Consider the following 144,179-nt stretch of genomic DNA (forward strand, 5'->3'; position numbering starts at 1 on the left):
TAGCGCGTGTATGGAATGAGCTGCCAGAAGAAGTGGTGGAGGCTCGTACAATTACAATATTTAAAAGGCATCTGGATGGGTATATTAGAAAAGATTTAGAGAGATATAGGCCAAATGTTGGCAAATGGGACAAGATACTTAGGACATTTGGTCAGCATGGACAATATGGACTAAAGGGTCTATTTCTGTGCTGTATATCTCTGTGTTAGCAAGTATGCAGAGTGCTCTGTGCCACATAAGTTAATCTGAGTGTCCCCCAACTGGAAACCATGGAGGGACTGGAAGATCCACTCCCTACTGAATCTGGATCAGTGGTGCTGGAAGAGCACAGCAATTCAGGCAGCATCGAGGAGCTTCGAGTACCTCACTCCCTACTCAAGTCTGGGTCAGAAGCGTTCAGGTCAGGCGACCTTGACCTATATAGGAATTTTAGGTATGATCTTCACAAAGCCGTCAGGGATGCCAAGAGACAATACCAGACAAGAGTCCTAGATTAATAACATGAACACCCGTCAACTGTGGCAAGTCTTATACCGCCCAAATGTAATAGTTGGGTGGGCTTCTGTAATTGTTTTGACGGTTTGGTCATGAGCAACGTATGAAGTTGAGGATTATCAAATCAACCATGATCCTGCTGAACGGCCGAGCAGACTCGATGGCCGAATGGTCTAGTCTGCTCCTCGTCTAAGGTTCAAATGAATTCTAATAAAAGGTCAACAACCTAAAACGTTAGCTCTGTTTTTTACCTCTGCTGCGGGGGTATTACCAGTATTTTGATTTTGACAACCACCTGATGAAGGAGCGGCGCTCCTAAAGCTAGTGCTTCCAACTAAACCTGTTGGACTATAACCTGGTGTTGTGTGACTTTTAACTTTGCACACCCCAGTCCAACACCTGCATCTCCAAATCCGATTTTGAAATTGGCTTTGAAAACACAAGGATGCCCTTTGGTAGCACGCAGGGACAAATAACAGGAATAATAATATCTGAATAATAAGATGTGAAGCAGCACGCTAGCTGGAGTTCCCTCCTCAGTGTCAGTTTCCCGGCTGAGGGATACTTCATGTACCTGGTTTGCAACACTGAGCCACCAGCTGATGCTGAGCCCCGGTACCGGAGGTGACGTCACAAAGGGGGTAGGCGGGACCCTCGCGGTGATTGACAGCTGGATCGGTTTCCAAGGAAGTGGCGTCAGGTGGCGGAGAAGGAGCGGACGGTCGGGAGCCGCTGCTTCAATCTCGCTAGCCGCCGGGAGAGGAACTGAGGGAAGGGCCGAACTACCGGTCAGTCGCAGGTTTGTGTTTCGATAGTGGACCGTTCAAACGCGAGAAGCAGCCAGCGAAATAAGGAAAGAGAGGGGAGAAGAGCCCTCCCCAGAGGCTGGAGCTCCTCACTGCCGGAAATTATCCGCTGTGCCCTGTCGGTCTGTCCCTCTTCCTCAACCTGACAGGCTGAAGACCGCAAGAGCAACCACGGGAGGCTCTTTCAGCCGCCCAACCCACTCCCCTAGGACTTGTTTTGTTGGATTTTGTCTGCTGACAGTTACCCCGACGAAATGCATTTTTACTAATCACATTGACAACCCTGATTTGTCACCCTGCTTCAGGATTATTGACTGTGCTTAAAACAAATCTGTTAATATTTAATGTGCCACGATTTAATGGAGGGAGGGGAGAAGACGTGACCGGTTTCAAAATCAGTTTTCTTTTTGCCTAAAAAATCAAAAGCTCAGAACGCCAGTATGTTTCATGGCTGCTTAAACCGATGAAGACTTGGCCGTAGCTGAGATGTGGGGTGGCAGTGTGCGTGTGTCACTGTCAGTCAGATCCGATAAATGAGCTGTCTCTTATCTCCTTCGACAGGGCATTAAAGAAGATGGCATTCAGCAAAGGATATCGTATTTATCACAAACTGGATCCACCACCCAGTCCTTACAGTGTGATAGTAGAAACCCGAAACCGGGAGGATTGTCTGCTGTTTGAGTCTAGGGCTGTGGCTGTTCTCTGTGAGTAATAGATGCGGCTTTCTTCAAGTTCAAGTGATGTCAAATTTCAGTGGAATGATTGTCACCCAGGAACTAGGTTTCACCAATATCTTGATTACTGGTCACGTCCTAGTAACTGCTATTGTGATTAACAACAATTAAGTCGTCGTCTAGAATTTCGTGAGCCTGACTTTGTAATTAAAGATGCCTTTGTCCTTCTCAGACATCAGTAGATGGATTAGTAATTATTCAATTCCTTCAGATCATGCAGTTTGTGTCTGTCTTATGTATACTTTCTTGCTGTTGATAAATACATTGTTGAAACTCTAAAATAAGTTATACTTCAGGCATAACTATTTTAATGCAAATCAGTCCTCATGAAGGAATCATCTTTGGAGGATTAGTGTGGATTTGATGGGCCAAATGGCCTGCATCCACACTATAGGGATTCCAGATTCTAATAGTGTAAATGACTTGTTTCACAGAACAAACGTCTGGTCTGTCTGTCTCTGTCTGTCATTTCACTCTTGATTTGGATGGAGGTGCAGAGAAATGGATGACTGGTGATGGCAATGGAATGGATCCAGGTGAAATTTAAACCATCTGATCCCACAGTCAGCATATCTTGAACAGCTCTGCAGCAGCAAAGAGCAATTAATTCATCCTCCTTCAACCTGGATGTGACAGGAATAGAAATGAGATTTGTACTTGGGTAGTCTGAGGTGTAAGAATGACTGGAGGACCATGTTGCACAAATAAAACAGCAATATATCTGTTCATATTGTAACTTGAGGTAAAGCAAGATTAGGAATATCTTAAGAACAGAGCTTCTGAGTATAGCATAGTCATTGCTAAATGAGACTTTTGTTTAAAGATTGCACTGTTGTCAGCATTATGTAGAGTATTTCTTCTTGCATGCAAAATTTAAACTTTTTAAAAAAAGTTTAAAGTGATTTGTTTTGGTACAAATAATGAGGAAATGCAATTTCCTAAATACTAAAAGGTACAGGTTTAAAAGGGTTTTAGGAGTTCTAGACCTCAGTCTATAGGTAGTCATGATTTGGAGATGTCAGTGTTGGACTGGAGTGGACAAAGTTTAAAAAATCTTAACACCAGGTTATAGTCCAAATAAACCTGTTGGACTAAACCTGGTGTTGTGTGATTTTTAACTCAGTGTATAGGTACTCATATCCATTAAATGTGCAGGATAAGTTAAGAAGTCATTTTAAAAAGGCACACAGGGTCCTCAGCTTTTTATCAGGTGCCTGGAGCACTGAAGAAAGGTAGTGATGCTAATCATTTTTATTAAATGTTGAGTTGGCAGTAGCTGAAGTATTAATGCTCACCTGAGGCACTGAAATTTAAGAAGGATATTAAAGGTTTGTAGAGGAAGTATACTAAAATGGTACTAAATGAAAATCTTCAGTTGAATAGTGATACTGGAGAAATGGCCACTTTCCTGATATTAGATGCAGCTAAGCAGGGATTTGATCGAAGTGCAAGATATCTTGATAAACTAGGTAAATAGAAGTAGTTGTTTGTGGCAGAAGGGTCAATAATCAAAAAACAGTTATTAAGAGATTGCTGAAAGAGACATGTTACATGCAGTGACAATTTATGTTGCAAATTATGATCACTTTGAAAATATATTGGAAATAATTAATAACTTTCACATGGGAATTAGATAAATGTTTGGGAAGGAAACATTTGGACAATGAGGGACATTGTTTTTAAAAAACAAAACTACTAACTCAGTAATTCTTTCAAGAGCTGCCCCACACATGGTGGGCCAAATACCTTGCATTAGTATCATTGAATATTTTTGAAGTATATGTTGGCTTGAATTGAAACTGAGGGGAACCAGATGGTGTTCTCCAGAATGATTGTCATCTTTCTCAGGTTATTGCTGATGGTCACTGTGTAGAAATTGCCATTATTTCTACCTTAAGCGAAATGCAGCTTTGTCTGGGCATAGTCAATCTGAGAGCTTGTGTGGATTTGAATTCCTGCTGTTGATATTCACGCTGATGTGCAAACGTTTTTGACTTGGAAACGTTTTTACTCTGCAACATGTTCTTGCTATCCTCCTCCATTGAGTCATGAAAGTGGTGGTTTGGCCATTTTTACCAGTTCTGCTTTTTTGAGGTCTGACTCCCCTCCAGAGTCAGGTGTTTCAATCATTTTTCTACAGAAGATTTGTTGTAATGCAGGTGGGTTACTAGAGTGAGGAGAACAAATGCCAAATTTATTTTATACTTCATACCTCATACCTCTTTACTGAACTATGAGAATTTGGAGAGATTTATCATTTCTGGAGCTAGTTAGTAACAAAAAGAGACATTTCTGATAGCATTGAATGTTTTAGGGAGGACTTTGTTTGCCTTATCAAGGATTGAATGTACATAATGCTGACACTGGTACAAAGTTAACTGTTTACTGTTGTTTTTGTACAGTCCTGCTATGCGCTGAAGCTTAATGTACAAAAAGATCAATGATTTTAAAATCTATACAATATTTGAAAAGAATGTAGACATCGAATATAGTTGGCTGAACCATTTGTGCATATAAAAGCTGTATTTTTCACCTCTAGAAAACACACTTCTGTTTTTAATTTAGTTATGTCATTTGCCAAAATAAATGCTGTGACCTTGTATTTACATTGACTTTCAAGATCACTTTAAAAAAAATGATGTAGCCATTCATAGTGGGCCAGGGCTTTTATTTAACAGCAATGTACTAACATGGACAATTTTACTTAATGGCAAAGTTAGATTTTGTGGAATACAGGGAGAACTAGCCATTTGGATGCAGAACTGGCTCAAAGGTAGAAGACAGAGGGTGGTGGTGGAGGGTTGTTTTTCAGACTGGAGGCCTGTGACCAGTGGAGTGCTACAAGGATCAGTGCTGGGCCCTCTACTTTTTGTCATTTACATAAATGATTTGGATGCAAGCATAAGAGGTACAGTTAGTAAGTTTGCAGAAAATTGGAGGTGTAGTGGACAGCGATGAGGGTTACCTCAGATTACAACAGGCTCTTGACCAGATGGGCCAATGGGCTGAGAAGTGGCAGATGGAGTTTAATTCAGATAAATGTGAGGTGCTGCATTTTGGGAAAGCAAATTTTAGCAGGACTTATACACTTAATGGTAAGGTCCTAGGGAGTGTTGCTGAACAAAGAGACCTTGGAGTGCAGGTTCATAGCTCCTTGAAAGTGGAGTCACAGGTAGATAGGATAGTGAAGAAGGCGTTTGGTATGCTTTCTTTTATTGGTCAGAGTATTGAGTACAGGAGTTGGGAGGTCACGTTGCGGCTGTGCAGGACATTGGTTAGGCCACTGTTGGAATATTGCATGCAATTCTGGTCTCCTTCCTATTGGAAAGATGTTGTGAAACTTGACAGGGTTCAGAAAAGATTGACTAGGATGTTGCCAGGGTTGGAGGATCTGAGCTACAGGGAGAGGCTGAACAGGTTGGGGCTATTTTCCCTGGAGCATCAGAGGCTGAGGGGTGACCTTATAGAGGTTTACAAAATTATGAGGGGCATGAATAGGATAAATAGGCAAAGTCTTTTCCCTGGGGTTGGAGAGTCCAGAACTAGAGGGCATAGGTTTAGGGTGAGAGGGGAAAGATATAAAAGAGACCTAAGGGGCAACATTTTCACGCAGAGGGTGGTGCGTGTATAGAATGAACTGCCAGAGGATGTGGTGGAGGATGGTACAATTGCAACATTTAAGAGGCATTTGGATGGGTATATGAATAGGAAGGGTTTGGAGGGATATGGGCCAGGTGCTGGCAGGTGGGACTAGATTGGGTTGGGATATCTGGTTGGCATGGACGGGTTGGACCGAAGGGTCTGTTTCCATACTGTACATCTCTGTGACTCTAATATATTATACAATTTTCTTCCCAGATACAAAACAGATTTGTAATCTTTACTTAAATATGACAGTATTATCATTGAAAACCCCACCTCTCTTCTCTCCCACCCCAATATATTAATATTCTGAGGGTTACCATTGATCAAGGATTAAACTACTTCAGGCACATAAATAGACTACAAAAGCAGGTCAGAGGCTTGGAGTTCTGTGGAAAGTTACTCTCAACTTCAGTCCTTAAAGCTTGCTTAACATCTACAGGGCACATCATGAGTTAGACAATATTCTTCACTTGCCTGGAAAAATATAGTGGAGAAAGTGAGGTCTGCAGATGCTGGAGATCAAAGTTGAAACTTTATTGCTGGAACAGCACAGCAGGTCAGGCAGCATCCAGGGAACAGGAGATTCGACGTTTCGGGCACAGGCCCTTCTTCAGGAATGAGCAGAGAGTGTTCAGCAGGAGAAGATAAAAGGTAGGGAGGAGGGACTTGGAGGAGGGGCGTTGGAAATGTGATAGGTGGAAAGAGGTCAAGGTGAGGGTGATAGGTCGGAGTAGGATGGAGGCGGAGAGGTCAAGAAGAAGATTGCAGGTCAGGAAGGCGGTGCCGGGCTGGAGGGATCCGGCTGAGACAAGGTGGGGGGAGGGGGGATGAAGAAACTGGTGAAGTCCAAGTTCATCCCCTGCGGTTGGAGGGTTCCCAGTCGGAAGATAAGACGCTCCTCCTCCGACCGTCGCGTTGTTGTGGTTTGGCGGTGGATGAGTCCAATGACCTGCATATCCTCGGTGGAGTGGGAGGGGGAGTTGAAATGCTGTGCTACAGGTTGGTTGGGTTGGTTCGTCCGGGTGGCCCAGAGGTGCTCTCTGAATCGCTCCGCAAGTAGGCGGCCTGTCTCCCCAATATAGAGGAGGCCACACCGGCTGCAGCGGATGCAGTAGATGTGGGTGGAGGTGCAGGTGAATCTGTGGCGGATATGGAAGTTTCCTTTGGGGCCTTGGAGAGATGTGAGGGGGGAGGTGTGGGCGCAAGTGTTGCACTTCCTGCGGTTGCAAGGGAAGGTGCCAGGAGTGGAGGTTGGGTCGGTGGGGGGTGTGGATCTGACAAGGGAGTCGCGGAGGGAGTGGTCTCTACGGAAAGCTGATAGGGGAGGGGAGGGAAATATATCCTTGGTGCTGGGGTCTGTTTGGAGGTGGCGGAAGTGACGGCGGATGATGCGCTGTACATGGAGATTGGTGGGGTGGTAGGTGAGGACCAGTGGGGTTCTGTCCTGGTGGCGGTTGGAAGGGCGGGGCTCAAGGGCGGAGGAGCGGGAAGTGGAGGAGATGCGGTGGAGGGCACCGTCGACCACGTCGGGGGGGAAATTGCGGTCCTTGAAGAAGGAGGCCATCTGTGTTGTACGTATTTTGAACTGGTCCTCCTGGGAGCAGATGCGGCGGAGACGAAGGAATTGGGAGAATGGGATGGCGTTTTTACAGGGGGCAGGATGGGAGGAGGTGTAGTCCAGGTAGCTGTGGGAGTCTGTTGGTTTGTAGTAGATGTCCGTGTTGATTCGGTCGCCTGAGATAGAAACAGAAAGGTCTAGGAAGGGGAGGGAGGAGTCCGAGACTGTCCAGGTGAATTTGAGGTCGGGGTGGAAGGTGTTAGTGTAGTGGATGAACTGTTCAACCTCCTCGTGGGAGCACGAGGTAGCGCCGGTACAGTCATCAATGTAGCGAAGGAAAAGATGGGGGGTGGGGCGAGTGTAGTTGCGGAAGATGGATTGTTCCACATACCCTACGAGGAGGCAGGCATAGCTGGGGCCCATGCGGGTGCCCATAGCTACTCCTTTTGTTTGGAGAAAGTGGGAGGATTGGAAAGAAAAGTTGTTCAGGGTGAGGACCAGTTCGGTCAGTCGAAGGAGGGTGTCGGTGGAAGGGTACTGGGTGGTACGGCGGGAAAGGAAGAAGCGGAGTGCTTTGAGTCCTTCGTGATGGGGGATGGAGGTGTACAGGGACTGGATGTCCATGGTGAAGATGAGGCGTTGGGGACCGGGGAAGCGGAAATCCTGGAGGAGGTGGAGGGCGTGGGTGGTGTCACGAACGTAGGTGGGGAGTTCTTGGACTAATGGGGACAGGACCGTGTCGAGGTATGCCGAGATGAGTTCGGTTGGGCAGGAGCAGGCTGAGACGATGGGTCGTCCGGGGCAGTCAGGTTTGTGGATTTTGGGCAGGAGGTAGAAACGGGCGGTGCGGGGTTGTGGGACTATGAGGTTGGAGGCGGTGGATGGGAGGTCCCCTGAGGTGATGAGGTTATGGATGGTCTGGGAGATGATGGTTTGGTGGTGGGGGGTGGGGTCATGGTGAAGGGGACGGTAGGAGGAGGTATCTGCGAGCTGGCGTTTGGCCTCAGCGGTGTAAAGGTCTGTGCCCCGACATGGTCGACGGTGCCCTCCACCGCATCTCCTCCACTTCCCGCCCCTCCAACCGCCACCAGGACAGAACCCCACTGGTCCTCACCTACCACCCCACCAATCTCCATGTACAGCGCATCATCCGCCGTCACTTCCGCCACCTCCAAACAGACCCCAGCACCAAGGATATATTTCCCTCCCCTCCCCTATCAGCTTTCCGTAGAGACCACTCCCTCCGCGACTCCCTTGTCAGATCCACACCCCCCACCGACCCAACCTCCACTCCCGGCACCTTCCCTTGCAACCGCAGGAGGTGCAAGACTTGCGCCCACACCTCCCCCCTCACTTCTCTCCAAGGCCCCAAAGGAAACTTCCATATCCGCCACAGATTCACCTGCACCTCCACCCACATCATCTACTGCATCCGCTGCAGCCGGTGTGGCCTCCTCTATATTGGGGAGACAGGCCGCCTACTTGCGGAGCGATTCAGAGAGCACCTCTGGGCCACCCGGACGAACCAACCCAACCACCCTGTAGCACAGCATTTCAACTCCCCCTCCCACTCCACCGAGGATATGCAGGTCAATGGACTCATCCACCGCCAAACCACAACAACGCGACGGTCGGAGGAGGAGCGTCTTATCTTCCGACTGGGAACCCTCCAACCGCAGGGGATGAACTTGGACTTCACCAGTTTCTTCATCCCCCCTCCCCCCACCTTGTCTCAGCCGGATCCCTCCAGCCCGGCACCGCCTTCCTGACCTGCAGTCTTCTTCTTGACCTCTCCGCCTCCATCCTACTCCGACCTATCACCCTCACCTTGACCTCTTTCCACCTATCACATTTCCAACGCCCCTCCTCCAAGTCCCTCCTCCCTACCTTTTATCTTCTCCTGCTGAACACTCTCTGCTCATTCCTGAAGAAGGGCCTGTGCCCGAAACGTCGAATCTCCTGTTCCCTGGATGCTGCCTGACCTGCTGGAAAAATATAGTTCCAACACCACTTGAAGCTTGATACCATCCAGTGCAATGTTGTTTGGTTGACACCTTATCCAGCACTTTTAACATTCACTGAACCTACTGCTGATGCACAGTAGCAGCAGTATGTACGATGTACTAAGATGCACTCCAGCAACTGAGGTTCTTTTAAAAGTTTGACTTTGCAATACTTTGTTTTTGGGTTGAACATCTGGAATTACTTTCCTAAAGGATTGTGGGTGTGTCCACACCAAATGTGCTGCAGCAGTTCAGGTAGTCTACTTCTCCATGTACAGCGCATCATCCGCCGTCTCCATGTACAGCGCATCATCCGCCGTCACTTCCGCCACCTCCAAACAGACCCCAGCACCAAGGATATATTTCCCTCCCCTCCCCTATCAGCTTTCCGTAGAGACCACTCCCTCCGCGACTCCCTTGTCAGATCCACACCCCCCACCGACCCAACCACCACTCCCGGCACCTTCCCTTGCAACCGCAGGAGGTGCAACACTTGCGCCCACACCTCCCCCCTCACTTCTCTCCAAGGCCCCAAGGGAAACTTCCATATCCGCCACAGATTCACCTGCACCTCCACCCACATCATCTACTGCATCCGCTGCAGCCGGTGTGGCCTCCTCTATATTGGGGAGACAGGCCGCCTACTTGCGGAGCGATTCAGGGAGCACCTCTGGGCCACCCGGACGAACCAACCCAACCAACCTGTGGCACAGCATTTCAACTCCCCCTCCCACTCCACCGAGGATATGCAGGTCATTGGACTCATCCACCGCCAAACCACAACAACCCGACGGTCGGAGGAGGAGCGTCTTATCTTCCGACTGGGAACCCTCCAACCGCAGGGGATGAACTTGGACTTCACCAGTTTCTTCATCCCCCCTCCCCCCACCTTGTCTCAGCCGGATCCTTCCAGCCCGGCACCGCCTTCCTGACCTGCAGTCTTCTTCTTGACCTCTCCGCCTCCACCCTACTCCGACCTATCACCCTCACCTTGACCTCTTTCCACCTATCACATTTCCAACTCCCCTCCTCCAAGTCCCTCCTCCCTACCTTTTATCTTCTCCTGCTGAACACTCTCTGCTCATTCCTGAAGAAGGGCCTGTGCCCGAAACGTCGAATCTCCTGTTCCCTGGATGCTGCCTGACCTGCTGTGCTGTTCCAGCAATAAAGTTTCAACTTTGATCTCCAGCATCTGCAGACCTCACTTTCTCCTACTTCCCACCACCTTCTCAAAGGTAATTAAGGATGAACAGCAAATTCTGGTCTGACTAATGCTAGTACTGCCCATACCTTATGAAAGAACAAAAATAACTCAAATATAATAATACCTTAAAGTTTCCACAATTAATGTCAAAACTATGACATTCAACATGTCACTCTGTTTGTCACCTACCTTGCACTTATCTCTCTTGAAATGACTTTCTAATGCATGAGCTTTGTCTCAAATATACCTGCTATTTGGTGGATTTTTGGCATTGCTATCAGAAATTTAAATATGATCAGGCATTCTGGGCTAGTTCAATTTGTGGAACTGAAATAATTGCAACTTGGCTGTCAATCAGAGTGGAGACTGAGTGCATTGTTATGATTGAAGCAGCAGCATCAAATTCAAAAGCACAAGCTGCTGTTGCAATCTCAGAATTTGTCACGTGCTGCTCTGGGTCTCCTGATCATAGGATCTCCACTGCCTGCTCTCTCCCCCCCCCCCCCCCCCCATGATTGGAGCTGAGTTTGAGCAGTTATCCTGGTTGCTGATATTGCTACAGAAAACTTTTGACTGCAATATACCAATAGTTTTCTGATCAACTAATGGACAACAAATCTGAGCTGAGGGTATAGAGCTGTGATGTCATACTCCCACCTGCCTATGACTGAGACTTGGCTGAAAGATGGCAGGATTGGCAGTTCTGTATTCAGAGGTTTTGTATTCTGGTGTGGGAGAGAGATAGAAGAGGAGATGGGTGTCACAATATTGATCAAGGAATCCATTATATCAATGAGGAGGGCAGTTATTTTGAAAAGATCATAAAATGAGACCAAATGGGTAGAAGTAAAACACACACTAAGGCCAAACTTATTGTAGACCTCCAAACCATCAGAGTGAGCAAGACAGGTGGCCAAATTCTCTTAAATTTTGGGGAAGTTAAGAATAATAAGGCAATAAGGATTTTAGCTACCCAAATATTAACTGGGATCATTCTACTATGCAAGATGGAGATTCAACAATTCTTAAATTGCATCCAGGAGAACTTTTCTCACCAGTGCAGAGGAACTTCGATTATCTGAATGCCTCGGGCAGGGAGTATTTTGTTCAGATAATCGACTGTTTGGATAATCGAATGATGGATAACACAGTTTAGCCAAGAATCAAACCTTGCGATCTTGTTCAGGTAAATAGAAATTCGGATAATTGAATGCTGGATAATTGAGGTTCATGGTGCAGCTCAAAACCTTAAAAATGACCCCAGTCTGATGGCGTGTTTTGGAATTAGGTAGCATTTTGCTAATAGTAATCATTACTAGGGGTGACACAATGGCTCAGCAGTTAGCATAACTGCCTCACCACTCCAAACACCTGGGTTTGATTCCAGCCATGGGCGACGGTCTATGTTGAGTTTGCACACTCTTCCCGTGTCTGCGTGGGTTTCCTCCCACAATCCAAAGATGTGCAGGTTAGGTGAATTGGCCATGCTAAATTGCCCACAGTGTTCTGGGATGTGCATTAGCCAGGGGTAAATGCAGAGTAATAGGATAGGGGAATAGGTCCCAATGGGTTACTCTTCAGAGGGTTGGTATGAACTTGTTGGGCCAAATGGCCTGTTTCTACACTAGGGATTCTATGATTCTACCCTAAATTTCTGGCAGCAGCTATAAAGAGAAATCAGTTAACATTTGGGTCTGGTGACCCTTCCTCAGAACTAATGGTAGCTAGGAAAATGCTATGTCTTATGACCAAGCCCCACACCAGGCCTCATTATCACATAGTCTGCCATTACACACTACCTATTGTTAGCCACTAATGGTCTCCATTTACTCTCCTAGCCAGATCGTTATCCAATCCTTTGTCTTTCCTATTGTTCTTCCCTCTGGGCTCTATCCCCACCTATCATTTACTCCTTACCCCTACCTCCACCATAAATTATAAACTGACATTTTCCTATTTACCTGAAACATTAACCCTGATTTCTCTTCTCAGCAGGTCTGGCAGCATCTGTGCTTTTTCAGCAACTGTTGTTTTTCTGATTTACAGCATCTTCAGTTTTTTTGGTATTTACTATGCTAAACCTGAGTCTTGAAAAAGGATAATGATTGACCACAGGTAAAGGTTCTAAACTGTGGAAAGACTAGCTTTAAGAAGGCAAATTTGATTAGCTAAAGTGTACTGGGAGCAGCTGCCTGGAGATAAACTGTCAGAGCAGAGTGAGGTATTCAAAGAGGAAATGGAGGGAGTACAGGGAAATTTTCTTGTAAAGACAAAGGATAGGACCATGCCTGGAGAGACCTGGATGTCAAAGGGCATAACGGTTAGGATTGCAAAATAATTTCAGACAGGTTGACAGGGTTCAAACTGGCAAGGTCCCTGCAGCAGTAGAAAATGTGTAAAGAGTGAGAGGAGAAATCTTAAAAAGGAAATTTTAGAGAGAGAGAGAGAGAGAGAGAGAAGGGAGTGCATGAGAAAGCATGAGTGGGTAGGATAGAGGAACCCCAAAGGTCTTTAAATATATAAAGAGCAAGAGAACAATTAGAGAAGAGGTGCCCATTAAGAACTATTGAGGTAATGAGTGTGTGGACCCAGAGGTGTGGAAACAGTTCTCCATTATTACTTTGCAATGGTCTTCACAATAGGAAAGGATGTGGGCATCGAGGTGAAGAAATGTAACGTGGTGAGAGAGGGGAGGTATGAGTGAGTTTAGCAGCCTAAAAAGTGAATAAATTTGCAGTCCCAGATAAAATGTATCCCAGGCTGTTGAAAGAGGAAAGGGAGAAGATTTTGGATGCACTGGCAATAATTTTTATCATCTCACCTGTGTCCGAAGTGTTCTAATGTCCTCATAAAAGGAAGGAAGTGATAAACCAGACCTGTAAGTATAATTTTTATGTGGAGAAGTCATTTTGAATTTTGTGGGACAGAGTATGTCTGCTCTTGAAGAAATGCTGATTAATGAGGGAGAAATCAAAGATCAGTACAGCACCGAACAGGCCATTTGACCCACCAAGATTGCACTGACATATGAAGCCTTTCTAATCTAAAAATCTTTTGCCTCAACACTCTTCATATTCTTCTATTCACTGCCTAATCATAAGTCTGTCAAGATCGCTCTTAAATTTTGCTGTTGCATCCACCCCCACTGCCTTCTCTTGCAGAGCATTGTAAGTAGTTAACACCCTGTGTTTTTAAAACAAAAACTTTGCCTCTCATCTCTCTCAAACCTTTCCCCTCTCTCCTTAACCTACATCCCCTAGTATTTGACATTTCTAATCCTGGGGGAAAGAGGCTCTTACTATCCATTCTATCCATGGATACAGTCATAATTCTGTAGACTTCTATCAGGTTGTGCCTAATCCTTCAACGTTCAAGTGAAAACAAACCAAGTTTGTCCAGTCTCTCCTCATAACAAATACCATTCAAATCAGGCAACATGCTGATAAAATCAGGGATAATCAGCAAGGATTTGTTAAGGGGAGGTAATGTTCAATTAAATTTGTTCAGTCTCTTTTGCGGATTCATCCAGGCATGTTGAAGGCAATGCATTTGATGTGATCTACATGGACTGTAGCAAAACATTTAATAATGTCCCTCAAGACAGATTGGTCAAGAGAGTCCATGGGATTCAAAGTAAAGTGAACATTGGATCCTAAATTTTGTGAGGGGCAGTAAGCAGAGGTTGATAGTAGAGGCTTGTTTCCAGTGGTGTTCCACAGGGGTCAATGCTAGGGCACTTGCTGTTTGTGGTTCAAGTCAAACCTAGACAGTATGATCAAGAAATTTGTGGATAAAATAAAATTGCTTTGGTAAATAGTGAACAGATTACCAATGGTCTGATCAGCAGGGCAGAGCAGTAGCAAATGGAATTTTAACCCTGGAAAAGTCAGAGGTAATCCACTTTTGGGGGAGGGGGGCACGGTGAGGAGGGACTGGTGTTCATAGAGCAAGAGGTTGCACTGTTAACAGTAGGACTCTGGAAAGTACTAAAAATCAGAGGGATATATCCACAGATCCCTGAAACTAAGGAGATAAAGTGGTTAAGAAGGGATGTGGGATATTTTGCTTCAGTAGCTGAGACACAGTACAAGATGTTTCTTGGCTGAAGGTGGTGAACATCTAAACCTCGCTGCCTGAAGAGGTGCTCAAGCCTGATACTCTTGTATCATTTAAACACTATTTGGATATTATACTAACGTTATCATAGTCTCCATGGCTTTGGGCTAAAATCTGGAATATGAGATCAGGTCTTTGGCTGGCGTAGGCGTGATTAACCCAATTGCCTCAAATGCTGTAAATGTGTATGCAAATCTTTTAAATTTAGATTTTAATTCCTCTTATTCCTTAGTTGTATGTCTTTGAATCGGTGAAGTTGAAGGTTCAAGATAGCAAAGATATTTTGAAGAAAACTGGTATTCACATTTTATTGATTGATCACTTAATATTGAAGAGTCTTTGTATCATTATTGAGGAGAGTTCTGCCCTTTAAATTTATCGGAATTCATTCTTAACACTGATATCAGACTATGGGTAATTTTGCTGCCTATATAATTTAAGTGGGAGGAAATGTCACTAACAGTTGAAGTTTGTTGTGGTTATTTGCAAACTACACTGAAGTTGAGATCTGACTATAATATTGGCTGATATAAGATTGTAGTACTGAGGAAATGTTAGCCTAAGGGGCCAGCTACTAATTGAGACATCTAATTATCCTATTTGAAAAAGAACATAGAGTTCTCCTTGTGTGCAGGCCACGTTATCCCCTCATTGTAAAAAGTAACTGGTAATTCATCTCAGTGCAGTTTTTAAAAAAAAATCTGTTATTTATATACTGATTCCAATTGAATTTACAAGAGATTAATTTCTCCAAGTATCAGATAATCCCCCCTCCCCCCAAGTAGTACTCTAAACAAAATGCATCTCAGGAAAGCTAATCCAAGTTATTCCTCATCAGTTGAAGTGATGAGAACTCGGTGAGAAACTGAGTCAGTTGTGGATAACTTTTTTATATTTGTTCATGGGATGTGCGTGGCATGGCTAGCCCAGCATTTAAGCTCCCCTGGAGGGGTAATTGAGTCAGCCACATTGTTTAGGTCTGGAGTTACATGTAGGCCAGGCCAGGTAAGGGCAATAGTGAGTGAACGAAATGGGTTTTTGCTATTCAACAAACTGTCTATTCCACGTTTTATTGAATTCTAAATCAAGCATTTCACATGATGGAGTTTGGACCCCTCTCCCGAGAACATTGGTCAGGGCTCAAGTTTGCTAATCTAGTACAATTATCACTACGCCACCACCTCACCATAATGTCAACATTGGAGCCCAGCCTTCCTGTAAGTGGGAGTCACAAATGAACCTGATAATATTGATACAACAAGGTGGTTAATAATTGAAATAATTATGGTTATGATGTATTAGCATGCTGATAATTGCAGTGATTTGATTGTTGAAGCAATTGGCCACTAATTCCTAAAACACTGGAACAGTGTAGAAAAAGTAATTTGATCCTCAACATTCATGTAATAGAACGTTGATTTAAGAAATTAGATGCTGGTTGTAGATACAATTTTGCCAATAGTCCAATTCCTATTGTATCTTCATTCCTAGTGTAGCAATAGGACTCATACTGTATTAAAATTCTGACTGTAATAGGAACTTCATAATTAGTGTAATAGGACTCTACTGTAATCCTTTATTGGTCTAATAGGATTAGGGTTACACATACTTTTTTTTTCCACAGCAGCAGCAATCTAATCTGAGCAGTCCATTAGGCCACATTCATCATCAGAAAAAATGAGGATTTAAAGGAGCTTTGCAGCTGTCAGAAACCAATTTGAGGGGATTCACAGTAGCCATTGCTGTCTTAATGCGCTGAATACTAAAATCTCAGTCATAAAGTCATACAGCATGGAAACAGAACCTTCACCCCAATCAGTCCATGCTGACCATGTTGCAAAACTAACCGAGTCCTGTCTGCCTGTGCTTGGCAATCCTTTGCTATTCATGAACTTATCTTTGACTGTACAAAACAAAATGTAAAACTAATGGAATATTCAGCTTTATAGCTAGAGGGTTCAAATATTAAGAGGAGAGTTTTTTTTTGTTATGGCTGCACAAAATTGTGGTTAGTTCACATCTGAGTACTACGTGTATTCCTGTGTTCTGTAGCTTGGAGGGACACATTGACCCTGAAAAGAGTGCAACACAAATACTAGAATTTCACCAAACCTCCAAAGGCTGTTTTTTTTGAGAAGTTATACAAATTAGGCTTGTATTCCTGTATTATAGAAGATTAAAAGATGACTTGATTAGCTTTTAGGATTTTGCAAGGAATTAGTGTAGATGGTGAGAAAAGTTCTTTCACTGATGGGAGAACCTAAAATAAGGAGGCATAAACTGAAAATGAGAACTAGCCCATTCGGAGAGACGTTAGGAAATAACTATTCCTCACCCTTTCTCCGTCTGTCCGTCTCTCGTAATTTGTGTTTAGTTCTCTCCCTGGGATGGTTATTTTGCTTAGGGTCTGGGCCCCATCAGGGTTGTAGGAACTGGGTATCGTACATCTGCCTCTCCTCTTGCAGCTTTTTCTCATCTTGTGACCCCACTGTGGAGTTGCAGCTTATAATTTGGGAAATGAAAGCAGAAACTGCTGGAGAAACTCAGCAGGTCAGATGGGCAGATCAGTGGTATATAAATTTATAGATTCATATAGCATGGAAACAACTCGTCCAACTCGTCCAGGTTTCCTGACAGAAGAACTTCTGTATGCCTGACTTTGATCTATATCCTTCCTAAACCTTCCCTTTTCACGTACCTGTCTAAATGTTTTTTAAATGTTGCAATTATACCCACCTCTACCATTTCCTCTAGCAGCACTTTCCATATGTGTGCCACCTTCTGTACGAAAAAGTTGTCTCTTCTGTCCCTTCTAAATCTTTCCCCCCTCACCTTAAATCTTTACCCTCTTGTTTTGGATTCCCCTGCCCTTGGGAAAAGACCTTGACTATTCTCCTTATCTATGCTTCTCATGATTTTTATAAACTTCTACAAGGTCATCCCCCTAGCCTCTTACACTCCAGGGAGAAATAAATACCAGCCTATCCTCCCTCTCCTTATAACTCAAACCCTCCAGTCTCTAACATCCTTGTAAATCTTTAAATATGTGCTGATGCACTTTTGGAAGAAGAAACAAGGCAAGGGAGTACTCCATGAATTTGAGGATGCTAGGAATTTCAGAGGAACATAAGAATCCCGAGGTGCTTGTCCACAAATCCCTAAGAGTGGGAGGGCTCAGATTAATAGGGTAATTAAGGCATATAGGACACTTGCCTTTATTAGTCATTGCAAAGATGATAAGAACAAGGAGGCTAAATTAGAGCTATAAAAGACTTTGTTTTGGCTGCAGCTAGAGTACAATGTGCAGTTCTGGTCTCTGCACTGCAGAAAAGATGTGATTGTACTGGAGCAGGTGCAGAGGTAGTTCACCAGGTTGTTGCCTGGGACAGAGCACTTCAGCTGTGAAAAGACATGTGGGACACTTTTTTTAACACAGTGATTTGTGTGGAATGATCTTCCAGAGGAAGTGGATGGTTATGGATACAGTTAGAACGTTTAAAAGGTAGTTAGAAAAGTATATGAATAAGAAATGTTTGGAGGGATATGGGCCGAGTGCAGGCAGGTGGGACTAGTTTAGTTTGGGATTATGGTCAGCGTGGACTGGTTGGACTAAAGGGCCTGTTTCCATGCTGTATGACAATGACTATGATTCTGAAAGGCTGGATGTTTTCTTTGGAGTACAGGAGGTTGAAAGGGGGAACCGGAATGAGGTGTATAAGATTGAGGGGCATTGACAGGTGGAATAGAAAGTAGCTATTCTACTTAGTTGAAGGCTCAATAACCGGGGATATGGAGTTCTTGTGGTACAGTGGTAGTGCCTCTACCTCCAACCTAGGAAATCTGCTACTAGACAAGATTGATTAGAAAATATCTAACATGGTGGCATAATTTTAAGGTGAAAGACAGGAAACATGGAGGGGAATCGAGGAAAAGGTTTTTCTCCCAAAGGATGGTGGTGATCTGAAATACACTATTAGAGTGGTGCTGGAAAAGCACAGCAGGTCAGGCAGCAAATGAGGAGCAGGAAAATTAACGATTCGGGCAAAAGCCTTTCCTGATGAAGGGCTATTGTCTGAAGCGTTGAATTTCCTGCTCCTCAGATGCTGCCTGACTTGCTGTGCTTTTCCAGCACCACTCTAATCTTGACTCTAATCTCCAGCATCTGCAATACCCACTTTTGCCATCTGGAATACACTGCCCAGCAAGGTCATAGGAGTGGGTATGGGCCTAGTGCTGGAACGTGGGAGTACTGTGGCTTTACTATGACTTTGCCGGTAAAGAGACAATGGGCTGACCAGCCTCATCTATACTGCATGATTCTTTGTGGATGGTTAGAGTTGGCCTCATCGCAGACATTCTAGTTAATGAAGTGAGTGCTGTAATATTCGATATAATAAACATGATATGAGAAAAGTATTGGAGGGACTGATACCCTTACAGGTGGATAGATCAGCAGGGCTGGATTGTTTCCCAGGCTGTTAATGCAGTCGAAGAGGAAATAACTTCTCCTATATCTAATGAGGATCAATTTCCAATCCTCATTAGATATAGGTGCACTACCAAAGTATTGGAGATCTCAAAATGTTGACCATTGTATAAAAAGGGTGAGAGGTTATAGAATAAATAATTATTGGACTGTTGGTCTGGGCAAATAATTAGAATGAATTCTAAGACAGGATAAGCTGTCACTTGGGTGTGGATTAATCGGGTAGTCAATGTGGTTTTGTCAAGGGACGTTTGCGTCTTACCAACTTTAAAGAAGAAAAAACCCCAACTTGTCCAGCTTCTCCCTGTAACTTAGACAGTTGAGTCCTGGCAACATCTTTATAAATTTCTGCTGCACTCTTCCCAGTTTAAAAACATCCTTTCTATAATAAGGTGACCAAAACTGAATGCAATAGTCCGAGTGTGACCTCCCCAACATCCTGTACAACTGCAACATAACTTTGCAACTTCTGTATTCATGCCCTGACTGAAGGTCATTGTGTCAAAAATGTCCTTCACTGCCAGAGAACTGTGCACCTGAAATCCAAGGTCTGTCTATGCTCCTTAAGATCCTACCATGAAACCTATACCTTGATTTTCCAAAATGGAAGACCTCACCGGGTCAGTTTCATTTTTCTGTTGGGCTGTCTCTTTTTTTTAAAAAAAAACAAACTTTCCTTATGGATTCCAAAGCATAAGATAGGTATTCATTTAAATCCAAAATAAAACAAAGAACTTCAGATGCTGGAAATCTGAAATGAATTGCTGGAGAAACCTAGGCGAGGCAGCAACTTTGGAGAGAAAGCAGAGTTAATGTTTCTGGTCCAATGACTTTACTTCAGAATTTTCTCTCTGCAGATGCTGCCAGACTTGCTAAGTTTCTCCAACAGTTTCTGTTTGCGTTTCACTCTTTAAACTTAATTTGTTTGATCAAACTTTAGTTTCTCCTGATCTTTTGGTGGCTTGTTTTGTTTTATAATACATCTGTGAAACAAATTGATGTTTCATTGCATTCTAGGTTTTACACATTTGTGTAGCTAATTTCTCTTCTGCTTCTTAGTTGCTAGGTTTATTTGTAATGTGATTTCCTTGCTCATTCTACGCATTTATTGAAAAGTGCCGCCTTCATCAAAAACTGTTTTGTCAATCTATAAACATGACCCTGACTTTCCAGTTGCTGGGCAATTTAATTCAGCACCATACTCTCATACCTTCACGCTGCAGCTGTTCCAGTCCAGTATACACAAGCTCAAGGAACACCTTTTCTTCCAGTTAGGCATTTTACAACTCCCCCTTCCCTGAGCAGATTTCCATTCTTGGCCACCTGCAAACTGGAGGAACACCTCATCTTCCACCTCTGGAATCTACAACACGGCATGAACATTAAATTCGCCAGTTTCCAAATCGCCACTCCCACACCCTATCCCAGATCCACCCTCTTGACCTGACCGACTTGTCCTTCCCACAAACCTATCACTCGCCACCTACCTTCGCTCACCAATTGCCTATCTTTCCCATAGCCCTGCCCCCACCCCACCTTCCCCAATTTATCTCTCAACCCCCTTCCCCACCCCAGTCCTGAAACATCAATTCTTTTGCTCCTCTGATCCTACTTTTCCAGTGCCACACTTGATCAACTTTACAGCATGCTGGACTTTACATTCACTCAACAACTTCAGACAACGAATCACTTTTTGTATGTATTTTTCTGCCAGTGTCGGACTGTTTTGTTTTCATAGGTCTGCCTTTATTAAGCAGATTTATCTCTTATTCCACCATTAAAACTTACTCTGGACCAATGCTTTGTTTCTTTGCTACAACCATTACCATTCTTTCTCTTTTGCTCAATAACCATAATTTCATTTAATCTCTTCTTCCTTCCAAGCTAACCCTGACCTTGGTTTTTGGTGAAACAGAAAGTGGTGGAGAAACTCAGCAGATTTGGCAGCATTTATGGAGAGAGAACCATGGTTTGAGTCAGTTATGTTTTTTGGTATTGCATTTTGTGCTACCTGACTACCCCTACACCCCTCTGCTATTCAGAAGATTGGTACATTAACTCTGTGTTCTCTCCATAGATGCTGCTGGACCTGCTGAGTTTCTCCAGCAATTTGTTATTTTTCCCAAGCTGCTTCAATTCTGAAGTATTATCTAATTGGGCTCAAAAGATTAACTGCCTCCACAGATGCTTTCAGGAGAATGGAGTTATTTAAATGGCAGCGCACTTCATGATCCGAATGGTCTAATTTTGCTTCTACATGCTGTGGTCTTGTGGACTTGCATTTTTCTACCCTTGCCGTTTCTACTTAAGTTTCTAGTATCTGCAGTAATTTGTTCTTGTATTTTTGTTAAAACGGAAGGTTGACACTTCTCAGTCAGTTATGATTGTTCAAAAGCTGAAAGACTTTAGACTTGTAGTATCCTTTCAAGGGACTGGTGACCATTTGATCTACCTTTTTGATCTGCATTTGACCATTTGAATTTGTTTCGATGCTGACTGTATCACTTTGTCCAGAAAACATAGCATCAAAGGATTGCATCAAATGGATTGGGTGGCTGACCAGGGAAGAAGAAAATTTCACTTAGCGAGTGGTAAATCACTTAAATATTAAAACTGAAAGTGTTCATAGATTCAAAATTCTAATTGAATAAAACTCATACAGAAAATATGCAATGGTATAATGTCAGTGAGTAGTTTGTGGGCATTGTAAGTGTAATACTTATAATTCAGGAATGGCAGGTGATTTTTGTTTTTGGATCAACGATGGACTCTCAAAGCTGTCTGCCATAAAGGATTTTCCTGGCCTCCTGCCTGAGCCTGTGAAAAACTAATTGATGGAGTTGCTGACGCATTAAGGCATTAACAGTCCTCTGTCATGCGACTGCAGGTATGTTAAAAGACAAACAACAAGATCCGTCTTGTTTTTTTGTCACTGCAGCAATTTCTATATGGGGAAAGATGATTTAAGAATGCATTTTCAGGCATTCCTTTCATCCAGTATGGCCTATGAACAAAAAGCAGGGTGGTATATGATAGAGAACAGGAATAGGCCATTCAGCCTCTTGAGCTGTTGATTTTGTCACTTGTACTGAAGTACAGTGAAAAGCATTGTTTACAGGCAGATCAGGATAAGCAAGGATGTACAGATCAAAAGGACTTGGGCAGAGGTATACAGGTTATGATACACAGGATGTGTGCTAGGTGAGATCAGCTTTAGCAAATCAGCGTTACTTGAGGCTAACAAGTCTATTCGTCAGTCTTAAAAACAGCCAGGAAGAAGTGGTTCCTGAACCTTCTGGTGTGTGTTCAGGCTTCTGTATCTTCTGCCTGATAGAAGAGATTATAGGCAATCATTACTGGAGTGTGATGGGTCTTTGATGTTGGCTACCTGTCCATGGCATTAAGCTATGTAAACTGAGTCGGTGGATGGAAGATTGACTTCCCCCATGGTCTGTGCTGTCTACAACATCTTCTGTAGTTTCTTAAGGCCCTGGACAGAGCAGTTGCCATACCAGGCCATTATGCACCTAGATAGTATGCTTTCAGTGGTCCATCTGTAAAAGTTGGTGGGGATCTTGATGGATGTGCCAAATTTCCTGAGCCATCTGAGGAAGAAGGGGTATTGTTGTGCCTTTTTGACTGTCGCATTTGCGTGGAAAGTCCAGGACAGGTTGTCAGTTATCGTCACTCCGAGGAACCTGACACTATCCACCCCCACAACTTCAGCTCCTTTGATGGAGATGGGGTCGTGTTCTCCTTCTTTCTTTCTCTCTGAAGTCAACGATCAGTTTTTTAGATTTGTTTACATTCAGAAAAATGTTGTTTTCATTGCACCATGTGCCAAGCCCTCTCTTTCTCTTGTGTTTTGACTTGTCATTGTTAGATCTAACTCCCACTACGGCGGTGTCATCCGGGAACTTGTCGATGTTGCCAAATTCCAAATGAATGCCAGAGTTGTATGAGTAAAGGGAGAACATTAGGGGGCTGAGGACGCATCCTTGGGGTCTCCAGTGTTGAGTGTTATTGTGAACAAGGTGCAGTTGTATATCTTCACTGATTAGTCTATGTGTCAGAAATCTGAGGATCCTGTTGCTGAGGGCAGAGCAAAGACCAAGGTCACGGAGTTTTGAAATTAGTCTGGAGGGAATAATAATGGTGGTGTTCCACCATACAGTGAGATCACAGCCGATTTGTGGTCTAACTCCAGATACCTGCCTTTGGTCTGTATACCCTATAACCTTTACTTAACAAAAATTAATCCGAGATTTAAAATACACAACTGATCCAGCATCATTTAGTGGTGAGGCAATAGCCTAGTGGTATTATCATTAGACTATTAATTCAGATGCTCTGATAATGTTCTGGGGATCTGGATTCCAATCCCACCTGGCATGTGATGGAACTTGAATTCAATAAAAATCTGGAATTAAGAAACTATTGATGACCATGACCGTTGTTGATTGTCAGGAAAACCCATTTGATTCACTGTGTTCTCTAGGTAAGGAAACTGCCATCCTTACCTGGTCTGGCCTACATGTGACTCCAGACCTACAGCAATGAATCTGAACTGCCCTGTAGGCAATTAGGAATGGACAATAATTGCTGGCATTCTGTGAATGAATAAAAAAGAAAAAAATCTACTACTGTTTATAGAAGACAGTTCCAAGCATCTGCCATCTTTCATGTGAAGAAGTGTTTCCCAGCATCTCCCCTGAACAATCTGACCCTAATTCTCAGCCTATGCCCCATGAGTTCTAGAATTCCTAATTGGTGGAAATAGATTATCTTTCATTATCCTGTCTTTTCCTGTTAATATCTTTACTTCAATCAGGTCACCCCTTAACCTTCTAAATTTTAGAGAAAATGTGCCTAATTTTCATAATGTCTCATCAAACTTAACTGAAGTAGAGGTATCATTGTTATAAATCATTGCACTCCTAAGTGTGGTGCTCAGATCTGCACCGTATACTCTAAGTGGGTTCTAACCAGGATTTTGTATTAGACGTAGTATAAATTCTGCATCCTTGTATTCCACTCCTTTGGATATAAAGGCCTTTAGCTTTCTCCATTATTTTCTATTGTGACATTTTAAAAACATCTCTGTGCACCTAATCCTGAGTTTCGTTGGACACCCACTGAATTTAACTTAATGCCATCTAGAAAGTGCCTTGCCGATCCTTTATTGGTCCAAAATGCCCCTCTTGCCTATATTGAAACAAAAACAGAAAGTGCTGGAAATGTTCAGCGGGTGTGGTAACATCTGTGAAGAGAAATCAGTTAACATTTCAGGTCAAGTGACCCTTCCTCAGAACTGATTTTTATTGCCTATATTGGACTTCATTTGCCCATTTAGTCTGTATCTTTGTAATTTTCTGCTATCATTTACACTGTCTACAATGCAACCCAACTTTGTGTTATCAAATTTTGATATGATTTCCTATGCTATCACCATGTCATTAATACATAATATAAATAAATCAATGAGTCCCTAACTGGTCCTTGTGAAACATCACTGGTCACATCTTGCCGATTTGAGCACCTACCCATTATCTCTACTTTGTTATCAGCGACTCAACCAATTTCCCAGCCATGTCAGTAATTTGCACTCATTTCTGTGGGCTGCTTAGATTAGATATTAGATTAGATTAGATTCCCTACAGTGTGGAAACAGGCCCTTCGGCACAACAAGTCCACACCGACCCTCTGAAGAGTTACCCACCCAGACCCATTTCCTTCTGACTAATGCACCTAACACTGAGCAATTTAGCATGGCCAGTTCACCTAACCTGCACATCTTTGGACAGTGGGAGGAAACCCACGCAAACATGGGGAGAATATGCAAACTCAACACAGTTGCCCAAGGCTGGAATCGAGCCTGGGACCTTGGTGCTGTGAGGCAGCAGTGCTAACCACTGAGCTGCCCTACCTTGATTCAGAGTTTCTTATGAGGAATTTTATTGGGTGCCTTCTGGAAGTTCATATAAACGACAACATCCACAGATATTCCCTTGGCTATTACCTTAGGTCTCTCTTCAAAAAAAAATTCAACGAGATGTATCAGATATGACTTGCCTGTCATGAATCTATGCTGGCTTTCTCTAATGGCAAATTTTAAAGGTTTTTGGTTACTCCATCTTTGATTACAGAATCCAGTATTTACCCTATCACCGATGTTAGGCTAACTGGTCTGTAATTCCTTAGCTTCCCCTTACCCCTTTTTTTAAAAAGCTGAGTGATGTGCAATTTTCCAATCCAGAGACTGATTCCTGTCCCTAGAGAACGCTGAAAGATTATATAGATATGGTATCTACAATGTGCTCCCCTACTTTCTTTAACACCCAGATGGAAACTGCCACATCCCAGAGATTTGCACTCTTTACTGCCATTGATTTCCTCAGAACTGATGTTTTATTTTAATTTCTTTTAGTCCCTGACCTTGATCCACTGTTAGTTTCTTCAGGACTTTCAGCATGCTGCCCTCCTTTTCTAATGAAAATACTGAGGCAAAGTAATTATTAAACATGTTTGCCATTTCTCCATGCTACTGACAATATCCCACCTTTCTTCTGAGTACCTGCTTTCCCTTTGGATGGTGAAATTTCATCTCGTTGATTTTGTTGTCCCTAGCAAGTTTCCTTTCAGAATCCCTTTTAGCACCTCTTTAAGCTGCTTTGGAGCTCTTTCCTGGTCTTTGTACCTTTTGAGATTTTTGAGAGGAGGAGATGGGGGGTCTAAATTAGTGGGATCCAAAATCTCCCTTTCCTAAGGTCAGGTTGAATTACTGAGATAAAGCAGTGGATAGTAGGCCAGCAGTGGAGCGGTCAACACAGTCAGCAGGAACTATTAATCATTCATTTATATTCTATGAAGGTATCATTTGAAAGCGTCTGATTTAAGTTAAATGCCTCACTCAGATGTTAATTGATGTGCTTATAATGCTGAATTTGCTGACCAACAGAAAAAGTAGTTTGAGTTCAGTTCAGAATCATGGGGTTTATTTCTGAAGCGCAATTTCATGTTAGCAGAAGGTCTGTTCATTTGTGAAGCGTTAAAGGTGTTTCAGCAGTCCAGGTTGTGAGGGTTTGTCTAGAAGATTTCAAGCACTCAGAACTGAAAGGAGTCTCTCAATCACCAAAACTGGAGAGAATAAGTTAAGTCAAAAATTGAAGCGTTAGGATGGGAGTGATACTGCATTAGGGTTGAGAATCTGTAAAGAATATTGTGGGGAATATGAATGAATCTCTTCTGCTTATTGAAAAAAATCTTTCTAACCCCGTGTCCTGTTGCTCCTTTTTATGGAATTAAATTGCATTATTCTGCTTTGCGCAGGCAAATAAAGTGACTTACTGTTGTCGGGATCTTTTAAATTATAGATTATTATTTTCTGTTATTCCTGAAACACATGTGAAATTACCGTACAGTTTTGCTTATGCTGAAAAGTGCCTAAACATTCCTCCTTAACCTTTTCAAACTGAACCAGTTCTGAAAAAATGTTTAGAATTGAAAAGTTAACTATTGTTTCCCTTTCCACAGATTGCTACTAGACCTACTGAGTTTCTCTGTACTTTGTTTTTATTTCAGATCTCTAGCATTTTGCTTTTATGCAATCGTTACATGTTCATCCACGAATAAGTAATTATTTACACACCACATTTGATAAACCGACGTACTGGAATGTATGCAGTTTGAACAATCTTAAAAATAAAATGCTTGTTAGTTTTTATTTGATACAATGTTCAGTAATGCAGATGCTTAGAATGATAGTTTATCATGAAAATTTATAAGTAACATGCAGGTTCCAGCAAGATTTGCAGCTGACTAGATTTTTGACATGGAGTTACCAGTGTAGTGTAAGAAATATGTCGGTCAACTTGCATTCGTTAAGGCCCTGCAAACAATAATTAAACAAATGATCAAATAATCTGTTTTGTTCAAATTTATTTTGGGTGCGAGCATAATGGAGGTGAGATGCTATCACTGAGCTAAGGCTGATTCCGGAAATTCAAGGAAGGAACCTTCAGGAATATGACTCCCTCCCAAAACTTGATCTTGCTTTTGCTTGATGGTCTTTTTGTTGTGATAGATGAGATGTTGTGCATATTAAAATTTAACTTAGTGGCATTTCTTACCCAATATTAAGACTTTTATTTTGTTTCATACAGCATCAGCAGAGAAAGAAGCCATCAAAAACAAGTTCACAAAGCTACTAGATGCATATGGTCTTCTCGGAGTTTTGAGGTTGAACCTTGGTAAGTGAAGGAATGTTGATTAAATGTACAAATATAATTATGAATAATTTCAATATTAGTAATTTTTAGTAGATATAAAAACCATGTTCCACAGAGACCATTCCATCTGTGACTCCTTTGTCAGATCCACACACCCACCAACCCCATTTCTGCACCAGGGGGCACCTTCCCCTGCCACAGGATGTGTGAAACCTGCAACCACACCTCCCCCCTCACCTCCATCCAAGGCCCCAAAGGATCATTCCAAATCTGGCTGAGATTTACTTATATATCCTCGAACATTGTTTACTGCATCCATTGCTGTCTGTGGTCTCCTCTACATTGGAGAGACGGAGTACAAACTTGTGGAATGGTTCAGGGGACATCTCTGGTCTATACGCACCAACCAACTCCACTTTCCAGTGGCCATCCATTTCACCTCCCATGATGACCCATCCAGTCTGGGTCTCCTTCATTGCAAACTGGATGAAGAATACTTCATCTTCCACTACAGGAGCCTACAACCACACAGCCTCAACATTGTACACTGGTTTCCAAGTCTTCACTAGCATCCCTCCGCCCACCTCAAGCAAAAACCTCTCTTGACTTGATTTACCGGTCCATCTTCCTTCCCACCTATCCGGTCCACACTTCCCACTGACCGATCACAATCACCTCCTACCTTTTGCCCACCTATCATCTCCCACCTACCTTTGCCCTAGCCCCATTCCCTTCCCAGTCTTGATCCAGGATTATACCTGAAATGTTGACTCTCTTGTTCCTCAGACGCTGCCTGACCTGCTTTTCCAGTGACACACTTTATTTACTTTGACTCTGACTCTCCAGCATCTGCAATCGTCACTATCTCCTAACCCTATTTCTCATCAATAATATGTTGAAGCATTTTTGTCTTATAGTACTTTGCTGCTTGTCATTGATGTGCAACTATCCTTAATCTGAGGATTTGGGTTGAGTTTTACTTTAATGTCAATGCTTCTTGAAGGCCTTCAGCTAAATTCCCTATTGATATAATGCTTTTGCAAATGTTTGAATTTAAATTGAATGATTCAAAGCATCGTCTTTTTTTTTGGGAAAGACTATCCTTAAAACTTTTCATTTCATTTTTCATTATTTTTCTCCTCTGCTGAAGGGATTAACCTCTTGCTGTGAGGCAGTATGCTTCCATTGGCCAAGTATCTTGTTAAAGTGACTGCTATTTGCACAGAACTTGGATACTGGCAGATTACGTGGCATTGCTGCAAGAATCATTCCATCCTCACTGAATTTTTCCTTGTATATTTTTAACATGGGGGCACAAAAGAGAAATCAGGAACATGTGTTAATTTTCTTTTTTATTATTATGTGGCCTATCCATAATTGCCTTAAAGAGCTTCTGCCTTGAACTGCTGCAGTGCAACTGATATGAGTGATTTGCTAGGCCCCTTGAAAGGACAGTTTATAGTTAGCCACATTTCTATGCATCTGGAGTGTGATGTAGGCCAGGCATCTAAAAATACAAATTAGGAGTAGAAGCAAGCCATTCAGTCTTAAGCCTGCTCCGTCATTCAGTACATTTGTGCCTGAACTGTTAGTGTTTTGAACTCCATGTACTATCTACCCTCGAATAAAGGTAGATTCTTGTTAGGTAAGGAAATCAATCTATCTCTGTCTTAAATGTATTAAATGATCCTCACCTTGAGGCAGTGTGTTCTGAATTCTCTCAACCCTGAGAAATAACTTTTCCTAATCTCTGTCCTAAAGGGCAGCTCCTGCGATAGGGTTAGGGAAGTTACACATGGAACCACCTTTCCAAGTCTACCTTGTTAAGACCATTAAAGATCTTATAAGTGTCAATTAACACACTCCTTTTTCTTAATTTCAGTGGAAAGAAACCCAGACTATGCAAGGCTGGGAGATCTCCTTGTCTAAAGAGTACTTGTGAACCAGATGGAGTGTTATAGTAACTGATAACTTCATTGCACCATTATAGAAACTTGACTTCAATTCCATATTTCATTAATTGAATTTGAATTCCCTCAGCTGACATGGTTGTCTGCTGACATTCCCCTGGGCTTCTCGGCAATTTGTCTAATGACGATACCACTGTGCTGCAATCTCACTCTTTAATGTAGAGGAGCTATGGTTAACAACAGCATCTCAAACAAAGGCAAATCAAGCCATCACCCATGATATTCAAACACATTCCTATCGCTGAATTCCCCCCATCAACGTTCTGCTGGGTACCATTGAGCAGAATCTGAACTGGACCAGCCACACAGTAGCTACAAGAGCGAGTCAGAGGCTAGGAATCCTGCTGTGAGTAACTTGATGCCTGATTCCCCAAAGCCTGTGCATCATTGTCAGACCAAAACTAAGGGCTGTGACTGAATACATTCTCTACTTGCTGAATGAGAGCAGCATCAATATTGAAGAAACTTGACACTATTCAGGATATGAGTCTGCTTAATTGGCACTATGTCCTCAAACATTTTTCTCCATCACCACTGATACACTTTGCTACAATGCATCATCTAGAAGATGCACTGCATAAATTCACCAAGGCTGCTTAGACAGCACCCTCTAAACCCACAACCATTGCCACCTGGAAGGACAAGGCCAGTTGATACACCACTATTTGAGGTGTCCTCTCCAAGTTTCATGACTTGGAACTGTGTTGGTGCACTTTCACTATTGTTGAGTCAAAGTGCTGAAACTTCCTTCCTGACAGCAGTGTGACTGCCCCAAATAGACTACAGCGGTCAAGAAGACAGCTCACTACCACCTTTTCAAGGACTAGTAAGGATGAGTAATAAATGCTGGCCCAGCCAGTGAAACCCACATCTTCCAAATGATTTTTTTAAAAACATGGACTTAATAGTATCTCAGCCTCCAGTTATGACTTTTATTCCATTTAACGTACTGTCATGCCTAAATAAAATAGTTAATGTTGAATTTCAGTCCCTTTTTTCTAATTATTTCATCTCAACTGCTGCATTAATGTTTTCAGAATAGATTTAAAATAGTACTCTTTTAACAACAGACAAACAAACCTTCAAAATAAATTTTAATCTAATTAATGTGCACCTAGGACAGTGTTCCTAACAGTTGAACTAAGTTTGGAATCACATATTACAACTGAAATACAAATGTCTAATTGCACCACTTTACAACCTCAACAAAACGTTTAGTGCAGTTTTTTTTTTGCAGGTGACAACATGTTGCATTACCTTGTGCTGGTGACTGGCTGTATGTCAGTGGGAAAGATACAAGATTCTGAAGTCTTCAGAGTCACCTCTACTGAATTTATTTCTCTTCAAAATGAGCCTTCAGATGAGGAACGTATCTCTGAAGTAAGGAAGGTGTTGAATTCTGGAAGCTTCTATTTTGCTTGGTCTTCCAGTGGTGTCAGTCTAGACTTGAGCCTGAATGCCCATCGTAGAATGCAAGAGCATACAACAGATAACCGTTTTTTTTGGTGAGTTGAAGGTTGCTTTAATGCTTGGGTTGGAAACAATGCATCATTAGAGATTGGTTATAATATTTTTGATGCAGTGTTCTTTCATTTAAAAATGTAGGAATCATAAGATACATTGTTTACTAAATTCGCATTAGAGTCATAGAGATGTACAGCATGGAAACAGACCCTTCAGTCTAACCCATCCATGCTGACCAGATATCCCAACCCAATCTAGTCCCACCTGCCAGCACCTGGCTCATATCCCTCCAAACCCTTTCTATTCATATACCCATCCAAATGACTCTTAAATGTTGCAATTGTACCAGCCTCCACCACATCCTCTGGCAGTTCATTCTGTACATGTACCATGACAAATTCAGGTCCCAGCTTTTTTGGAACCTAAACTTTTAAAGACTTGTATATCCAGGGCATGCAAGTCAAATTTTTTAGTAGTGTGAATCTTAAGTCTTCCAAATGACCAGAAAGCTGTATAAATTACTTTGCCATAAGTAAAATGTAGTTATGTTTTAAAATAGCTTCTTAGACTTTAGTTATCTGAAGTTTTGATTTAGAAATGCGAATACTGACCAAAGTTTCCTACTCTTACATTATGCAGGAACCAGTCATTACACTTGCACCTGAAGCATTATGATGTGAATTGTGATGAATGGGCGTTGAGACTCATGTGTGGAGGAGTGGAGATCAGGACTATCTATGCTGCTCACAAACAAGCAAAAGCTTGCTTGATTTCACGGCTCAGCTGTGAAAGAGCAGGGACCAGGTTCAATGTGCGAGGAACAAATGATGATGGACAAGTAGCTAATTTTGTTGAAACCGAGCAGGTACAATATTTTTGAGTCAGTCTATTGTTTAAACCATCCTCATTTGATTCATATTACTAGTAACCGGTTAATGAGAGTTGCACAGCAACAAAGAAATTAAATTTTTAACATTATTCGTCGTAACCCAAATGTTTTTTTTGATTTTGGAGAGCTAATCCTCAAAACAATCTGCGTAAAAACCCTATAACGAATGAATTCAGTAACTGACAGGACCTTTTGTATACCTTGAAGATCAAATCAGCCCCCACTCATACTAACAAAGGCTCCAACAGGAATCCATCCTCATGCTACCCTTCTTCAACATAAAAACTAGTGACCTTCCTCTCTGAGTTGCAACTCTGTGCTTGCTGATGACTTAGCTGTGACATTCCAGGCTAAAGAAATTAAGGGTATTGAGAGAAAACTCACTGAGGATCTGTGTTCTGGATACCTGTGTTGAGGATGTACCAAGGAAGATGTGGCCTGTCAGTCCACAAGTGAAATATAAAGAACAATTAAATTGGACCATCATCTAAAAGGTGACCTTCTGCCCTGAGAGATCCATTCTTGATGGCATTGCAACCATTCACAGTGTGTCAGCTGAAGCGATTGAGTGAATTATTGAACTCCAGTATCGTTAGGGATAAAGAAATCAAAATCTGTTTTGTGAAAATGGTTGGATATCTAAAGCTGGAATCTGAAGAAAGAAATGGTACTGATGTTGTGTTTACCATCACCACTGGATGTCTGTGGTTTACAGACAATGAAGTACTTTGACAATACTTCAGAATGTTTCAGTGTAGGAACTTAAAAGTCAGAAGTAAAATTAAAAAAGGCCATGTCCCTCCTATGATTTTAGTGCTGTTTATGTTGTGACCATTTACCTCCTTTAATACTATGAGCTATTTTCTTTCCAGTGCTAATACTATAGGAATGAAACTAATGAGCTTGTTAACACCCCCTCCCCCGCTACCATCATCAGTATTCATCCCTTCTCCCTTTTCCTTGCATGGCAAAAGTGCTAAATATATTTTCAACGAAATCATTACAAATAATAATATTATAGGAGGAATATGATTGTACTGGAGAGGGGGCAGAGGAGATTTGTCAGAATGTTACCTAGGGTAGTGTTTAGTTCTGAAGAGAGATTGGATAGACAGAGGTTGTTTTCCTTAGAGCAGAGGAGACAGAGCAGGGACATAATTAACATTAGAGTGCAGACAGTAAGAAACTTTTCTTTGTAATAGAGGGATCAATGAGTTTAAGCTAGGGATCAGAAAGTTTAGTGGAGATGTGAAAAACACTTTTTTTCACCCAGAAGCTGGTGAGAATCTGGAACTTACTGCATATAGGATAAATGAAGTAGAAACCTTCATTGCATTTAAGAAATATTAATATATGCACTTGTATGCAAGGCTATGGACCAAGTGCTGGAAAATGGGCTTAGAATTGTTAGGTGCTTGTTTGTAATGTGGCCTTGATGAGCCAAACAGTTGTTCTGTGTTGTCAACCTTGATGACTGACCCTATTCCCTTCTGCAGTCACATACATTGTCATAACGGTAAAAATACAATTTCCTTTTTTGGTATGCAGTTTACAGCACAAACAGGCTGATGTGACCAACTGATTTATGTCATGTCCCACGCAAGCATTTTTTATTTGCAGTCCAGTGATTTGGCGTTAGTGTAGTCATGAAAGACATAGTGTAAATGCAAGTCTCTTTCTTTATTCAACCTTTCACTGTGTTGATTCTTTGGAGGAAATTGAGCAGAGTGGGCCCTAGGGTTTAGGAGAATGAGAATATCGAAATAAATCATAAAGTTCTGAGGGGGCTGAAGATGAAAAATATTTGAAGGTTGTGTATCTTTGACAACCTTCTGAGAAGATATCAACATCAGCTGCTGAATGTACATTAGATCAGAGGTTGATAGCATTGAAAAATAAAGGAAGTTGGTGATATGGAAAATAGGCAGACAAATTAAATTATCTATAAGTTATGATGTGTCATGAAATGAAGGAGTAGGTGTGAAATGCCAGGCAGCCCACTCCTATTTCTCATGTCCTACTGTTCTAATCAGCATAATATTCTGTTATGATTTGGAGATGCCGATTTTGGACTGGGGTGTTAAAAGTTTAAAATCACACAGCACCAGGTTATAGTGCTTCCAATTAAACCTGTTGGACTATAACCTGGTGTTGTGTGATTTTTAAATTTTGTTCTGTTTTGTTTAGATTCCCCTTTAAAATGTTTTAATGCTGTTACATTCAAAGGTTCCTTATGGTAACAATTACCATATTTTGAGCATGCTGTATATTGAGATTGAGGATTCCAATCTCTTCAGGAAGAAAAATGTGTCTTCTGGAATTAGCAGGATGGACTAATGAGGATATTATGGATTTTTCCCTATTTGGTTCACATTCCGTTTCCAAATTTTTCACTCTTCGTGGCAATGCAGAGAATAACATGCCCCTGATATCAAGATAGAAGTGGATATGTCTATCGAATGGCATCAAAAACCTGTTTTAATTAAATTAGTTTCTGCATTATTTTCTTCATTGTGCTTGAGGATAAGACTAAAAGCATTTGAACAATAGTCGGGAATTGTATTTAAACTATTATTCATCTTGATTAGTAATAGAGTACTTATTTTCCCACAGGTAATATTCCTAGATGATTGTGTGTCGTCCTTTATCCAGATTCGAGGTTCTGTCCCATTGTTCTGGGAACAACCAGGTCTTCAGGTCAGTCTTTTAAAATTATGCAGATTCTTGTTTTATTTACAGTTTATAATTTTATCAATTTAGATCTTGCATTAAGCTATTGCATCATTTTTTTCTACTAAGATTTTAATTTTCAATATCTGCTTTGATTACGATGATAAGTGATGTATTTCATATGAAAAAAGATGTGGGATTGAACCTCTGAAACTTTGGCACTGATTGCTGGAGTGAATAATGATAAACAATTTTATTATGGGAAGCACATACAGCAGTTCAATATTACTGCTTATTTTGAGGTATGGTTTGCCCTGAAGAAACCCTCAGCAAACCAGAGACATTTCTAACTGCCCTATCTCTATGTAAGTAAGCAATACCCTAGAAGGGGTTAGCAGAGATGCTTTTTAAGAAAACAATAAAGACTAAGTTTTGAAGTATTCATTTGTAAACAACTGTCACACTTGATGAAAGACTGTTAAAACTTAGCACATTCTGAGGTTAGAGTACTGAGAAAACTTGGACAGTTGATAGCTGGTTTTCAAAGCAAGGGAACTGGTGATTTTGCGGTCAGCCTTCCCTATATTCAGTCAATAATCTGTTGAAGAAAGTGCTTAACTACTTAGTTGAAGTTGAGTCCCGAAATGCATGTATTTATTTCTCTTTTTGAGTTTTCTTTCTTTAATTTTTCCATATGATTTAGTTGTTATCTTTGCATTATTTCAATTTAACCATTGTTCAAATTCTTTTGTGTAACTTGTGTATAGGTTGGGTCCCATCGTGTGCGAATGTCCAGAGGCTTTGAAGCCAATGCACCTGCTTTTGATAGGTATGAAATTTGCTTTCAGCAGTGATTGCTATCATGGAGTTGCAGTAACTTTGTCTTCGTGCAAAAAGTTCCTGATGTTCAAGGTTTATGTTGAAAACTAATCTTACAGGTCTCCATTTCCTGAATATAATTTGTTTTGAACTTTTACAGACATTTTAGAACACTGAAAAAGCTATACGGAAAGCAAACTATAATCAATTTGCTAGGAGTAAAAGAAGGAGAGCACATGCTCAGTAAAGCATTTCAAGTAAGTGACTGTACTTGACTGTTTCTTTATATTTGTTCCTGGGATATGAGAGTCACTAATAAGGCGAGACTTTGTCGTCCGTCCCTCAGTGCCCTTGAAGGTTGTGGTTCACAAGGATTAGTGACAGACCTGAGTTTGGTGACTGATGAGTAAGGTTAGTCTCTCGTCTCACTTAGTGCCAGGGTTTTGTATATGAGGGAATTTATTAGATATGTCCAGTGTGGTTTTTTTTTCTTTTGAAACAATATGTAAATAGTCCAACTAAGAAAGGGGCCATACTATTCCAGATTGGGGAATGAGCCCGTCCAGTTGATAAAAGTTTTGATGGGAGAGCATTTCAGGAACAGTGATCATAAGTTTTAAGTTACTTATGAATAAGGCTAAAAATAGTCCTTGGGTGAAAAACTCGGGGAAGGTTAACTATATCAGAATATTAAGCAGGAACTGGGGAATATAGATTGGGAAAGGTTGTTTAAAGGTAAATCCACATCTACCATGTGGGAATCTTTTGAAGACCCAGTTGATTTAGAGTGCAGGACCAGCATGTGAATGATAAGGATAATGGTAAGATACAATGATAAGGACAGCAAAATTTGGATGCTTGGATGAGAAATTGAGAGCTTAGTCCGAAAGAAAAAGAAGGTATGCATAAGGTCTAGGAAACTGAAGACAGACCCCTCAAACAATACGAAGACAGCAGGGAATAACTCAAAACAGTTAGGAGGTCTAAAAGGTATAAATAAAATGTCTTTAGCAAACAGGATTAAGGAAAGTCCCAAAGCATTTTGTCTGTTGAGGAGCAAGAAGGTAGATGGGAAAGAGTAGGTGCACTTTCAGACAAAGGGAATTTATTCCTGGAGCTGGAAGAACTAGGTGAGGTCCTTAATGAATACTTTGCATCGGTATTCATAAAGGGGAGGGGTGTGGAGGTTGGTGAGTCTGTTGAGGGATATGTTGATATTCTAGGGCACGTCAATATAAGAAAAGATGGTGTTGGGTCTTTGAAAAACATTAAGTTAGGCAAGTCAGGACGTGATTGAATACTTTCCACTTGCCTGGATGAGTGTAGCCCCAAAACATTCAAGAAGATGGACAACATCCAGAATAAAGCAGCCCATTTGATTTGACACAACATCCATTCCCTCCATCACCCATGCTCAGTAGCAGTAGTGTGTACTACCTACAAGATGCACTGTAGAAATTCACCAATGAACTTCAGACAGCACCTTCCAAACCTATGACCATTCCATCTAGAAGAACAAGAGCAGCAGAACACCACCACCAAATACTCAACACGCCCAGAGATTCTCGCCACCCTTCCATACATCAAATAATGATGACCAGACTACTCCACATCATAGTAACCCACAAACCTAACACCACACTGAAATAGCTCCTGAGGAATTTAAAGAACCCTGTACCAATAACCAGTGCAACAACTGCAAAATATCCTGCAAGGACTGCAATACAGATTGCATTGGACAAACAGGCAAGAAGCTAGCCACCCGGATGCATGAGCACCAACTAGCCAACAAAGGACATGACCAACTACCACTAGTATTCATGCACACAGATGCATCTGTTTGTTGTGGTAGGTGATATGACTTCTGGTTCTGTTTCTGAAGGGTTGGTAAATTGGGTCCAAATCTATATGTTTGTTAATGAAGTTCCAGTTTGAATTCCCGTGCGTGTCTTTGTTGAGCCTGTCCCAGGACAGATGTATTGTCCCAGTCAAACTTCATTAACAAACATATAGATTTGGACCCCATTTACCAACCCCTCAGAAACAGAGACAGATAAATAGCAAGCAGGACAGAGTGCCAACATGTCACCGGATGCCGACTGATGATATTATCTAGCATGGTGACAAAATGTCTGAGAACAAATCTACCAGCTAAGCAAGCAAACTTACAACCTGAGCTACAAATCTTCTCCAAAATTGCAACCACCACCTTAAAGTTCCCCTCCAAGCCACTCACCATCCTGACTTGGAAATGTATCATTGTTCTTTGAATGTCTTTGGGTCAAAATCCTGGAATTTGCTCCTTTTAATGGCATTGTGGGTCAACCCACAGCAAATGGACTGAGGCGGTTCAAGAAGGCTGTTCACTCTCACCTTCTCAAGCGCAACTAGAGGCAGGCAATAAATGCTAGTCAGCCAGCAAGCCCCACATTTCACAAATGAGTTAAAAAAACAAAAAAGTCCCCAGGACCTAATTGGGATCTATTCCAGAATGCTGAGGCAGGCAGATTAGAAAATTGCTGGTGCCTTCTATGAAATCTTTATATCCTCTCTAGTTACAGGAAAGGTTCCAAAAGACTGGAGAATAGCCAATGTTGTTCCTTTGCTTAAGGGCAGCAAAGATAATCTGGGAAATTACAGCTGGTGAACTTTAAGTCAACGTTAGAGAAACTATTGGAGAAGATTCATAGCACTAGGAGTCATTCACATTTTGAAAAATAGGGACTTATTCCTGATATGTAGCATGTCTTTGTGCAAGGAAGGTCATGTCTCCCAAACTTGAATGAATTTTTTGAGGAAGTCCAAGGATTGAGGTCAGAATGGTAGATATTGTCTGTGATCTTTAGGAAGACTTTAGACAAGGTCCCTCGTGACAGGCTAATACAATAGATAAAGTCAAATGGGATTCGTGGTGAACTGGTAAGATGGATACAGAACTGATTCTGTCAAAGAGACAGAGCAGTGGTGGAAGTGTTTTTTTTTCTAACTGGAGATCTGTGATCATTGTTCTGCAAGAGTCAGTGCTGGGACCCCAATTTTTTTTTATATATAAATGATTTGGACGAGAATGTAGGTGACCTGATTAATAAGTTTGCAGATGACCCAAAGATTGCGGCTGTGGATTGTGAGGATTGCCAGAGGGTACAGCAGGATATAGGTAGGCTGGATTCTTGGACCGAGAAATGCAGATGGAGTTTTTTTTTAAGATTACCTACAGTGCGGAAACATGCCCTTCAGCCCAACTAGTCCACACCGACCCTCCGAAGAGTAACCCACCCAGACCCATTCCCCCTAACTAATGCACCTAACTCTACAGGCAATTTAGCATAACCAGTTCACTTAACCTGGACCATCTTTGGACCATGGGAGGAAACCAGAGCACCCGGAGAAAACCCACGCGGACACGGAGGAGTATGCAACACTGTGTGGAAAGGTATCCTCAATGACAGGACTTTGACTCCACAAGCACTGTGTGGTGGTCACCCCACTTAATACTGTCATGGACAAATATGTCTGTAACAGATTGAGTGAGTGCAAGTTTCAGTGGTTTTTTTTTTCCTCTGTTCATTCTCTCACCACCTGTGGTAAGCCAATTTGGCGGATGCATCCTTCAAGTCTGGGTTGTAGTGGTGTTACTAAGCCACTGTTGACAATGGACGCTGGAATTCTATACCGAGCATTTTGTACTAATGCTATCCTCCGTGCTTCTTCCTTGGGTGTTTAGCATGAGCGCTAATTCATCTACTGAGATTCTTTGCAGATTATAATAGGTAGGTGCTTTCCTTGTGTACCTGAGGTAGGACCTGGAAACAATGGTAAGTATTCAGAGAGCTACACCCTTATGACTGCATACCCTGTGTAAATGCATCTAGTCAGTTTGTATTGTCACTGGGGTAGGACATAACCAGATTAGTATGGTTGACTTCTAGATTTAAAAAGGTCTGGCTGAAAAAGTTGATTTTTTTCAACTTGGGGTATAAACCAGTTTAGATGGTAATGCAGAATAGGTGGTAATAATTTTTTTTTCCCACACTTCTCACAATTTTACATTGACGTCAATGGAGAATGAAATTGGGTGGTGTGCTAAACTGGTTGCTGGGGTGCTGTTGCTCGTTTTGGTACTGCTACCCAAGTAAGTTTATAGACACGAATGAGGAAGTTGGATGAGGATACAATGGTGGTCAGTCACGGTTCCTATACAATGCCTACTGTCAGGGCTCAGATAGGGGAGATGGTCATTTGTTAATGGTATTGAAATAAGTGCTTTGAGGCAGAAAGAGACAGGAAGACTGAAAAAGAAGAAAATCTCTGTTTTGGCTGGTTCTTGATAAAAATAAATTCCAAGGATAAGCACATTTGGCTAAACAACTTTAATTCTTTTGTGATTGATTTTTTTCAGTGTTAACCAAACTCGACCACATAAATAGAATGCATTATGCCAACTTAGCCTGAGATTTATTTCTTTATGCTAGAGTCACTTGAAGGCCAGTGAACATGCTGCAGATGTTCCTATGGTGAATTTTGACTACCACCAGCAGGTGAAGGGTGGGAAGACAGACAGGCTTGTAACTGTGCTGAAACCCAAGGTGGAAAAGTTTCTGGATGAGTGTGGCTTCTTTAGCTGTGACTTCAGTGGAGTTCAGAGGTAAGCTACTCTATTGTTATTTCTATTCAATTTGGGTAAAGTCTTAGTGAGAAACTAATACAGCAATCTTATTTGAGCATGAATATTTTTTCCATAGGTGCCAGACTGGTACCATCAGAACCAACTGTCTTGATTGCCTTGACAGAACGAATAGTGTGCAAGCGTTCTTTGGGTTGGAGGTATGGTTTGAGTTGAAATTATTTGTTCTGATATAAAATATAAAAAAAGCTGGAGTTGCCCTGGGCATGAAAGCTCTTTTTCAAATGAGTGTTGACACAACAGAAACAGTTTACAGTTGTTACACAGCACATATACATGTCAGTGTTTTGGTGGTCTTGGGTTCTTTCACTGCTACATAAAGCATGCTGTTATTTGATTAGGTTTCTGCAAAAGAGAAGTTTAAACAATATTATTTGGAAAAGTTTACATTTTCATGTTTGAATCTAGTCACTGATGGTGTGGACGTGTACATTAAATGTCATTATTAATCCTTACACAGCTTATATGTAATTTGAAACTTTGTGCAGATGTCAGTCTGCAGATGCAAATCTCTTAACAATTATAGTTTGTAAAAATTTAATTCTGCAGTAGGTTAGTTGTATAAGTCTGTCATAAAATGTATTTTAATATGCTGCAAATATGAGTGAGGAGCAAAATCATTTTTATATTCTTGAACTGATTTTTACATACAATCCCAACCAACTTGTACCTTTTATATTGGCTGCTTAGAATAACGAATCATTCTAATGTTCAGTGCTTAATTATAGAGTAGTAATTTGTAGTTCAACCTTTAACTGAATTTTGGCTACTTCCTCCACTTCTTTCCCACCCATACAGATGCTTTACAAGCAACTCGATGTTCTGGGACTAGCTGAGAAGCAACAAATGGTCACAAGATTCCAAGAGGTCTTCCGTTCCATGTGGTCAATGTGTGGTGATTCGATCAGTAAAATCTACGCTGGAACTGGAGCACTGGAAGGAAAAGCTAAGGTACAGCACAGTTACATTGTGAGAGAATTTAATAAAATAAAGAATTGCTTGTACAACCAAGATTGCAGGTATGATAGGAGGGTACTGTCTGTCATGATGAAATATTGTAGTTTAGGGAATAATGTATATTGATTTTACAAAGAGCCAGTGCAAAAATCTGAAATATGATTTGCATTGATGTTAACATTCTCTAATCCGTATATATTCTGTTCCAAAAATGGGGTTTAGAGGGAATTTGCGGAGCATTTCTTTTTCATCCAGTGAAAGATGGGAATTTGGAGCTCTTGGCTGAGGGGTTGAGGCAGAAACCCTCGGACATTTACAGATTTCTTGGACATGCAGTGAAATCTGTAATCTTCCTGGTTATGTATCAATGCTTGGCTTAGGCACAATGGCTAATTTGCCTACCTGTGTGCTGTAAATTTTTATATACTGTTTTTTTCTAATATTGAAAATTATTGTACAATATTATACATTTAAAAGATTTCCCTTAAAACAGAATCTTGAGTTTTGTCTGAAATAGATGCTGGGAGAATGTCCTGATGAAAGTCTAGAACTAGGGAGCACAGTTTCAGGATGATATGGACATTATGGACTGAGTTAAGAAATTTTATTTACTCAGGTGTTAATTTTTGAAATTAACTATCTCGAGGACATTGAATGCTTTGTTAATTGTTTTCGATGTTGAAATTGATAATCTATGGCATTCAAGGAATATGGGCATTTGGTGGGAAAATGGAATGAAGGTTTCATCAGATATGATCTTAAAACCTGCTTGGCAATTTAGTTAGGGACTATTTGGCCTACCCCTTTTGCTATTTCTTGTATTCTTTTGTCTTCATTTAGATGCAAGATACTATCCTCGTCCTTGACCGTTTTTAACTGCACTGAGTAACAAAAGCGATAACTATGTAGGTTATTCAGTAATATTGATCTACTTTTCTTTCCCTGCTTTCTCTGGGTGTTTTCCTAATGGTGAGTTACATATGTTAATAGCCTAATAGAAAATTGATCTATTTTAACATGCACTTCTATAATGAATTTTTACATCTAAGTGCTTCATGCTCTGAAGTACAGAAAATGTTTCGATAACATCAATGCTGGGTATATTAGTGAAGCTGTGAAGTTAATTAATTTTAATTGTTCACAGTAATGTAATCGCCTTTCTTCTATAGGGTGGAAAGTTGAAGGATGGAGCACGCTCAGTTACCAGAACCATTCAGAATAATTTCTTTGACAGCTCCAAGCAAGAGGCTATTGACATCTTGCTACTTGGTAATACTTTGAACAGTGACTTGGCAGATAAAGCTCGAGCTCTCTTAACAACAAGCACATTGCATGGTAAGAATATGTTTGGTTCTATAAAAGGGTAGAGTGAATATCACATCACTTCAATTAGTTTGCCTTGCATGACAGTTAACTTGTAACCTTCTGAGTAATGAAAGGTGCTATCAATCTTGAAAGTTGGTTTAAGCCTTCAAAGCAGATTTTAAGTTGTAATTTGTTCGGGAAATTATGGAAAATTTATAATTAACTTTTAAGAAATATAGGAAGTGAAATTTAACATGCACATTGTGGTGATATACGCCAAATACTTGTTTCTGAAAAGAAATTGTGATTGCAAATATGTTTGTTTGGCTGAGATTCTAGAAGCATAGGTAATGTGGATCTTTAGAAGTGGGTTGGCAATTAATACATCTTTAACTGTCAGACAATACGGCTATATGGAAAAGATCATCCTGTTGTTCTGGTGGGAGGCTCTTTACTGATCAAAGGCATAGATGTCTGATGAATGCAAATTCCTGGGTTTGTCTTGATTTTAAATGTTATTATCAATATAACATTGGATTGCAAAATGTCCGTAGAAGAGAAGTTATGCTGTTCCTTGTTATTTCATAAGCTGTTGTTTTATTACTTTTGAGCATATTTCAAATTATGAGAATAATCCTCCAGTTAAACCTTTAAGATCCTGCACAAAAGGTCTTCAAGGACTTATGAGGAGGGGTTGGCCTTGTGATGTTATCGATAGACGATTAATCCAGACACCCAGGTAATATTCTGGGGATTCTGTTTTGAATCCCACCATGGCAGATGAAGTTCGAATTTAAAAAAAAAAGTCTGGAATTAAGAGTCTGATGACCATGAAACCTTTGTCGATTGTCAGGAAAAACCCATTTGGTTCACTAATGTCCTTTTAGGGAAGGAACTGCCGGCTTTATTTGGTCTGGTTTACATGTGACTCCAGATCCACAGCAATGTGATTGACTCATAACTGGCCTCTAGACAATTAAAGTTGGGCAATAAATGCCTACCTAGCCAGTGATGCCCACATATTGTGAACGAATTTTGAAAAAGGTGACTTCTGCTCAAAGTATTTTTTTTCCATTTTCAAATTGCAGTTGCCAAGTCCCTGATCTAATTTTGAACTAGGATGGCAAGGCATGCCTCTTTTTTTCATTTTAGGACTTTAAGTGGTTGCTGTTTCGAGCATGAGTAAGAAAATAGAGCTTAACTCTGGACTCCATGAAGTCACAGGGCATCAGGTCAAACATTGGCAAAGAAACATGGTGATTAATATCTATCACCAGCTCTCCTCCGATGATGAATGTGTACTGCTCCATGTTGAACACTAGAAGTAAACACTGAGTGGCAAGGGCATATCTTGGGTGGGGATTTGAGTGACCATCTGACAGTGGCTGGGAGGCACCACTACTGACTGAGCTGGTTGAGCTAGATGCTGTACTGTCTGGAGCAAGTGGTGAAGGATCCAACAACAGGAGAAAATGCATCTAGTGACCACCATGCACTTGTGAAGATGAATTTCACCTTTCATGTTGAGAATACTCTCCACCTTGTGTAGATTACCACTGAGTTAATGGGGCAGACTTTGAACAACTCCAAAGCTGGGCACCTATGAGGTGCCATGGGCTGGTAGCAGAATTATGTTTTGGTAATAATCTGTGAACTGCTAGCGTCTCATATCAGGCATTTTACCATGCCCACTCAGCCAGGATGTCAATCCTGGTTAAACGAGGAGTGCAGGAAGGCTCGCAAGAGCAGTAGCAGGGATAACTAAAAATAAAGTGTCAAACAGCAGGGAAAACAACAAGCAACCAGCAATAGACAGGGCCAGGCCATCTTACGTCAAACTGATCAGACCCAAGCTCTGTCATCTTTCCACCTCTCGTTGAATGGCAGTGAACGGTTAAACAAACTAATATGGGATGGAGACTGCAAAGCATCCCCATTCTCAATTATGATGTGGAAGTGCTGGTGTTGGACTGAGGTGGACAAAATCAGAAGTCACACAACAGGTTATAGTCCAGCAGGTTTATTTGAAAATTCAAGCTTTGAGTGCTGCTGTCGTCAGGTAGTTAGTGGGGCAGAATACATACGGCAGAGAAATTATGAGGAAAAGATCAAAGTGTCAAGCAACTGATGCGACGTATTAGACAAACTTAGATGGCTGTTAAGTCTGTAATCCCCTAAAATGGTGATGCAGGTTTTGATTGATTAGTATGTAAATCCCAAAATTTACTGCCCCAAGATAACTTGAGATTTTATCAGTATATAAAATCTCAAGTTATGGGCGACAGTGGCTGGGAGGCACCACTACTGACTGAGCCGGTTGAGCTAGATGCTGTACTGTCTGGAGCAAGTGGTGAAGGATCCAACAACAGGAGAAAATGCATCTAGTGACCACCATGCACAAATCTCAAGTGTGGGCGGCACGGCGGCACAGTGGTCAGCACTGCTGCCTCACAGTGCCAGAGACCCGGGTTCAATTCCTGCCTCAGGCGACTGACTGTGTGGAGTTTGCACGTTCTCCCCGTGTCTGCATGGGTTTCCTCCGGGTGCTCCGGTTTCCTCCCACAGTCCAAAGATGTGCAGGTCAGGTGAATTGGCCATGCTAAATTGCCCGTAGTGTTAGGTAAGGGGTAAATGTAGGGGTATGGGTGGGCTACGCTTCGGCGGGTCGGTGTGGACTTATTGGGCATAAGGGCCTGTTTCCACACTGTAATGTAATCTAATCTAATAATAAAAGGTGACATCTCAGCTCAGACTATGCATTAAAGGTGTGACGTTAGAGTCTATCTTTTCTCAACCTAGAGTCAGACTGTTACTTCCAAAGTAGGAATTTTAAGATGTCACATGGACTGACTGCCTATGATTGTGCTTTTTGAGCAAAATAATGTATCTGCAAATACAAATCCTGCCCCATTAGATAACTGATGAAGGAGCAGCCCTCCAAAAGCTTGTATTTTCAAATAAACCTGCTGGACTGTAACTTGGTGTTGAGACTTCTGACATTTTCAACTATGGGAGAGCCCAACTTATCTTTGTAAAAGACGAGGCTAAAGCATTTCTATCCATTTTAAGCCAGATATGCCAAGTGGATGATCCATTAACCACTTCCTGAGGTTCTTGGTATCATGGATGCCAGCGTACAACCAATTCAGTTCACTCCAAGTGATGTCCAGTGTCTTAAGTGGATAATGCAAAGGCTATGTGCTCTGATTTCATTCTGGCAGTCCTTTGAAGACATGCCCCCAAATTGGCTGTGCCCCTAACCAAGTTGTTCAGTACAACAGCAACACTGGTTTCTCCCTGACTGAAAATTGCACAGGTGTGTCCTATACACAAAGTGCCAGATAGTTTTTTGTCTCATCAGCCTACACTGCATTGTCAGCAGGGATAGTCAACAGTGCTATCAGGCAGAACTTGCAATGGAATAACCTGCTCACTGCTTAGTTTTGGGTTTGGGCTCTGCTCGGGCCATCTGGCTCCATATCTCACCACAGTCTTGATTTAGACTAGGCCAAAGGAACTGAATTCCAGAAGTGAGGTGACTGTGACTGCCTTTGAAATTTGACAGATCATGGCATCAGTGCATCCCAGCAAATCTGGAATCACTGGAAAATCATGGAAAACCTTCCACTAGTTGCAATTATTACTATGGGAAATGATTGTGGCTGTTGGAGGTCAATCATTTCAGGCCATTCAGAGTTTCTTGGGAAATGTCCTTGTAGCCATCTGCAACTGCTTCATTGAACTTCCATTATAATTACTTCTCAATGTTCAGCACCATTTGCCAAAAAACTCAGATACTGAACTAGGCAGTATCCATATGGAGCAAGACCTGGGCATACCCAAGCTTGTCCTGGCATGTGGCAAGAAATATTTGTCAAATGTGCTCTTACTGTGGGGTAGGCTTCTTTCAGGCCTGTTGGCTTTCCACTGAATCAATGATATTTCTGTAATTCACCAAGAATTTTACTCCATTTGAGTTGTTTTGAGTTTTGATAATTTTGGAAGACCAAACCTTTGTAACATAGTTTGAATCTGGTAGTGCAGAATTAACAAGAGAACATCAAGAGCTATTTTACTTACTCCACAAATTGTCGTTAATAAACATTCTCATAAATTTGTAAAAAGAACTCTCTTTTCATAATACTTTGAGCAGGTGCTTATTTTTCCTAAGACATTGTAACCTTGAGTCATGACATTAGAGATAACTGTTTTAGCATATACTTCAATCCAGATGGAGATTTCTGATCCTTGTATTCCCATTGCCATTTTTGACATACTTTTATAGTATACTCATTGAGATGTGGAAATATTCCAAATAGAGCCAAAAAAAGCGAACCATTGCAAATTATACTGTAGGTATGATTTTTCCTAAAATGGAGTTTAATTACACATCAAGATATCTGTTCAGAAAATTTGAGGCCTTTGTGAAATTACTGAATTTTGTTTTCAGAGACCGAGTCTGTTCATTGGAGCAGGCAAGGTTGAGATCTGTTGGGTGTTCAAAATTGAAAGTTTGAGCAAAACTGAAAAATATTTGAGTCCAGGCATGAAGTATTAGGTTTTGTACACGTTGATGATTAGGATATGGTCTACTTTACATAGCGATAAGAGCGTAACTTTTAAGACATCATGTATAACTATTTGAAAAAGGAAAACTTAGTGAGAAAGCCAAGACAGGTTGTGATGACATTGCTGACATTCATTCTTTGAAAGACCAAATAGTTTCCTTGTCATAACATTTAGTATATGCAAAAGTGAGAATAATTCCATTTATGTAACACGTTTTCACATCTTCAAGATGTTCCAGTGTGCTTCATTTGAAAAGTACTTACTTGGCTTTTCAGTCACTTCAGTAGTGTAAGCAAGTACAGCTAGCAATTCACAAACGGTGAGGTTCAACAAACAGTTGTTTGATGTTGATCAGATTATCTGTTCTTATGTTCGTTGAAGGATAAATATTAGCCACGATACCAGATAACACCCCTCTTCCTTGAATAACGCTGAGCTCAGCATTTTATTTCTGTCTCAGAAATGGGATTTGAGCTCATGATTTTCTGACTCCGATGAATGTGTTGCCCACTAAATCATAACTGGCTATGGGTTAAGTCCCTTTCAGGAAATATTTTAAAAAACCTTGCAGTGAGTGACTGGGGATTTGCGTTGTGTGCAATTTCCAAGAGGAAACAATCCAACTGTCTCTTCCAAGGATTGAATATGTATTTGTTTTTTTTTAAAAAAAGGTCAGATTTCTGGAAATTCAAAGTACAATTGTAGAACTGGATTTCCATGAACTCTGTTTAACCTCCTTCATTTTGATTTGGCAAATTGTTGCTGAATCTTTAAATTCTTCCACAATGAAAACCTGATGTTGGAAATTAGCTACATTGTATTCCTTTATTAAAAGGAGGACTGCCAAGAACTGCCATTTAATAACAAAGAAGGTTAAAAATTTTGAGTTACTTTTTATGATTTGGTACCAGATTGGCTAACTTGACAGCTGTATGACTTGAGTCAAGGTTGTTGGCTCAAGCCCCACTGTGTGCACAATCCAAGTTGGCTAACCTTTTGTACGGTTTTGAGAGTCAGAGCTGTTGATCCAGGGCACCGCCAGACTGTCCCCAATAGATTTAAAAGTCAACACAATATATTCATTTCTTGTTTGTTGAAACTTGAGTGCAATTTGGTTAACATTTTCTGAAGTAGCAGCAGCAACTGCATTTCACAAAAAAGTAATCATTTCCTGTTTTTAAAACATAAATTGGGATGGCCTAAAGACAGATGAGACTGTGTATATAGACTATATACATGTGTATGTTGTCGTGCAGTAAGGACAGAAGTGTGAAATTGCTGATACTTTACACTGCAAATAGAATTATTAATTCTGGGGTGTGAATTTATTTTACCTGTGCTAGTAACAGATTTTCATTTGTCTGGGCTTTAGTTTTAATTTGGATGATTCATTGTCCACTGTTTGTATTGAAGGAACAGTTCAGATTGCAAAAAAAAAACATGATATTTTACAACAAAAACATGTTCGACTTATTCAATGTTTTTCTAAAAAAAAGTTATTTTGACGTGATTATGAAGCAGTAGCAAATATCTAACTGTTAAATCATCCTGTTCAGTGCCACACATATTTGGAAATTTCAAAAAGCACAAATTGCAACAAGAAAATTTTGCTTGGTTTGCATCAGAGTTGTGAAGGAGAAGAAAGCAAGAACTCCAATTCTTAATTGCTATATGGGATTCCTGCTGAATCTTTGATCAATACGTGTGGAATTTATGTGCTCAGCTGTGACTACTTTACCCCTTCAATTAATCTACTCCAACTCACGTAGAAATCAATCTGATCTAGGCACTTCCAGGTGCTGTTAGTGAGGGATTTGATCCAGACTAAACGAAAGCATGGTGATCAAAGTTACAAATGAACATTTGAATTAGGAGAAAAGTTACCCATTCGGCCCCTCAAATTTGCTCAGCTATTTAAAATGATGGTTGAATTGATGTAACCTTGGCTTCACATTTCACCTCGCCCCAAAATTTTGCTTACCAATAATCTGGACCCTTCACTTGACCTGTAATGTTAACTCTTTCTCCACATATGTTGCCAGACCTGCTGAATTTTGCCAGCAATTTGTTTTAATATTCATTTGCAGTCACCGTTGTCCTTTACACAATTTCCTTTTCTATCCATCTTTTGTGTCAACAAATTTAACAACTGTCTTTTCAGCTAGTCTCTGTGGCACACCATTGACTACATATTGGCAACCCAGCATATTGACAAAATATCCATTTATGCAAATGCATGTGTGGGCACGTGCATACCATGAGTCTTTTTTTCCACATGTGAGAAACGGTGTGAGTTCATTTACCTTGTATAAGTAATTATGATTGCAGAAGTAACACTGCTTTACCTATATCCCATACACAGTTCCACAATTTCCATCTCCAAGGTAGTTTTAGACACAAAACTTACTAGTCACCTTTTGAGTACTAATGCATCTGCTGCTGTTGTCCTAGGTATTGAAGGCCATGGGTTTGATAAGGCAGCATCGGAGGAGCAGGAAAATCGACGTTTCGGGCAAAAGCCCTTCATCAGGAATAGAGGCAAGAAGCCTCCAGGGTGAAGAGAGATCTCCACCCTGGAGGCTTCCCACCTCTGTTCCTGAAGGGCTTTTGCCCGAAACGTCGATTTTCCTGCTCCTCGGATGCTGCCTGACCGACTGTGCTTTTCCAGCACCACTCTGATCTGAACTCTGGTTTCCAGCATTTGCAGTCCTCACTTTTTGCCCAATCAGTTTGATAAGTTGAGGTGCATCTCCTAGATGGCATACATTGCTGTTATGTGTGTCATTGTTTGATGAACTAAATGTGGAAAATGGTTGATGGAGTGCTGATCGAGCAGACTGCTTTGCCCTGGATACTGTCTAACTTGAGTGTAATTAGGGCTGCAGTCTTTGGCCTGATTTGAGTATTCTGTCACCCGAATGAGTTGAGTCTTGTGAATAGTAGATAGGGTAGTAGTAGACTGGAAGCAGAACCTAGCGGGGAAGACAGTAGAACAAAAATGGCAGGAGTTTGTGGGTATAATTGAGGACACTGTACAGAGGTTCATCCCCAAGAAAAGATTATCCGGGGAGGGATTAGACAGCCATGGCTGACAAAGGAAGTCAGGAAATGTATTAAAGAAAAAGAGAGATCCTATAAAGTAGCCAAGAGCACTGGGAAATCAGAAGATTGGGAAGGCTACAAAAACAAAGAGGATAACAAAGAGAGAAATAAGGAAGGAGAGGATCAAATATGAAAATAGGCTAGCCAGTAATATTAGAAATGCTAGTAAAAGTTTCTTTCAATACATAAGAAACAAACGACAGGCAAGAGTAGACATTGGGCCACTTCAAACTGATGCTGGAAGCCTCGTGATGGGAGATAAGAAAATAGCTGGAGAACTTAATAAGTACTTTGCGTCACTCTTCACAGTGGAAGACATGAGTAATATCCCAACAATTAAAGGGAGTCAGGGGTCTGAGTTGAGTATGGTTGCCATTACAAAAGAAAGTGCTGGAAAAGCTAAAAAGTCTTAAAATTGATAAGATGATTAGGGGTTTAGATAGGGTCGACAGCGAGAATCTTTTTCCACGTATGGAGTCAGCTATTACAAGGGGGCATAGCTTTAAATTTAGGGGGGGTAGGTATAGGACAGATGTTAGGGGTAGGTTCTTTACTCAACGAGTCGTGAGTTCATGGAATGCCCTGCCAGTAGCAGTGGTGGACTCTCCCTCATTATGGGCATTTAAGCGGGCATTGAATAGGCATATGGAGGATAGTGGGCTAGTGTAGGTTAGGTGGGCTTGGATCGGCGCAACATCGAGGGCCGAAGGGCCTGTACTGCGCTGTATTCTTCTATGTTCTGTGTTCTATAAATCTCCTGGCCCCGATGGGCTACATCCTAAAGTTCTGAGGGAGGTAGCTGAGGAAATAGCTGAGGCGTTGGTTGAGATCTATTAAAGGTCACTGGAGTCCGGGAAAGTCCAGGATAATTGGAAGATCGCTAATGTAACCCCCTTGTTCAAGAAAGGATCAAGACAAAAGATGGAAAATTATAGGCCAATTAGCCTAACCGCAGTTGTTGGTAAAATTCTAGAATCCATCATTAAGGATGAGGTTTCTAAATTCTTGGAAGAGCAGGGTCAGATTAGAACAAGTCAGCATGGATTTAGTAAGGGGAGGTAGTGCCTGACAAACCTGTTGGAATTCTTTGAAGAGGTGACAAGTATGTTAGACCAGAGAAACCCAGTGATGTGGTCTATCTAGACTTCCAAAAGGCCTTTGATAAGGTGCCACACTGGAGGCTGCTGAGTAGGGTGAGGGCCCATGGTGTTCAAAGTGAGCTACTGGTATGGATTGAGGATTGGCTGTCTGACAGGAGGCAGAGAGTTGGGATGAAAGGTTCTTTTTCGGAATGGCAGCCGGTGACAAGCGGTGTCCCGCAGGGTTCAGTGTTGGGGCCGCAGCTGTTCACGTTATATATTAATGATCTGGATGAAGGGACTGGGGGCATTCTAGCGAAGTTTGCCGATGATACGAAGTTAGATGGACAGGCAGGTAGTACTGAGGAAGTGGGGAGGCTGCTGAAGGATCTATGAGAGAAAGTGAGGGCTGCAGATGCTGGAGATCAGAGCTGAAAATGTGTTGCTGGAAAAGCGCAGCAGGTCAGGCAGCATCCAAGGAACAGGAGAATCGACGTTTCGGGCATATGCCCTTCTTCAGAGGGCTTATGCCCGAAACGTCGATTCTCCTGTTCCTTGGATGCTGCCTGACCTGCTGCGCTTTTCCAGCAACACATTTTCAGCTGCAGAAGGATCGAGACAGTTTGGGAGAGTGGTCCAGGAAATGGCTGATGGAATTCAAAGTGAGCAAATGCGAGGTCTTGCACTTTCGAAAAAATAATACAAGCATGGACTACTTTCTAAACTGTGAGAAAATTCATAAAGCCAAAGTACAAAGGGATCTGGGAGTGCTAGTAGAGGATTCTCTAAAGGTAAACATGCAGGTTGAGTCCGTGATTAAGAAAGCGAATGCAATGTTGTCATTTATCTCAAGAGGGTTGGAATATAAAAGCACCGTTGTGCTACTGAGACTTTATAAAGCTCTGGTTAGGCCCCATTTGGAGTACTGTGTCCAGTTTTGGTCCCCACACCTCAGGAAGGACATACTGGCACTGGAGCGTGTCCAGCAGAGATTCACACGGATGATCCCTGGAATGGTAGATCTAACATATGAGGAACGGCTGAGGATCCTGGGATTGTATTCATTGGAGTTTAGAAGATTAAGGGGAGATCTAATAGAAACTTACAAGATAATACATGGCTTGGAAAGGGTGGATGCTAGGAAATTGTTTCCATTAGGCGAGGAGACTAGGACCTGTGGACACAGCCTTAGAATTAGAGGGGGTAAATTCAGAACAGAAATGTGGAGACATTTCTTCAGCCAGAGAGTGGTGGGCCTGTGGAATTCATTGCCGCGGAGTGCAGTGGAGGCCGGAATGCTAAATGCCTTCAAGGCAGAGATTGATAAATTCTTGATGTCCCAAGGAATTAAGGGCTACGGGGAGAATGCGGGTAAGTGGAGTTGAAATGCCCATCAGCCATGATTGAATGGCGGAGTGGACATGATGGGCCAAATGGCCTTACTTCCACTCCTATGTCTTATGGTTTTGGTTGTCAGGATGAGAGTTACTTCCCAAGAATTCCAATGTCAGACTTTATCTTGTAGCTACCAGATTTCGATGTTTGGCTCCATTATGTTTTTGCTCAGTAGTAACCCTATGATTTTAATATAGTAGTTTCATCTTTAGCAGTGCTGTTGAATGTCAACGAGCGAAAGTGGTTAGATGTTGAAGAGTAATGGTTATTTGGGTAGTTAGTGGAGGTTACCCAGAATTTAGTGGACTTCTTAGAAAAATGCTGATGTCTTCAGGAATCTAGGGAGCAGAGAAAGCTGGTGAGCAGTATGAGAAGGAAAACTCCACTGACCTGTTGGAACTTATAAGAATTTTGACCGTAAAGGGATTTGATTGATCCTCCAGCCTTTGGTCAGACCATTTCATCTCTTCAGTTTGTGCCATATGAATATTTGGGCTTGTAGTACATAGGTACTGGAGTTTTATGAAAAGGATTTAGCAAATAAATTACATTCGTTTTTTATTGTGCAACTCAAAAATTTAAAATTGTTTTAACTTTCATTTCTCGCTCTACCTGAAATCTATATGTTAGGCTGAACTGTTTTTTGAATAATCTTAAGTTGTATTCCTGTTGTCTTGGTCTTATATTCTGATTCTAATACAAATAAAAGTATATCTCGGTGCAAATTATTTGTGAAAATTCTGCAAGGTATTCACTGAATATATAGATGCTCAATGTCTCCCTAATTCCAAGCAACCATAATAGCCAAGGAATATAATTGACATTCAAAAACTAGCCAGAATTTCCTAATATTAGGACTGTGCAAATAAATCAATTTCTCAAAGTTTGTGCGAAGATTTGTAGCTCGGGTGCTCGTTGCTGTGGTTCTGTTCGCCGAGCTGGAAGTTTTTGTTGCAAACGTTTCGTCCCCTGGCTAGGCGACATCATCAGTGCTTGGGAGCCTCCTGCGAAGCGCTTCTTTGATGTTTCCTCCGGTGTTTAAACACTGCACTGTTTTTGCAGTCCTTGCATGGTATTTTGTACACTACATTAGTTTTGCTCATAACTAATGTAGTGTACAAAATACCATGCAAGGACTGCACAAAGCACTATATAGGACAAACAGGAAGACAGCTAACAATCCCCAAAAATGAACATCAACTGGCCACGAAACGCCACGACCAGATATCCTTATTAGCCACACACGCAGACAACAAGCAACATGATTTCGACTGGGACAACACTACTATCATAGGGCAAGCCAGACAGAGAACAGCCAGGGAATTCCTAGATGCTTGGCATTCATCCACAAACTCCATCAACAAACACATCGACCTGGACCCAATATACCAACCACTACAGCGGACAGCTGAAACTGACAACCGGAAGCAGCAGGGACAGACCACTATAAACACCGGAGGAAACATCAAAGAAGCGCTTCGCAGGAGGCTCCCAAGCACTGATGATGTCGCCTAGCCAGGGGATGAAACGTTTGCAACAAAAACTTCCAGCTCGGCGAACAGAACCACAGCAAATCAATTTCTAATGTGTGAAGACTGAAGAATTTTCTCTGAATACAGTTAGTTAACTCAATTTACACTAACATTATAAAATAAATTCCTACAGATTATTGAGATGGAAATAAGTTGCACCATGTTATCAAATGGCATTTTTTGGTATAACATTTTTTTGTGTTGCATGATGAGATTTCTTTTTACTTATGAAAGACCTTCCTATGCTTAATTGTGTTTAATGCCTTTTCTTCTTCTCCTCTTGCTGTGGTTGCAGTTCCAGAATTGACACTTCAATCAGGTACAGTGCTTTGCCTAAAACCTTCTGAAATAACAGCAAATCTGTCACGCTTTTTGTCTTTTATCGATTGCTTAGCAGTTTCAAAAAATATCAAATAATTAATTAAGAACTTATAGATCTGTATAGGTGAGTCATTAGTTTTAAGTATAACATATTTGTTTTTCAAAATGAATAGAAAAATTTGTTAACTTTGGTCATTACCTAATGATATAGCATAGCAGTAGATACTGTATTTCAACTCCATAATTGTTCTCATTTAGACTAAACTTAAGTCATTTAAATGTGAATGGATTGCATTTACAGTATAAAATAGGTGTCAGTGTACTGCTGAAAATTGATATCCAGGAAGTTTATACCTCCAGATACAAACCTCAACAGTTCCTTTAGAAATGAGCATCTTCACCACATTTCTATATTTATTGTCCATAAATTCCTGCAATAATTTATTACAGTATTTCTCCTGAGACAAGTTTGTGTCCATCCTTCAAAAGTAACTTCCATGTTGATGTATATTTGTGTAGAATCGTGTTTTTTTTTTTCCCATCCCCACCCTGTAAATCTTGTGCTATGATCTGACTCAGTAGATAATTATGCAAACTGGAAAAGTTATCCCCACTAGCAAAAATCATAGGGATGACCTATCTATTGCTGTTGTATGGGATAAAACTGTAGGAATTCTTGATCTTGCAATTCAGAAGTATTTATGGGGCATGAAGGAGGAAAGGGCTACCGTGTGAACTGGGAAAGAAGTGAAAAGAGGGAGGAGAAAGTGACAATGCGTACAGAGCAAAGAGCAGGCAAAGAATGCCAGTGAGAACCGGAAGGCTGACGTGGGTGGCTCATTGGTTAGCATGCTACCTCTTAGCACAAGGACACCCAGGTTTGATTCCATCCTTGGGAAACTCGTGTCTGCATGCGTTTCCTCCCACAGTCCAAAGGCTGGGTGGATGTGGGGGCAATATAGAGCTATAGGGATCGGGTGGAGGGTAGGGGTGGGTCTGGAGGGATGATCTTAAGAGGGTCAATTTGGACTCTGGTCGAATGGCCTGCTTCCACAGTGGGGATTCTAAGTAAAGATTTGCTGCCATGAAGTGGTACTAAGTGGTGCAGAAAATTGGCAGCATACGTTTAGGGAAAGGGTATAAAAGAATACAACTGGAAACTGACAGATAAAATGAACAGGCTTTGTGAACTGTAGATGGATGTGGGAATTCTAAATGTAATGATTGAAGGCACCAGTACTGTTCAAATATCTTACAATTTATCTGAAAAAAGAGTGGATGCTTATTAATTCTTCTTCAGATGACAGGAGTGTGACTTTAAAGGGGGCAGTGAACTAGAACTTGAGGTTACAATTTATAATGTCTCTGATATGGAATTTAACTGCAGATCGGGGCCCAGGCATGGTATGAGACTGTTAACTGCTAAGCCTCACCTAGGCCCTGAACACTCCCATGCGGTTTGAGGTAGCAGGGATTGCTGGAGGAAAGGACTAGGAGAGTACTATGGTTAGTGGCAATGCTGGGCAAGTCTCTGAACTCAAAGGTTTCATGTACATACATTGGACTGCAAACGGACATCATCTTTCACAAAGGTGTACAGGTTAGGTGGATAGCCCATGCTAAATTGCCCCTAGTGTCCAGAGATTGTCAGCTTGGTGGGTTAGTCATGGGAAATGCAGAGTTACAGAGATCAGAGTTACAGACCCAGGGGATGGGTCTGGGTGGGATGCTCTTCAGCGGGTTGATGTAGACTCAATGGGCCAAATGGCTTGCTTCCACAATAGGATTTTATGGTTCTTTGGTTAACAGTAAAAATGGGGCACACTGGGTTTTTTTGGAAGTCCAGATCTTCAGATCTAATGGAGAATCATACTGCCTTTCTCCCAGTGTCCACTAATTTGATTAAATTCCACCCAAGTAAAAGCATGCTAAGTGGCTACCTCCTGTTCCATTTTTGAAATCCCATTGGCTGCTTTAGAGGTTATTTTATTTTGGCCTGAGTTTTGCAGTTGTCAGGACTTTGAAACTATCAGTATTCACTTTCATTATTCCTTTGAAACTGCAGTATCTGATGCCTAGACATGTAGTTATGAGAATTAGAGTCATAGAGAAGTATAGCACGGAAACAGACCCTTTGGTCTAACTCATTCCTGCTGGCCAGATATCCTAACCTAATCTAGTCCTATTTGCCAGCACTTGGCCTATAAAGCTCTAAACCCTTCCTATTTATATACTCATCCAGATGCCTTTTAAATGCTGCAATTGTACCAGCCTCCTCCACTTCCTTTAGCAACTCATTCAATACACGCACCATCCTCTGCGTGAAAAAGTTGCCCCTTCGGTCCCTTTTATATCTTCCCCCTCTCACCCTAAACCTATGCTATTTGCCTTGTCTATTTATCCTATCCATGGCCCTCATGATTTTATAAACCTCTATAAGGTTACCCCTCAGCCTCTGATTCTCCAGGGAAAACAGCCCCAGCCTATTCAGCCTCGTCCTACAGCTCAAATCCTCCAACCCTGGCAACATCCTTGTAAATCTTTTCTGAACCTTGTCAAGTTTCACAACATCCTTCTGATATGATGGCAACCAGAATTGCATACAATATTCCAAAAGTGGCCTCACCCACATCCTGTGCAGCCGCAACATGACCTCCCAACTCTGATACTCAGTGCTCTGACCAACAAGTGAAAACATACCAAATGCCTTCTTTAATTCTAAACGTTGCTGTTGGGGAGGCCATATCCCTCCACAGAACCACTAATTTGCTGTGAACAAATCAACCTCTGAACGACTTCTGTGCCCCTGATAAACGTATTTTAAAAGTCTGGAGTGTTATTACCTCCATTCTATGATTTTTTTTTTTAAAAATGCATACGTATTTTAAGTAATTTAATTTTTATTCTCTGTTGGTATTGCAGTTACATCTCATATGCCTGTCCCCATCTTTATTTCGCTATTTATACTCAATGACTAAGAAGTAAAGAATAATCCATGATTTGTACTTTTTGTCTGAAAATTCTTCTCTTGCCTACTTGGCCTACTTGGTGGTGTTGTGCCAGAGATATCTCACAGCTGGAGCCAAATTAAATTGGCATCATAATACAGGACATTGATACTGCTGAGCCTAGTAGATTTTTGTTCAATATCGTGTTGATCTCTATCCCTTTGCCATTAGCTACAAACCTGAGCTATATTCTCCACTTTCACCCTCATTCTGTTACCAGAGAATACCTTCCTTATTCTTGAAAAGTAAGTTTAGATATGTTCTGCATTACATGGCCAGAAGCTAGACTATATACACTAAAACTTGTGCTTGAAGGAAAACTGTACATTATTATTTTACAGCTACGCCTCGAGTCTTACATGGGATGTGTGAAAACTACCATAAATATACAAAACCAAAACGTATCCGAGTCTGTGTTGGAACCTGGAATGTAAATGGTGGAAAGCAATTTCGTAGCATTGCTTTCAAGAATCAAACTCTTAATGACTGGCTGTTGGATGCATCAAAAAAGGCAAACATTCAAGAGTTTCAAGGTAATATCTTGTCTTGCATGACCTGGAATTTGTGGTAGTCTGAATAATGAAGCAATTTGATGATCCTCATTATTGTATGATAGCATGTTCTGGTGTCCTTATGCACTTAAATGCTGAAAACTGCAGTCAGTGATGTCCGGTTCATTCATCAGTGGTCCTGTTAGTCTTTCTGGATGGAAGAATTTAGAAATTGATTCATTGTGAACATCAACTATTCTCACCAGAATAAGCTATGATGAAAGCAAGCTGTTAATTAATATTTAAATCTTGAATCTATGCAGAGATGTTCTATATAACAGAAATTCAATTACAGTATTTTAAATTTTCTATTCAACTTTAGCTTAGTTTTTTTTTCCTCCAGCTTTTGGTTACTTATTGATTTTAAACACAGAGGCTTAACTAGTCAATCATAATAAGCTTAGATCAGCCAACAGAGACATGTAATGGAACACAAAATAATTATTGTTGGAATAATGCGTGGAATTCTGGTCTCCTTCCTATCGGAAAGATGTTATGAAACTTGAAAGGGTTCAGAAAAGATTTACAAGGATGTTGACAGGGTTGAAGTATTTGAGCTATAGGGAGAGGCTGAACAGGCTAGGGCTGTTTTCCCTGGAGCGTTGGAGGTTGAGGGGTGACCTGATACAGGTTTACAAAATCATGAGGGGCATGAATAGGATAAATAGACAGTTTTTTCTCTGGGGTGGGGGAGTCCATAACTAGAGGGCATAGGTTTCGGGTGAGAGGGGGGAGATATAAAAGAGACCTAAGGGGCAACCTTTTCACACGGAGGGTGGTATGTGTATGGAATGAGCTGCCAGAGGAAGTGGTGGATGCTGGTACAATTGCAACATTTAAGAGGCATTTGGATGGGTATATGAATAGGAAGGGTTTGGAGGGATATGGGCCAGGTGCTGGCAGGTGGGACTAGATTGGGTTGGGATATCTGGTCGGCATGGACGGGTTAGACCGAAGGGTCTGTTTCCATGTTGTACCTGTCTATGACTCTATGACTAACTATTGAGCACTGCACAAGTTTTCTTCATGCAGGACTAACCTGAATTTGTAAAGATGTATCGATACAAATGTACTGCTTTGTAAAATTCCTTCCTGGCCTCCTGTCCCTATCTTTGTAATGTCCTTCAGCTGCATAATGTTCTGAGCTAGCTGTGATCCTCTAATTCTGATTATCTGACCATCTCAGATTTTACATGTTCCAAAAAAATGATACTGCATCCTTCACTTTCTGGTCCAAAGGTCTGGAATTTCCACCCTAATCCCGTTGCCTTTCAACCTTGTTTTCATACTTTGAGATACTTAAAACCTACTTCTGAACAAATATTTGGTAATCTGCCCTAATAACTCTTTTGTGGCTTAGTATTATGTTTTCGTAGAATAGCTAGGAATGGAAGTAGGCCACTCAATCCTTCAAACCCCTTCCAATATTCAATAAGATATTTGCAAATCTGTTTGCTTCACATTCCTTCTTGCCCTCATCACCTTTTAGTCCTTTACTTGTCAATGATTTCTCTACCTCTTACCTTTTAACGAACAACTTACTTACTTTCACACAGAGCATTCTAAAGACTTAATGCTCTGTGTGAAAAATATTTATCCTCCTCCCTTTCTTAAATGGGGAAACCTTTATTTCTACATAGTGACTGCAAATTCTTTTCTTCCACAAAGGGGATATCCATCCTGCTAAGACCTTTCTGGATCTTGTATGATTCAATTAAGTTGCCTCTTACTTTTTTAAACTCCCCAGTTGATAGAAGTCTAGGCTGTTTAATTTTCCTTAAGGTAACCACTTCCAGGAATTAGTCTAGTAAACTTTCTCTGACCTGGCTCCAATGCATTTACATCCATCCTTAAATAAGGAAGCTAATATTGTACTATTGGGTGAGGTATCAGCAGTGTCTGGTATAACAGAAATGTAGCCACCCTACTTTTGTATTCAATTCCCTTCATGACAAATAATAGCATGCACTTAGCTTTTCTAATTACTTGTACCAGTTAACTAAATTTTTGTGATTCATGCATGAAGGTATCTAGGTGTTTCTGCATCTCCAGAGCCCTGCAATTTCTCACCATTTAAAAAATCATTTTTTTATTCTTTCTGCCAATGCAGTTGATTCTGATGTAATGTGTAGTTCAGTTCCAATGCGAATCCCCGTTTTAAGAAAATCACGTAATAGCAATGCCATTTAAAGTAATGGGGTCAGAATTGTGCTATAACCAATACAGGCTAAGAAAGTTCGCATTCTACAAATAACTGTCTAAATTCTTCAATCTCGTTAACGTCAGGTCGTTGAAGATTCGTGTTCTAGCAGAACCGACTGTATGGACACTTTCCTATTTTCCCACATCATGCTCCGTTTGACAGATCTTTGCCCATTCACTTAACTGATAATATCTTTTTGCAGTCTCCATATATCCTTTTCTCAACTTCCTTTCCTAACTGTCTTTGTTATCAGCGCATTTGGCAACCATACTTTCCATTCCTTTGTCCAAGTTACTTAGATAAATTGTAAACAGTTGTGATTCCAGTACCAATTGCTGTATACGCCATTGGTTATATCTTACGGATTTGAAAATGACCTATTTATGCCTACTCACTGCTTTATAAGAGCCAACCAATCTTCTGCCCATAATGAACTTTAATTTTCCACAGTAATCTTTGTTTCCTTCTGGAAATTTAAGTCCAGTACATCCACTGATTCCTTTTTAGCATGTGTTACCTTCACAAAGAACTCATTAGACTGATCAATCATGATTCCCTTTCACAAAACCATGTCCTCTGCCTGATTACCCAAACTTATCCAAGTGCCCTGCTATAACTTCTATAATAACAGCTTCTAAACTTTGTTTTAATGTGTGTTAATCTAAATGGCCTGTAGTTGCTGCTTTCTATCTCCCTTTTTGAAGAATTACATTCACTAATTTCCAATCCAGTGGTACCACCTTCAAATCAAGAGTTTTAGGAACATAAAAACCAATATGCTGACGGTGTCTGTCCAGCCATTTCTTTTTTAAGACAAAAGACAAAGTTAATCAGATCCGGGAACTTGTCAGCCCGCACCTCCCAGCGATCACTCAGTACCATTTTTGTGGTGACTTGTAATTTTCTCGAGTTCCTCCCTTCCTCCCATTTTGCTTAAATCCTATTTCTGGAATGCAACTTCTTCTATCCTGTATAAAGAAAAATGATGTATGTTACAACACAAGAAGGTAACTTGGCTCTTCAAATCCATTCAGGATCTCTGCGTTATTTACCTGCTCTCACTTGCATGCCTTTTCCCCGTAGCCCTACAGGATTTTTTTTCTCTTCAACTGTTTATCCAGTTCCCTTTTAAAAACCATAATTTAATTTGCCTCACCTACTTCCTCAGACAATTGCTTTCAGGATTCTACTTATTCATTGTAAATGTGCTACTTTCATTCTTCTGCCACTGACCCTAGATCTGTCATCCATATTTTCAAAGTCACCAGCAAGTACAGTTCCTTTGCAGCAGACTGCAAAATTTGGGCCTGTATTTATTTCATTAGCTTCATTTGTGCAAAGCATGATAAATTGTCCAATGTTCATGTCGTGTATTGTTGCTATTATGGCAAATGTATTGAGAAGTCCATTAGTATTTTTTTTAGATTAGATTAGATTAGATTAGATTAGATTACTTACAGTGTGAAAACAGGCCCTTCAGCCCAACAAGTTCACACCGCCCCGCCGAAGCGCAATCCACCCATACCCCTACCTTTACCCTTTACCTAACACTATGGGCAATTTAGCATGGCCAATTCACCTGACCTGCACATCTTTGGACTGTGGGAGGAAACCGGAGCACCCGGAGGAAACCCATGCAGACACGAGGAGAATGTGCAAACTCCACACAGTCAGTCGCCTGAGGCGGGAATTGAACCCGGGTCTCTGGCGCTGTGAGGCAGCTGTGAGGCAGCAGTGCTAACTGCTGTGCCACCGTGCCGCCCACTACTCGCCATAGTATCGTGATCATCCCCTCATCCTTTTTGGAGCAATAGGAATAAGCAAACAAATGCACCTTTGCCAGCATTGTCCACATCTCAAGGGTTGTTCATTTTTAAATGTCTCTATAACCCCATTCCTCCTCATCTCTTTAGCCTCCTCTCTCACCAGGCCCACAAGCCTAAACTCTCTTGTTGACTCAGCCTATTTTGCAGTCACTCCCAGACTTGGTAGCTGTGCTGTTAGCTACCAGGTCCCCATTTTGGAACTCCCCTTGAACTTCTTCACCTCTTTTAAGGCTCCTTAAAACCTGCCTCCTTCCCAAGGCCATTGTTCACCTTTTCGAATCAAACCTCTAGGTTTAGCATTTTTTATCCAATACCTATGTTAAATATTGAGACATTTTATTTGTTGAAAGCTCCCTGTAGCTAAATTACTGCAGTATCCTCCTTTTATGCTGTACTATTTTGGTTTCAGAGACCAAGTCACGCAGTTTGTTCTTTCCTCTAGTTTGGTTTCGTATCCTCATTGTGTATTTTTATTTATCTCCTAATGCGTGCCCCTTTTATTTTTGTTTTTCCAAAAGTCTTTTTCACATTTTTTTTGCTTTGAACATTTGTGGCACTTTTTTCTTGTTCTGATACCTTGTTTATTTAACTTTTGTTGCCTTTGAGTCACTGATCAAAAATAAGCTCCAAATTATTCTGATTAAATTTCCCAGCACTCAGCCCATAGCCTTGTTTACCTTGGCATCTCCTCAAATATACATTTAAATACTCTTTAAATGTTAGGAGAGGTTCTTCCTTTATCGCCGTTAAGGCAGTGAGTTCCAGATCCTGCCACTCTTTTGAGTTGGGGAAAGAAATTTCCCTCATCCCCTCTAAACCTCCTGACCCTTACCTTAAATTTGTGTCCCCAGTCATTAATCCCTCCACCAAGGTGAAAGGGGTTACTCTCTGTATCCACTACTTACGCCCCTCATAATTTTTATATATCTCAGTCTCCTCTGCTCTAAGAAAAGCAGTCCCAATGTATTCAACCTCTCTTCATAACTAAAACTGGACAGTAAGGTCACAATTTTTTTCTCGTGCAACTTTAATCCATTCACCCAGAACCTAAGTTTTCTACTCTGGGTTTATGATGATTTACTATGTGCAATCTTTAAAATAGGTACTTCCTTAACTTCCTCAACAACTTAATTGTCTGCTGTCTTCATCTGAAATTGAAAATACATAAACTAATGGTTTGTCTAAGCTTATGTCTTGATTTATAGCTACTGTTTTATAAAACCTATCTGCCATGTGTCAATTACCAAACCCGTGGAGGTTTTCACTAGCCTGGATTATTTGTATGTGCCACTTCCCTCTTTCCTGAGTATTAACCAATTTTCTTTCTTATTTCTTATGCCAGACAAGAGTGGCAAATCTGTGGACATTTTTGCTATTGGATTTGAGGAAATGGTTGAGCTCAATGCAGGAAATATTGTAAGTGCAAGGTACGTAGTAATGTATGTTTCTATTATTGGTAATTCTAATGAAGAAATAAAGTGAATGACAATCTATGCATTACCATTTAGGATCAATTTTGTATAATGTGGTTGCAAACATAAGCCAAGTGATTGTACTTTGAAATTTGGGTTTCTTTAAACATGAAGTGTACTTGTTCATGGGAGAAGAATGATTTATTGTGTTAAATTACATTTAATGGTGTTAACAATAGTATTAACACATGGGTTTCCTTTTTGACCCTAATATCATCATGCAATAATCTGAGCTGAAGTCTTTATTACATTCCAATATTGATTCTTTTGCATAACTGCTGGTTCATTTCACTTCAAATATGTCAATTTAAATCTAAGGTGGTGTTCAGGTCTAATCTTATTGATCAAGGAAATAAATTCTGCAATCTTAAAAAAATTGAAATATGTTGCAATTCTTGCAGTGAATTTACTTTGCTAGTGTGAAACACTTAGCTGGATCTTAAATTCCCTGCCCGTGGGTTTGAAGGCAAGCAAAGTGGGCACCACATCTACTGCCTGCCCACTTGACCATGCCTCCCCTACATTTATACACAGGAAGGTGAAGGTGAAGGTGTCGGGCTGCCGATCCACCCTTCGATCAATTAAGCCGTGTGTACATAACGCCAATATCATATATTGAGTGTTAAATACAGTGTTAGGACCACAGTCCATGGTGAATAATTGAATAATTATTTGCAAGTGCTTGAAAACTGAAATAAGGCTGAAAATACTAGGTTAGTCAGGCTTGCATGTAGATTGGAAAATCTCAATTTTTGTTTCAGATCCATGGCCTTCATCAGATTTGCATGTAATTGAAATTGGAACTTGGTTAAATATCATTTATCATAGGTTTTTATCTTTAGAGAAATGTTTGAAAATATGAGTAATGTTCTTGCTTTTCAATGTGGCTCATCAGATATTACCTAGTAATGTCCAAAACATTCCATTTCTTAGACTGGAGCGAAATGAGATCTTGCATTTTGCAGCAACTGTAATTTGTTCCCCAATCTAACAGATATAAGCATTATACATGTACTAGTATACTCTGATTCTTATTATGTATAACTGTTTGATAGCACTACTAATCAGAAGCTGTGGGCAGCTGAGATACAGAAGAGTATCTCCAGGGATTGCAAGTATGTTCTTTTAGCTTCTGAGCAGCTCGTGGGTGTCTGCTTGTTCGTTTTTATCCGACCACAGCACGCGCCATACATCAGGTTAGTCTGTTTTGTAACATTTGATAAGTCAAAATTTGTTTTTAGCTGTATTTCCACGACAAGAAAAAAAACAACATTGCAATATTATTTTAACAGTTCAGTAACTTGTGCAAATGTATTGTTTGAATCAAAACGCTTCACTCTGAGGCATTCAACCATCCTTTCAGGATGACAGTGATTCAGTTGTACATCAAGTTAGAGAGATACTGCCCTGTGGGCAATTAAGTTTTATAATCTTGTTTTTAAAAAAAAAAATCAGTTGAACTGCTATATACATTTGGTAAAACAACTGGTACTGGTACGTATCTATCACTTTAATGCTGCTCTTTGAACCTTCTCAACTCTGGGTATTTTCAATAGTTGCTATTTTTAATTGGCATCTGAGTTTGGGTTTTGTCCAAGTACTATGTGGACTTTTCCTCTCTAGTTATAATTAAAAGTAAATTTGTTCCACAAAAGAATGGTAATTCAGTTGGCTAGACATTAATTGAGATGTCTTTTATCTGTGAACTTGTTTTCAAATTCAGCTCATATCTTAATGGGAGTCATAATCTAGTTCTATAATTTGGCTTGAAATCGATAGTTATTTAGTGAGGTTGCTGTGCTATATGGAAAATTGTACATGAGCAGTGATCCATAATTGAGGCTGAGAAAACAAATGGAACTTTATCCTCTAGTAAACTGCTGTCCCTTGAGGTAATCCCTGTTTATTAACTTAATTCTCATTTGAAAAACATCTTATTCTTTAGTAATGATGTTATCCCTTTAAGCACAAAATTGACTAAAAATAGTAATGAAGGATATATTTTGCTATTAACAGCAAGCTGTTGGGTAAGTTTTTGCTTAAAAGGTATTTATTGACTTATTAAAACACTTTGTTAAATGTTCTCTTTTGCTAATTAGACTTATGGAATTTGATTTCAGGGATGTAGCAGTTGACACTGTTAAAACTGGAATGGGAGGAGCCACTGGTAACAAAGGGGCAGTTGCTGTTCGTATGGTGTTCCATAGTACCAGCCTTTGCTTTGTTTGTGCACATTTTGCTGCTGGCCAATCGCAAGTCAAAGAAAGGAATGAAGATTACATTGAAATAGCTCGCAAACTGAGTTTTCCAATGGTATGATCAACAACAATGGATGAATATTTTCATTCTCGTTTTGTGTTGAAGTACAAGAATTAAGGAGGCTTTAATAGTCCCTAAGTAACTTTTATTTTGTTGGCATAAAGCGCAAGTATTTATGTTTAAAGATAAAGGTATGGATTAGTAGCATGTTTGTGGAATAAATTTCATTTAAAAATATACTTGCAATGATAGCTCCTTTCAGAGCCTCAGCATGTCCTAAAGCTCTAACCATTGAAGTACTTTTGACATCTTGTAGGAAACATATTTTTTTCTGTTTCGTTCATGGGATATAGGTGTCACTGGCTTTGCAAGCATTGTTGACAATTTGAGAACAGCAAGCTCTCAAACAGCAATATAATTTTAACCAGAATTTTGTTTTATGTTGAATGAGATTTCACATTATAGGAAGGATGTGGAAGCTTTGGAAAGGTCTGATGAAGGGCTTTTGCCCGAAACGTCGATTTTGCTGCTCCTTGGATGCTGCCTGAACTGCTGTGCTCTTCCAGCACCACTAATCCAAAGGTTTTGGAAAGGATTCAGTGAAGATTTACTAGGATGTTGCCTGATTTGGAGGGAAGGTCTTATGAGGCAAGGCTGAGGGACTTGAGGCTGTTTTTCTTCAAAAGAAGAAGGTTGAGAAGTGACTTGATTGAGACATAAGATAATCAGAGGGTTAGATAGGGTGGACAGTGGGAGTCTTTTTTCTCAGATGGTGATGACTAGCACAAAGGGACATAGCTTTAAATTGAACGGTGATAGATATAGATAGATGTCAGAGGTAGTTTCTTTCCTCAGTAGTAAGGGCGTGGAATGCACTGCCTGCAACAGTAGTAGACTTGCCAGTTTTAAGGGCAATTAAATGGTCATTGGATAAACACATGGGTGAAAATGGAATAATGTAAGATAGATTGGTTTCACGGGTTAACGCAACATTGAGGGCTGAAGGGCCTGTACTGCGGTGTAATGTTCTATTAATGGAATTCCAGCATTCATTCTTTTTCAAGAGAGCTGGACTGAGGAGATTCAAGTAACTTTTATCTATGAATGGGATTGGCTTCACTTTCTTTTTTTGAGGGAAAGTTTATCACTTATTGCCTTATGAAGTTATGCACTGTGCATTAAAATAGTGCTTTTATCAGTCTAGACAAATCTTGTTTCTAAATGATTGGAAGTGCACTCATCTCTAACTCATAATGTTCTGGGTTCAAGTGTCATTCTAGTGCTTTACAGAAATCAAGCCTGCAATTGCTGCACTGTTGGTAAGTACCGTATTTTGGTTGAGACATAAACTGGCCCCATCTGCCTACTCTGAAGAATGTAAAAGAACACAAGGTGCTATTTTGAAGAAAAACAGAAGGAGACTGATCCCTGATATTCTGGCCAAAGTTTATTACTCAGTGAATATTATAAAGTCAAATTATCCGGTCATTATGCTGCTGTTTGAGAGTTTCCAGTGCACAAATTAAGTGCCATGTTTGCTAAATTACAACCATGACTGCATTTCAAAACTAAGTACAGTAAAATACATTGTACAGATTATGTCACCAGATGTTTCAATGTAATTTTTTTGAAGATATATTTCATTACTTTGTGATCTTTATTTTACTCGATTACATTGCCAAATTTCAGCCAAAATGACTCCTATAAAGCAAGTTTAAAATTAATTGCAAACATATTATAATGTGTACTACATTATTGTGGCAAAGTCATGGTGTCCCTCCTTCTGGGTCAGAAGGACCAGGTTCAAAGCCCAACAGCCCCAGGTGTTTCTCATAACATACCTGAATAAGTTGATTAAATATATCAGCAATAATGTGTTGATGTAATCTTTTAAACTGAAATATGTGCCAAAGTTTTTTCCAGTTGTGAAATCACATGAAGGCAAGTTAATTAAATAGAATGGGAGTGGCCCAGAGCTCTACTGCCATCCTCCCTCTATCTGAATTAAGTTCTGTACATAAAGGTGCAAGCTCGATGAAAGTGGTCAGTCAAAGGTCACTTAAGGACCTATTCCCACCGGAGCTAAATTATCTCCTCAAAGCAGGATGAGAATTTGCCCACCTGACTGGAAACCAGTGCAAGTTGGCTGCAGTTGTGGAGGGTGACCTTTGATCTGCACTGATTTGTGGAGGGTGCATATTGGTCAGTGACAGTCATCATCTGCCTCTCTTGCATTCTCCCAAACCCATAAACACACTCCTCACAAAGCACCTCACTGAGATTTTGCCCTTGAGATGGTTAATGTCCTCCAGGTAGTGGCGACAGGTTTCAGTGGAATTGCTGAATATGAAAACTGTTGATCCTAGCAGGTGGGACTCACTTGATCTGGGTCCTAATTCCAATTGAAAATCTATTGTGGACTAATTGGGTGCCTGATTGCTAGAGGTTTTGAGCTTTTGGAGCCTAACCACACAAGGCCTTCTCTACACAAATTTTGCTTTTGAACTTAGTCCAAAGATTCTACTCAAAGTTTTAGGTTGTGACGCAAATTTGTCGACAGAGATTTGCTGTCTCAATTATTAAGCTTAAAATGTGTTGCTGGAAAAGTGCAGCGCTTTTCCAGCAACACATTTTCAGCTCTGATCTCCAGCGTCTGATTTCATTTCCAGCATCTGCAGTCCTCACTTTCTCCTGTATCAACTATTAAGCCAACCAGTGTCCCAATTGTCAGTTAGATGCAGAATTACGGGGCACCTCCTTCATAGTTTGTTCACATTAAAATTGAAAGATGGAAAATTACAGGGGTCATCTATCTAAAGTACATTCTGGATTAGTGGTGCTGGAAGAGCACAGCAGTTCAGAACCTATCTAAAGTACATTCCTGCTCTTAATAGCTCTAGGTGATGATTGCTGACTATGACGAATCAGTGTGTTATATTGGACTCCTGATCTTGAGGCACAATGAGGGAGATTTAACAAAACCTGCCTTGTAGTAAAGACAAAAAATTGGTTCAAGATTATAGCCAGTGAAATAAGCAAATGGACTTAAAGCAAAAGCTTAAATAATTAAAGAAAACCAGGGCAGGTTTTTCCAACAATGCCAAAGTGGGAGAACTGTAAACTATTAAAAACACAGGTTATTTTGACAGAAAATAACTTTTTAACTTAACAATTTAATTCTGAGCTATGTGTTTCTGCTTTTACTAGGGGAGGTTACTATTTTCTCATGACTATATATTTTGGTGTGGAGATTTTAATTATCGCATTGATCTACCAAATGAAGAAGTAAAAGAGCTGATCAGACAACAGAACTGGGACTCTCTCCTTTCAGGAGATCAACTTATTAATCAGAAAAATGCTGGACATGTAAGATAAAAGTTTATTTTTAAAGTGTTAAGTTTAATGTTTATCAATATTATATGTGAAAAGTACATTTGTAGAAGACTCTTAAATAACATTATTTTTGTCAAATAAATATTTTTTAACGGTCGGACTGCAGGGAGGCAGAGAATATAGCACGTCTTACTCCATCTTGTAATTGAACTTTAATTAGCAAAAAATAGATCTAATGTAGTATTTGAATTCTCTAAATTGAAGAACGTGTTCAGACAATGCATTTATGCCCTTTTTGCAACCTGCTAGTGTTGTGTTGTGAATGGTTTCAAAACTGTTGTGCACAAAGTATAAAACTAAATCAATAAATATTACAAGATGACACATTCCTTATGAAACAAATTTTTAAAATCGCTACAGAAACGGTTACCTTGACATCTAGAGCTGAAGAACGTTCATAACAGCAAAACTGGACTATTCAGCAGGTCTGGCAGCATTTCTTTCCATTCCTGATGAAAGGTCTTTGACCTGAGATGTCAGCACATCTGCCAGACCTACGAAATCTTTCCAGTTCTGATTAAAAGGACATCAACCTGAAAGGTTAACTCTTGTTCCTCTCCATAGATGCTGTCTAACCTGCTGAGTTTTTCTACTCTTTCTTATTTAGATTTCCAACATTTGCAATATTTTACTATTGTAAATGCAAGAATATCTCAAAAGATCATGGTAGAAGGCCAATTTTACTTAATTATTGCCACTTACTTAAAATCCACTGAATGTTATACTCTTGCTTCATACTTAAATGACAAGCAAGTTGATTGAACTTCCTAGAAAATGTAACTTTCACTCAGTACAACAAAATGTTAATTTAATGTTCAGTATTTCATACCAGAAGTACCAAATATATCTTTCCCAAACCATCTGCATACAATTTGCAGTTGTGAAATTTGCAGTGTAATTCACATCTGTAAGGTCATGAGACCATATCTGTCCAGCAAGGAACAATTGTTCTAGTTTTCAATCTGATAATTTGATCAGTTGGTTAAATCATTTCTGTTTGCTTTTGCAGATTTTCCGAGAATTCTTAGAAGGTAGAATAAACTTTGCACCAACATACAAATATGACCTGTTCTCAGATGATTATGACACAAGTGAGAAATGTCGAACACCAGCCTGGACGGATCGAATTCTTTGGAAAAGAAGAAAATGGCCGGTTGACAAATCAGGTATGATAAATTAATTTACTGATGTGTATTGTTACTTTACTTGTCTACTTGTACCTCACGCTTACCTATTTTTCTTGTGCTGTCTTGATCCTCTGCATTGTACAGATAACCATGCTATTCTTGTTCTCCCCGATTCCCATCCACCTGTACCCATCACCTTTTTTGCAGGGTGCAAAATGTCAGATAACTTGCAACTCCAGTCTGCTGACCATGCTTCCTATAAGTGTAGATGTTTGGTAATGTGCACTTAACCCTAAACATTTTCAGCTTCCTGCATGTGACTGGTTGTTTTGTAACTTAGAGAACGCCAGCTGTGTTTAAAGGATATATACTGTATGCAGAGTACAAAAATACCTGCCATTCCTGATTTATCTTTTAATCAGTTAAAACAGGAAGTCAGCTGCTGCTCCAATATTCTTATTTTGTGCATGACCTGTCTTCATTTTTGAGTCCGGAGATGCAACAGGATTTTGAATAGAAGTATTCCAAAGGTTCTAAGTACAACCACTGCTGGGACGTTTGCCTCAACTTGAACTACCAACTCATCATGAAAATAACACATTGCACAATAAAGTTTAGATGTCAAGTTCTCAATGCACATCCATTATGCAAATTTACAAAACTATCCACTGGCTTCCACTGTCCTTAGATTTTTATTTATTTTGTGGCAGCAGGTGATTGAGGAAAGAAATTCACGCTGTATCCATTACTTTCTGTCTTTTGCAGCTGAAGACCTGGATTTGTTGAATTCCAGTATTAAGGATGAACATAAGCTAACTAATTCTTGGAGTCCTGGAACACTCACATATTATGGACGAGCAGAACTGAAAACATCTGATCATAGGTCCAGTAAACATATTTGTTATTGAAGCAATGTGAAATCTAGGGTTATAGAAGCCAAATATCTGAAATAATATTCAAAGTAAAATTATTAACAATTTACTTTTGAGTTTATCAGTTGATTTCATAGGTTGGTCACCGATATATTAAACTTTTAAAAATGCATGACATGTGAATGCACTGAATGACTTCATGTTGAAACAGAAGTTAAAGACTGGTCATTTAGCCCATTGAATTCACTCACAATGGCTTCCAAATGATCATGGCTGATTCTTTAGCTCTCGGCCATACTTTCACCATATCCCTTGACACTTTAGCTCCTGAAAAGCTATTTCTTCAATATATTCAGTGAGAACTGGAAACAATGTAGAATTCAGCCGTAGAGGACCGAGAGGTTGATTTAAATGGGGAGGAAAAAAAGGAGTAAGTGTGTAAAATTGCAAGGAATACAGAAGAAGTGGAACACACACTCTTCCCTATATGTAAATAGAGAAAAAGAAAGTGAAAACAAATTTGGGCCCTTACAGTCTCAAAGGGGGAGAACTAAAAATGGCAAACAAGGAAATTCCAGAGTAATTAAACTGCTACTTTCATTCTGCCTTCACAAAAGGCGGCATAAATAATTCCACAAAAATGCTTGGGTCAGTTGGCAAGTGGAAATTGAAAGAAATTAGTTTTTAAAAAAAAGTGCATGAGAAATTAATGGGACTGAAAGCTTAGTAGTCCTCAAAGCCCAATCTATTTGCCAGAGTGTGCAGTACTCTGCAGTTTGACCTCCTTATCCATGAAAATATACATTAGAAGGAGATGGCCATGGAAAAAGTGGATGCATTTGGTCACAATCTTCTAAAATTATATAGATTCCAGAACAGGCCTAGCAAATGTAATGCCTTTATTTAAAAAGCAGTGAGAAAACCTGAAAATGCAGCTGGTTAGCTTAGTTGAGTTGTACAGAAGATGTGATAATTGTACATTTGGAGTCACTTAGTGAGGATGTGATAATTGTACATTTGGAAGATATCAATTAGATTACGTAAAGTCAACGTAGTTTTTAATGAAAGAAAAATCATGTTTAACAAACCTAATGGATTTTTTCTGAGAATGTAATAGTAGAATCGGGGGTGGGAGAAAACTAGTGGATGCATTTCAAAGTTTTTGATAATGTTCCACATGAAAGGTCAGCAGGCAAAATCAGAGCACATAAAATTAGTGGTACTACACAGGTATAGATTGAGAATTTATTAGCAGACAAAGTAAAGAGGGAATAAGTACACTAAATGTCATCTGATGTACATCCCTGCTTTTATATTCCAGTCCCCTCAAGATGAATGATGTTGTATTTGCCTTCCTAACTACCTACTGAACCTGAACGTTTATCTTAAGAGTTTACCTCAGGCGGCACAGTGGCTCAGTGTTTAACACTGCTGCCTCAAATGCCAGGGACCCAGGTTCAATTCCAGCTTTGGGCAATTGTCTGTGTCGAGTTTGCACATTCTCCCGTGTCTGCGTGGGTTTCCTCTGGGTGCACCGGTTTCCTCCCACACTCCAAAGATGTGCAGGTCAGGTGAATTGGCCATGCTAAGTTGCCCATAGTGTTGGCTGCATTAGTCAGAGGGAAATGGGTCTGGATGGGTTACTCTTCAGAGGGTTTGTGTGGACTTGTTGGGCTGAAGGGCCTGTTTCCACACTGTAGGGAACCTAATCTAATCTGATACATAGACTAGGACTCCCAAGTCCTTTTGCAGTTCAGATTTCTGAATTTTCTTCCCATTTAGAAAATAGTCCATGCCTGTTTTCTTCCGACCTAAGTGCATGACCTCTTGCTTTCCCACGTTGTATTTCATCTACCACTTCTTTGGCTACTCTCCTAACCCTGTCTAAATCTTTCTGCAGCAACTCCATCTCCTCAATACTACCTGTTCCGCCACCTACCCTTGTATCATCTGTAAACAGCCAGAATGCCATTGGTTCCTGCATCCAGATCATTAATATAGAAAGTGAAAAGTCATGGTCCCAACACCGACCCTTGTGGAACATCACTTATCACCGGCTTCCATCCTGAGAAGGATTTCTTTATCCCCACTCTCTGCCTATGTTGCAGTTTGCCTTTCCAGAAATAGATTTGTTTTCCTAAATGTATTGCTTCCTTGCTAATACAACGTTCCACTGACTCCAGTCACCAGCCTGTCCCTTGCCAACATTTATCTTTAGGTTCAGTGATCTTCAGTGTCTGCTTAACTTTTAAAAGACTTGTCCATTACAAGTTATGTACTTAGGGAATGGCCACACAAAAAAAAATTGCATGCAACACAACTCATCATAGTGTGCCTGTGTGGATTGGGGGGATGGTTCAAGAGAATTGACATATGCATTAATTGAATACATTAATTGCAGTTGCACGAACTGCTATTTACTGCAATCAGTCGCACAATGCTGTCTTCTTTGATTATAAGTTTATAAAGTTTTTGTACACCAATTACAGTTCAATTTTTTTTTAATTAGGCCTGTGGTTGCTACAGTAGACATAGACATATTTGAGGTGGATCCTGAAGCTCGACAAAGAGTGTACAAGGAAGTTATTGCTCTCCAGGGACCACCTGATGGAACAGTGGTTACTTCACTGACCAGCTCCTCCCCAAACCAGGATCATTTTGATGATAACTTAATTGATCAACTGCTTCAGAAATTTGCTGCATATGGTGATGTTATTTTGATCAGGTAACAATGAATATTTTTGTCTATATCTTCGGCTTTTTGTTTCAATAACAAAAATAGAGTAATTATGCTGCATCGTGAAATATTATCCAGTTTGCAAGTTTCTCCTTGTGAAGTAACAGTTTATGTTCTTGATTAGTATTTATCAGTTATACTTTATGCTATTAGAAGGGCACCAATTCACATAAGAAGAACATTGTGATATAATACACATGGCTATATCAAAGTATTGGCTGTTGCCACCCAAGACAAATGTAATGGATAAGTTCTTTCCTCTGCCAATCATCTAATCCCTCTTCTAAGTATACTGTTTCCTTGCTAGTTCAATGTTCCGCTGACACCAGTCACCATCCAGTCTCTTGTCAACGTGACTATGATAATTACTTGCTAAAAATGTGCAAACATTGGGCTGGATTTTACCAGCCCTTTGGGAACAAGCTGGAATGTGGGAAGGATGATGATATGGCAAACTGAGTGGTGTGCCTGTTGTCTTTTTGCCTCTATGCCTTTATTTTCATGACAGGGCAGATGGTATATGGTCCTTCAACCCAGAATTCAATTGACCCACTTAAATTTGTGTTTTGTATACCTTTCCTACCATTTGTTTGGCAATAGGGTGTTGGCTTTTCCAGCACGGTGTAGCTCACTGAGGGACCCCTGCCTGCACCATGGCACCAATTGTCAGCAGTGCCCTGCCTCCTTACTTGCTGGGGTCTGCCTGATTGGTCCCAAGATCTCTCAAATTCATCTGGTTGAGAGCAAATATTCATTGATGTGCTCTTCTCCAAGGTGAATTTCTGATGGTGCTACTGAATTGCTGGCCTTTTGATTGTTTGCCAGCTCTTCAGGTAATCAACCATCCTTAAGATTAATTAATCTTAATTAGTAATCTTAATCAGTAATTATTTAATCGGCTGCCATTGGCAAAATGTAGTCTTGGATCTTGCTGATTGTTGAAGCTGGTTCACTCCACAACTTTGCCACCAGCACTCCATCTAGCCCATAAATTTCTGGAAGGAGTTGCTGGAAAGCAATCTACAATGGATGAGGGAATCTTTATGAAACTAAAGAAAGCTTAAGAGCTAGTGCAACAGTTGGACACAAGTGGGCATGAGCTGTCAGGAGAATTGTAGGAATGATTTTATGCATAGACAATGGTTAAGAACCTGGAAATTTCAAGGTCCAGGGAAGAAGCTAAAGTGTTGGAATAGACCCAGTAGTTCAAGTAAAAGGAATTTGCCAACATGTGTTTCAAGTTGGATGGTTTATTTCTGAACTGTAACAGTCTCAAGTTATGTAAGTGGTAATAAGAGGTTTTCCTTTAGAATCTGAAAGCAAGGTACTTTCTTTGGAAAAATACAGATATATTATGATTTCCAGATGTAAAATTTTCTGGTAATCTGTTAACTTCTCTATTTCAGAAATTATTGTCTAGTCTTGCAATGGGTCAAACAATTTTAAGATATAAGTCAGCATCATACAGAGCATTTGGCACAGAGCTGCTTTAAAAAGATATAAGTAGCGCACACAAATAAAATGTCAATGATTTCAAGACTAGATCTATATTTTGGGCTATAATGTTTCTACTGAAATGTCGGTGTTATGGTTCCAAACCAAGCTCTTGATCTCTTATTAGACCTGAATTCTCTTTATCTCCTGACTTCCTACAGAGTGCATTAATTGTTGTACCCTTTGCACTGGTATTTAGTATGTAAAATCATAAAACTCTGGTGTCCTTTGTTTCAGGTTTGTAGAAGATAAAATGTGGGTCACATTCTTGGAAGGTAGTTCTGCTTTATCAGTGCAGAGGTTAAACGGCACTGAAGTAAGTAAAAGTCCTGATCAGTATTGTAAACAGCGTTTGCTGAATATTGCTCATTTGAAGTGCTGGAAATATATTTGTCCGGCAAAGAACACGCTTCTGTCGACTAGCTGCCCAATCCCTCTCAACAATCTAATCTTGTCCATAAGACACAGGAGCAGAATTAGACCATTTGGCCCATTGAGACTGCTCTGCCATTCAATCGTGGTTGATAAGTGTCTCAACACCCTTCTCCCCATAACCTTTGGTCCCCTTATCGATCAAGAACCTAGCTATCTCTAAATAAAATACCCTCAATAACTTGACCTCCACAGTCTTCTGTGCAATGATTCACCACCCTCTGGCTGAAGAAATTCCTCTTCATTTCAGTTCTAAAGGGTTGTCCCTTCATTGTGAGGCTGTGCCCTTCGGTCCTAGTATTTCCTATTAGTGGAAACATATTCTCCATGTCTACTCTATCCGGACCCCTAAGTTTTCCAAAAGTTTCAGTGAGATCCCTATTCAATCTTCTAAACTCCGTTGAATACAGACCCAAAGTCCTCAACCACTCTTCACCCCTGGGATCATTCTTAAAGCACCTGTGAACCCTCTCAAAGGCTTCTTGATATGGGGCCCAAAATAACTCTCCATATTCCAAATACAGTGTGACCAGAGCTCTTGTATTCTGACCCTTTTGAAATGAATGCTGTTGTTGCATATGTATTCCAAACTGTCACTGAATCTGCATGTTAACCTGAACTAGGACTCTCTGTGCTTCAGATTTCTGGAACCTTACCACATTTAGAAAATAGTCTATGCCTCTGGTACAGCAAAGAACTATACAGCCTAGGAACAAACCTTTAGCCCACAATGCCTGTGCTGACTGTGAGTTAATACGCTAATCGTCTTCTACCAAAGTGCATAACCTCACATTTTCTCACATTGTATTCCATCTTCCACATCTTTGCCCACTTGCCTAACCTGTCCAAGTCTTTCTGCAGCCTCTTTACTTTCTCAACACTATCTATCCCTTCAACTATTTTTGTCATCTGAAAACTTAGCAACAATGACCTCAGTACCTTTTCCAGATTGTTAATGCATAACATGAATAGTTGTGATGCCAACATTGCCCCCGTGAAGCCTTACACCTCACTGCTGTCGAGAAAAAGATCCTTTTATTCCTGCACTCTGCCAGTCAGCCAATCTTCTATCCATACTAATACTTTGTCCTTAACTCCTTGGTCTGTTATCTATCTTAGCCTTCTGTATAGCATCTTGTTACGTCCACAGTTACTGGCTCTCCTTTGTCTAATTTGGTCAAGACCTCCTCAAAGACTTCTAACTGATGTCATGCATGACCCCCCCACTCCCCCCTTGATGAAGCCATACTGACTCAGGTCTATAATACCACTGGAAGTGAATTGTAGAACTTAGGACCCAGCAAGATGAATGATTCCCACCAACAGTAAATTAATCATGGTTAGGGATTGCAAGATGTCAAAGCTTGAGGAATGTCGAGATTTCAGGAATACAGAGCTAGAAGCATCACAGAGATAGAAAAGTTGAATATTTGGAGTTTTGAAATCAAAATATTGACAGATGAAAGGATCTAATACAGGTCAGCGAGAATGGGGTGATTGGTAAATAGGATCAAGTGTGTGGTGCTGGAAAAGTACCTGAGTCATTCCTGATGAAGGGCTTATGCCCGAAACGTCAATTCTTCTGCTCCTCGGATGCTGCCTGACTGGCTGTGCTTTTCCAACACCACACTCTCGACTCTGATCTCCGCATCTGCAGTCCTCACTTTCTCCTGATTGGTAAATAGGACTTGGATTGCAGTAAAAACCCAACTAGGTCATCAATGTGCCTTTAGGAAAAGAAACCTGTTCTTCTTACTCAGTTTGATCCAAACTTGACTCTAGTCCCACATCAAGTTTGATCTTTAACAACTCTTGGCAAAACACGAGACAGGGTCTTTATAGGGATCTAAGTGATTTGGGCTGTGCAGGATTTATGGCAGAATCATAAAAGTTCAGCAAAGCCTATCTCAACATCAGGAACAGCTCACTGCGTCTTTTATGCATTTGCTGAACAGGGAGGCAAGTTTCTTGTTCAGCAGAAGTGAGTTGCCATGTTAAAGGTGCTAATGGCTTGTCAAATGCTTTATTAATGCTCATCTCATTAAGATTCAGTTTCCCGGACTACCAAACATGTTGAATAAATTAGACATTAAGAATTTTTGATATGGAAGTCAGTGATAATGTGGCAACTCCAGCTCAGTGCTGGCTGCGTGGAGCTCAACATCAAACACATTTCAGGGTTGCCCGATTGTTATCTTATCACCCACTCGCTTATCGCCTACCTGTATGCTTGCAGCATCCACACCTTGGTTTTCTTTGGCATGCCATGCGTGTTAGCACATTAGTACTTCACATGGTGTGTGGAGTCAGTGCCATTTTGGTGAAAGTGCAAGATCTAAGTCATCTGGATGCTAGGACATTGCAGGGACAAAAACATGATGCATATATTTGCAGACTCCGGCGATATTTCATTTGTCATAATTTATTGACACATCTGCAATTCATACAAGTAATTTGGGAGTCAAGAATAGTTTGCACTTCGCCATGTTCAAATCTAATACTCTGAAGTTACCTGCCATGACTTGAAAGGAGGAGAATACTAACTATAAAACTGTCCCACCACTTGTGGAACTTATGAGAGTACTGTGGGAGAAGGAATATATAGTTCATCATAAGTATGAAGATGGACTTTTCTGTTCTTCAGTGACAAGTTTCATGGTTGATGAGAATCTGGGATAGGAAATGATTCGGAGCACACCAAGTGTTCCCTTTTTGGTGTCATTTGGTCAGTCAGCTGGCACAATACTTTTACCAAGTTGGTGTACATGCTCTGACCAGGGCTATGATGGAGCAGATGATGGGGCTGAGGGTGCAATTCTACTTCTCAAATCAGACTTAGGTGGTGCATCTCGAATAATCAAGATGGTGTGCTGTACCATTCTTGTGTGCTGTGCACTGCACATCTGCAGTGGGCAACGATGCAATGTGATGTACGTGGAGGAGTCAGGAGCAGCCTTCTCAGGAGCAGGACGAGGACATTGAGCTGGAGAAAGCTTCTTGTGGTGCTACAAGACAGACACTATGTTCCAGTAGATGCAAACTGGGCACAGAAGATGGCTTGATGGATCGAATGACTTACTCCTGTTACTATTCCTTATGGTCTTAAGATCATCTTGGAATTATAGGCAGTAGTTATTCATCATACCGGCATTTGATTTGCACTGTGACCACAAATTGCAGCTTCTACTCATTCCTTCCATGTTCATTTTTACTGGCTGTTAATGGAAGCTCATGTTTGGGCTGTCTGATTGGTATGTGATGTTCCTCTACAGGACGCTGATAAGATTTAGGTGTCCAATGGGCTTTGAGAGTAGAGTAGCTCTGACTTCGAGATGCTGTTTAGATGGGATGTAACTAAGGACAGGTAAATTGTGATATGGTGAGAGGATGAGTTCATATGCATGAGTAAAGTGTCAGCCATGCTGGCTGCATTTTGTGAGCAGTGTGCTTTTGTGACTGTTATACAATTATGTCGCTGATGAGGAACAATGCCAGTTTGCTAATGCTTGTTCTGATGCAACATGGCTTTTGAAAGATGGTACAAGTACAAGAGTCTTTTGGCGGATATCCACTGAGTGGTGCATTGTTCTGGGGGAAACACATGCTTAAATGGGACTAGAAATGGACCGTGCTGGATGCCATGGGTGGGGCAGGTAGTTAAGATATGCTGGATAAGAGACAGTGAGAAGGTGAGAAAGCTCACTGGAGTTCACAGTGAGTATCCCTCCAAAAATTGACACAACATGCACTTATCTGAAAAAGCATAAGATTCAGCCCAGTCACTCCTTACTAGTCTGCTTACCAAGACTTTCACCGGATCTGTTAGTCGTGCGATCACTTTTTTCTATTTTGTCACATACTGCATTTGTTGTTTTGCGTGTGTGTAGCCCCAGTTGCAACTTTATCTGGTTTTCTAATGCATGATGAGCATGCTGAGAGCTGTATTTACATTCTTTACTGAACTAGTTTTACAATGAGGTGCAGGTAGTGTGGTCCTAGAGGTCTCAGTCTGTGGTGGTTTCTGTAAGCTTTCTGGTTTCAGACCTTACTACTACATCAACATTCTTGAAGGTCTTTAGAGTGTTCGCCTTGGCTGAATGACTCCTGTCCTTAGGTTGGAAAGTCTTTGCTTCAAATCCCATTGGGGGGAGCGCAGGTATTAGTGGGTGGTAAGGCAGCTCGGACTCTCTTTCAGTTATCTTTTTATTCATAAACTATTTGCAGGATTGTGGTGACTGTTGAAGCTTTTTGCTGTATTTTACTGTATAATTTGCTGTAAAGTGCAAGTGACAATAAGTAAATCATTCATCATTCATTCAAGTTGACACTAATGAGTATGAACATTTTATGGAAACTGATAGAAATAAGAGAAATCTGAATCTACTTGCACTTTGATGCAAATATTTCATGGAATTTGACTACTCTGCCATTTCTGCATATTAACTGTAAAATTCTAGCCTTCAGTTTGAAGTTTCAAATCTCTTCTTGCACTTTTATTTTATTTCAGAGCATTACAGCTCATGTTAACCAGTTAAAGTGTTACAGTCAGCCGAGATATTTGTTTAGACTTTAATATTGGATTTTTATAATTTTAGTGATGAAGTTTAAACATTTGGTCCATTTCCAGACTGCAAGGCTTTCTCTTTTTGGACACACTGTCATGTACAATGATTGGAGCCCACTGATTGCCTGTGCAGGGTTTGGGGGAGCCTCTTAGTGCTTCTGAATAAGTTTCTTTCTAAAGCTTTGTTGATGGAGGATTGGCAAGCAAATAAATGAATTTGTGCAGTAACTGGAAAGCAGCGGGAGAAATAACAAAGTTCAATGGGAGAGATGTAGCCATGGAGAGAAGGCAAGAGAGGAATGCAGAACTTGGTGTAGGTAGAGAGGAGCAGAAATAAAAATATGGAAGCATTTATCAAGTGAAAGTAGAAAGCAACAAGGAAAGAGGATTAGAGACTTGGAGTAAGCCCCTATAAGAAGATTTCTATACAAGTACAGGACTTTCATGTAGTCTCAGAAAAATAGTGAATTCAATAATCAACTGAATCTTGCCTGAGTACCAACAGATTAAAGTGACTTAGTTGATGATCCTTTGCAGAATTACTGAAACATGTCCTGATCGAATGATTTTGTGTTGGGGGGGATAATAAATGTCATTGCAGGTTTTGGGCAGGACACTCCACATTTGCCTGAAGAATCCAGATTGGACCACTAAATTAGAGGAAGAGATGAGTCTGGAAAGAAGTGGTCTTGGTTTACCAGTCTCGACTAGCTCCATGCTGCTTGGAGAGGATACAGAAGTTACTGCTGACTATGATATGGAAGGTATGTTATTGAGCATAGGGTTGGTTTGCATGTAATGCACGATTTGCAATTTTAATATTCAATAGCTTGTAGCAAAATGATTTGACTGTGATTAAATCAATCCATAAGCAAAGATCTGTCAAATGATTGAATTGGGCACAAAAATAAATTGCTGGCAGTATTTGCAGCTAATTCTTCTAATGTCATTTATAAGTGAAATTGTTTGAAAATGAAGGAGCAAATTACTGCAGATGCTGGACTCCACTGAAAATAAGGATTGCAGATCGCAGTAGATCAGGCAGCATCCATCAGAAGAAAGTAGGCTGATGAAAAATCATCGAGACTCCAATGTTGGCTTGCTTTCTCTTCATGGATGCTGCCTGCCCGTTGTGATCTCCAGAATTTTGTTTTCAAATGATATTTGATGAATAAATGTAGTTTGGCTATTCTACGCAACTTAGAAATAGAGGTCTACAATTAATTAACATTCAACAAAATATTCACTTTGCAATTTTGTCAAGTAATTCTGCCTTGAATGATAAACTCATTAAACAAAGTAAAGGTAAAGATTGGTATAAACTTAAAGAATTTGTTACGAATTTGTGTTTCTCATCAGGTATCTCATACTGTTTTAATACAGGGGATGTGGATGAATATAGTGCTGACGTAGATGAAATTCCTCAGCATTTGCAGCCTGTCTCTGGTTCAGGTTCAGGTACCTCTCCTGCTTCAACTCCAAGGACAAGTCCATGTCCATCTCCCACAATACCAGAGATGCCTCTACCAACACTGCCGAGTAGACCAAGTAGAGCAGCCTCCAGAACAGTTGCAGTTCAACAAGAGCAGCCTCAACAAGGTAATGGTTTTTTATGAATATAAATAGTAAATTCAGAAATAAAGAACATTCACTGAATCCAGGCAAGTCCACCTCTGTCAAATCTTGCTGCAATCTCTGCATTTCTAAAGTGACTAAACTTTTAAGACTGCCTTTGTATATCTAATAATTTGATGTCTGTTTGAGTTGGTATGAATTGTATTTTAAATGCAAATACCTTTTATAGGTCACCCACAAGAAAGAGTGATAAATTAAGTTCAAAGAAAATGAATGGGAAAAAAGGTGTCTGTCCAATAGCTTGTTTAAAATAATGAAGTGTAATGAGGAAAAATTGGTCAGTTTGGATGACTTCAACAAATGTAAAAATCATATTTTTAATGGTGTATTCAACTTGCTAAATTTTTAGGCATCACAAGCCCTAGTGTTTTATTGCTAGACTGAATTCAGTGAAGAAAGTAATGTTTGAGAAACCTGGATTTGAATTCTGCCATGGCAGTTGGTGGAATTTGAACTTAATTTTAAAAATTAATGATGACCGTGAAACTGTCCACTGTCAGAGAAAACCCATCTGGTTCATTGCTTTGCTTTAGAGAAGAAAATCTGTCCTTGAACAGTCTGGCCTATGTGTGACTCCAGACCCACAACAATGTGATGGACTCTTCACTGCCTGCTAGAAAATTAGGGACAGACAATAAATGTGATCTAGCCAGTGATATTCAACTTGTGAATGAATTAAAATGCAAACCAAAAAATCTCAATATGAGAAAGTTGTCATATTTGATTGTTGTCTGCTGTGATTGGCTTAATTACTTATAGTGTGCTATTTGATCCATTGCTCGACCTGTTATGTCATTCTTTTCTACAAGTTTGGTCATGTTATCTTAATTTCTTTTTGAAAACAGACACTTCAGAGTTCCAGCAAGTATCAGCGCACAAGGAAGGTAGTCAAACCCTAGAACCAAAGCGGCCACCTCCACCACGTCCTGCAGTCCCTCCTTCAAGACCTGCTCCTCCACAAAGGCCACCACCCCCGTCAGGTAGATGACAGCTTCACCCCTTAGTCTTTGAAAGTTTCAACAAAGTAAAATTGATGTAAGACGACTTGGTGGAATATTTGAATTGACTATTGTAGGAAAGAAAATTACTAATCCAACAAAGTGTTATGGGCATGTAACTAGTCGTGGACTTTGTATGCAAGGTTCTCTGTAGCACATGGGTCTTTAGACGATACTTGTGTAATGATCTTTGAATGAAATGCATTCCACAGTTAGCTTTATAGGTTCTAAATTGTCAAAACTGCATTGGAGTATTTATTATTTTGCATCACCTGTTCTGTGTGTAACAAATATTGAAAAGTAATCAAAAATCTCCAAATTTTCCCTTTGCATGGAAATGAGAAGTAAAAGGCAATAACAAAAAATGCTTTTTATTTGGAAAAAATGAAGATTAAATATTATTTTTAGATTCTCCACACAGCTTTTGGGAGCAACTGCTTTTGCACATGGAAGAAAAAGCACAGTAATGGGGAAATATATTTTTTATTTGTAAAGCCTGCATCTTCTAACATCAAAGTTTTTAAATCAGTCATGTACTACTTCAGGTAAGTAGTCAACTCCTGATTGTCCGATTCAAGTGACAACAGGAATCTGAGGTGTGGACTTGTATTTACTATGACACAAAAGATCAGTTCTTGATTTTTAAAAAATTAGATTCAAGCAAATGTAATGTTCAGTTAATGTTCTAAAATTCAGAAGCATTTGCTGTTGTTTTGACAACTGCAACAAAGGAGATAACCAGTACACATCTGCTAAGCAAAAAATCTTTCTACATGTTAGAAATATAGAAGGATTAGACAACAGAGATCTCAGTAACTAAAAACATGACCAATCCAGTAATATTTTCTTTCAAAAAAACCAAAGATAATCCTTCTATTTACTTAGGGCTGATTTACCTTCAGGTGATATAATGTGCCATGCAACTTTGAAAACAGAAATTGATAAGAATTATCTTTTTAATTTTTATTAACAAAATATTGTTTCCAACGTCAGCATGTGTCTGATTTAGTAGTGAAATGAAAATGATCCTGTGCAATGGTTTACCTCTTGTTGTAGAAATTATTTCCTTATTGAGTGTTGCAGGCATTCTGTGACTCACAATGGGTGGTGGTGCAATGCAAGCTTATCTTGCCATTGAGATTTGTTGATGGGATGCTGCCTCCTTCCATTTGAGGAGAAAATGTTAGTCACTGGTTTTAAAAGTAGAATGAGGAATAAGAGTTAATTTAGATCACCCATTCCTTCTGCAATTTATATATACTATATATAGTCTAAAATGTGTGCAGTTTGGTAATGGTTGAAAACTGGATCATTGACAAAAAGTCAAAAGGTAATATCATCATTGTGATAGATGACCCGCATACAAATACAACATAGTGTTGTTTTCCTGGAACTTCTAGATGTTATGATACTACAGTAAATATTGCTGTAAATAATATTCTTGACAGAATAATACGTAATCAATGTCTATCATGATTAAAGTATGGTCCCTTATCCTATTATTCACCTCGTTGACATGCTACATTAATTTGAGTAATTTTCTGTGAAAATCTTTGAAGTCTACTCTAATAGAGCACCAAACATTATCTATATGGCACCTATAATGTAAATTTCTTGAGGCATTTCCCAGCTGCATTGTAAGGCAATAAATCATTTACTGAGTGGTGTGAGATGTTGACATAGATGACCAAAAGAGATAAAACAGGGGGAGCTTATTTCAGAGCTTTCAGACTTTGGTAGTTTTAAAGCACAGCTGCCTGCCAATAGTGGAGAGATTTAAATCTGATTTTAAAGAGCCAGAGTTGAAGCTTACAGCTGTCTGGAAGAATCATGACCTGGAGGATATTATACGTAGGGAAACAAGGTCATAAAGGGATTTGATAACTGGATGAGAATTTTAAAAAAACTGCAGATGCTGGAAATTATCTCCAACTGTCCTCCATGACCTGACATTCAACCTTAATGATGTGCTCCTTGCTCCTCTACAGATGCCATGCTGGTGGTCAATGCCAATAACCATCTCTCCCATAGCTTTCCTTGGCTTTCAGTGCTGTTCCACATTTCTCCCCAAATATACCCAGAGGTTCTCCTCTCACCATCCTTGTTCCGAATATCACAAATGCTTCTACTCTAGCCACCCCCAATCAGATCCTTGACTGTCCAATTACTTTAGTCAGTGATCCTCCTGCTGTGCATACAGACTCATTTTGTACCCTCAGTGGTCAACAGATGGACGATACCCCTCACTCCAAGCCTCTAACCGACATCAAGAAACAGTCCACAGACATGAGTGACCAGAAACAAAATCAGAAATTGCTGGAAAAGCTGAGCAGGTCTGGCAGCATCTGTGCAGAGAGAAGGAGTTACTATTGAATCAGATGATGACTTCAGGAGTGGAAGAAGAGTCATTGGATTCAATATTAACTCTGCTGTTTTCACAGATGCTGCCAGATCTGATAAGCTTCTTTTGCATTTGGCTGGAAATCTGGAATAAAACATTCACACTATCTTCCAATTTGAGCAGTTTAAGGGTACAAATTTAAGGGGTAAAAAAGGTGGGAGTCAGCTCAGTGTGTTGGAATACTCAAGGCTCTGTGTGACAAAGATGGAGTGTTTTAAGCAGCAGATCCCTAATCTTAGTTTTGACACAGTATATGTAAAAAGAACCAAGATGTCTTGACCAGCTAAGGTGGATGCTACAAATATTTAAATGACTTATCAAAATTTTGCACCTGTCAGAATTTCGGGGGAAGAAAGCTATCTTATAGATTTAAAGTAAATAATTTTATCCAGTTTGTTACTTCACCTTCAGAATTCATGTGGTCAATAAGTTGAGGCTTTTCAGATATAGTATTTAATTATGTGGCCTTTAGACAAGAGTGTGATCCTCAGTATTTAAAACTGTCTATTAACACTAAGCTTGTGTATGCTTCACCATGGCTAATGTTCTTCTCTTCACTATCATCCTCTTGCTTCACTAAGGAGCTAGAAGTCCTGCACCAGCTAGAAAAGAGTTCAGAGGTAAAAAAGAATAAATGATTCCTAGCGATGATGGATTTCACTAAATGCTGGCTTATGATTAGAATGTTTATGCCTTTAAATTATTCCGCATGCTATACATGGAATTGGAACTGTTTCTTCTGTCCTTTTAATAAAGTAGGTAGCTTTATTTAAATGTCTTAGAATTGTTACTTCATTTTGGCTCTTGTCTCCGAAGATCCCAAATCATTTTCAACTACAGCGTACAGCTCTTATAACGGTATGCCTCGATTTGCTTTCCCTCTGACCACATTTTAAGGCGTGAACATTTTCAATAAGAACTGTTTGACTGGGAGTATAGTTGTAAAGCGGCTATAACTTGGTTAGAGCTCCATGGTGGCCATTGCTGCCTCGGAACCCATTTCGCAAAGGACTAACTAATGAGTTTGTGTTAACAGGAAGACGTTATGTGGGCGTGACTTTCCCTTTTCTTTTAATTTGTGTGGGAAAGATTGAAACTTTCAGCATATGATTAGTTGTACTCACCAATGGTCTCCTTCCTGTCGGAAAGATGTTGCGAAACTTGAAAGGGTTCAGAAAAGATTTACAAGGATGTTGCCAAGGTTGGAGGATTTGAGCTATAGGGAGAGGTTGAATAGGCTGGGGCTGTTTTCCCTGGAGCTTTGGAGGCTGAGGGGTGACCTTTATAGAGGTTTATTCAATCATGAGGGGCATTGATAGGATAAATAGACAAAGTCTCTTCCCTCGGGTGGGGGAGTCCAGAATGAGAGGGCATAGGTTTAGGGTGAGAGGGGAAAGATATAAAAGGGACCTAAGGGGCAACTTTTTCACACAGAGGATGGTACGTGTATAGAATGAGCTGCCAGAGGAAGTGGTGGAGGGTAGTACAATTGCAATATTTAAAGGGCATTTGGATGAGATTAGGCATAGGAAGGGTTTGGAGGGATATGGGCCGGGTGCTGGCAGGTGGGACTAAATTGGGTTGGGATGTCTGGTCAAAATGGACAAGTTGGACTGAAGGGTCTGTTTCCGTGCTGTATATCTCTGACTCTGAGTTGGCAGACATTCACGTTTCAGCTTTGCATGCAATTTGCAGTACAGCCAATAACTGCATTTTACTGTTGTGACATTTTATCCATGCTCTTCTCCTTTAATATCCACTGTTTAATCATCATGTTGCTACACCAGAAATAAGAGCAGTCTTGTGTCGGAATAATTTGATCACAACCATCTTCCCTTTTCCTTTGTATTGATAGAAAATGGTATTTTTAACTTTGACTTTTAGCACATTCTTGGACTTTGCATGTATAAAAATGGCCTTACCTACTAAAGGATGAGAGATTTGTCAAGGACTAAATTTGCAATTTCAGTTTCCAGTTAAAATGCTTCCCTGATTGATTTTAATCAGAACGTTTTGGTTTGTTTCTGATCAACACTAAAGTGGAACAAGATAATTTGCAGTTCTTTTAATCATATCATTTTTAATTTTTGTATTGGAATGCCTTATCAAATATGAAATCTGATAGTTCTTAAACTTCAGAAACTATTCCACTTCAATTTTGTTGCTCCCAGTTACAAAAATTCCATCTTTTTGTTTGGTAGTCTTTTTTTTTAAGAGATTGCAGCCTACATAATGAGGCAGCATTTGAACACACCATCCCAATTAAATCAATAAGACTATACTTTCGAAGTATTAATAGTATAATACACAAAATATTGTTCCCCACTCTGGTCAGTTTGGCTTGACTGGTACTCCCATTAATTCTCTGGTGACTCAGCATTGAGTATTCCTCAGTGTGATGTATGCTGTCTTCATTCTTGGCAAGAACCTTTTTTCAATGTGCTGCTGCTTTTGCAAAAGTAAATTAAATAATTATTTAATAGTTCAGAACTTGAGTATTGCTGAAAAAAGGCATGTTTTGTTGAAGCCTTTAATCTTGCAAAAATTGGGAATTTGCAAGATATAAATTCAAGGGTAAACCAGCACTACGTTGAGTGAGAGGAGAGTGCTTGTTTGTTGGTAAATGGGCTGTAATTGGTAGAGGTTTTGCTATGGAGAAAGAACTCACTAATGCTGATTGATAGTTAACAACCAGACTCTTAAACTAAGTAGGTTGACTCTGATCAATGTATTTGCCTTGAGGAAAGCAGATGATTATCACCTATTTTGTTGAGTTGAACTAGATATGAAAATGTGTTGCTGGAAAAGTGCAGCAGGTCAGGTAGCATCCAGGGACTAGGAGAATCGACGTTTCGGGCATAAGCCCTTCAGGAATCCTTCCTGAAGAAGGGCTTATGCCCGAAACGTCGATTCTCCTGTTCCCTGGATGCTGCCTGACCTGCTGCGCTTTTCCAGCAACACATTTTCAGCTCTGATCTCCAGCATCTGCAGACCTCACTTTCTCCTTGAACTAGATATGGCCTGCAAAGAAAAACCGACCTGTGTATTACAATATGCAGCTTCCTGTACATGCAAGTATGTCATACTAAGCACAACTGATTATGCTAAATTGGTTGAGAGTGTAAATTATTGCACATACAGCATATCCAGCAAATGTTGTCTAATTGCAGAATCAAGTTTAATGTTAGACACTGTTGCAGGTTTTACAAACATAAGCTAATTTGGTATGGTAAGTACATTGCTTGTTGTGGAACATGCTTTTGATATGGTGCACTCGTCGTTGGGACATCTGGCCTGCATATTTGGCATCAAACCAGCACTAAAATTCTATATCGCATTACTTTTGTGCAATAGGCAGCATGTCTTTTTGGTTTGACAACACTATCCTGTTAGTAGCAAACACCACTCATGCTGCTGCAGATATTTTGTAATTAATCTGTTCAGAGATGTTACTACACACCTCTTGAATTCAGGCCTCTGTCATTCAGAGGTAGGGATGATACCACTGAATCCCAAGAGCCCAATGTTGCTTCCACATAGTAGCAGAGTGAATCAGCTTCATGTGTTGCTGAACCTTTTGAGATAAGTTAGGATAAGATATCGGTTTTCTCCTTGAATTTATATTCTTGCAAAATAGCTTCAAATGTCTTTTTTCAATAATACAAAAAGTAAATACGTAAACTTGATGCGATCTAATTGTTCACCTCTATTTTGACTTGATTTACTTCTATTTTCTGCCCTTGGTATGTCTGTTATGGTATCTCTGTAGACACATTTTCCTTTTTTTTTCCCCCATAAGGTCCAGGGGCACCTGTCAGTCCAGGGTTAGCTAGAAAAGAAATGGAAGGTAACTTTGTTTATGATACAACATAAGTTTAATGTGTTGGAATTAAATGAAGGAATTACGTTTGTTAGAAGTATCTATTAGAAATAATTTTTTTGCATGCAAAGAGCTTGATATTGACTTAGTTTGCACGTGGGACTTTGTGGTTTGTGTTAGCTAAGTTTCACACTCATTTGAATGGAATCTTTACAGTCTTTTCATGAAAGTAGAACATATTACTCCAGATAGAAACTATATATTCATGTTTCTGGAAGGTTGTTTGAAATGTAATTGTCAAAGATTGTAATACGCTGTAGCGCCATAGATGTATAACTCTGATTTCATTCTCTCATTTTCTATGTTCCCCATGCCTTCCCTTTCTTTCTCATTGAGGCTGGAGGCTGTGAATCAATCTCTTGCACAGACTCCATTTCTTTCTTCTGCAGCTATTTAATCTGAGTAAAGCCAATAGATAATGCTGCGGCTGAGATTTTGAGCTGTGAATCACTGATCGCATAGCAATTGACTAAGATTGCAGGAAGTAGTATTCTCATTTGACTACAATATTGAGAAAAAAAAATTCAAATGGTGGACTGAAATATTCAATTGTTCAATTGAGAAGTGCAATAATTTTGTACCTTAGGTAAGCTTCATTACACTTACAATTTAGCATTGTGTCTAGCAAAACCTGACAATTGAATTGGATAGGCAGATGTCAAAGGTGCCGTCAGTTCTAAGCTGATTTAAAATGCATTTGATATTACTCAATATTTACTTTTTCTCTACAGGCCGTGTCCAGCCTTCTCCACAAGCAACTGTTAATTCAACTAGTACGGGAACCGGTGCTGCATCTAGACCAGTACGTTCATTCGAGTTTGGCTGAGAAAACATACAAATACTGTTGTGCATTCATCTTAACCAGAGGGGAGAAACTCATTGATATTTTTGCAATTGTAATATGGTGCAAATAATTTAAAGCTCTTAGTTACGTATCAATTTTCCTTCATTAGAGCATACCACCACGTGCTGGGGTTATCAGTGCACCAGCAAATGTACCTATCAAGCAGTCAGAAGCTCAAAGCAAAACTCCAGAACAGTTAAAAGGTCAGTATTATCGATTATGTTAAAGGAAAATTGTTTTTAATGGCTGTGTTTCCAGTTGCTTCATCACTTCTTCTACTCTTAAGTTATGAAATAGTAATAATTTACGTTCATCTAGTGCCTTTAAAATGGCTGAAGATACTTTTCTGAGGTGTCAGTTGGTGGGATGGAGAGGGAGAGGTAGAGAACAATTATGGTTTGGTGCCCAGAATTATGGGGGGGAGGGGGGGAAATGACCAAAACAGTAGTCAAAAAGATGGATTTTGCAAAGGAGAGAAGTACAGAGTAGGAATTTAATGATATTCAAAAGATGTGGCCAAAGACCCAACCCGTGGTGAAAGCAGAGAGAGGAAAGAACAGACAAATGGCTGTAGTCTGACAAGTAAAGGATTTTGGGGGATTATAAGGCTGAGGAGGTTATGAAGAGAGGGTTAGAATGAGTGACAGTTAAGCACAACACAACAGTACGGCATGCAAGCAAACTGTTGGATCAATTGGAGTTTATTGAAAATTGGTTACTATTAAGATTTTTTTTTAAATTGAGTTTTGAGGTAATGAAAAGATTCCAGTGATGGAGGAATTGAGGAAAGTGTGGAGGTGAATAGTGCATTAGTAATGGGCAACATATGAAGTCAGTAGCTCAGTTGACATTCAGGTATGATGTTGGCGATTTGTGTAGTCTTTTGCAGCCCAGCCAAGCAGTTAGAGAAGGATCAATTAATAACACAGGAATTGAGCGCCAACTGTACAATTTCTTGTCTGTGCTCCTTTGCTGGACATAATGGTTGTTTCTGTTAAATTATTAAATAGCTGTTACACACATACAAACACATAAACAAGGAATAAGTGTAGGTAACTAGGTCCTTTGGCCTTCTCTGTCATTCAATAAGATAATGATTGATCTAATTTTAACCTTAACTCTACATTCCTACATATCCCGTAATCTTTCATTCCCTTGGTAACAAATCTATTTACCTTTGCCTTAAAAATGCTTTGGAACTTGCCACCTTCCTAGCCACGCTGTTCCAATATGGCTGCAATATTGACTCCTCCTCAACAATGCGGATAATTGTTCATTAAGTCTTGTACAAAGCAAGGCAAATCTAACCCAGCCTGTTACTACTCAATCAGTCTATTCTCAATCAGCGGTAAAGTGATAGAAGGAGTCATTAACAGTGCTATCAAGTAGCACATAGGAGAAAGTGAGAACTGCAGATGCTGGAGATCAGAGTCGAGAGTGTGGTGCTGGAAAAGCACAGTCGGTCAAGCAGGAGAAGGAGAATTGACGTTTTGAGCATAAGATCTTCATCAGGAATGAGGCTTGTGGACCAAGAGGATTGAGAGAGAAAGGGGAGGGGGTGGGGCTGCAGGAAAGGTAGTTTAGTGTTTCGTGATTATACAAACTAAAGTTAGAACTCCATGAAGAATTAATTCCGATTTACTTTTTCATAAGTATTTTTTGCTGAATATTCTGAGAGGTTACTGTAATCTTGTGACTTTCTCTCTTTAATTGTATCAGCTAATACAGGTACACAATCCTTATACAAAATCCTTGGGGCTAGTTGTTTTTCGGATTTCAGAATAAATAACATTTTCATGGTGAAATAAATATTTACCAAACAGCAGATGCACGTGTGAATAGTACGAGCACTGAGACACATTTGACACCTACCAGTGCTGGTCCACGCCGCCACGACATCATCTGAATGACTGGGTTTGAGTGGGTGTGGACTTGGGTCACCTGTTTGCACGCCAAAATGATGCTCCATGCTCCATTAAAACATTTTGGATTTCGGATGAAGGATTGAAGCAGGTCCTCTTCCCCCAACTAAGTGGTGCCAGGCTGCATTTAAAAACCTGAAAATTATGTTAAAAGTCGCATACCAGGTTATAGTCCAACAGGTTTGTTTGGATTCTGTTTCACTGTTACCTGATGAAGGAGTAGCGCTCCAAAAGCTAGTGCTTCCAAATAAGCCTGTTGGACTATAACCTGGTGTTGTATGATTTTTAACTTTGTAAACCCCAGTTGAACACTGGCACCTCCAAATCATGAAAATTATGAAACGACTTGCAAAGTTGGAAATGTTCAGGAAATGTAACAAGCTCTCTTTTGAAGTTTTGAAACAATGCGACCTAATCACTTTGTCTTTCAGGATCAATGCTCTTGCCAGAACCACTCAAGCCAAAACTTTCTACTCCACTTCCACTGCAACCTCCCCCACTTAGTTCGCAGAAACTACAGGAGCCTCTTAAACCTGTTGGTTTGAAACCTATTTCTCAGACTCCACCTCCTTCTCTTGGCTTAGATCATCTAGCACCTCAGGCTCCACCTCGCAGCAAATCTGCCCAGAACCTGCCAATAGAACCTGCCACTGCAGAGCAGGTAAGTTACGGTGGTAGCTATTAAATAACAGAGCTTTTGTGTATATGTAAAGAGTCTATAAATGAAAAAAACGGTTTTGCTTAGAACATTCATACATGCACTTTGCCATTTTGTAAAATGTCTCTGATACCATATGATTACCACATGAACTGAAAAGCTAATGAACTAATTTTTTTCCTATTTCCTGTGAACCAACTTAGCAAACAGAACATGTATCTTACCCAGTATGCCAGTTTAAGATGAAGGAAAGGCTATGATGTTTTTCCTTCAAGTCTCCCATGTATCCATGTTACTGGACCCATGTGTGGTCCCAGGAGTAGCATGGGAAAGTGTGCTTGATGCCACTTGTGTGAGAGAGACATCCATTTTAGTATTTGGGCCTAGCCTGCCAATTACACTTTGCATGGTTCGAACTGAAAAATAAGGATTAGATTGATTTGAGGAGGATATTGGCCCATTCACTGGACACCTAAAACTCTCAGCTCTAACTAAAACAGTATTGGTAGGTTGGGATGATCCACCTTGGACAGGGGAGGTCCCAGATTTGGTGGAAATTGGAAGAGCACTTGGGTTCCTCTTATTTCCCAAAGAAATCTTCACAACACTCAAGGTAATCTTCTTTTGGACCTCTTTGGCTTGCCCTGCTCTGTGCAACCTACTGTATTCATAATTAAAATCACTTTGGCTCCAATTATTCAAATAAGGGACCAAAAATATTAACATTAGGCTCATGCATACATGGTTGACTCTTCAAAATATCAGGGAGTTGAATTGGTTATGTGCCGAGAACAATGAGAATAGATCGATTAAATATTTACTGCTGTTTCACTTATGCTTGCTCCATTCTTGTACGTAGTGATTAAAATCAGGCTATTCTGCCAGCAGAATACTAGGGCCATCAAAATTATCTCTTTAGGACTTGCCAATAATTCTGCTACAAAAGCAAAATACTACAAATGTTGGGCCTAGCAACACACACAGGAGTTTGTACACCTCCTTCAGGCTCTGAACTCCTTCATCGGCAATGTTTTTTATTATTCTGTTGCCTTTGCCTTTGGTTTTATCTGTTTTTCAACCATGTTTCAGCATTTTCAAGATGACTTCAATGAACTGGTTCTAAGGTTAACATAACCTAAAGGTAACATAAATTGATTATAACTTGCGATTGGAGGATTCATTATGTGGTTTAAAATATGCCAGCCTTCCACGTGGAGCAACTGAATTCAAATATAAAAAAAAACAAAAATTAAAAACTTGAAAATATTCAGCAGGTCAGATCAAAACTGCAAGTAGTTAGAAATTTATTTAGATTTCAGACAGGTTCAAATATGAAGGGTAGTAAAAGAATAAAAGTCTGTACGTGGGTTCAAATTACACAGTTGTTGGTGTAGGGCTAGAGTGACACTAAGGTAGGAGACAACTAAAGAAATGAATCTAGATTAAGTGCAATAGACTGAACAGCTGGTGGCCAAAAGCAAAAATGAGAAACAAAAATCTGAAAACAAAGCATGCAAATAATATGGAAACAAAATGGAGGCAGCAGCTGAGCAATGTGGATTAGTTTTGTTCTAAAACTTGATCCTTGCTTTCTTCCTGAATTGGTTAATCTGGAATAAAACAACAACAATGGTAGTACACATTAGCCCAATGTGCCAGTGTTCCACACAGATCACCTATACCTTCCTTAATATCACCCTGTCAGTGTTTCCTTCTCCTTTCACTTCATAAACTTTCCCTTAAATACCTTTCTTTTCTATTTATGTTAACCATTCCATATGGTGGCTAATTACACTCACTGGATAAAGACATTTCTCTAAATTACTTATTGAATTCAGTAACTAACCTATATTGATGATCCCTAAATTTGAACTACCTCTCCCCAGTTGTATCCCTTTAATAATGTATGGCTTTGTTAGCCTGTGTTGCTACTTGTAACAATTTCTGCATCTGTATAAGTACCATCTGTACTGTCTGTGTCTTTATCCCATTTAAATGCACTTCTAAATATTTGGTGGCCTGCTTATTTCTCCTATCAAGAGTTTTTTTACTTGTTATTAATTGCATCTTTTTAACATTTTGTATTTAATGTGCACCACAGTGACATGAATAAGGATCCATTCTGGCTTATGTTCTAAAGATTCAGCATTTGGAAAAATTAAACCAAACAAAACATTAGTGTTAGTGAACTTGCTGTCCAATAGTTAAACTTCTACTTATTGCTTTTCTCTTTTCTGATATTTACTATCTCTTTCTCACAAGCAGGAGCAACCATCAGGGTGAAAGGTATTGAATTAATTTACAATTTTCTATGTAATTCCAATAACTCATTTTATTTCACTACGTTGATGTATACACTTAAAATCTTGTACATCAGTGATTTTGACAGTCTTGTAAAATGCACTTTTCCTCATTTTGCAAAGTAATTACCATGTCTTTTATTTTACTCATTATATTGCATCTAAATATAAAAATCATTTTTTTGAGTTTACAGTTGGCTATGGAAATAATTTGAAAGACATTTTTCCAGGAGCAAGAAAAGTGGTGTATTGCTACTCATGTTTGAGATTTGTTAACATTGAAGCTTAGTTGAAAATTTTCAATGATTAACAATTCCCACATAGCTTTTTAGATGTGTTAACAATAAATCAATTATTCTTTTTCCTTAAATGATATCAGATCATGCCCCTGAACTCCTAAGTTTTTCTATGTCTGCAACTTCAAGTATTTAAGCTGCATTGCTTGCCAAATAATATCCAGTTCAAAAATAATCTTAAGATTGTAGTACAATTTAATTCATTCATTATGGGCGGCACGGTGGCACAGTGGTTAGCACTGCTGCCTCACAGCGCCAGAGACCCGGGTTCAATTCCCGCCTCAGGCGACTGACTGTGTGGAGTTTGCACGTTCTCCCCGTGTCTGCGTGGGTTTCCTCCGGGTGCTCCGGTTTCCTCCCACAGTCCAAAGATGTGCAGGGTCAGGTGAATTGGCCAGACTAAAATTGCCCGTAGTGTTAGGTAAGGGGTAAATGTAGGGGTATGGGTGGGTTTCGCTTCGGCGGGTCGGTGTGGACTTGTTGGGCCGAAGGGCCTGTTTCCACACTGTAATCTAATCTAATCTAATCTAATGTAATCTAATCTAATCTTTGGATCCATCCTGAAAAATAGTATCCTTGTATGTGTGCTATGCTAACCAGCGTATAGTGTTCTGGCCCTCTAAATAACAATGTTCTAAATTGTCTATGTCTGTGGCCCCACTTGATTGCTTCCCAACTGTATCAGTTTTGTCTAGAAATCATTTTTACTAATAACTTGATAAGTATAGAGTTGGGATACTAATTCAGTAATTTTATTCAATACTAATCAAGAAGGACAAATCTGATATCTTAAGCAGTACTTTTTACCCAAAATCAATATAACTGAGTATCTTCTATACAACACCTTTTCAATCACTACTGGAACAGTCACTGTTACATTCCATATTTTTCTTTCCTGTATAATTGTATGCTTTACTCAGAATCTTAATGTTTAGGCAAAATCTTTGTGCTCTAAACATTTTCCTTTTTTCCCCTCCCACTTCTTGGTTAAAGGTTTTGGTCTTCTCTTAAGCTGACAGGATGTAAGTTTTTGCTGTGTATGTGAAAGATTTCCAGATTGAAAATACATGATTCAGTTTATTCTGCAGTATATTACTGCATATTATGGTGGTTAATTTCAGAATTGTTAGTTGGTATCATCTAGAGAGAGGGAAAGAGAATGGTAAACTGAAGAGAAAAGGTAGCATGATCAAATGAGACTGAAGTTGACCAATAATATACTGGAACATAGTATAAATCACCATAGGGATGAGCCAAACAAATTGTAGACTTCCACTTCTTTATCTAATTTGATGACAGCTTTGATTTATATGATGCCTTTACATAGTAAAATATCCCGATATTTTTCACAGGGATGTTTTCAAACAATATTTGAGCTGATCCACATGAGACATCAGGGCAGATGGTCAAAGTTTTGGTTAAAGTAATAGATTCTAAGAAGCATCTTAAACAAAACAGTAGACAGTTAAAAAAAAAAGGAATTTAAATGCTTAAGATCTTGTCAGCTGAATTCATAGCTGACAATGGTGGTTCAATTGAGGTGGATGTGAAGAAGTTCAGATTTGGAGAGGCATGGAAATCTTGAAGGGTTGTAGGGCTGGAGGATGCTACAGTTATAGGGGAGGATAATGTAATGAGGGGGATCTGGGAATAAGGATGAGATTTTGTAAATTTGTGGCTTTGACAAGCTAGGTCAAAGTAAGTAGTAAGTCTTTAGTGAATGGGACTAGATGAAAGTTAAATACAGGTAGTAGATGAGCTTTATTTAACAAAGTGCAAAATGAGAGGCTGCCCAGGAGAGAATTTAAATAGTCCAGAGGTTAAAAACAAAAGATAGTGACAATTGTTGCAGCAGCAGATGTGGTGACACAGGCTAACTGTGTAAAAGTCGGTTGTCTTGGTGGTAAACAAAATATTTTGGATGGTGTCAGAAGCTCAGCTCATGATTGAATGGGCCTTAAAATAGAAATTTGTATGATTTAGCCTTGGCCAGTAGCTGAATTTTGGGGTTTGTGGCATGGTCTGAACACATTACTTTGGTCTTCTGAATGTTCAGTTAGAAGGCATTCTTGCTCATTAGTGCTGGATGTCAGTAAAGCAACTTGACAAATCTGAAGACAGTAGGAAGAGTAGATAGAGATGAAGAAATAGATGTGTGAGATGGCAGCTTACATTCAGAACTTTTGTATTTTTAGCAGACGTTCCCAAGGGTCACTGTGTATCTGAGAAATAAGGGGAACCAAGCTTAAGTCCTTGGGGGAAATCTAGATGTAATGATGCAAGAGTAAAAAGGGAATCAATTGCAGGCAGATATCTGACTGTGATTACATATGTGGGAAGGAATCCAGTTCAGACAATCCCACCCATTGGAACCTTGATAACCCAGCAGACAGGTTGTGATATAGGTGAACAGTTTACTACAGCCATGTAAGATGTCATTTTACCATTTGATGTCAGCACAGGAACAGAAACCTGTTCAGATGGTTGCAAATTTGGAGTTTCAGGAAAAATGGGTACAAGTTTGAAAGTTTAACTGAACTTGAGAGTGAAAAGGCTTGAGGATATGGCCATAGTTTCCATGGAAGGTGGTTCAAGGATTGGAGTGTGGTGATGAAGGTTCTATTGTTTGAAAAAGAACAACGAACAGTTAACATTTTTAGATATTGTAAGATTCTGCGTGGGAAGTCAGGTGGTCAGTAGTTTGTGCAAATAGGGTCAAAGGAATAGGAAGCAGATCATCATAGATGAGATGAGCTCAAAGAGAGCAGGAGGAGTTGGAGGAAAGATACTTAAGCAAAGGGGAAGTTTTTAATGGAGAAATTTGGCTGGAGACTAGGTTGATGTTGGTTAAGGAAAGGTAATGAAGTGGCATGGGTTTTTACATGAATTGTCTTAAATTTGGTAATAAAGAAGTCAATTAAACTTTGAACTTCCTTGAGTGAGCATGGAGGGGGCCTAGGAACATTTAAGATGACATCTTTGCAATAGAGATGACAGGTGGATCATGGAATGTGAGAAGTTTTTGTAGGGTGCACAGGATTCAACAGTGCTTTATGTGCTGCATAAACATTTATGGCACAATCCCGTTTAGGCATTCAAGGCTTACCTCTTGGATTTGAGAGAGTGGAATTGGAAACTGTACTGAGGGAGAAAGCAGTTTGAGAAATTCTGTATTTTTAATGGGCACAAAGGAGCTGGTTATGATTCAAAATGTTGCAGTGAATGGAAAACAAAAGTTTATTGCACAAAATCTATTTCCTTCTGTGTCTGAACATGAAAGGAACTCTTAACCCCACCAATCTGGAGAAGTAAGAAATTAAAAATTGCTTTTGTAGAAGGATCACTTGAAATGGCAATGGTTGAGTGGGTGGCTGTGACTGTAGGTAGGTGAGTTTTTGATGGTGTAGCAATTAAGGTCTGATATGAAGGTAGAAGAGAGATGCCATAAATTAAAATGACACCAAGAAGGAAAACTGGAAAGCAGTGAAGATAGCTCAGAGAAACTTACTGTAATGCTTTGACTAGGTGGAGAGATATGAGGCATTTAAAAGGAGGAACAAGAAGGGTGAAACAGTTCCAAAGTTATTTTTATCTTGGGTAATATGATATTTTTGTTTCTCTTTGCAGCTAAAAGCCAGTATTAATGGAGTTAAAAATGGAGGACCATCTAACATTGACCCTTTTGCTGATCTTTCACTTGACCGGTTTGTTGATCCTTGGACAAAGACTCCGTTATCAAGTGGAAACACTAGGTTGCAACCAGCATATGCTTGTGTATCTCCTACTTTGCACCAGCAACAATCCATTCAACCCATTGTGTCATCACAAGCTAATTGCAGGCCCTTTGTACCTCCCATCCCTCCCAGAAGCAAATCACAGGAGAGCTTTCAAGTCTCTCCCAGTCCTTTGAATTTTCTGGCCGATGGCAATACTTCCAACACAAACCCTTTCACTCGAAAAACTGCTTATAATCCATTTAGGACTGATGCTCAAAACTCTATACAAAGACCTGCTGCTGCATCACAAACATCTGTGCAAACAAGTAGTAGTTACCCTGTCTTTTCCACCGCTAATGCAGGGATTGGCGAAGCTGCCTTTTCGTCAAATCCATTTACTGCCAACAATATCTGTCAGAGTAAACCTGCTACAAGTAGCAAAATGCAAACTAGTGGATGGGTGACCTTTGAAGATGATGATTTTTCTCAAAAAGATAGAACTCTGCCAACTGTTGCAAACGAAATTGACCGCCAGGATCCTTGGAATGACAGTGTTCGCAACTTGTCATTGCAGAATACACAAAAATTATTTCCAAATTCAGATTTTGGGTTTGGCAATGTCTGGAATACAAGTAACAAAGCAACTGGTGCATCAGTACCTGTACCATCTCGAAGAGCACCACCACCTATACCTTTGAGATCAAATGTCATCATCCCAATCTTGCCACTCAATTCAGAGACACCTGACTCTGTAACAAAGCAGGACTTTACTGAAAGATGAGATGTGGTCCAACAAGGTCGGAAGGCTAACTTTTAAAAAAAAAAATTACTTGTAATTTGACTGCTTTATCGGGGCTTTACATGTGCAATATGTTGTGTATAAAATGCCAAATGTTTGGCATCTGTGATACAAGAAGTTCAACATTGGTGTTAAAAAAATGGTAATAATTTTGTATGATCAGCAAATTATTTGCTGTATTTTAAGGGTGTAGATTTAAAATCCACCATTTCCTGAATGTGATATCAACCAATTAATGGTCTTTTGGGAATTGATCTGGTGTAAAACGCAGTTAAAATGTCATGCAAGGAAGAACAGTAATGATATGAAATTATGCTGGTTAATGCAGCACTGTTGTTCTCTGAACTGTCCAAGAAATTTAAATTCAATCTGACTTGCTATCAGTTACAATTTAACTAACCAGTGTTAAATGTGGTGATTAGGCTAGTTATTTTAAGAATGTTTGCATAATTTTTATCTTTTATGCCAAGTTAGTTCAGATTATCCAATTTTGTATTACAACAAAACTTCCAGAATACTTTAATTTATTCACTTAAAATCAAAGATTTATGTTGGGCTTGTGGTAAAACTTTACAATGGATGTAGCCATCCAACATGTGCAGTACTTTTTTATTTTTTTCTTATTCCCATTCATGCTACTGTTTACTATGACACACTATGCTCCTTATCAAAGTTGGGGGCTGGCTATATATTGACACTTGTTACCAGTACTGTTCACTAAGAGTAAAGCTGTTTAACTTGTTTACACAGTTGTTTGACTCAATCACTAAGTTGTAGCCATTGACTGTTCTAATGATATCAAAGTTTCAAATTGATGTTGTGGACAAACATCAGACTATTGAATGAATTGAGTTGTATTTGCTGTCAAGCCCAACGTGTCTCGTAACCACTATGGGATACATCTCCATTTAGGTAATGCACTGTCTTTTGAGCAATGTGGTCTGAGTTCTATTAATGGGATGGAAATGCATTCATCCTCACTTTAGGGGATCTTGGGTAAATTTGGGTAATGTCTATCTACTTCCAAGAAGGCATAGTACAACATAATAATAGACATTATATTTGCACCTTTGCTGGAGAATGGCTGTTAGAGGAAGTGTTCAAATAACTGTTTGTTTTTACAAGTTGGGTTAAAGCATGTGGTATTTTTGGGTAGAAAATGGAGGAATTTCATAAACTGTTTAGGAGGGTGGCTGGACTTGATCTTGACATCTCATCCCTGGAATGACCTTTGTCTTTATGAGCACAAAATCATTTAGTGAATTCTAGTCATACCAAGAATTTAACAGTATTCATCAGCAGGTTTATCTGGTTAATATAATACTAACTGCTAATCACTCAGTTGCTATGATTAAAATATGCATCATATTAGTCATTCCTTAATGGTCTACTTGCATTAACTTGGTACATCTCCCAGAATCAAACTACTTCAGCTGCCTAAAGTTAATTACATCTCTTTCTAAAAGCTTTGATTTTAAAAAAATTAAAGCTAACATGCAATTAATCAACTTTGTTTTTTAACCTGGTCTAGAAGGAGCAGACTACCATATAATATTCTCCCTGTGTCACTAGTTATCTTAAGTCAAACCATGTTCCATTCCTAGCACCAGCATCCTCTTTGAAAAGCACACATAGTTTTCCCCTCTTTTCCCCTTCTTCAGACCCCACCCACCCACCAAATCTACCCTCAACTCAAGGTTATTTATCTGTAATGTATTTCCATTTATAGAATGCATTCATACCTGATCATATGACTAGCTAAATCAGATATTGATTTATAGAAAAATTTATTCTGTAAAATATGTATGCAATTATATAAACCAAGGTTATGACAGCAGATTAGCAACAAGGCTATTGAATAATAGACCAGAATTTCTTTTCAGGAGAAACAGTAAATATTCCAAATTCCTCTTCAAATTTGACGTAAGCATGGACTCTGACATTGTTTAAAAGCTCACTACGTTCTCCATTTGTTTGACATAAATGCTAATTTGTAAGGCTATTGCTGCAATTGTGTTAGTGCTTTAAACTGTCTGTCACTGTGCATGATTTTGTTCAGATGCAGTATTTTAAAAATCTTAAACTGTCATTAAGCGTTTTGATTTTAAAATATTGATCTGAAAACAGGGAGGTGATTCTTTTTGGTCTGTTTCAAAACTGTCCTCCATTATTGTCTTTTATTGAGCTAGCTGAACTGCATTAATACATGAAAGTTGATAGGTTCTTTCATTGATCAGAAAGCGAATAATGTGAAATAATGCTGAAACAGTGAAACAAAATCTTGCAGCCTTGTCATAGTTAGTGTATTGGCTAAATTCTCACTACTGACATCTTCAAGGCATTATTATAATGCGCTTGCTGCTGCTCTTTTTGCCTGTGGTGCAGTGGGAGATCACTCTTTAAATATTCCTTTCATGCCACATCAACTAATATACTTCTACATGTAAATGGTGTTCAAGCGTATAACTTTTCATTTTGGTATCCAGTTTTAAGATGTTCAGTGTGAAAACATGATGTCACTGTGCAAATTTCCAGTTTGTAACTGTTGAGCTTACTGCTGACATCTGTGGCTTATGAAGGACTGCAGCAAATATGTAATTTTGCAACACCTCAAATTGTATACAAGACCTAACTGCAATATGTCAATGTGGTAATCTGGCTGTTTATGGTTTTTATAGGTCCTCTGATCTTTAAAATGTTTATTAATGTGTATCTATAATCCTACAGGTTGTTTGTTATATTCAGTGAACAACATGTCTTAATCTTTTCCCGAAGACTGCTGTATCGAGACTAATGTGTGCATAACAAATTGTACATATCCTGTGATGTCCAAGTAGTATCTTAATTCAATAAACATAGCCGTGTCCTATTTTTTTGCAGCTTGGTATTATTATGTTAAGGACAGAGATGTATCTAAGCTTAATTTTTCTGTAGATGAGTGAGCTCAAAGAATAGACTCAGATGACAGGCCTGGAGTTGTTACATGCTGTTGATTAGATACACAGATTCTCTGGAGTAAGGATTCTCAGTTTCACTGAGCTGGACTTGAATGTGAGATTAGAGAATAGGATGGGAGAGCTGTAGCAGCAGGCAAATATGTGAATGGTTCACAGGGCCTCCCATGTTCTCCTCCTTTCTTCCTATCCTGCAACCACCATCAAAATCAGAACTATATGAATCATGGGCCACAGTTGTAGCTACAGGCTATCCTGTAGAAATATTTCATTTCCAAGTCGTTGACCAAGCAATGGACAGTTTCTTTAAACAAAATTGAGACTACCTCTAGTTGGAACTTTCACAGTCCTCTTCAAAGGAGGCAGTGCTCACGTCGGTCAAAGGGGCTACCATCCACCCAAGGCTATCGGTTACCCTCAGCCAACAGCCTGTCATTCCTATTTGGATGGTGAACTTGGGGTGAATTAGGAGGCTGCACTCTGGAAGATTCAGCCAGTGAGTGTGTTGCCAGCAAGTGTGAGGTTAGGATCTAATCCTAAGTAGACTAATTCCAACCCACTTTGGTGCACTGCTCCTTTTTATAACCATTTCTGGACAAAAAGACACAGCAACAATCTATCTATTTGTAACATTTCTTTTAAGAAATCCAATCCGAGGCATCTAGGGTTGAGCAGTAAACTGTTCAGAGACTACAAACATGTTTGTTTTGAAAAGTTTGAGATGGCTAATATTATATCATAATCAAGGTATCTGTCTGGGACTTCTGACAAAAAGATGTACCCATCACAACATGGACTTGCACATTAGACTGGAATATGAATATGTAATAACCAATCAGTCCTACAGCAGTTTCCCTTTCTCATTACGTGGTTTGTTAAAACTTAGTGTTGGATGTGAAAACCGAAAGCACTGTGGATGTTGAAAATCAGAAACAAAAACAAGTTGCTGGAAAAGCTCAGCAGGCATGGCAGCACCTGTGTACAGAAAGCAGAGTTAATGTTCTGGGTACAGTGACACTTCTCAGAACATTGGATGTGAAACTTGGTGAACAAAAGCTTGAATTTGGTATCTGGGGTTTTGAACCATATTGTTTAGATATATGCAACAGCTTAACATGCATTATAACAGTTATCAAAGAAAGTTAAGGTAAAATATATTTCATCATGCCACAGCACTTTCAAAGGATTGTAGTCAAGCAAACATTAGCACCCATGAGGATATCCAGGTGCTCATATGAAACAATTGGGATGAATGCCTTGTATTTTCCAAATGTACATTGCAATTCCCAGTTTGATTCTTGAATAAATACAATACTGTACTAGATGACACCCACCATCTCCAGCAGCTAACCAGATGATCAAGTTTATCAAGAGTTTAGGGTGTAGATTTGCTCGCTGAACTGTAGGTTTGATATCCAGACGTTTCATTACCTGGCTAGGTAACATCATCAGTGGCGACCTACAAGTGAAGCGAAGCTGTTGTCACCTGCTTTCTATTTATATGTTTGTCCTGGATGGGGTTCTGGGGTTTGTGGTGACGTCATTTCCTGTTCATTTTCAGAGGGGTTGATAGATGGTATCCAGATCTATGTGTTTGTTTATGGCGTTGTGGTTGGAGTGCCAGGCCTCTAGGAATTATCTGGCATGTCTTTGCTTAGCCTGTCCCAGGATGGATGTGTTGTCCAAGTCGAAATGGTGTTGTTTTTTCCTCCGTGTGTAGAATCACCATTTCGACTGGGACAACACATCCATCCTGGGACTGGCTAAGCAAAGACATGCCAGATAATTCCTAGAGGCCTGGCACTCCAACCACAATGCCATAAACAAACACATAGATCTGGATACCGTCTATCAACTCCTCTGAAAACGAACAGGAAATGACATCACCACAAACCCCAGAACCCCATCCAGGACAAAGCTATAAATAGAAAGCAGGTGACAACAGCTTCGCTTCACTTGGAGGTTACCACTGATGATGTTACCTAGCCAGGTAATGAAACATCTGGATATCAAACCTACAGCTCAGCGAGCAAATCTACACCCTAAACTTCAACCTGAGCTACAAACCTTGCAATTTATCAAGAGTCCATTCACTCCTCATTGAAGCTGATAATATGCTTTATGCAAAACGGTTCCTTAATTCTTGGATGGTCTTTCAAATCAATGAATATAGAGATATTAATAGGATTGGTGGCAATGGACAAGCTGGTCTTACTCTTTCGTGGGAGACAGATTTAGCAGATTTTATATCTATTTCGAGAACCAAGAGTGCGAGATCATAAATACAAGCAAGAATACGCCACTCGTTCCCCTTGAGCCTGCACCACCATTCAATACGATCATGGCTGTTTTAATTGTAGCTTTAACTCCACTTTCTCATCTGCTTGTTTCCTCCCCCCAACTTCCAAAACTCTGGGCTCCTATAAATTAAAGCTCTGTGTAATTAACTTGCCTTGAATATGATCAATCATAGAGCACCTACTTTGAGAAGGGAATTTAAGACTAACAGCCCTCAGAAGAAATGGTTCATATGGAAAATTATCTTTTATGGGAGATGGTTTGTTTTTAAACTGTGATCCTATTTTGAGAGAGAAATGATGAAACATCCAGTATCTAGCTGGTTAAACCCCTTCAGAAACTTGTTTGAATAAGATCTGTTCACTTTATGCTAAACATCAATGAGTCTGGCTCCAACATTTCTTAACACCATCAGCCTTTTCTGTACTGCTCCCATTGCAAGTATATCCCTTCAGTAAGGAGAACTGTTCTCAACCATTCATTGTTCAAACCCTTGTAGCAAAATGTACTACTTATACTCCATTTGCTTTCTGAATTACTTGCTGTACACGTAAGATAACCTTTTGTGAGTCGTCTACAAGGCCAACCATTTGCAACATTTTGATGTCTATTAAATAACAATGATTTTGTTCTTCCTGCAATTAAGACAAACCTGATATTTTCCCATATTATGTTCACCTGTCAAATTTTTGACCACACATTTAATCCTTTTATCGCTGCACATACTTTATTCTTCTCACAATGTGCTTTCCTACTAAAATCATATTTGACTGCATCACAGTTGGTCCCTTCATCCTACTCCTCATCATGGTTATAAATAGGTGAGGCCCCAATACTGATCCTTGTGGCACTCCACTAGATTCAGTTCATCTGTTAGAAAATATCTGACTCTTTGACCAATCCTCTGTGCTAATGTCATCCCGATACCGTGTCACCAGGTGTAGTAATCTTTTAATGCCATCTTATTAAATGTCTTTTAGAAATCAAATTACACTATTGTCTAATTTCCTTTTATCCATTGTACCTTTTACACCCTTAAATGCTATTAAATTTGTTTCTTATCATTTTTGTTTTGTAAAGCTAAGGTAACTCAGTCTCATTGTATTATGATTTTCTAAAGTCCTGTTATATCTTCATTAATAATGAACTCTAGCATTTTTAAATGGCAGATGTTAGTTTATTATTAATTGGTTTCCTGTTTCTGTCTCCCTCCTTACTTGAATAGAGGCATTGCATTTACAGTATTCTAATTTTTTTGGGTCCTATTGAGATCTAGGGTAGTTCGGGAAATTGCCATCCAATATTTCAGTTAACATAGTTGATGGTTGTTGGATGCAGACTGTAAGAACCAGAAGACTTGTCAGTCTTCAGTTCCATTAGATTTCCCAAAACATTTTCTATTAAAATTGTAATTATTTTAGCAGTCACCATGTACACCCAACACTTTCAACTTCTTCACAAGCTACTTAAGGCAATACTGAAAAACTTTATGCAAAGCGCTTGAAATGGGATTTTTGATGGTAATGTTAGTAGGCAATTTAAAGCTGTTCCTGACGAAAGCATCAGTGTGCTGCTGGATTCCGATAGAAACGTTGTTGCATCCCGATGCCATCAAATCCACTCTACTGATATGACAGCACACAAATGAATGGTGTATTGTAAGAAGTGTTCTTCATAATGAAAAATGTGAAGTAAGAGTAGTACAAGCCTGTTGCACTGGTTAATTTTGATATTAGAGATTACAAATCACTGTTTAAAATATAGCAGAAAATAGCATGATAGCTATTACTAACCAACCTGAGCAGAGATTTTATTTACATACCTCTGGAGCAGGTAAAACTTGAGGGTTACTACCACTGCTGAGAACCCTTCTAAGTTCTCCTAATATCCTTGTCAACATTAAGCCATCAATCAATTAATTTATTGTCAGATAAGAATTAAAATTTCTAAATAGTCAAACTAGCACCTACACACATCACATGAAGACTTGGAATGGTGAATGGTGTGCTCCTATTTTCATTCCACAAATCATTAACATTCGAAATGGTTACACTCATTTAATGTGAATTCTGTCAATTTTATCTTCAAGGTAAACAAAATATCATTTTGTTTTCCATGCACAATTGTTCATTTGTGCAAAGAAAATCTACAAGTTTGGTTGCAAATGGGACTAGGTAAATTTAGGATATCTGGTCAGCATGGATAACTTGGACGGAAGGGTCTGTGTGCTGTATAACAATGATTATTTTGTGTTGATACAGCAAAGCAATTGCTACAAATACAAAATTTAAAATTTTTTGATCTTATGTTAGTATTATTATCTTAGTATGCATTTATGGAAAGTTTGATGCAAGGAAATTGAATACAGAAGTATGGAGGTTATGCTTCAGTTAGAGAATAGTGATGAGACCACATCTGGAGTGCTGTGTACAATATTGGCCTCCATGTTGGAGGAGAATGTAAAAGCAATGGGATCATTTTAGAGAAAATTTACTTGACTCCCATGTGGAATGGGCAAGTTGTTTTATGAGGACAGACTGGACTGTGTAGACTTAATTCTACTCAAATTTAAAAAATAGGAGACCTGACTGAAACGTGTAAGATGGGGTAAAAACAATGACTGCAGATGCTGGAAACCAGATTCTGGATTAGTGGTGCTGGAAGAGCACAGCAGTTCAGGCAGCATCCAAGGAGCTTTGAAATCTACGTTTCGGGCAAAAGCCTGATGAAGGGCTTTTCCCCGAAACGTCGATTTCAAAGCTCCTTGGATGCTGCCTGAACTGCTGTGCTCTTCCAGCACCACTAACCCTGAAACGTGTAAGATACTGAGTGGCTTTGACAGGGTGGTTTGGAGAGGATGTTTCCCCTTGAGAGATTCTAGGTGTCACTGTTTAAAAATATTTACCACTTAAGACAGATATGATTACTCTGAGCATCATCACTCTTTGAAACACTTTCTCATAAGGTGGTGGAAGCAGAGGCTTTGAATATTTTTAATGCCAAGATAGACAGATTCTTGAGCAAGGTGGTGAAAGGTTATTTGCAGTGGATTGTGAAGTAATTAAATCAGTCATGGTCTTATTAAATGGCAGAGCAGGTTTGTTGGGCCTATTCCGACTCCTGGTTGACCTGTTCTGAATTTTGCTGAACAGCAAAGCTTTTTTTTTTAAACAAAAAAACATTAATTCATGGGTTGTGAGCATTGCTGTTGAACTGAATGGCTGACTAGGCCACTTTCAGAGGCCAGTTAAAAGTCAACCACACTGCTGTGGATCTGGAGTCACAAGTTGGCCAGGCAAGATAAGAATGGCTGATTAACCTTTCCTTGAGTATTCATGAAACAGATAGCTATTTACAAGTATCAGTATTGGTTTTATCATTGCTATTACTGACACTGGTTTCAAATTTCTGGTTTATTCTTTTAAATTCTACCTGCTGGTGTGGTGGAATTTGAATTCATGTCCCCAAGAGCATTAGACTAGGCTCTGGATTACTAGTTATCCATGGGTGACTTGGTTGTTAAAGATAAAAGGTTTTTCTGAACTTGTAAACAATAGCAAGAGCAATTATGCTACAAATAGAATGTTAGTCTTAAGATCCCCCAAGGATGTGTTATGAATATCAAGTGTTACAAATGGTTTTGCAATAAATAGCCTTTAATTCTAAGATAGAATGGAGTTGAGGATCTAAAAGATACTTAATTGGCATTTCTACTGGATACAAGGCCAATGTGATTCACATTGCCATGGAGATAGCTTTATGAGGGGAAAAATCAATAGCAAGTCATTCTAATGAATTTGAGTTTATTATATTACCCTAGCAATGGGAGTCAGCCTGCAGACAGCAGGACTTTGAGAAAGCTAGTCTTGCACTTGAGAGAGAACTTCTACCTCCAGGTCACCCCACACATCTCAGGTGGGATCTAGTGCTTGGATTGAAGAGAGAGAGTTTGTAAGGATTTAAGATTTGCCTAGATGGATTAAAGTGGGAGAATCTCCATTGTAACCCTCACAGTAAAAGTTAGCTATAGGGCTAGAAGTTACCTGGCTGAGATAGAAGAAATTAGGCTGTTAATACAAGAAAATTGCTTTTTCTGATTTTAGAAGAATTACATATCTATTTAAGAGATGGTGTGAGGTGGATTTTCTGTCATGTTAAATAGAGCCATAACCTTTTGGTAGTTTATTTGGTAGGCCATTTATAATCTTTAATTTAAACAATGTCACTTTTTTTGTTGTTACATAAAGGAAGAACACTTAAAATAAGACCAGAACACAACTGGGCCATTTAGCCCATCAAGTCTGCTCCACTGTTCAATTAAACCAAGATGATCTGCTAGGCATAAATAGAAAGTGGGACGTAACACCAGTACTTCACTGGAGGCTCACTGATGATTTTACCTGGTAAGGTGATGAAATGTTTGAAAATGAACCTTCCAGCTGAGCGAGCAAACTTACATCCAGAATCTGAACCTGAGCTACAAATCTTCTCAAAGTTCACTAACAGATCTGATAATCCTAAACTCCCCTTTCCTCCCTTTTCCCTGTAACTCCTAATTCCCTTACCCATTAAAAATCAATCTCCGCATTGAATAAACTTTTTACAGCCCAATCTCTACACTCCTCTGAAATAAAAAATTCCACAGATTCACTATCCTCAGGGAAGGACTTATACAATTAATAGTAGGGCCCTGGGTAGTGTTGTGGAACAGAGACCTAGGGGTGCAGGTACATATTTCTTTGAAATTCGTGTCACAGTTAGACAAGATCGTTAAGGCGTTTAGCACGCTTGCCTTCATTGCTCAGACCTTCGAATATAGGAGTTGGGACATTATGCTGAAGTTGTTCAGGACATTGGTGAGTCCTCTTCTGGAGTGCTGTGTCCAGTTCTGATCACGCTGTTAGAGAAAGGATATTATTAAACTGGAGTGGGTCCAAAGGATTGTTGGAAATGGAGTGTTTGGGATGTAAAAATAGACTGGAAAGACTAGTACATTTTTCACTGTAGTATAGGTTGAGAGGTGACCTTATTGAGTGTTATAAAATCATGACGGGCACAGATAAGGTGAATGACAATTTTCTTTTCCCTCTGGTGTGGGATTTCAAGACGAGGCGACATTTTTATGGTGAGAGGAGAAAGATTTAAAATGAATAAGAGGGGCAACTATTTTATACAGAGTGCTTAGTCTATGGAATGAACTGCCAGAGGAAATGGTGAATGCAGTTACAATGTTTAAAAGACATTTGGATAAGTTCATAAATAGGAAAGGTTTGGAGGGATATGAGCCAAACGCAGACAAGTGGGACTAAGTTAGTATGGCAATATGGTCAGTATGAACTTGTTGGGATCAGTGGGTCTGTTTCCATGCTGTATGACTCGATAAATGCCTCATCTCTGTCTTAAATGGGCAATCCCTTATTCTGAGATTATGCCTTCAAGTCTGAGACTCTCCCATGTGGGAAGACAGACAAACTGTTCCTATCTACTCTGATTTGACCCTCTTTCAACAAGATTCCCTCTCATTTGTCTACACTGTACAAGAATACAGACCCAAGCTGCTCTTGTAAGAAAATCTCTCTATACCCACATCAATAAAGTAAACCTCCACTGGACCGTCTCCAAATACAGTACATTATTTTCTTGGATAAGGGATTGAAACTGTTCACAGTATTCTAGCTTTGATTAAACTAGTGTCTTGTATAGTTTTAGCAAGACTTCCCCATTTTGTAGATCATTACCGTTTCAAATTAATGCCAAATTATCATTTGTCGTCTTTATTATGTGATAAACTTGTATGCTGGATTTTGGTTATACATGCACAACTTTCCCCCCTCACTACCACCAAAAAATAAAAAGCTCTCTGTACAGTATCTTTCTAGAAATATCTATACAATAGTAAGTGGCACGGTGGCACAGTGGTTAGCACTGTTGCCTCACGGTGCCAGAGACCCGGGTTCAATTCCCGCCTCAGGCGACTGACTGTGTGGAGTTTGCACATTCTCCCCTTGTCTGCGTGGGTTTCCTCTGGGTGCTCCAGTTTCCTCCCACATTCCAAAGATGTGCAGGTCAGGTGAATTGGCCATGCTAAATTGCCCGTAGTGTTAGGTATAGGGGTAAATGTAGGGATATGGGTGGGTTGCGCTTCGGCGAGTCGGTGTGGACTTGTTGGGCCGAAGGGCCTGTTTCCACACTGTAATGTAATCTAATCTAATCAAAAAGCTAGTAAGAATTGACATAAACTTTAAGGAATAATCTCTTGGCCGGAAAACTAGTTGGATAGTCATGAAGTAAACTCTACCACATTTCACAAAATTCCACATGTTGACTCTAGGTCCAATAGTAGCACTCTTTAATAATTCTAACCCTCCCTCCCATTCCCACACACTTTTCTATGGAGGAGCTGGAGTATCACAAATGTTTTATTCCCACCTTTCCCATTATCTAACACCACCAATACTCCTCCAGATGAAATATTTTTCTAAATTTTGTATTTGATTCTCACAGCAGGATCTAATCTAAATTGGAGACCAAAATCAAATTCTGAGTGTGTTTTGCAGAGTACTTTTGTTCAATCTGCATGCCCTGACTAGATTTTCTCATTGATTTTCATTTTCATTTTAATTTTCCATCTTGTCCCATTTTGTGATATCTACTCTTGGCTTATTGAAGTGTTCCAAGGTTGAGGAACAGTAGCGGCGGTTCTGCCGACTGTCTTGCCTTCTGAGGGGGATCCGTCCTCCATGTTCAGGCTGAGTTTCCTCATCTTTCGATAGGCACATTACAGCCTTTTAAACTCAACACCTTTTCAGGCTCTGACCCTCTTTCATCCCTTTTTCTTCACAGATTTCAGTTGGTGTCTCTATTTCTCTTGCTTTTGTCTTCAAACCATAAGCTATTCACCACTCTGCCATTTAAAGCACTTAGGTGGAAGTGGATACTGCAGATGATGGAGATTAAAGTCAAAATTAGAGTGGTGCTGGAAAAGCACAGCAAATTAAACAGCATCCGAGGAGAATGTTTTGGGCAAAAGCTCTTCAGCAGGGCTTTTGATAAAGCCTCCAGACACATCTAGTGTGATAGCATCTGTGGAGAGAAATCCAAGTTAATCGGAACTAAGGAAGGTAAAAACAAGGACTGCAGATGCTGGAAATTAGAGTGGTGCTGGAAAAGCACAGCAGGTCAGGCAGCATCAGAGGAGCAGGAAAATCGATGTTTCAGCAATGCGTTCCAAACGCCCACCACCCTGTGTGAAGTACATGCCGCGTGTATCCCCCTTAAACTTTCCACCTCTCACCTTGAAAGCATGACTTCTCATTATTGAATTCTTCACTCTAGGAAAAAGCTAGTCTCTATCCACCCTGTCTATACCCTTCATGATTATATAAACCTCAAACCTTCACCTAACCCTGAACTAAGGAAGGCTCACTCGACCTGAAACGTTAACTCTGATTTCTCTCCCTAAATGCTGCCAGATCTGATGAGCTGTTCCAGCAACTTCTGTTTTTATTTCTGATTTACAGCAGCCAGTTCTTTCGGTTTCTATTTGCTGAACCTGTAACAATGTATTTTGGCCTTGGATCACAACAGTTTTGTACGATTCCTATCTTTCCTTTTTTCACCGAAAACTAAATTCATGTCCAGCTTTCCTTAGTTCAGATAAAAGATCTGATATGGAGGTACCAGTGTTGGACTGAGGTGGACAAAGTTAAAAGTCACACGACACCAGGTTATAGTTAAACAGGTATATTTGGAAGTACAAGCTTTAGGAGTATTGCTCCTTCGTCAGGTATCTAGTGGGGCACAATCATGGGACATAGAATTTGTTAAAGATCAGTGTCATCTAACTGATGTAATGTATTGGACAAACCTAGATTGCTGTTAAGTCTTTAATCACTTAGAATGGGAATGTAGGTTTTGACTCATTAACATGTAAATCTCCAAACTTCTTTCAAGTCACAATCCTGAGACAACTTAAAAGGTTTTATTTTTTTTTTAAGTGACATCGAATCAGTCAATGCATTCACAGGGTGAGGTTAGAGTCTGTCAGTATCCCATCCTCGAGTCAGGCTGGTTTTATTTCCAAAATATAAATTGATAAAATGTCGCATTAACTGACTGGCTATAGCTTGTGTGCTTTTTTAAACAAAATAGAATGAATCTGCAAATGCAAATTCACCCTATAGACTTGTGTGTGTGTGTGTGTGTGTGTGGGAGCGAGGGAAAGAGTGAGTGTGTGAGTGTGACGGAGTATATGTCTGAGAGATGTCTGTGACATTAATCCCAAAGCCCACGTTTTTTTTCAGGCAGCAGCTCCCATCCCTGGTGCTATGATAACGGAGGAAATTCCTCAAAGATCAGAGGGAAGGCAGGTGCAGTGAAAGGGGCGGGGATTGAGGCGGGGCAATGTATGTGGGCGGGGCCTGAACTGGGGCAACGAATATGGGCGGGGCCATGTCCGTCGGGGACGAGGCGGGATGTTGCGGAGCCACACCTGGATCAAGGGGCGTGGCACGGACGAGCATGCGCATCTACGTGACCTTTCACCGCAAGTCCTTCCGGGGTGCGGAGCGTGGTTTGTTGTCGCGATTGCTGTTCCATTTGAAAAGTTTCCGAACAGACGTTTATCGAAGAATAGTGAGATTGATTTGTGAGGTGAGATCGGTATTGTTATCAATTTAGGTGTTTGTAGCTGCTGCAAGTTGGAGCGGCACGTTGTCAGCATTGTTGTTGTCACCATGGAAACGCCTGAGCGCCAGCTCCTTCCCTCTTTACTGGTTGCTGAAGAGTCACTGAGGTCTGCAGCAGAACAAAGTACAGCACAGGAACAGGCCCTTCCCCCATCAAACCCATAGTCTCACATGATACCTTTCTAAACTAAAAAGATACATTTTGCTATTCATATTAATTCTGTCAAGAAGCCTCTTCAAAGTTGCTGTGTTATCTGTTCCTCTGGCAGTGTATTACAGGCTGTTACCACGTCTGTAATATAAATGCCCTTCTGCCCATCGTGTTGGTGCTGGTCAAAAACAAACACCTAAATACTCTAATGCCGTTTTCCAGCACTTAGCCCATTCCTGGTGAAGGGCTTTTGCCCGAAACGTCGATTTTCCCGCTGCCTGACCTGCTGTGCTTTTCCAGCACCATGCTCTCGACCCTAATCTCCAGCATCTGCAGTCCTCACTTTTGCCATACCCTTATATGTCTTGGCATTGCAAATGCACATTCAAATACTTCTAAACTGTTTTGAGGTTTTCTGCTTCCACCACCCTTACAGACAGTGAGTTCTAGATTCCTACAAATATTTGTCCTGACAGCCCCTTTAAACCTCCTGCACATTATCTTAAATCTATATCCCTGGTCATTTGACTTGTCCACCAAGAGAATTTTCTGCTCACCCTGTCTATATCTCTAACAATTTTATAATCTCAATCTCTTCTGTTCCAAGAAAAACAATCCCAGCCAATCCAACCTCTCTTAGTAACTAAAACTCTCCAGATCAGGCAACATCCTAGTAAATCCCCTCTCCCCCCTTCCAGTGCAATCATATCCTTCTTAGAACTGCATACAATATTCTAGCAGTGGCTTAACCAACACTTCATATATTTCCTTGCTCTTAAACTCTCTGTCTCAACTAATAAATGCAAATATTCCCATATGCCGCCGTCAGCACTTTTTTTATCTATTTGTCCTGCTACCTTTAGGGAGCAGTGGACATGCACAGCAAAGTTCCTCCGATCCCCTCTACTTCCTAGGGTCCTGCCATTCATCAAGCATTCCCTCATTTGTCCTGCCCAAGTGCACCATTTCACACTTACCCAGATTGAAGTCCATTTGTCAATGATCAGGCCATGGATGTCTCCTGTAATCTAAGCTTATCCTCACTATTTACACAACCTCCTCCAATTTCCATATCATCCATAAACTTACTGATCAACCCTTCTGTCATTTATATATACCAACAACAGCAAGGGCCCCACAGACAGGCTTCTAGTCACAAAAGTACCCTCAACCCTCATTGTCTATTTCCTGCCACTCAGGATGCAATTAATTATATTTACATGTGTATTCAATTTTATCCATCACAATGGAGGTTCCTGATTGGCTTATCATTATTCAACCTGCAACAGCCTAGCCAAAGACTTTTCCAAGTGGTCTTCAGAATACATTTAACAAATGTATTCACCCAAGGTTTCAAAATTCAGAGTCAATTAAGGCATATTGGTTGGGAAAAATTTACTGCATGTGGTGGTACAGTGGTTAGCACTGCTGCCTTGGGTGACTGTCTTGTGTGGAGTTTGGATGTTCTCCCTGTGTCTGTCGGTTTATACTGGGTGCTCCAGTTTCTTCCCATAGTCCAAAGATGTGCAAGTTAAGTGGATTGGTCATGAGAGATTGCCATAGTGTGCAGGGACATGTAGGCTAGATGTATTGGTCATGGTAAATGTAGGGTTACAGGGATAGGGTGAAGGGATAGGTGGGATGCTCTTCAATGGGCCGCATGGTCTCTTTCCATACTGTAGGGATTCTGTGATGTTCTCATAATTCCTCTTTGCTTCAAAGTTATGGTGATGGGGTATGGGGAAGATGATACTTGACACCAAATGATGGTGTAAAGGGCATATTAAATTCGTGATTGAACAGGAAGTATTTTCACAATTTTGCTATTTATGAAACTGGAATTCTGAAGATTATTGTTTTACCACAGCTATGGTTCAGTTACACATCAAGCAAGGTAGCGAGAGCCAGTTTTTACTTGATACTACAGTAGATATTGCAGTGGAGGACCTAACCAAGCAAGTAGCTGCCATTTACAATGGAAGGCTTAAGATTGACCGGATCTGTACAGGTGCGTATCACATCATTCTTGCAACTGTCAAATGTATTGGTAATTTAGCAAGAATAGTCTTGATGGGCAGCAGATACCTCTGACATATGCTGCAGTATTCACAAGAATCTCTTTGAGCATTATTATAAATTATGTATGACTGTTGTTCCAAACAGTTTAATTTATTTTCTGTCTGTTTTCTTTTCCTGATGAACCATCATGGCTTGAATACAATTCCACATGTACCAGCCATTTTTTGGCATTTTGCCTTTGGCATGAGTATTGCTTGATTGTTTTACCACAAGAGCTATACATCTGAAGACAATCTTTGCCTTATTCAATGTGCATACACATACAGTCACTCCAGTACAATCAATGTGGATTGCCTATGTATTATTTTTATCTCCTTCCCAGCCTAAGAAAGTGCAAGCTTAACTGTGGAACCTTACTGCCTCCTTTCTGAAAGCATTTAATTCAACATATACAGCCAATTAAAAATGGAGCTTTATTGCTCTGTATAATTTTGTTCTGCACTTAATGGGGACCACAAATGAGTTGTCTCAGATAATAAATATTGAGGTGTGAAATTGATCACCCAAGTAGAACTGATGCTATAATCCAAGTCTTTAATTCTAATTCTTGTCTTGTTGCACTGGATGAATCTAAGGCATCACTTTTATGTAGAATCTGAACAGCTGTATTCAACACGTGGCTTACTTTCTTGTTTGTAATAAATGCAAATAACATGTCGACCCTCTGATTAGCTGAAGAAAATACTCAGAAAATCCCTGTTGATTTCTGTGTTGGTGCTGAGTTAACTTGTCTTGTAGGAAGTAGTAGTAAAAGACTTATGCTGGTTTAGCACAATTTGTTACCTCAGTACGTCCTAAAAGATCTCTAAGCAGGTTTAGTACAGTAAGCAATAAGACTTGATACTTACTCACTATTCCAATTACTCTATATTAGCTATAACCTGTTATTTGAAATTGCACCAGTTGTGGTCTGTGGATATCATTTAATTCCCCAAGTTGATTTGCAATTTAAAAACAAAACAGATATGCAAGTATGTGTGAATCAATCGTGGGTGAAAGAATTGGCACCTGTGGAAGGGAAAGCTCTTTGTGAGTATCCATAGTAGCAGAGACTCACATTTTTTTGTTCACCCCTACCCCCACCCCCCTCCCCCCCCACCAAAAATTGAATGCTTGTGTGGCTCCATGCCAGGGCTAGAACAGTTTTGTGCTGTCATGAATGTTGGTATGTTGGTAAAGAACTCTCCTTTTGACAAAGGCTAGGCAACGTCACACTTCATTTCACCAATATAATCAGGTACTGATGAGCTGCTAACTGTACTTCAAACATTAACAACATGATTTACAAGAAGGAAGGGTCCTGAACAACTACCTGCAGCATATGAATCTTCTCAGTTTGGCTGGGATCTCCCAGGTATACCACATTTGTAGAAACTATCTTGCCTTGGAATCTGCTGCATTGGCAGCTTTCACAGTAGCCCCCGTTCATTGGACATTGATCCCACAACTTTCTGACCTAGTGTGTCTGTGTTACTTTGAAGCAATATCTGACACCAGCAGTACACCATCTATGCAAGGGAAGAGTAATTTCCTTTTTAATGTTACTTTTAAATCAGTATAGTTTCTTTTTATAAGCTTTTGGACAATGTTTTATTTTGCAGAAATATGTGAACTGGCAGAGCATGGTATCTTTCTCCCTATTAATATGCAAGGATTGACAGATGAGCAAATAGAGGAACTGAAACTAAAGGATGAGTGGGCAGAAAAATGTATACCAAGTGGAGGGTTTGAATTTAAAAAGGACGAAATTGGACGGAGAAATGGACGTGGTAAGAAAGCCTGGTCTTTTAGCACCCGAATACAACTTTTGGAAGCTTTTGCTATTGCATATGTTAAACTGAGGCTGAGAAGACTCTTTACAAATAGAAAAGATGGAATAACTGCAAATAAGCAATCATACACAATATTCTTGTTTTAAGTAAATGTTACAATTTCTAGATCCAGAATGAATGGAAAATAGCAAATTCTCAGTTTGTAAGTTAGCTTGCTGAGCTTGAAGGTTTGTTTTCAGATGTTTTGCAACCATACATGGTAACATCATCAATGAGTCTCTGGTGAAGCGCGAGTGGTATGTCCTGCCTCTCTATTTATAGGTCTTGGTTTCTTAGGGTGGGTGATGTAATTTCCGATTTTGTTTTTTCTTAGGGGAAGGTAGATAGAGTCTAAATTGATGGGTTTATTGATGGAATTCTGGTTAGAACGCCATGTCTCTAAGATTCTCATGTGTGTCATTGTTTCACCTGTCCTAGGGTGTGTGTGTGTTGTCCCAGTCAAAGTGGTGACCTTCTTTGTCTGTATGTGTAGAAACTAGTGATAGTGCGTCGTGTCTTTTGTCCAATGTAGTGTTTTTTACAGTTCTTGCATGGCATTTTGTAAATGATGTTAGTTTTGCTGGTGGTATCTAATGGATCCTTTAGGTTCATTAGTCACTGTTAAGTGTGTTGAGAGGTTTGTGGGCTACCATGATGCCAAGGGGTCTGAGTAGCCTGGAAGTCATTTCTGATATGTCTTAGATGTAAAGTAATGTGGCAATAGTTCTTGGTTGCATTGTGTCTGCGTTGCGTTTGGGTTTGTTTCTGAGGAATCGGCGAATTGTCTATTTTGGGTACCCATTTTTCTTGAAAACGTTGTATAGATATTTTTCTTCTGCTTGTTGTAGTTCTTGGGTGCTGCAGTGTGATGCAGCTCATTGAAATAATGTCTTGATGCAGCTCCGTAAAAAACACTACATCAGACAAACTAACAGGAAACCTGCCACCAGGACACATGAACACCAACTGGCCACCAAAAGACACGACCCACAATCACTGGTTTCTATCCATACGGACAAAGAAGAGCACCTCTTTGACTGGGATAACACACACATTCTAGGACAGGCGAAACAAAGACATGCACGAGAGTTCTTAGAGACATGGCATTCTAACCAGATCTCCATCAATAAACACATCGATTTAGACCCTATCTATCTTCCCCTGAGAAAAAAAGAACTGGAAATGACATCACCCACCTTATGAAGCCAAGACCTATAAATAGAGAGGCAAGACATACCACCAGCACTTTACCAGAGATTTTCATTGATGATGTTACCGAGTATGGTAATGAAACATCTGAAAACAAACCTTCAAGCTCAGCGAAATAACTTACATACGTATCATCAACCTGAGCTACAAATCTCAAAAATCACTAATAGCAAATTCTTTTTCAGCACTGCTTGATTGTCAAGCTGATATATACTATATGGTAGTGGAATTGAAGTGCTTTCTTAAGGATGAAGAATTATGCAAAGTGATGTGAAATTAGTTTGAAAATGTACCTGCTAAGCTTTCTATTCTGTATTTCAGCTCCCAATGAATCAATGAAAAACGTCTTGAAAAGAATGGTAGAAGAAGCTAAAGCATTGATTTCAAAGGTACTAGAAAAGAGAGAAAAAAACATTTTATTTTATTATGCTTTTCCCGGACAACCAAAAATTGAGGTGTAATCACTATTCTGTTGTAGGGGAGTAGAGCAGCTAATTTTAGGCCCAGCAAGGTCCCAAAACAGAAATGAAAAAAATGATTGGATAAGTGTTTGAGGGGTAGTAATTTACCAAGGCACCAGAAGAACTCCTATTCTCAAATGTCTCTTAGGATCATTTAACACCACTTAGGAGAGCAGGTCAGACCTCGATTTAACATTTCATTTAAAAGAAGTCAGCACTGATATTAGGAATAAGGAAGTTAAAAAAAGTTTGCATTGTTTAGTTTTGCTTGTCAGCTGCAGCTTAATGTATAATATTGTTGCCACTGATCATTCGATCCTGGGTTCAAATCCCACCCTAGAACTTGACTGTAAATCAACGTTGGCATTCCAGTGGAGCATGAATGGAGTACCACACAAATGCTTTATCATTCCAATTATTTTTGTGACTAAACCAATGTATCATTAATTTTAAGATGTGTTGAAGCATTGATGGCAATAAAGTATGAAATGAGAAAACTCCTATTTGCTGGAATCTATTGGTTATTTTAATCTTGTTCGATATCTTAGAGAATTGATCCTTTAACATTTTGTGAAGTTAATCTTTGAACTTTTTCAAATTGTGAAACAATAGACTTTTCAATATAAATAGGTTTTTTTTGAAGAATTGAGACAGGAGTGCGCAGCATGTCTTTTAGTTTTTTTTGTGCAAAGACATAGAGGACCATAATGAGTTGTGTGTGATGGACCTTCGGGTAATGTTTTTTAAAAAAACAGTAGGTAATTTACATAGAATGTATTAATGTGGGCAAAATAAAGTGTATAAAGAAGCTTGAGTTTTTATTGTTCTTCAGAGTTCAAAAGGTATCTCTGATTCAGATTCAATTGATCCCTTGTTCTAGGTATCACTAATAGCAACATAATATTGCTTGCATTCATTTAATATATTGTGAACCATAGAAGTAAGGAGGCTGAATGCTAACAAAAGTCTAACAAAAATTGCCTCATTGTTTACTTGGCTATCAATCTTCAGAATATTCTTCTAGTACCACTTCATTTAAAATCTTTTCATCCGTTGACTGGAGCAGGAATCTTTCAGCAATTTCTTCTCTCATTTTATGGGAGTTGCAGGTATACAGGACATTGGTTAGGCCACTTTTGGTATACTCTTCAATTCTGGTCTCATTGCTTTAGGAAAGATATTGTTAAACTTGAAAGGATCCAGAAAAGATTTACAAGGATATTGCTGGGATTGGAGAGTTTGAGCTAAAGGGAGAGACTGAGTAGGACGGGGCTATTTTCCCTGGATGCTGAGGGAAAGTTTATAAAAGCATGAGGGGTATGAATAGGGTGAAGAGCCAAGGTCTTTTCCCCAGAATAGGAAAGTTCAAAACTAGAGGGCATGGGTTTGAGGTGAGGGAAAAGATTGAAAAGGGACCCAAGAAGCAACTTCTTCACAAATAGGTATGTGCATGGAATGAGCTGCCAGAGGAAGTGGTGGAAGCTGGTACAATTACAACACTTAAAAAAGCATCTAGATGGGTATATGGCTCAGAAGAGTTTAGAGAGATATTGGCCATTTGCTGGCAAATGGGAGTAGATTGATTTAGCACATCTGGTTGGCATGAGCGAGTTGGACTGAAGGGTCTGTTTCTGTGCTGTATGTCTGTGTGACACTGGAGTAGCACACCAAAAATCAAGTTTTGCTATTCCTGGAGTCGTCATAAAAGTTTAAAAAAATTTAAAAGTATATTAATTTTCCAATTTATCTGTCTCTTAGATCCAGTTAGATAGAATAGATCCAATTTCTATATTAAATGAGGATAATTATTTATTAAAAATAAACAGATTCTAACTACAGGGAAACAGTTAAGAGTCATCAACATGTAACCTCACTAATTAAAACTCTAACCTCTTGCACACAGACAATCACAGGTAAGAGGCAAAAAAAATGCCCTTTATGAGGGGAAGTGGTCTTTATTAATTAAGTTTGTTGAGATGATATTTTCTTTCTGATCAGGCTGCTGCTCTTCAATATTCCTTCTCCAGATACTTTCACTTGTTTGTAGGTGACACTGGGTGACTGGCTCACACTGATGAAGTTCTTTGACTTACCAATTGAAAGTCACAGCCTACAGAAGCTGGGAAGGGGAAACTGGTAATCTTCAGGCTTGACATGATTTTTACTCCAGAGGAAAACAGTTTCTTCTCCAGACATTTGATGGTTTTTGCACAACATTCCTGCCCCTAAGCTGGTTTGCTTGACTGGAGTCAGTCACATAGTTGTTGGCAGGTGGAATGCCTTTTTCATTAATAACTAGCCCACAGAGCACCAGCTGCTTGTTGTTAGCCGAAGCTCCATTATACACCCTCTTTGGCTCCAGTTTGTCTGCAAACCAACTTAAACAAGCAGCTGTCTAAACAGAACTTGCAACAAGTGTCAGGTTACTTGCATTTAAAAAGTGCAGCAGTCCTCCAGCAATCATTGGTTATTAAAATAGTCCTTTTCCCATTTCAGTCAGCAATCAATAATAAAGACCATACGTTTTCATTTCTTCTTTATCTGTTGAATTAGTTTAGTAAGTTTTAGAGTTGCTCTGGTGATTGCCTGGAGTTAAACTACTTTATTAAGTACATAATCCAAGCCTGACAACTCATGGAAATATAGGGTGTTGTAAGATTAACAATGATTCTTTATTTGGAAGCTTGATTCTTGCTTATCTGTTTTTATAATGGTAATGTTTAGTGAAAAATTCTTAACAAGAAATGCGATAAGTAAGTCAAGAGCTCTCCCTTTGTATTTTTAGAAACAAGTTCAGGCCAATGTATGTGTAACAATGGAGATGGTGAAGGATGCACTTGACCAGTTGCGAGGAGCTGTTATGATTGTTTATCCCATGGGGCTGCCACCACATGATCCAATCCGAGAAGAATTTGAAGGGAAAGAAGAACTTTCAGGATTACAAGTAAGTAGAAAACAACACGATTAACAATGGAATCCAACAATCGTTGCAATTCAGGTTAATCCATATCAATTACTCAGTTCATCACTGTAGGTTCTGAGGAAGGTTCACCATCACCTGAAACATTACCTCTGATTTCTTGTCACGGATGCTGACAGACCTGCTGAGCTTTTCCAGCAACTTCTGTTTTTGTCACCATTGAACTTGCTTTGGATCCATGAGAATGAATAAAGTTGTATTTTCCTTACCGATTCAGTAAAATGTGGGTGAGCAACTCTTTAATTCTTTGATGTTATTTTGCAGGCTGGGAAATTGGTGACTGAGGAGGCCGAGGCTCAGCTGTGGTGGGCAGGAAAAGAGTTGCAGAGAAGCAAGAAACTTTCAGACTATATAGGCAAAAACGAGAAAACTAAAATCATTGTAAAGATACAAAAAGTAAGTCCATGGTTAAAACAATGTTTCATACCTGTCCAGACAAGGATTGAAAGAGTTAGATTTAGGATATGCAGTCTAAACTTGTTTTGGTTTTCCTTTGCCTTTGGAAGTTTGAGTAGTGATATAATGGAGGTGTTTAAAATAGAAATGCAGATAAACTGTTTCCTCTGCTGAGCATCTAAACCACCAAATCTAACGTATAACAAAGAACTGAAAATCACAAACAGAAATTGCTAGAGAAACTCAGCAGGACTGACAACATCTATGCAGAGAAAGCAGAGTTAACATTTCAAGTCGAATGACTGTTATTTAGAACAGAAGTGGACTTGAAACGTTAACTCTGCTTTTCTATCGATAGATGTTGCCGGATCTGCTGAGTTCTCCAGCAGTTTTTGTTTTTACAACAATTCTATTTTTTTTTTAATTCATTCGTGGAGTGTGGGTATTGCTGCCTAGGTCAGTATCGGTTACCTTGGTTACCTTTAAAAAGGTGCTAAGCAAAGTGAGGACTGCAGATGGTGGAAACCAGAGCTTAGATCAGAGTGGTGCTGGAAACGCACAGCAGGTCAGGCAGCATACGAGGAGCCGGAAAATCGACGTTTCAGGCAAAAGCCCTTCATCTGGGGGGTTGTGTGTGTACTGGGGAGAAGGTAGCAAAGAGTACAATAGGTGAATGGGGGTGGGGATGGAGGTGATAGGTCAGAGGGGAGGGTGGAGTGGATAGGTGGGAAGCGAAATTGGCAGGGAGGACAGTGCAGAGCTGGAAGGTTGGAACCGGGGTAAGGTAGGGCGAGGGGAAATGAGGAAACTGGTGAAGTCCACATTGATGCCCTGGGGTTGAAGTGTTCCGAGTTGGAAGATGAGGCGTTCTTCCTCCAGGCGTCGGGTGGTGAGGGAGGAGGGGTGGAATTTGAGGGCAGAGTGCAGGATGTGGATAAGACGCATTGGAGGGCATCTTCAATCACGTGGGAAGGGAAATTGCTATCCCTAAAGAAGGAGGCCATCTGGTGTGTTCTGTGGTGGAACTGGTCCTCCTGGGAGCAGATACGGTGGAGGCGGAGGAATTGGGAATACGGGATAGCATTTTTGCAGGAGGTAGGGTGGGAAGAGGTGTAATCCAGGTAGCTGTGGGAGTCGGTGGGTTTGTAAAAAAATATCAAGTGTCAAGTCGGTCGACGACATGGTCATCAAACCAGCAGATAAAGAAGGAGCCATTGTCATTCAGGCTACAAGGACAACTGAACAACCCAGAACACTACAGGCAGCTACTGGCCAATCCGACCAAAGAGCATACCCGTGAGCTAAAATCATTGATCAGGACTTTTGATCCAGTCCTTCAGAGTAAGCTACACGCTCTCATCCCATATACTTCTCACATAGGGGACTTCTAATGTCTTCTGACGATACACAAAGCCAACACAGCTGGTCGTCCCGTCGTGTCAGGCAATGGGATCCTGTGTGAGAATCTCTGGCTGTCTCAAGGGCTTCTTGAAACCCACCTCACCCTAATATGTCAACATTTTCATGCACAAGTTTGAGCAAGACTTCTTTGCTGCACAGGAACTCCAACCAATACTGTACACCACATATATTGATCACATTTTCTTCCTCTGGACCCAGGGCAAGGAGTCACTGAAACAAATACACAGTGATATAAACAAGTTTCAAACCACCATCCGTCTTACCATGGACCATTCTTTAGTGTCTGTCTCATTTTTGGACACATGCAGCTCCAACAAGGATGGGCAACTCAGTACCTCAATCTACCGCAAACCCACGGATAACGGAATGATGCTGCACTTCTCGAGCTTTCACCCTAAACATATTAAAACAGCCATCCCCTACGGACAAGCCTTACCTATACACAGGATTTGCTCAGATGAGGAGGAATGTGACAGACACCTGAAGGTGCTCAAGGCTGCCCTCATAAGAACAGAGTACGATGCTCAACTCATCGAGCGCCAGTTCTGACGTGCCACAGCGAGAAACCATAATGACCTCCTCGAGACAGACACGGGATGCGACCGATAGGGTAACCTTCGTTGTCCAGTACTTCCCGGGAGCAGAGAAACTACGCCATGTTCTTCGCAACCTGCAACACACTATTGATGAGGATGAGCACCTCACCAAGACCTTCCCTATGCCTCCACCTCTCGCCTTTAAACAACCGTCAAACCTTAACCAGATCAATATTCACGGCAAACTGCCCAGCCTTCAGGACAACATCAACCATAACACCATACAGCCCTATCATGGCAACCACTGCAAGACATGTCAGAGTGTCGACATGGATACCACCATTACACGTGAGGACACCACCCACCATGTATGCGACAGATACTCGTGCGAGTCGGCCAACGTTGTCTATCCCATACGCTGCAGGCAAGGATGTCCTGAGGCATGGTACATTGGCAAGACCAAGCAGACACTATGACAACAGATTAATAGACACTGCGCAGCAATCGCCAGACATTTGGGGAACACTTCAGCGGTCACGGACATTCGGCCTCAGATCTTCGGGTGACCATCCTCTAAGATGGACTTTGGGATACGCAACAACGCAGTGTCGCTGAGCAGATGGGGGATATCCAAGTTGGGTACCCATGAGAATGGTCTCAACCAGAACCTTGGGTTCATGTCATTCTACAGGTGACCCACCACAGTGTGTGTATACACACACACATTCTCACTCACTGTCTCACACTCACTCATGCTCTCTGTCAAACACGTACACCTCCCACACACCCATGCCCACAGACTCTCTGAGGCTTATACTTTGTCACACTCATGCACACACTCTATCAAGCACGCACACATACAAACACACACTCTCACGTGCACTCACATGCACGCACTCACATGCACACACTCACTCTCTCATGCATACCCGCACACATATCAGTTTATGGGTGAATTTGCATTTGCAGAATTGTATTTGCAGATACATTCTATTTTGCTCAAAAAGCACACAATCTGCAGGCAGTCAAGCCGTGTAACATCTTATACATTCCTACTTTGGAAATAGAACCAGTCTGACTCAAGATTGGGATACAGACAAACTCTGATCTCACACCTTTAATGCATTGCCTGAGCAGAGATGTCTTTTTTTTTAATAAAACTTTGTTATCTCGAGAATGTGACTTAAAAGTAATTCTGGGATTTTCATATTAATGAATTGAAACTTGCAACCCCTTCTAAAAGATAAAAGACTTAACAGCAATCTAGGCTTATTCAATATATTGTTTCAATTGCATGACACTGCAATCTTTTGCTATAAATTCTGTGTATTATGATCCTGCTCCACAGCTACCTGATGAAGGATCAGCGCTTAAAAAGCTAGTGCTTCCAAATAAACCTGTTGGACTATAACCTGGTGTTGTCTGATGTTTAGCTTCATTCAACTTTAGTAAGTGCAGTTAAAACTTTGTGGATTGGTTTTTATTCACAGCGAGGTCAGGGAGCTCCAGCGAGAGAGCCAATTGTCAGTGAGGATGAACAGAAGAAAATGATGATGTACTATTACAAACGACAAGAAGAACTCAAGGTACAAAAATTTACCTAATTTTCTTGAAATATTATTATTTATGTAATGTGCAGATTTAGATTCAACTCTGGAAAATAAGATTTCAAAAGACATTAAGTTACATGAAAACACTTTGACCTAAGCCCACAATGTCCATATCTTCGTGTGGAAAAGGAAATGTATAATTCAAAAGAAATAAATGCCTCCATATAACTAAGAAGCTTATAATTCATATTGTGCTGGCAATATTAATGATTCTTTACTGACTTTTGACCTCTAATACAATGTTGTTTCTTTATGATCTTGATCAAGTACAGTCACATAATAGATAGTTATCCATGTCGAACCTTGGGCATCACTCTCTATAGGAGAGAACTATTGATTTTTATAGTTTAAGGAGCATCACTGCACATCAAGTGTGACACAAACCTGCTTGAGCTTCTACAGCTGACACAGGGATTGAACCTTGGTGTTTGTATCACTCAATGCCAAACTCACCATCTAGTCAGCTGAACAGAGCTTTCAACAGGTTAATGTAGAAAATCTGTTTATGTGCACAGAAACATAATTACACCTCTCAGATGCTGGCAGTTCTTGTGTCCAAATAGAATTAGAGTTTATGATCAATTTTTAAATAGAGGCTTTTACTAAAGAATGTTTTAAGATACCATTGCTATTGAACAAGCTTTCTCTAAAATATCGCTGAAAAGGTGTAATCATTCACCCCTTCCTAATGGCAAAATGCACCATGCCTAACCACAGATGTGAGGACAGTGAAGGCTTCTGTACTGATCTGCACCGAGTTGGCTCACAGCAGTTATGGGACCATTATGTTTACCTTTAGTATCTCAGATTGTGGATATTGATAAGGCAGTACAATTACACTTGGCTTCTATTCTTCCTAATTGTAATCCATATATCTACCTTTGGCCCATACCCTTTAGTACTTTTGCTTAACAAAAGTTTATCTCAGATTTAAAATTAACAATTGAACCTACATCCACTGCCAATTATGGAAGAGTGTTCCAAACATCTATCATCCTTTGTGTGTAGAAGTGCTTAGTAATATCTCTCCTGAATGATCTGGCCCTAATTCTCAGACTATGCTGCTAGTTGTAGAATCCCCAAACATTGGAAATATTTTATCTTTTAACCACCCTGTCTATACTTGTTAATGTCATGAAATTTCAATCACATATTTCATGAGCATTCTAGAATTGTCAAATATAATCTACAAACCTAAAAATTCCTTAAAGAAATCAAAGAAGACTCCCAGTTCCAAAATTTACTTATTTTGAAGGTAATAATTTTCTGTCAAACTTTAGTGCATCTCCTTCTTAACAAAGAGTTAGGTTTACATTTAGCCATTTAACAACTCATAAATGCTTCTGCATTTTTATTCAACATTTCAGAAATAATTTTCTGTTGGTTAGAAATAAACATTTAACAATGCGCTTGCTTTTGGGTAAAATGCTAACCTTGCTTTGTTATTCCTTTCTCAGAAACTTGATGAAAATGATGACGAATCGTATCTTGACTCAGATTGGTCGGACAGGCATGCTCTAAAAAGGCAGTTTCAGGGTGTGAAGGACATAAAATGGGGCCCCAGAAAATAATGATACACAATTCCTGGTACATATTTTTTAGATTTCTATCCTTAACATTACACAAGAACACTGTACCTTCTATTATAAAGTACTTTGGCAAACATAACATTAAGTAAAGAATCATCAGTTGCCCAGTGAAATTGCCTCTGCTTTATGATTTCAGGCTTGTTTTTATATTAATTGTTCAACTTCTGAAACAAATAGAAAAGTTTGGATAGCCTGTAGCATTTTAATGACTGTGAATGATATGTGGCAAAAGAAGATCTGTCGCCCAACATTACATTTTGTGTTTAGAAGTTAGAATACTATTTGTACAAATGTTAAATAAATATTTATTTTCCAAGTTGTGTGATGTTTATGTTGTCCTATTTTCCACATGATTCATCACGGGATTCATGCAATTAGGCAAATATGCTCAGATTTTGCATTCACAATATGCTGGGACTCTTGGTGCTCGATGTTGTTATCATGTAATTTGAAGATTAGTTTCCAGTCTTTGCACAAATGTGGAAATCCAGAAGTTACAGTGCAAGTAAAAGTACTGCTCCTAGGCTGTGCCAATACCATATAGTGAAATTTAATTTCAGTGCCAAACTTTAGAATCTTTCATAAGTTGCACAGTTTGCACTAAACACCCAGAAATATTTAGTGCTGGTGTATTCAGGTGCCAGTAAATTTTTAAATTTCCTTCAATCCTAGTTGCTGTCAGAAAATCACTCTAGCCTAGAAAATTTAAGTTTACAAATAGTGATTCTCATTCCTTCAAACTGCATTTTATTAGCATTGGAGACTTTTAAAAACTTTACTGTCATTTTTTTCCTCTCAATCCCAATTGTTATTTCACGTTCTGTACCTGAAATCAAAATTACAGTTCCTGGTTTACATTTCCTGATTTAGAGACTCTGTGAGGGTTCTTCAATATTTTTGAAGAGCTGTACTTGTTTGCTATGCTTACACACACCATAGTGTAAGTACCCCAGATCCAGTATCAAATGACCATGTTTGGGCTTGAAACACTACAAAAGCATTGTGGTAAGATGTTAGTGTAGAATGTGGTGGGTGCTGTTCCTTTTGTCATTGACTGTACAGTCAAAGGATTTATGCTTCGATTTTGCTGTACAATGAAGTATGTGTCACAAAAATATTGCTCTTGGCTATGCTCAAGAGTTTAGCAAAGTTTAAACAGAAGGGGGAGCTGTGCTATAAAGATTAAATAAGAGTCATACAGCACGAAAACAAACCCTTCATGTCAACCTGTCCGTGCCGATCAGGTTTCCCAAACTACAGGTCTCCTCTACATTGGGGAGACGGGACGCCTCCTAGCAGAGCGCTTTAGGGAACATCTCCGGGACAACTGCACCAATCAACCACACCGCCAACATTTCAACTCCCCCTCCCACTCTGCCGAGGACATGGAGGTCCTGGGCCTCCTTCACCGCTGCTCCCTCACCACCAGACACCTGGAGGAAGAACGCCTCATCTTCTGCCTCGGAACACTTCAACCCCAGAGCATCAATGTGGACTTCACCAGTTTCCTCATTTCCCCTTTCCCCACCTCACCCCAGTTCCAAACTTCCAGCTCAGCACTGTCCCCATGACTTGTCCTACCTGCCTATCTTCTTTTCCACCTATCCACTCCACCCTCCTGCCTGACTATCACCTTCATCCCCTCCCCCACTCACCTATTGTACTCTATGCTACTTTCTCCCCACCCCCACCCTCCTCTAGCTTAACTCTCCTCCCTTCAGGCTCTCTGCCTTTATTCCTGATGAAGGGCTTTTGCCCAAAACATCAATTTTACTGCTTCTCGGATTTTGCCTGAACTGCTGTGCTCTTCTAGCATCACTAATCCAGAATCTGGTTTCTAGCATCTGCAGTCATTCTTTTTACCTTATAACTCAAACCCTCCAGTCCCAGTAATGTGTATCTTTTCTACACCTCCAATTTAATACTAAGTTCCTATAATGGGGTGACTAGAACTGTACTCCACAGAACACAGTAGTCCAGAAGTGATCTCACCAATGTCCTGTACAACGGCAACATGATGTCCCAACTCCTGTACTCAATGGTCTGAGCAATCCATTCAGAAAACATGCTTCTTTATTCTTCCTGCAAAAGTGGGCATTTTCCCACAATTTGCTTGTCATGCAGCTTGTAACTCTGGCTCACTTATGGTAATTTTAATTAAAGCATTTTTTGAAAGAGGACTGTTATAACCAAGCAGACACAATGGCTGTCTGGAGAGGGAGAAAGAATGTCGCACCTGATGAAGTGTCAGGAAGATGGACTTTAAAATGGAGAAATGGACTACAAACAGATTTGTAATCCCCAGGTAGAATCTCAGACTGTGAAAATGCTGGTATGAAAGACAAGAGTCTGGGTGAGAGACAGACTTGTATTTCCCCCTTTGAAAATACACAAGAGCAAGGGTTAAAGCAAACTTTATTTGTGTCTGTGTATTGGAAGTCTGATACCTTCTTCTGTGGACCAATGCATTTTGAAATTTATAGCTTTGAGAACAACCATTAAAAACCTCTGCACTCTATAAAAAGGAAAAGTTTCCTTTACTTTGAATGCTGACAACCAACCATTATCGAAGGGAACCAAGACAAAAGAATGTTGATCAACCTGCAAATCAGCTGTTAACTGTAATAGTGTAAATGTGACTGGTACTATCTACTGCATAATCCATAACATGTGCTCTCTATGCTTCATGAAATTCTAATAGGGACGGATCAATATATCTTTTAGTTCATCTTTTTTCAGACAATTTTCTCATTTGTAATTTGTGTGTATGCATTTTTTTAGTCATTTATGGAATGTGGTCTTCTTTGACTGGACCATCTGTTCCCTACTGGTTGTTGGGAAGGTAGTGGTGAGCTGCCTTTTTGAACTGTTACGGTCCATTCGGTGTAAGAACACCTGTAATGCTGTTAGGGCAGGAGTTTCAGGGTTTTAACCTAATGAAGGATCTGGATGGGTATATGAATAGGAAAGGTTTGGAGGAATATGGGCTGGGTGCTGGCAGGTGGGACTAGATTGGGGTGGAATATCTGGTCGGCATGGATGAGTTGGACTGAAGGGTCTGTATCCATGCTGCACGTCTCTATGACTCTGATGACATTGAAGGAATGGCGATAGATTTCTAAGTCTGGATGATGCGTGATTTGGGCAGGAATTTGTTGTAGGTGGTATTCCAATATATCTATTGCCCATGTCTATATCGTAGTGGTTGTGGATTTTGAAGGTGCTGTCTGAGGAAGGTGTGTTTTGCAATATTATTTCTTCTCACATTTAGTTAATAATAAACTCACTGCTTCATCAATATCCAAAAGGGTAGTTAAATTAGCTTCTATTAAAACATAAATTCTCTTACTGTGGGGTAAAGATATCCATCCATAAGGGAAAATAAGTTGACTTCTTGCGACTAAGTGAGAAGGTGGATGAATAAAGAATGTGAAGAGAATCATGATGAAGAGCTTATGCTCGAAACGACGGCTCTCCTGTACCTCAAATGCTGCCTGACCGGCTGTGCTTTTCCAGTGCCACACTTTTTGACTCTGAATAAAAAAGGTGAGTTAGCTCATCGCTCCTGAAGCTTGACAATTTGGCGTATTCCATCTGAAACTAGCAATGTGGGGAACCTAACCCAGGATTGGGCCATTTCCCAAGATATTGACCACTCATTAAAGCTCTCTATATTCCTTTGGAGCCTCTTATGTCATCATCATAACTTACTTTCCTACCTATCTCTTTATCACCAGCAAATTTAGCAACATTACCTTTAGTCTCTTCATCCACATAATTATTTACATTGCCAGAAGTTGAAACCCAAGCACTAACCCCTGTTGCACACCGTTCATTACATCGTTCTAACCACAACATCTATTACAGTCAATTCTGCTATAACATGTGAATAAAGTCAACGTGAATTGACTTTAACGCGATTAAATAATTCAGATTATTATCTGTAGAATGCAAACTTTCCTTGACTGTATTGGCTATAACACGATTCCGGCTCCATTTGTTTAAATGGCGCAGCTATTGTATAGTTATCTTATAATGTGAGATCGCATGAAAACTGAACTATTGCGTTATATCAGAACTGACAGTATTGCTTACTCTCTACTTCCTGTTAGCTAGCCAATCCTCTGAACATTGCAACATGTTAAACCCTGCACCATAAGCTTTTATTTTGCACAATCATTTTTGTTATGGCACTTTATCAAATGCCTTCTGAAATTTTAAGTACATATATGCACCAGTTCATCTTCATACACAGCACATGTTACCACCTCAGATAACTCCACGAAATTAGTTAAACATGATTTTCCTTTCACAAAATCCCGTTGACTCTGCTAATTACCTTGCTTATCCTGTAGAATATATTTAATGATAGCTTCTAAGATTTTCCTGATGACAGATGTTAAACTAACTATCCTTTCGTTCCTTGTTTTGTGGCTCCACTCATTTGTGAATAAAAGAATTGCATTGCTGAATTAATTTTTATTTCTCTTGTTCTAACTTTGAAATACTTTAATTACGTGTATGCACTTGGAAAGATGGTTGCATATTAAACACTTTCGAACACTGAGGACCCAATAGTGTTATGTGTATTCTACGTACTTTATATACTTTTTCTTACACCGACGACAAATTTAATGTGTGATCTTTCTTAAAATGCTTATATATCTAACCACATTAGTAAATTTTTACAAAAATAATCTATGGCATGCTTTCTGAGATATCAATATTGATTTTAATGGGAAATTGTACAGAATCATTGAATTTTTTTATAATAGAGGAGAAGGCTCTTCCACCCCCACAACCCCCCAACTCCTTGCCAGCTCTATAAGTCTTTTTAAAATCAGCTTAAATTGTAGTCCTCCAGTTTGCAACCTTCCTGGCACCAATGGGAGTTGTTTATCATTGTCTATGCTAACCAGACTTACCATGATTCTGACAAATTTTAATAAATCTCCTTTCAACTTTCTCTTGTCTAAGGGCAACAGCTCTAGCTTCTACAGCCTCTTCGTGTAACTGGAATCTCTCATCTACAGAGCATTTTCACCAATTTTTCCTGCACCCTTTCTGCTTCGCCAGTCCCCACCACCCAATATTGGAGCTGGAGACAGTCACGTTATGTGGGTCCAGCACTTCCTCTGACACCGGACAGCAACTGACCTGGCTCCAAGTTGACTGATTGGTTCCAGGCTTGTCTTCCGACGTCCCCACACAAGATCGAGTGGGAATGGAGATACATGGAGTCCTGGCCTCCCACAGGAGGGCATCAAGAGGAGGCGCCAAGTCAACCAAAATAAAAAAAAACCCTGTTACTGAGCTGGAAAGACAATGATGAAGACATGTAGATGCGACAGAACCCCGTGCTCAGGAACGAAACGTTGCCAACCCCCCCACCATCTTGGAAGTCATACTTGTACATATATACTCCCAAACCCCATCCAGTCTTACATCCCTTTTGGAATTAGTATCTTTTATTTTATTTTGCCTTTCCTCTGCTTCATACCAAAATGTATAATTTCACACTTCCTATCATTGAATTTCATCTGCTTCATGTCTACCCGTTCTATTATACTGTTTACATCCTCTCAAAGTCTATCACTAAATTCCTCACAATTTACAATATTTCTAGCATGCGTGTCATGCAAATTTTGAAGTTATACATTGCATAGTAAATTCTTTAGATACAAATGTAGAAATCTTACACAAAGATTGGTTAAGCAATGATATGGGATTTTTGTATATATTCTTATCTTCAAATAATGTTCATTGGGAGCTAAATTTGGTACATCGTATTCTTATCACTGCTGATTCAGACTGCCTAACAAGATTTGATGCTAACATATGTTATCCCATTCAGGTACAAGACCATAAGATAGAGGCGCAAAATTAGGCTGTTTGGCCCATTAAGTCTGCTCCATTATTTGATCATGGTTGGTATATTTCTCAACCCATTTCTCCTGCCTTCTCCCCGTAATACTTGATCCCCTTACCAATCAAAAACCTATCTATCTCTGTCTTAATTGCACTCACTGACTTGGCTTCCACTGCCCTCTGTGACAATGGGTTCCACAGATTCACCATCATCTGGCTGAAGATGTCAATTGTAAGCAGTTTAAGATGTACTCCCTTTAAGACATGTGTCATCATATCGTAACAGTGTACCTCGAAGTTGGGGTAATTAGCATAGATCAAGAAATGTAGTAGTCCTCACTGCTGATCCCTAGGAAATATCTCCCTTCACTCAGTTCCCCATTACTATCACTTAACCAACTTTGTATCCGTGCTCCTTTCATTCATCATCTTTAATTTTACTTACAAGCCTGTTTGTGACATTTTTATTAATTGTCTTTTGGATAACCACCTGTATGGTATCAACTGTATTAACCACATTAATCCTCTTTGTTACCTCAAAGAAAAAAACTCAATTTAATTACTTCAGCACAATTTGGCATTAATAAATTTGAGTTCACTTTCCCTAATTAGTCCACAATTGTTCAAGCAACTGTTAATTCTGTCCTATATTGTCATATATGAAAACTTACCCACCATCCAGGTGAAACTGATTTGGTCTGTAATTTCTCATTTAATCCTTGCATGCATTTTAATAAAAAAGATGTAGCATGTACAATTCTTCTACCATCTTGCACTATCCCTATTTTTAAGAAAAGTTTAAAGTTATGATTATTGCCTCTGCAATTTCTATCCCTATTTTGCTCAATATTCTTTGATGAATCTGATTAGGTCCTGGTGCCTTATGAACTTTAAGTACAATACCTCCTATCGATTTTTCAACTATGGCATGTCTCAACTACTTTCTCTTTCATTATGCAGTTAACAGGATCTTCTTTGATCAAGATATTTTCCATTGTTTTATGATATAGGTTCTATGTTTAGAAAAGCTTACTGAGTTTAAAATCAGTTCTGCTCATTTTAGACGTGACCTTAATGAAAGTATATAATTGCACAAACTGTAAGTGATGGATAAGCATGAAACATGTTGAAACATCTTGTCACATATTGCCAGTATAATCATGGAACTGAAATGGACTATATTTCCTGCAGCTACAATAGATTAATTGTTGGATTCTAATAAAAGTGAATGGACTGTGCCTGCTGTATAGAGGCTATTTTGAGGTAAAATCTCATTTATTTGCAGTCATTGAGCTAAAAGCACCAAAGGTAGCAATTTGAACACCTGTGTTAAATCTCTTCTTAACCTTCTCCACTCCATGAAGAACAATCTCAGTTTCTCTAATCTCTCCACATAACTGAAGTCCTTCATTCCTGGCTTCATTCTGGCAAATCTCCTCTGGGATATGATTAGGATTTCCATTTAATGTGTGCATGTGTTTAAGAATCCTCTTGGACAAGTTCACCCTGTGCATCCTATGCACCTGTTTATTTTGAATGGGTGGCAGACAGTACACAAAGAGGCATTAATCTTGATTGCTTGTTGACCATACAACTGTAAAAATCTGTTACAATGTAAGAAGTGTTCATTGGCATTTTAACAAAAGTTTTTTTTTAAATCATCGTCTATCAGCTCAAGATCTACGCAGGTGTTGGCTGGTGTGTGACTTCACTGATATCATCCTTCACGCTATGCTGTCTGTCCCATTGCCAAACAAGTAAAAACATTCTAAATGATTTTCACAATAAAATAGTTGAAACAAATTCTTCATAGCCAGTTGAGTTCAATTCTTAAGGTTACAAATGCTAAATTCCATTTCCTTACAAGTTTTATCCTGCAAATTTGTAATACAGTTTGCCCAACCTTACTTTACAGGCAATTGAAGATTCTTGGTTGAGGTTCTGTGTGTGTGTTCCTACAATGCAGAATAATATTAAGTAACATCTTGCTCTGATTCTGTCCAAATATGGTACCTTCCTTCCTTTAGCACTTTTTATATTCGCACATGGGATGTAGGTGTCGTAGGCTGGACTAACATTTCTTGCCTATCTCTAGATACACTTGAGAAAAGCCCTTTCCCGCTGACATATTGGTAATTTTACTTTAGGGAGTTGGATCTTGAGTAGATATGTGCTTCCTTGCATTCTACGTTTCATCATATCTTTTTGTAAGCTTGCACAAGTATTGGAGCAGCGGAATTGCTTGTTTTGTAATGTTTCGCATTGGAAGATCTGAAGATTATCAAAGAATTACATTGTTGGAGGTGTTGGGGGTGCAGAGGTAATGTCTGTGAAATCCCACATTAACGCCTTGAGGACTTTAAATCCCACCATTAAGAATCTAATGATGACTATAAATCCATTGCCAATTGTCAGGAAAACCCATCTAGATCACTAATATCCTTGAGGGAAAGAAATTGTCATCCCTATCTGGTTTGGCCTAAAAGTGACTCCAGACCCATGGCAATGTGATTGATGCTTAACTATTTTCTAGACAATTATGGAGAGGCAATAAATGCTGGCCTAACCAGTAATGCCCTCATCCTGTGAATGAATTTAAATAAAGTATAAAGTCTATAGAAAACTAACTTTAATATTTCCACACTGTTGGTGCTGATTCCAGTTATTGCTGCCAGGAAAGCTGCTGTCATGGTCTAGAGTGTTTATCTGTCTGTGCTATTCTTACATATCTGCTGTAGCTTCTCTGCAGTTGCTCTGTGCTATTCATCACCCAACTACTCTCCCATTGAACTTCGCAATGTCATAGGTTAAAAATGTTATTAAAGATTGGAGTCATACATCCCATCTATAACCATTATACATGTACTATGATTATGAATGAAAGCAAAACTAACAGAAACTAAATAAAATCTGCATTAAGAAATAAAATGTTATAAATGATCAGGAGTTATAAAAAGTTATTTCAGCAATTTGAGTTTATACAATAAATAATTGAAAACAAAGTGGTACTATCAAAATCCCCTGATGGTTTGCAGATTTACGTGGTGAGTGACAATGTAAGAAAACACTTGGCATATTTTTTAAAACTGATCCATTAATACTATAATTATTGCAACTGTACTTAAAACTGAGTAACAAATCCAATGCTCTCAGTGGGTACATTTAATATTCCATTAAATATTTATTTTTGCTTGTAGGAACAGTCAGGCAGCGCAGGTGGGAATTCGCCAGTTAGTTGCTGAGAACTGTTCATCTTTGCATTTTCTGTGAAGGCACAATCGAATTCTATTTGTGTATGCTTCAGCAATACATAGAACTGTTGTCTACTGATATGAGAAAATAAGAAAGAATAAATTTTGGAGCATTGGAAATAAAATTATCATTTATTCACATGAGCTCTGATGATAGAACATAGAACAAAATACAGCACAGAACAGGCCCTTTGGCCCTCAATGTTGTGCAGACCTGTGAACTATTCTCAGCTCGTCCCCCTACACTATCCCATCATCATCCATGTGCTTATCCAAGGATTGTTTAAATCTCCCTAATGTGGCTGAGTTGACTACATTAGCAGGTAGGGCATTCCACGCCCTTACCACTCTCTGAGTAAAGAACCTGCCTCTGACATCTGTCTTAAATCTATCACCCCTCAATTTGTAGTTATGTCCCCTCATACAAGCTGACATCATCATTCTAGGAAAAAGATTTTCACTGTCTACCCTATCTAATCCTCTGATCATCTTGTATGTGTCTATCAAATCCCCTCTTAGCCTTCTTCTTTCCAATGAGAACAGACACATGTTTCTCAGCCTTTCCTCATATGACCTTCCCTCCAGACCAGGCAACATCCTGGTAAATCTCGTCTGCACCTTTTCCACATCCTTCCCGAAATATGGCGACCAATATTCCAAGTGTGACCGCACTAACGTTTTGTAAAGTTGCAGCATGATATTGCGGCTCCGGAACTCAATCCCTGTATCAATGAAACCTAACATACCGTATGCCTTCTTAACAGCACTATCAGGGATCTAAGATGGCGGCATTCTGAGAAGATCACACTGTAGAGCTTTGCATCGCAGCAGGAGCAGGATGGTCCTTTAACCCACCCAACCCAGGTCAACAGGATTTCATGGGGTGTTGGAAAGATTGTGGAGCCCCAAGAAACATTTAAAAATTGACTTACCTGAATTTTCAGGAGCATCTGAGGCCGGGCCTGCAGCTCAGCCTGCAGCAGCCCAGCCTGCAGCAGCCTCAGAGCCAATTACTCTCCAGGACCTGGTGAACCAGCTCTCGAAATCTTGCGAGATGTTGGGGAAACAGATTGAAGAGAAGCTGGTTCCAGTCTCTCTCATGCTGCAGAAGCATGAGCAGCAGCTGGGAGACCTGGAGAAGAGGACGGATGAGGTGGAGCACAGGGTCACAGTGGTGGAAGCAGATGCCAGTTCATTCAAGGAAGAGATCCAAGCCCTGAAGTCACAGGTTCGTAATTTGCGTGACCAAGTGGATGATATTGAAAACAGGGGCAGGAGAAAAAACATTCGGATCATCGGTCTGCCTGAGGGTAAGGAAGCTTGTGCTTGCGATGCGGCTCTAGTTGGGAGAAGTGAAGGTGGTTGAGATGGTTAGATGCCTATTTATGGGCAGTTCGGGACAGGTAGTAGCCCCCTCCGGGCAGGGGGTGAGTTCCCCTACTCAGCACTATTGGCGCTTTATATGTTGGTTTGTTTTCTGGTTTTTGTTGTTTTTTTTTATTTTTAATAATTTTGTATGTTGGGTTAAATGTAGTGGTTTTAGTTTATGTAGTTTTTATATTTGGTGGACCATGCGACACTAAGGCTCAGCAATTTGTGGTCCGGGTTCCTCCTCTCTGGAATTTAAATGTAATTGCAGAAGATTATGGCTAATGATTTGATTAAATGGTGTACCTGGATTATCAAGGGAAGTCACTCACCAATTAAGAGAAAGAAGGTACTCTTGAGTCTTGGAAAGGAGAAGGTGGATATTGCTTTGTTACAGAAGACACATTTGGATGACAAGGAGCATCTGAAATTACAGCAGAATGGCTTCGACCGAGTTTATTTTTCATCATTTAATACCAGAAGTAGGGGAGTGGCTATATTGATTAGGAAAGATCTCTCACTTAAATTGTTGGAATGTGTTAAAGACACATACGGGAGGTTTGTAATTCTTAAAGCCTTGATAAATGGGGAAGAATATGGCATTTTAATTGTTTAATGTCCCCCAGCTCATCCTCTTAAATTCTTGGTAGATGTTTTTTCTAAACTGGTAAGTCTCAAGTCTCGGCAAATCATTATAGGGGGAGATGGACCCCATAGTAGACAGGTTGCCTAAAGGTCCCTCGATACCCTCTGCACAAACTAAACAGTTATTGGGTTTGTGTGGGGAATTAGGATTGGTGGATGTCTACAGGTAGGGATTTCACGTTTTTCTCCAATCCGCACAGATGTCACACGAGGATTGATTTTTTTTCTGACCCCTGCGGTAACCCTGGATCTGGTGGCATCCTGTACGATTGGTAATATTGCCATCTCTGATCATGCTCCAGTGTACCTCATGGTTAAAATTAAGGATGTTACAGTGGATTCAAGGTACTGGCGAATGGACTCCTTTATTCTCATGGACAGCAAGTTTGTGGAGTATTTCTCTAGGGAATTTCGGGCATTCCTAGACATCAACATAGGCTCGGTTGATAGCTCATCTGTTCTCTGGGAAACTACCAAAGCTTATGCCAGGGGGTTAGTTATTTCATATTCCACAAGTAGGAAGCGGCAGAAGGGTGAGCAGCAACGTCTCCTTGAAGCATGGTTGAAGGCAGCTGAGAAGGCCTATTTTGACAGACCCTCATTGGTCAAACTACAGAGGATTACGGCACTGCGGTCTGCACTAAATTCCGTGCTCACGCAGACGGCAAAGAAGGAGCTGGCTTTTGCAAAGCAAAGGTTATACGAGCATGGTGACAAGCCAGGCAAATACTTAGCATACCTTGCCAGAAAGAGAAGTGCCCCACAAACCATTACAGCGATTAGGGAGGGGTCTGGGAACCTAACATGTGATTCTAAAAAGATTAATGTGGCGTTCCAGAGATTCTACTCTAAGTTATATCAGTCTGAGAATTGTGAGGAGGGGAAGGCCAAAATGGAATCCTTTTTTAGAGATCTGAAGCTCTCGGGTGTGACTCCCGAACAACAGTCCTTTCTCAATGCCCCATTATCAGAGCAAGAGGTGCAGGAAGCTGTGAGGCAGCTTCAGAGTGGAAAGGCGCCAGGTCTTGATGGATTTCCCAGTGAATTCTATAAGGAATTTATAAGTTTATTGTCAGGCCTGATGCTGAATATGTTTAATGAATCATACAGTCATGTTTGTCTCCCACCATCTCTGAGAGAGGCCAATATTTCACATATCCTTAAAAAAGGGAAGGATCCGGAAGACTGTGCTTCATACAGGCCCATCTCGCTCTTAAATGTGGACTTTAAGGTCTACTCTAAGGCTCTTGCGTTAAGGCTGGAGACTGTGTTACCCTCTATTATTAAAGAGGATCAAACGGGCTTCAGAAAGGGTCACAGATCCTCCAATCACGTTAGGAGGCTGCTTGCCGTAATTCAAGCATGCCAACAGCAGTCAATACAGGGATTGGTGATTTCTTTAGATGCAGAGAAGGCATTTGACCGGGTTGAGTGGCCGTACCTTTTCTATACTCTAGACCGGTTTGGTCTGAGCGAAGTTTTCATAAGATGGGTAAAGGTTCTCTACAGTGTACCTCTCGCTGCGGTCATTACCAACGGGGTATGATCAAGCAATTTTAATATTTCTAGGGGCAGTTGGCAGGGCTGTCCCCTTTCACCATTACTTTTTACGTTGGTGATTGAACCGTTGGCAGAGGCCATTCGTGGGGATCTCAAAATATCAGCTCCAGAAGTGGGATCAAAATTTACATTAGATCTCGCTGTATGCAGATAATGTTTTAATTTTCTTAACAAATCTAGCAGTCTCAGTGCCTTGCCTGATACAATGCATTCACACATTTGGCGCTTTTTCAGGGTATACGATTAATTTTGCTAAATCAGAGGCTATGCCTATGGGTGGTCTTACGAAAGAGTTGGCTCTTGAGACTGACTATAGATTCCCATTTAGGTGGTCACAGGGGGGGTTTTGTGTATTTGGGCACATTCATTACTCCACTTCTGGATTGGCTGTTCAAAGCCAATTTTACTCAATTATTTGAAAAAACTAAACAAGATCTCCAAAGATGGGAGGCACTTCCAGTCTCATGGTTGGGTTGGATAGCGCTTATTAAGATAAATATTCTCCCTCATTTGTTATACCCTATACGGATGCTCCCCCTGATTTTCAATAAACAAACACTCAGGAGACTGGACAGTTGGTTCAACTCCTTTATCTGGCACCGTAAATGGCCCGTCATTAAATTAGCCAAACTGCTGTTGACTCACAGATTGGGGGGAGTAGACCTTCCGGACATTAAAAATTACCAATTAAGCTCGCTTTTGACTTATGTAAGTGATTGGGTTTGTGGGGACCCTCTTTCAATATGGCTAGATATCGAAGTCTCCCAGGCAAGGTGCCCCCTTACCAGTTTGCTGTTTTTGGACAAGGTGAGGACAGTTAGGGAATATTGCCATAACCCAATAGTCATCAATACTGTTAAAGCATGGAGGGCAGTTCGGTAGAGGGAAGGTAATATTGGCAAAACATCTTTGTTTACACCTTTAGTGGGTATGCCGAGTTTTTAACCAGGTATGATAGATTCAGGATTTAAATGTTGGGCAGCTAGGGGTATATCTTGTATGGGTGATTTATTTGAGGGAGGTGTAATGATGTCCTTCAATCAGTTAGTACGGAAGTACGAGTTACCTAATAGAGACCTCTTTCGTTTTTTTCAAGTTAGAGATTTTATTCAAAAAAGGACCACACTTTTGACTGATCCCTACAAATCTGACATAGAAAGCGGGGTACTAAGGGCTAAGAGTACACTCTCTGTCAGTACTTTATATCACCAATTGGGGGGTGCCACCTCAGATGAGTCTGATCGACTCTGCAAGATATGGGAAAGAGAGCTGGGTGTTGAAGTTTCTTCCGAGGCATGGGAGGATATTTGGGAGGATGTAAGGAAGATATCAATTTGTAATAGGCCCCATGCTTTACAGTTGAAGATTCTCCATAGGGTCCACTTAGCCCCAGACCATTTGTCAAAATTTAAACCAGGGGTATCTTCAGCATGTCCCAAGTGCAAGGTCTGTATGGGTACTCTTACCCATTGTCTTTGGTCTTGTGACAGGCTTCAAACATATTGGAGCACTGTAGTGGGTGCAATAGAGAGGAATTTAGGTGTACGGGTGGAGAAGGACCCTATTTCACTCCTTTTGGGCCTACCCATTGTATTTCCTGCAGATTCGCATAAGGCAAAACTTTTCAATATTCTTACATTCTGTGCAAGGAAGAATATCTTGCTCGGTTGGATATCAGAAAACCCCACCCCCAGGCCTGTTCGGGTTGGCGGAAGATTGTTATGGAGCATATTCCCCTGGATTTTCTCACAAATATGCTACACTACAAAACTGAGAATTTTTACAAGACATGGCAACCCTTTTTGAAATACCTGGACACAGATTTATCTGCCACACTAACAAGGGCTTTTATATAGCCGTAACGATTGTGTTTCATGAGTCCAATATCCAGGGAGGAGGAACTGTAAATGTATGAGTGTTTTGTTTGGCTGGGCTGAGTTATTACTATTTATTTGTTTGTTGTTAGGTATTTAGTTAGTTAGTTAAATAGCTAGTTTAGGTTTTTTAAAAATTTTATACTTCTCTATATATGTTTATACATTCGTATAGGAGGGTGGGTTGGGGAATTTTTTTTATTATTTGGGTTTAGTTTTGTACTATTTTTGTACTGTTTTGAATTGCATTGTTTTGTATTTGTTGTAATATTTAAAAATCTATTTTTTCTTAATAAAAATATATTATAAAAAATACAGCACTATCAACCTGGGTGGCAACTTTCAGGGATTTAAGTACATTGACTCCAAGATCCCTCTGCACATCCACACTACCAAGAATCTTTCCATTGACCCAGTACTCTGCCTTCCTGTTATTCTTCCTAAAGTGAATCACCTCACATATAGCTGCATTGAACACCATTTGCCACCTCTCAGCCCAATTCTGCAGTTTATCCAAGTCTACCTGCAACCTGTAACATTCTTCCAAACTGTCCACTACTCCACCGACTTTAGTGTCATCTGCAAACTTACTAACCCATCCATCTATGCCTGCGCCCAAGTCATTTATAAAAATGACAAACAGCAGTGGTCCCAAATCCCAGATCCTTGTGCCACACCATTGGTAACCAGACTCAAGGCTGAATATTTTCCATCAACCACCACTTGTTGTCTTCTTACAAAAAGCCAGTTCCTAATCCAAACTGCTAAATCACCATCAATCCCATGCCTCTGCATTTTCTCCAACAGCCTACCATGGGGAACCTTATCAAAGGCTTTACTGAAGTCCATGTATACCACATCAACTGCCTGACCCTCATCTACATGCTTGATCACCTTATCAAAAAATTCAATGAGGGTTGTGAGACACAGCCTGCCCTTGACGAAACCATGTTAACTATCTGAAATCAAGTTGTTGCTTGCTAGATGATCATAAATCCTATCTCTTATAATCCTTTTCAAAACCTTTCCTACAACACAAGTGAGGCTCACTGGTCTATAATTAACTGGGTCATCTCTACTGCCCTTCTTGAACAAGGGCACAACATTTGCAATCCTCCAGTTCTCTGGTACTAAACCTGTAGACAATGACAACTCAAAAATCAAAGCCAAAGGCTAAGCTATCTCCTCCCTAGCTTCCCAGAGAATCCTCGATTAAATCCATCCGGTCCAGGGGACTTGTTTACTTTCACTCCTTCTAGAATTGATAACACCTCTTCGTAACTAACCTCGATCATTTCTAGCCTAATATCTCGTATCTCACTCTTCTCCTCTACAATATTCTCCTTTTCCTGTGAGAACCAATGAGAAATGTTTGTTTAGCACCTCTCCGATCTTGACAGGGTCCACACTCAACTTCCCACTTTTGTCTTTGACTGGCCCTATTCCTACCCTAGTCATCCTTTTATTCCTCACAGAACGACAGAAATATATGCACTTTGACCTTCTGAAGGTATTAGTCACAAAGATTTGTAGCAGAAACTCCCTAGTAATTCAAATTAGAGGACTCAGCTAGCAGTGGAAGCCTTCTATCTTGTAAAATGATTGTTTAACACAACACCACTTGTTATGGCTCAGGTTCCCACTCTGGCATGGGGAATTTATATCACATTTCCTGCAAAGTGAGACAGGATGCTGAGAAAATGCAAACTTCACTGGCCTCCATTTTCTCTGAGTCTTCTTCTCGGCCAGTGTTTCTGCTCATCTCACGCCCTGCCAAATAGTCAGCCTCCAGAGGTCATAGACTTCAGCAATTGCTTTCCAAATGCTAGTTTTAATGACTGCCATATCCATCTTGCTTGTAAGTGTCCTTGTAGCAGAAGCGTAGATGTCAAAGACATCGTGACCCAGTGGCCACTTAACTATACAGATGCTCTTTGGATATCACCAGTCAACTATTAGATGAAACAAAAACAGAAATTGCTGGAGAAACTCAGCAGGTCTTGGAGAGAATG

At 40.0% G+C, this 144,179-nt stretch overlaps 2 protein-coding genes across 15 annotated transcripts; both read left to right on the top strand.

Moving 5' to 3' along the window:
- Window positions 1–1,153: 1,153 nt before the first annotated feature.
- On the top strand, window positions 1,154–102,287 carry synj1 (synaptojanin 1). 14 transcript variants are annotated; one of them, XM_087992599.1, is made up of 32 exons: window positions 1,154–1,294; window positions 1,863–2,005; window positions 27,210–27,296; window positions 30,483–30,750; window positions 31,349–31,574; window positions 34,212–34,295; window positions 35,036–35,097; window positions 35,248–35,344; window positions 39,560–39,732; window positions 39,830–39,911; window positions 40,570–40,722; window positions 41,898–42,063; window positions 54,006–54,029; window positions 57,381–57,572; window positions 62,962–63,046; window positions 64,147–64,287; window positions 65,212–65,404; window positions 68,558–68,716; window positions 69,753–69,909; window positions 70,636–70,753; window positions 73,252–73,467; window positions 75,211–75,289; window positions 80,571–80,733; window positions 81,329–81,568; window positions 82,450–82,584; window positions 85,585–85,623; window positions 88,803–88,850; window positions 89,615–89,685; window positions 89,837–89,930; window positions 92,081–92,310; window positions 93,397–93,448; window positions 98,531–98,668. In XM_087992599.1, the coding sequence occupies exons 2-31, from the start codon at window positions 1,876–1,878 to the stop codon at window positions 93,439–93,441; spliced, it is 3,957 nt and encodes a 1,318-aa protein (XP_087848725.1). In that variant the 5' UTR covers window positions 1,154–1,294; window positions 1,863–1,875; the 3' UTR covers window positions 93,442–93,448; window positions 98,531–98,668. The 14 variants fall into 14 exon arrangements, with proteins under 14 accessions (XP_087848725.1, XP_087848726.1, XP_087848727.1 ...); XM_087992600.1 differs by lacking the exon at window positions 93,397–93,448 and adding an exon at window positions 94,570–94,593 and having other exon boundaries at window positions 98,531–98,667; XM_087992601.1 differs by lacking the exon at window positions 93,397–93,448 and adding an exon at window positions 94,573–94,593 and having other exon boundaries at window positions 98,531–98,667.
- A 10,916-nt stretch (window positions 102,288–113,203) lies between these two features.
- Window positions 113,204–127,917, top strand: cfap298 (cilia and flagella associated protein 298). Its single transcript, XM_043685780.2, has 8 exons — window positions 113,204–113,322; window positions 115,376–115,516; window positions 117,189–117,356; window positions 118,929–118,996; window positions 121,854–122,012; window positions 122,313–122,444; window positions 125,893–125,988; window positions 127,470–127,917. The coding sequence occupies exons 2-8, from the start codon at window positions 115,378–115,380 to the stop codon at window positions 127,581–127,583; spliced, it is 876 nt and encodes a 291-aa protein (XP_043541715.2). The 5' UTR covers window positions 113,204–113,322; window positions 115,376–115,377; the 3' UTR covers window positions 127,584–127,917.
- Window positions 127,918–144,179: the final 16,262 nt, after the last annotated feature.

Source organism: Chiloscyllium plagiosum, unplaced genomic scaffold (genome assembly GCF_037043375.1).
Source record: "Chiloscyllium plagiosum isolate Xiang-an unplaced genomic scaffold, Cpla_swu_hap1 HiC_scaffold_12, whole genome shotgun sequence".
Lineage (NCBI taxonomy): Eukaryota > Metazoa > Chordata > Chondrichthyes > Orectolobiformes > Hemiscylliidae > Chiloscyllium > Chiloscyllium plagiosum.

Excerpts from the sequence above, each read along its gene's own strand:
- synj1 (XM_087992589.1), top strand. The coding sequence starts at position 1,876 with ATGGCATTCAGCAAAGGATATCGTATTTATCACAAACTGGATCCACCA. Across the intron at positions 57,573-62,961 it reads AAACATTCAAGAGTTTCAAG|ACAAGAGTGGCAAATCTGTG; the intron begins GTAATATCTTGT and ends TTCTTATGCCAG. Across the intron at positions 85,624-88,802 it reads AGCTAGAAAAGAGTTCAGAG|GTCCAGGGGCACCTGTCAGT; the intron begins GTAAAAAAGAAT and ends TTCCCCCATAAG.
- cfap298 (XM_043685780.2), top strand. The coding sequence starts at position 115,378 with ATGGTTCAGTTACACATCAAGCAAGGTAGCGAGAGCCAGTTTTTACTT. Across the intron at positions 117,357-118,928 it reads TGGACGGAGAAATGGACGTG|CTCCCAATGAATCAATGAAA; the intron begins GTAAGAAAGCCT and ends TCTGTATTTCAG. Across the intron at positions 125,989-127,469 it reads AACGACAAGAAGAACTCAAG|AAACTTGATGAAAATGATGA; the intron begins GTACAAAAATTT and ends TTCCTTTCTCAG.